Raw genomic sequence first — 144,179 nt, forward strand, 5'->3', positions numbered from 1 at the left:
ACTATTTTATTTATGACAGTTCTGGGAGGAAGGTATGTGTACCCCGTTTTGCAAATAAAACAGCTGAGGCATAGAGAGACTAAGTAATTCACCCAAGATTATAAGGAGGTAAGTGACAGAGCAGGATTCAAACTCTGGTAATAATGACCCCTGGACCCTGATTCTAAATGTGTTGAGACCAACATATAGCACAGACATTCAAAAGAAGCAAGTGTGTTAGTTTCATATCCTTATACGATCCCTGCACTTCAAGCCTCATTTTGAGCTCCTCCTTCTGCAGTGGATATCTCCAATCAAGTTTCTGTCACTCCTGCATGATCTCACAATGGAGCAATTACTAGGATTAGAGTCTCTTATCTCTCTGTAGTAACAAGTGAGATCCTTGACTTCCTGACAAGATTTTAGGGAGGACTAGACACCTTGAAGAAACTTGGGAACCCCCAAGAGGCCTGTCAATCGCATCTGCAATCCTCTCTGTAGCAGAAACGGGGGAAGAGTAATTCCTGGAAAGGCTTCCAAGAACCTTCCAGTTGGAATCTGAAGACTGTGAGAAACATAGACAGACTTACACCCTGGGGTTACTCTGGGCCTGGCCACACCACCTTGCTCACAGCCTGTTTCTGTGCTTATTTATTCAGCACTCACTATTAAGAAGCTTGCTATGTGCAGGGCACCAGGCTAGATGCTCAAGTTTACAAATATGCCTAAGGGAAGGACTCGGGCTTTAAGAAGCTTGCCATCTATGGGCATTTTCATACACTGGGGCAAGTGCTGTGATGGCAGATGTAGAAACACAAGAGGCAGGACCCTTGACCTTGACCCAGTTTGGAAGTATCAGGGAAAACCTCCTGACAGAGGCAAAAATGGGGAGTGGGGGGGACTTCAAAGACGGACTTGTGTTTGGATCTTTACATATTCCTTATTAAGCTGCATAACTTTAGGGAAATTATCTAACCTCTCTGAGCTTGCATTATCTTATTTTTGTAATGGGAGTAATCATGTGTACAGCACAAAATTAATAAAATAATTCATGATATAACTATTTATTAGCCACATGGCTAATATTTGCTGAATTCTCACTGAGTCAGCATTGTTCTTTGCATTTTTAGCTCATTTAATCAAAAAATTCTTGTTACAACCCTTTGACATAGAAACCATCACTAACACCATTTGGGTTAACAAACCAGAGGCAGATCCTGAAGCAAGAATTGCAGTGCAAATAGTTAGTGGAGAGATGCAAAGAACACGAGCAACAGTGGGGAAGAGGAACGCAGTCAGTGACGTGTGCGTTATTAAGCCAGATTACTGTGGTGGGGAAGTAGTGCTTAATCCTACAGGGGACTGGAAAATGGTGTAAAACATATGCCTGAGACTTATTCAGGCCAGAAGCAAGGAGGCTGGGGCACTTTTACCCAACACCTGTCAGTCATTGCTCAAAGACTGTCCCCAGAAAACTGGGTCTGCAATGCACATGGACAAAGTGTGTCTGGAGGTCTAAGAATGGCCCTCCAACAAAGATGCAGGAGCTGGTCATGGAACGTGGAGCTGGAATGGGTGGAAATCATAAGGGAACTGGAGGGAATAGGCACCAAGAACTGGTCATGTCTGCTGTAGGTCTCAGAGATTAAGAAACTTGCCCAGGGTCATGCAGCTACCATGTGATGGAACTGGGATTCGAACCCAGGCAGCCTGGCTCCAGAGCCAGTTGTGTTAATTCCACACTAAACTGTATTCTCTACATTGCTGGTCATACAAAGTGTAGTTCTGTGGTGTTGATTGCCATTTTCATCATGATTGTTGTTCTTTGGTCTCACCTATATTAAAATCCAACAGCAGGTAGTCAAGTTATTCATTTTACCTTACGCTGGGTTGGAAAGATCGAGTTTGGGAATTGGGGCTCCTTAGTTCAAGTCCCAACTCTGTCCAGCCTAGCTATACTGACTGTTTCCCCTCTCTGGTCCTGATTTTGTCATTATCAAATTGGATGACCTATAAGAAAGTTTCCCTGACATCTTTACTTCTCTCATGTGGTTTTCCACCAGAGTGCAGGCTGCCCTCCTGGTAAGCCCCTGTCAGAAAGTGTCTCTGGCTTGACCGTCTCCACCCCTTCAGACAGCAAGCTCCTGATTAACCAGGACTGACGGTAATTTATGTATTTACGATATCCTCCTCGTTGGGAACAAGAGAAAATTAAATTACTCACTGGAGTCGGTAACAGATGGTTAGCTACATCTTCTTCTGACTGGGACCCCCCCAGAGAGAGTAATTGAAGGCACCCTGTCACATGAAAGGACTAAGGGGTGAGGGAGGCTGAAGGATGGTCGGGAGTCTGCTCTTTGGCACATAAGTCATTCTGATGTCTCTCCATTTCTCAGTGAAGGAGAAAATCAAATATAGCCCAGAAGGAACTAAGGCAGTTTGTAAATAGGGCATGCTGGGGTGCCCCCAGCTTTTTTTATTCTACTTAATTTATTGTGTGTGTGTGTGTGTATGTGTGTGTGCATGCCCTCAAAGCCAAGTTGGAGGTTTCCCAAGCATTCGGCCCAGTAAATTCAACTTGGCCAGTCCCAAGGGGACCCTGGGGTGGATCTGGAGGCTGACTAGGCTCTGCTCGTTCATGCAGATGATCCTCACCCTCCGTCCCCGCCCCACAATGCAACACCTCCAAAATGCTGATTTTAACCAAGAGCTGATATAAGATTCCTTATTGTTGTTCAACTGAGGAAGAGAGGAAGGATATGTTAAAATATCTACTTCAGGCAATGGTTTATACCCAGCAACTGCACTGACAAACATGTCACACAAAACTCCACTGTACCTCCTAGAGTTTCCATCTCCCTTCCCTGGATGTCCCCTTCTGGCTCCTCAGTCAAATGCTCCACAGTAAAGAAGGGGTCTTCTTTAATTTCAAACTCTGAAGAAACTTTTTTCGAGAGGATGTTAAAGGAACATAATTTGGGGGGTATAAAAGAACAATAGCATCACCTAAACCTGGGTTCTAACCCTTATTCTGCCCCTGAAAAGCTGTGTATCCTTGTGCAAGTCACTAAGCCTCTCTGACCTCACTCTTTGGAACTTTAAAATGGAAATGAGAACATCTTATTTTGAGGCTGACAGGACACAGCATAGGTAAAGCAGCCAAAAGAGTGCCTGACACATTTTAGATGTTTAATAAGTGTTCTAAATCACAGAAATTCATATTAAAAAAAAAACCAAAAACTTTGAAGTCACTCTCCTAGATTTGCCAGCCACTGGATTATGAACCTATAAGCATAGCTTATTTATTTTTAAAATTATATCTTATTGACTTCTATTACAGTGGTCCCAATTTTCCCCCTTTGCGCCCCTCCACCCAGCACCCCCAACTCCCTCAGACAATCCTTGCATCATTGTTCATGTCCATGGGTCATGGATGTAAGTTCTTTGGCTACTCCATTCTCCACTGCAAGGAAGATGGAAAATCACATACTGGTTTTTACATGTCTCTGTCCTAAAGGGATGCATATCACTTCCACTCATATTTCACTAATCAAAACAAGTCATTTTGTCATGCCTACCATCAAAGGTTTGGGGCCCAGAGGAATAAAACTACAAATACTGCTGAGCAGCACTGATGTCTGGTGAGCATTATTAATATAAAGAGGTTTTCTTAAAAGGCTAGATGCATTTGGTTTATATCAAAATGGTAGATGATTTAATGATGATCACTATATTATTATGTAATGAAATATAATTATTATATCAATAATTATTGTTTTTAAATTTTTTTATTAACAATTTAAAGAAATATCCTTTTTCTCAAATATATACAAGCTCCAAACCTTCCTAATTTTGTGATCTTCTACAAGAGCATGGCCAACCATCTCAGGCTGCCCCAGAATGAGAGTTTCTGAAGACATGGGGCTCTCAGTGCTAAAAGGGAAACAGTCTCAGGCAAACCAGGACAGTTGATCACCCTACCTTTGACAAGTCTCTTAAACAATATTCTAATCTACTTTTTTTGTAGGGATCAAATGTATATGTAAACACATAACCCAATTCCTTGTGAATGGTAAATTTGTTACATTCTGGCAGTACCATTATTCTCAGACTCCCAAAAACTGTTTGAATTAAGTATTATTATTTAGGCTTCACATATGAAGATATTGAAACCTCAGCAGATAATGAGAGTCACCCAAGGTGCACAAGCCCAAGTGCAAGCCTGTTCCTTGAGGTGCAGAGATCCATCACTACACTTGCTTGGGCCCCACCCTGCCCAGGGGCCTGACAGCAGAAAGATGCTACTAGGCTCAGGCCTGGCTCAGGCCTGGCTCAGGCCTGGGGGAAGCGTTTTCCTGCAGGAATCTGATTGTTCCACTCCCCTACCGTTCAATCTACACTTCCCATAGTGAGGCTGTTTATGTGGTCTCCTGATCTTGCATATATGGGAAAATGCCTCTTGCTATTGGATTTAGAAATCTGGAGGTGTAGCTGATGATGCCCTCAGAAAAACCTCTCCTGGAGGAATGGACTCCCCTTCAGAGAATGAGAAATTACAATTCCCCTGAAGGAACAGTAACTCTGGCACTTAGGAAGCCTGTTATACCTGGCAAAGGCCTTCCTGTTGTTCCCAACAACCTGTGAAAAGTCAGAAGAGTCATCACCCTCTTCTCCCTTGGATGGAAAGTCAGTTCTGAAAGGTACAGCAACTCCAGGAAACAGGTCTCCAGCCAACCATAGTTCTCTCTGCCTTAGTAAGATCCTCAGATGGTGCCTCAGAAGTCACATTAGGCTAGATGACCAAGCATCCTGATTTGCCCAAGGTTGTCCCAATTTTAGCAATTGGGACACCCATCACAGGACACCCCAAGTTCTGGGCAAACCAGGATAGTTGATGCATGGCTTCCCTAACACCCCCCCCCCCCAAACTACCTCTCTTATCCTGTTATCTAAATTTATATGCATCCTGTGCTTCTCTTTTGTAGCTCTCATCACAGTGTAATTAAGCAATCCATTGAGAAACTTATTTAATTTTGTCCTGTCCACTAGACTATAGCTTCAGGCAGGCATTGATCACATCTGCATTCATTGCTCCTAGGCCATGACATTACATGGAGTAGTCCCTCAATAGCACTTTTTCACCTAAATTAATGATTACATGGAGTGAATGAATGAATGAATGAATGAATTACCCAGAAAATGTTTGTTATGAAAGAATACCTAGTAATCTCCCTTGCTCAGATCGGCATTTCCTAAGATGTATTCCTTCCAGGAGTTGCTAATATTAGTTACAAAAAATAAGCTTTCCTTGGTGAAATAAACACCAGAATTCTAGGTTAAACAAAGTCAATCAGGTTTCTTTATTTACTGAGTGAAGTACATACTGTGTTTTCCAAACAGTTTAACCATGAATCCTCTTAGCAAAGAGCATTTGAGGGACTTGTGCTTTGCAAAACATATTTTGAGAAACGCTGGACTAGATAAACATGTAGACTTGCTGCCAACTCCATTTCCAGTCTCCTCTGAAGCTGCAGTTATTTTTGTTGTTATTAATGCCATCGTGTTTTTTCCTGTCAATGGATAAGACAAAGCTGAGGATAAGCTCTGCCTCTCACTACAAGCCCTGACTCTCCAAACTCCCATACCTTCACCCTCCAAGGCAAACTAATGCTTCATAAAAATAAATCACCATGCTATCCTGGCAGGTTTCCCTGAAATACTCATAAGGGATGACAAAGCTATTCCAGTTTGTTCTTCCCAAAGCCCCCATATCACCCTCCAATCATGAGCCCCACGATCCCAACTTGGCGAGTCAACAGCAACTCTTTTGGACATCCCATTAGAGTGGAGTTGGTGACAAAATTTCCTTCATTCTATCAGCTGAGAGCTGAGTGCTCAGTGGAGACGTAGCCAGGTTCCTACATAGTTAAGCAACCATCCTGGTCATTATTCACAAGTAAAGACTGATCAGTCTCCTAGAGCTTGCAAAAGAAGAAAAATCAAAGAAGGTGTTTGTGTTGCTGTTATGAATACTAAAAGAACAGTAGCAAGAATAAAAGAGTAGCAACCTGCTCCTGAGGTGATAAAATAATGGAGTATTTCAAAATAAATTTAAAACTGTTTTGATATATACCAACCAATTATTAGGTGCAAAGTCATTTGTCAAAATGAAAAATAAGGAAAGAATTGGTCAAATTTTCAGTATCAGAAAAGGAATAAACATAGACTTTCCTTCTATATGCCAGTTCTTTTCTACATATATTTATGTATTAATTCATTCTTTCATTCAACAAATTGAGGATTGAAGATATGTCCGTCAGTGTGTTAGTAGCCAGGGAAGACACAATGATCAGCCAAAGAAACACCACTCTGGTGGTTACAGAGCCTATAGATTAGTGAGGGAGAGTATAAATAGTCAGGTTAATAAGTTGGGACAAGCTATGAGAGAAAAAGAAAGATGATTTTAGCTATGACAGCAGCAAGCTCAACTAAAAATGACTTAAGCAAAAGGAAATGCATCTTGCACAATGAGAAGGTTGGGGGAAGCACAGTTCCTGGGTTGCTCAATTAAGTGACTTAACAATGCCATCCAGTACTAGGCTTTCCTATCCTTCTGCCCTGTGTCCTCCTCAGGGTGTGGGCCTGTCCCTTTGGTCTGCAGTGTGCAGCTTCATGCAATGGCTGCCATTGCTCCAGGCATCCCACGAGGGACAACATTCTGAGGCAGAAAGGTGTTTCTTCTCCTGAGGCTCCTTTTTCCACCAAAGAAGTCCTTTCCCAAAGCCCTCAAAAGACATCCCCCTCATGCATCATTGGCCAGATTTCCACCCCAGGCCCTTTCCTAAACCAATCGCTGGCAGGAGGAAAGGAATTACCCCAACATCCCAGACTACTAGAGGTTTCAACTCCCTCCCCAGAAGTTCATGATTGCTCAATGTATAAATAAGAACAGGGTACTATTAGCAAGGTAGAAGAGAAGAATTTTTCCCACAATCAATTTTACTATTAGAAAATTGATATCACAGAGTTAAACAACTTGTCTCACACAATTTTAAATTGAAGAACAGATGAATCTGACCCCAAATTCATGGGTTTTTCTTTCCCCTTCATTTTAAGGCATTTAATGAGGACTGTACCCTGTCCAGGCGGGTGTTGATGCTGTGCTCCAAGATGTGGGCTGGTCCTGGGATTGAGTCTGCAGTACAGGGGCCCCAATTTTGGGAGGAGACAATAGGCTGGGGGTAGGGAGTGTCCCACACATTTTCACAGGAGAAACTCAGGAACAGGAAACATGAATAGAAGAAATTACTATAGTTCTGAGGGTCTCAAAGCAGGTGTCTTGATTTAAAATATATATATGTGATTTATGACCAAATAATTAATAATGAGCAATGAATAAATAAGGGATTAGTGAATAAGTGAATGGGAGTAAGTGAAGGAATTAGTGAATAAAAAGTAAATGAATGGTTTCTGGTTCTGGTCCAGATGCAGGGTTCACTATGTCTCACTCCTGCTGAAAGCAACTGAAAACTCTGGAAAGAAAGTGCAGTTCTCTAAGGACTCCAGAAATTAGCAACAGGCAAATCTGCAAAGGAAATAGAACTTCAAGTAACACCAAACTGGTGGTGAATTTCCTGTGATTTTTTTTTCCTCCAGCATTTCCCTCCCTGGACTCAAAGGCAGCCCAAACTCATGCACTGGATGAACACTGAAGAAGCTTCTTCTATCCTGGGTTCAAGGAGCAGTTTCCCACTCCAGGAGGTGGAGCTTAACTCCTCTCCCCCTGAGGGTAGGCTGGACTTAGTGACTCATGTCCAAATAACACAATATGGAAAGGGAAAAGAGTAGTACCTTGACAGCAGAGAAACTTGGCAGACAATACTATAACCATGTCATCAGTTGTGGTAAGTCACGTGGAAGTCAGGAAGTCCAGACAGAAAACAATGAGAAGGACGCTTTGTCTGTGCGACTCCAGTCTATCACTAGAGAACATCGGACAAACCCAAACTGAGAGACATTTTACAAAATACATGACTCATCAAAATTTTCAAGGTCTTGAAGAACGAGGAAAGCCTGAGAAATTGTTGCAGATCAAGGGAGACCCCTGAAACATGATGACTAAATGTAAGGTGGAGTGGGATCCCAGAACAGAAGAAAAGGCATTAGTGAAGAAAATGGTGAATTCAAATAAAACCTGTAATTTAGGTATAGTATTTACCATTAATCTCTTAGTTTTGACAAAGGTACCCTGGGAATGTTAAGATGTTGACATTACGGGAAACTGAGTGAAGGATATATGAGAAACCTCTGAATATCTAAAGTTATTCCAAATAAAAAATAATTTTTTATAAAGTAAGAAGATGGAAAGAGACACCCTATCCAAACACTAATCATATGAAAGCTAGAGAGGCTACAATAATATCAGAGTAGACATGTGAATAAGAAAAATTACCAGAGATAGAGGCAATTAACGATAAAAGGGGCAATAAAAAACAAAAGATGAACTAAAGGCTGGAATAAAATATTTGCAACTCCCATATCCAAAAAGGATTTGTACTTAGAATATATAAAGAAGTCTCAAATCTCAACAGTAAGGAAACAAACACTCAATTTATAAACGAACAGAAGATTGGATCAGAGAGGTAGCTTTCAACACTAAGAATGAACCCTAGGGCCCTGGCTGCTGTGGCTCAGTGGATTGAGCATCGGCCTGCGAGCCAAGTGTTGCTGGTTCGATTCCCAGTCAGGGCACGTGACTAGGTTGCACGTCGGGTCCCCAGTTGGGGGCGCGAGTGAGAGGCAACCACACAGCGATGTTCCTCTCCCTCTCTTTCTCTTTTCCCCTCTCTCTAAAAATAAAGAAACAAACAAATAAATAAATAAGTTATTTTTAAAAAAAGAATGAACCCTAAAGAGGAGCAGGCTCCTCAGAGGCCTCCCAGCACCTATGCCAGAGAATTCAGCAGCGGGGGTTCCCAGCGGAACTGAGAGCTCCCCTCTGCCCCACAGGGCCTGCGGGCCCTGCTCTCGCAGCAGGCCTGCCCCGTTCTCCAGACCTTCCCTGCTTTCTTCTGCAGCACACCAGCCTGTCCATGCTCTGCCCCCAATTCCTCCGGCTCCTGGCCCACACAGCCAGCCTGCTTCAGAGCCTACACAGCCTGGCAGCACTCTCTTTATGTTCCTAGTTCCAAACTTTGGAGAAGAAACTGTTTGGCCCAGCCCAACTTTTAAAGTCTGCCACACGATTCTGAGCTGGGGTTATGTGTCCACTTCTGGCCCAGTGAGCAAGGGGCTGGCAGGTCCTCGGAAGTGCCTCTCGAATCAGTGCATGGGTATGTCGAGCTATCATACCCCACAGCCCCTAAAGACCAGGCACCCAGCTACGAGAGCAGCTGCAGCCTAAGGGGGGCCGTGAAGCTTCAGCATTAAGACACGCCATCCAGCCACCTGCCTGATGACCAGAAATTCCTTCCAAATCAGCCCAAGCAAGAGAAGGACTTGGAAAAGGTGAGGCCCGGAGGCCTGCTGGTGCCAGAGAAGGCCTGAAGGAGTGGCTGAGCCAGACTCGAAGTTCACCTTGAGCAGAGGCAGCCACAGCTACACAGGACAGCTCTGCCAACAGATGAAGGAGCTGGTGGGGGAGGATGTGGGGGCGTACCTGTGAAGGGCAGGCAGATGCCAGGGCGCTGGCGGGGGGAGAGGAGAGGAAACCAGCACCAGAGTGGCACACCTCCTTGCTTCCCAAGTGTCTGCCTCCTCCTCCCCATTACCTTGGGACCCACCCCCCTCACCCAAGTCTTGATGAAGAGGCTACGGCTTTGTCGCCTCTGTTACACACAGACCTTTCTGAGACTCCTCAGTTTCACTTGCTCCCAGACACAGCAATCCTCCGGACCCTGTTTGAGACGGTAAAATACTGTCCTCCTTTCTGAGGAAAGGAACTATATTATCACACACTCTTCTTCCCTTTAAAAACATTTGATTATTCCGTAAAACTCAAATCCCTGTCCTCCCCGCCACCTCACATGCAGAGCTGGCCAGCCTGCCCTGGGAGCCGGGGCCACAGCTCAATGCCACTTGTACCGTCCCCACTGCAGTGCGTGCTTCCTCCTGCCTGCCTGGGTCTGCAGCCCCTGGGAGATAATATGTCTTTTCAATGTCTTCTCACCACTAGCACCCTGCAGAAGCGACTCTGAGATATAGATTTGAGGAGTAGTAGTTTGTTTTGGGGTAAGAGATCCCAGAAAACACCTGTAGGGAATTGTGAGATAGGAAAGAAAAGGCAGCCAATAAATGGTGCGTTAAAACCCAGCTACCACTGTGGACAACAACCTGATCCTCCTGAAAAACTCTGTGAGTGCAGAACGTGCATCTCAGGTACCCCACTAGAGGGAGGGAGGAGCTGGGGTGGATGAACACCAACCTGTTGCTCACGGGCACAGGGCTGCTTCTAGGGGGCCTTGGTTCCCTGGGATCACAGCCCTCCCCCAAACAGGCAGGGCAGGCTCTGCACTCCCAACCCTGGGCAGCGACATGCAGGCAGTGGCTGATGGAACTCGGTACAACAGGAAATGAAGGAGTGAGGACATCGGGGTATGGGTGAGGCGGCACAGCTTCGTATCTACTGATTTACGTTCACTCAAGTTCACTCGGAGCTCTTTGGGAAGTGGCTGTTTATCTTTTGTATCACTACAAAAGAGGGAATGAATGCTATTATATTTCATTCTTCATGACTTTGCTGGGACATCTCAAGCTGGTTACTCAAGTGTTCTATTCCCTCCTAACTCTCCTTCCTCCCAAAGAATAAAAGCCCCTAATTGAGACGCTGCAGCTGAGTCAGTGGGTGGGTGCCTCCTTCCTTCCCCTCTCCACACCACCACCCACCCCCCCAACCCCAGAGCTGCGAGGTTCCCAAAGCAATGGCCCCTTTTCCATCAGAGGCATACAGCACAGACTCTGGAGTCAGACAGGGGAGGGCAGGACCCCGGCTCCACCCCTGCTCACTGTATGACTTTAGGCAGCTTAAGTCATTTTCCTGAGTCTCGTTTTGTCATCTACAAAATGGGCAGACCTACCTTGCTTGCTTTTGTGGGGATGAAACGGCATAAGGTATGGAAAGCGTTCAGCATTGTGCTCAATACTTTTATTTCCCAATTTGCATTCCTTCCCCTAATGCAGAGGAACACTGTAAGAGGGTCAAATAGGAAAGAGCTGGTTTCAAGCAAAAATTGGCATCTTTGTGTCCCCAGTAAGCAGATGAGGGAACAAGCACAGAGAAGTTAAGAAAATCATCCAAGGCTACACAGCTAGTAAATGGCTTAGCTGGGATTAGAACCCAGACAATGTGGCACCAGGGTCTATGCACATAATCATGATATTTTGCTGATTCATCTGAGAATGAACAATGGAAGTGGGAAGATAATCCAATAGGCCACTGAATGAACCCAGGAGCACAATGATGATGATTCAGAGCAGAGCAGTCATGGTCGGGCGTGGGATGGAGGCATGAGTAGGAGAACTGAGGCCATGGGAGAGTCAGGACTGGGAAAGAAGGAGGGGAGACGGGAGAGGGAGAAGTAGGAGGAATCAGTGGGGATTTGTATTTTATAAGCCTGGGGCTGTTGTTTGGTATGTGCAACTTGGGCCAGAGAGCCAGGTTTGGGGAAAGAAAGTGACACAGATGATCTTGAAGATATCCACTGAATCATCAAACACTTACTAAGTTCCTGTTATATATGACCCCCCCCCCCAAAAAAATTAGATATTAAGTGTGATTCAGAAGCACCTAAGAAGCTTATTTTTTAAGTCTGAGCACACTTATACCTCACCACAAACAATTAAATAAACATCTCTGGGAGTGAGGCTATGGGCATTGTCATTTTTATTTCATTTATTTATTAATTTTTATCCTCACTTGAGGACATGTTTATTGATTTTAGAGAGAGGGAAAGGGAGAAAGAGAGAGAGGGAGCAAAACATCTATGTGGGAGAGAAACACTGATCAGTTGCCTCTCGCACACACTCTGACAGGGGACCGAATCTGCAACCCAGGTGTGTACCCTGACCGGGAATCTAAGCCACGACCCTTCCGTTTATGGGATGATGCTCAACCGAGCTACACCAGCCAGGGTGGCATTGTTATTTTTAAAAGCACCACAGGTGATTTTAATCTACAACCAGGGTCATTTAACCCTCATGTCATCCCTGTGAGGTTTTATTATTATTGTCTCAGAGAGGCTAAGGAATAGTTCAGGGGGAACAGAGCCAGGGTGCAAACTATGGTTGATGTAATGGCAAAATCACTACTTCCAGTCACTATGCAAACTTAGAGCTTGAAGAGGTCTTCAGAAGAGCCACATCTAGACCCCTCCTGTTCTGCAGAATAGAAAATTGAAATCCAGGGATGGAAAAGAACTGCCGGAGGCCTCCCACACCAGTAATGTCAGAGTCCCGATTCCCACCTGTATCTCCTGACCCCCAGCCTAGACCTCACTGTTCCCAGCCATGCCTCATTCTGCTTCAGATTAGAATATTGGTCTAGAGAAGACGGAGTGAGGAAAACCACTGATGCTACATTACAGGGAGGTAGCCAGGAAGGAAGCCCCACCAGGCCACCCTCACCCCACCACCTCCTCCTGCCTGCAAAGCAGCTCCCGCTCAGTGACAGCCAAACCCCTTATTAAGTGGCCTGTACCATCTCATCTCCTGCCCTCGCTGAACTTACACCACTTGTGTTGTAGGGATTAGGGGGAAAAAATCCCTCCACCCTGAGGCAGAACAATAACAACATGGAACCTGCCTGGCAAGGCAATTCGTCGTCTTGGCTTGAAAAATAATGAAGGTGACATTTAGGGGAGCTGCTCTGGCCTCCCTGTCACTGAGCCTCATCATTAATTTAACCATCTCTGTTACAGACAAACTTTCTAGTTAGCCTTGGAGGGATGAAGAGGGGGCTTCATGTCCTCTGTGGCCCATTAGAGATGTGAGGGGCTTCTCTCTCTCTGTTCCCCCAGTCACCTGAAATCTAGTCTCTGTCCAATTCCTGGCTCAAATGACATTTCTGCAGGAGATTATAATTGGCTGCTGTTGACGAGGAGAGAAAAGGCAACAAAGAAGCCCACAGGCAGGAGGAGTCTGCTAAACATCAATGCTCTGCCCAGCTGACAGATGCTCCTTATCAAATGCTCACGACGAGTCACTCATTCATTCCCGCATCATTCATTCATTCACTCAACAATTAATTACGTGGCCTTGTGTGCTAATTGCTGAATATGTCATAGTGAGCCGATCGGGCGTGACCCCTGCCTTCCTGGATCTTACGGTCTGGTGCTGTGCTGTTCAATATGGTGCCCACTAGCCATGGGAGGCTATTTAAATTTAAATTCATCTAAATTTAATACAATAAAAAATTCAGTTCCTCAGTAGCACTAGTCACATTTCAAGTGCTCCATAGCCACATGTTGCTTGTGGCTACCACATTGGACAGATAGAAAACACTTCCATCATCACAGAAAGTGCTATAGGGTGGCACTGGTCTAGTAGGACAGGCAGATACTTGGTATGTATTCTTGCATCTTACCCTCATTTAACCTTTGGAGGTGGGTGTTGTTCCCCTTATTTTAGACACGAGGGAACAGTGATCACCTGGTCATTTGTGAAGTCAAGATCTGAACTCAGGTTTGTCCTACTTCAAAACCTACAAGTAAGTGACAGGAACCAGAATCAAAGCTACAAGTAGAATGACAAAGTTGTTTAGAATATATGGCTTGCAGTATGACCTATCAAAGTTTAAGCATTAATGTGAGCCGCTTTTTTTTTAACCTGTGGGGATAATCATATGGTCACTTCATATTCCGGCAGAGATGGTGGCAAGATAATGTATGTGTGCACACCCCTGGAATGGCATTAGTGCTCAATATATGGTAGCTGTTGTTGTATTAAATGAAAAAAACTAAGCTCTAAATAAAAGAAGTAGCAATAGTGGTTTAGGACCAGAAATCGGAAATAAATTCAGAAATTGGAAATAAATTCAGAAATCGTTTGTTTTGGAAAACTCAAGAAGGGAAAAATTAAAATCAGTGAGGCATACAGAAAGTGGGCCCAGGATTTTGAGCATTGTGTTGTTGATCTACAGCTGTGCAACACATTACCTAAAAACGTGTTGCCTTGAAACAACAAACATTACTTGTCTCATAGTTTCTGAGGGTCATTAATCTGGGAGCAGCTTGCTGGGTAGCTCTGGTTCAGGGTTTCTTATGAGGCAGCGGTCAAGCTGATGGCTGGGGCTGCATTATCTGAAGGCTTGGCTGGAGCAGGAGACCTCGTTTGCAAGAGGACTTAGTCACCAGGCTACTGGCAGAAGGCTTTGGTTTTTCTCTGGCTAGTGGCTGATCATCTTGGATCTTCACCACATGGGTCTCTACACAAGGCTCCCTGAGTGTTCTTATGACACAGAAGCTGGTTTTCCCCAGGGCAACTGATCCAAGGGGGAGAACGAGCAAGCGAGAGAGACAATCCAGTCTTTTATAGGCTAAGCTCACAAACAATATACTATCACTTCTGCCTCATTCTATTTGTTAGAAACAAGTCACTAAATCCAGCCCACACTGGACTGAGAGAAACTGAGCTCCACATTTTGTAAGAAAGGGCATCAGAGAATTTGTGGACATAAGTTAAAACTACGACAAGCACGAACCAGGCTGAGTGCCAGAGCTCCCTTTGAGCAGAGTGCACAGATGGATCAACCAACATCAGAAACACAAAGTCTAAATGCCACTCTACCATCTGGGAACTTGAGTCAGATCATCTAGGAGGGTAGTAGGAGACCTGATCTTATCAGATGAAGAAACCAGCAGCAATGGGACATATTAAAAATATATATGCATATATGTGGGACAGGGAAGGAAGGGCACATTACCACTATTATAATAGGACGTGACCTTATTATACATAAAGACTTTCTCCTAACTGGGGCATTGTGTTTGGGGAGGGAGGCACCAGAAACACCTACTGAGAAACACTTTCAAAATTGCATTGTTTTATTTCTGGCCAGAATATCTTCCCTAAATCCCTCCCACTTCCATCACTTAACCTCAGGTTGAACATCAGAGAGGGGGAATAAAAGAATTAGTATTAATTAAGCACTTACTATGCCATTTTATTTATTCACGATTATCCTATCATATGGGTGTCAAGTGTAGCTTATTAAAATACAGTGCCCTCCCATTTTGTATATGTAGCTGTCCAAAGTCCTGAATCTCACTCTTCTCTATCTGAGATGTCTCCAAAATAAGTTTGACCTACCAGACAGCATGCACAATGATTCATGCATGCTGGGGGGGGGGGGGGGGGGAGAGGGATATAGTAACCTTCTATTTATACATTTAAATTTAAATTTAAAATAAATAAAATATTAAGGTTCAGTAAGATGTAATATACAGATGGACATTGATGGTGCTATTAGACCTGTCATCTATCTCTGTGAGGAATCCTGAGGAAAGTTTAAGTGTATCACAGTGCAGGAGGGCTACTCATGAAGTCCTCATCCAGCTTTCGGCTTTCAACATTTGATGGTTTATGATAGTTTACATATGCACAGTTAAGTGTATTTACAGATTATGTTATTTGAAATACTAGAATTAGATGAAGGTGATGAAATTCTTCTGTACCAAACAAAGGTTCACTAATTATCCCAGAGCTTAGTACTTAAAACAGTTGTCTAAAATAGAGATAGGATATGCAATTGTTTTTCAGAAAGACAAGGGTTTGCAGTTTGCTGACATTTTCTCTCATGAAACCAGCTGTTGGTAGTCCCTTACAGCTAAGACATGATTAAATTCCACCTCTACTATAAATTGAACTTTGGACTAGACCTTTAAATAAGTATTTCAGAAAGCATTAAACCAAGGTTTTTAAAAACATAATACTTCAATGTGAATGAGCATTTTTGTCTCAATAAATTATTTTTTAATTATTGTATATTTTTATCTCATGTTTTTAAAACCTCCACTTGTGTACATCTTACACATAAAACACTAACAAAAAAGTAACTATACAATGTGTAAACAAAGAAATGTGCATAATTAATATTGGGTGCTCAACATTTCCAATGCAAATAGAGGCTTATGATTAAAAAGGATTGATTTGGAGTTCAGTTCTTTCTCCTAACATGATTGTGACTTCTGCTCATTCTCTTGAAACAATTCTAAGTAAGGAAAAAGTCAAGACGGGCAAGAAAGGAGAGCAAAAGTGAAGACACGGAAGAGACGGAGGCTTTGGAGAGACAGAGCTGCTTGGGGATTGCCAAGGAGAAAGTAAGAAATGTTCTGAAGATGCTTTTACATAAGCACAGTAACCAAGGGCAAAGCCACAACTGACCCCCACTAAGCTCCTAAATAAAAAGGAGTCAGAAGACGAACGTCAGAGGATGCAGGGACAGGCAAGCATCTAGATGAACAACGGTGGTCTGGTGGGTGCCCCTACGGAGCCCCCGTGAGGAGAATGAGCTCTCTCTGTGGATGAGTTATTCCAAAGTGCTTGTAGTTTCTTTCTGTTTTTATTTTCTATCTTGATGAGAAATGTGCTGATTTCCACTCTGTCTCAGGACAAATAGAACTTTGACATATAGTTCACGATTTACGTAACTGGTTTCATATACTATTCCTGCCAGCTGTATCATGTTTCTGACAATTACAAATATGCCTCTCCTTACTGAGAGGTGTTGTGGAGCATCCATGATCACCCTGCTGTGCCTGTGAGGCTACAGTTATGGGTGCTGTTGTTTCCATCTGTCACTGAGGCTCAAACAGGTAGGTTTCTTGCCCAAGGACACAGAAGGGGAAAATGGCAGGGCCAGGATTTGGACCCAGGTGCTGAGAAGCACCTTAACTAAGTTCTCTTCCATATCTCAAGTGTTGCCAGCCTGGATCCCCTCAATTCCAAGGTATCTCAATCAGTAGCAATATTTTGGAGGTTCAGGCTACCCCCAAACTATTTTCAAAACTTCAAAACTGTTTGTAAAAATGCATTAGACAGGCCATTTCTTATAGTGTCTGTATTAAATAAAATCTTTTCAATGATGTAAGAAAATCATGTATGTGGTAATTGTTCGGAATATAGAGATTCATTGCTTCGTATTTTTACCCAGAAGACAAATACCCAATGTCAAGTCCCTTAACTTTACATAGTATCTGATGAAGTCACACAACTTAGTAAGTATGTGACCTCAGGGCTGTTAACATGATCTTATTGTACTTCAGTTTTATCATCTGTAAAACAGGGATGAAAACAGACTATCTGAAGGACTTTTACAATTGAAACATGCAAAGTATTAAGAACTACGCTTGACGTGTAATAGGAAGTCAATCACAGCTATTGTTGCTCTTGCTTTAGTCTCAGTGTCCTCATCTATAAAATGGGCTAATTCATGTACTAGCTACCGCATAGATACTGTGACACTAACATAAATAATACATAAGTGCTTTATGAGCATGCCCTGAAGACAAGACAGTATGCTGTAATTTTTACTCTTATGACTCACACATGAAACAAGTCTAAGAACAGCATATTCCAGTGGGGAAATTAAAAGCTTTGTTCCTTTAAAGGCAGAGTGTGCCCCTTGTACAGATCAATGTTGCTGAAGTGAAAAGAGAGATTTAATTACCTTGAGCCTTAGCTTCTTCCCTGCTGAGATCAGAGAGCTCCTAGTGAGAGGAAGAGCTGAATGTGAAGGCGACAGACCGTTGCATTTCACGGGCACCTGGGGAATCCCAGACTACAAGCTCCAGCTCTGTCCTAGGGTCAGACAACTTGACAAAGGCAGAGCTGGCCCCAAGGAGAAGGTGTGAACTGTTTCTTTAAAAAGGCCAGGAGCTGTGATAGAATCCTCCCTGGGGAAGATGAGGCCAAGGTTGCCTTCCTTGCCTTTGCATGCATGCGTGAGTCTCCATGAAAGGACATAGGGTGTTATGTTTGCATACAATGGTACCCACACCCCGAGGGGTATGTGCCCCACGCACTCAGTCTCAAATGCATAAGTTCACTTGCCTGTTTGAGAATCTGTTTATGTACCTTTGCATCTGAGCACAGGTACTTGCATGCAAAATGTGAGTGGGTTGGCATGTGGACCCTGTGAGTGCCTCCATGAGCACAAATGCATGTCTCGGTTTCTGCCCTTGGCCCAGTGGCACTGGATCTGTATGGCCACCAGGTGGACCCACCTGTGTAAATCCACAGGCATACCTGAGTCTGTACATGCATGCATTTGCCATACATCTCAGTGGAGACCAGGAATCTGAGACAGGACAGTTATCTAGCTGCCCACGGGATATCTGTGAAGTCAGGTCTGGGAAGAGCCAAAGCTAGGAAGAGACAGGAAGGTTTAGTTGGGAGAAGCCAGAAGGATCAAGGAGAGAAAAGTAATGAGAGGGCATACAGAGCCTGGGCTGTGGGGAGAGAACAGGGAAGAACATGGTGTAGAAATGGGGAAATAGAGCATCTAGATAACCAGTGCACAACTTCTGGGCAAACACAGGCAGGAGAGCTTTTTTCTTAACCTGAGATGTCTCCCTGAAGGTGTCACACCAGCTGCAATGCATGTGTGCACAGGAGGTATCAGTTTGAGTGCTGCCGTGCATGCACGGGGTCTGTATTTGCACAAGGCTTTTCTGGGGTTTGACATATGATATGATTTGCATCTCAAGCGAATGTGGTGAATGTGGGCTTGGTCAGGCAGGCTCCTTGAAGGAGGAGGAGGGAACTGATCAGGGTGATGAACAAGGCTCACCCTAGCCCAGGAAAGAATGTGGGTGTGATCCTGAACTGCATGCGGGGCTGCTCTGGTCCTCACACCTGACTAGGATCCAAACACCCAGCTTCCTTGAATCCTTAAACGTCAGGGCAGCGGTGGACCTTAGAGGAACATGAACCCAACCTCTTATGTTGCAGAGGCATAAACAGACTCAGAAGGGTTCATCCAAGACTTTCCAGGAGTTTCTGGAAGGATGCGTTAACATGAACATGGTGTGAAGCACTCTACTGGGCTTTTGCACTCATTCTAAGCCCTGGTGATTGGCAGGGCTGCTATTAGCTGACCAGGACTTTTGTAAATTAGAAAAGCACCCTCCTCTAGGTAGGTATAGCCCAATGGGGATCAGCTTGGTGAGCTGTCAGCCGCTTTGTGTGAAAGAGGCTGGCACTGTAGAAGGAACTCAAATATGTCAGACCCTCTGACCTGGCCCCCTCGGCACACCGCTGCAGACTTATCACCCATGTTCAGAGGTGCTCAGACAGAGGCAGAAGCTCTGCCTTCCTAGCTATATTGAAAAAAATAGTTACTTATGCTCTGCCATCTCCTCTACGTGCCTTCTCTCTTCCCAGTCCCCAGTTTTCTCGTCTCCTGATTATTAAAAAACATAAACACATATTGCTCTGCTACTGTCATAACCACTGGGGGTTCAGGAATGAGAAGTTGAGAGTCTTCCTTCTTAGAGTTTCTGGTCCAGTGAGGGTCGGGGAGAAAAGGAGAGTAGACACAAGCCTAAAAATAAGAAACTGCTACTCAGCGCAGGAAAAGCCCCCACAGACTAAGATGCAACAACTTGCATGTGACAGCGTAGATCCGAGATTTTCCACCACAAATTATTTTAATGTCCATTCAAAAGTGGCAATTTGGGGGGCATGACTTAACATGTATGATTGTTTTATTATGAAATACTTCAGGCATAAAAGAAAAAATAGGTACAATGAACAAGTTGTACCAACCACCCAGCTTAAAATAGAAAACCTGACTGCCTTCTCCTTTCTTTCCAGTGGCAGCCTCATTCCTGAATTTGGAGCTTATCGCTCCCTGCTGTGTTTTTATACTTACATTATACATGTACATATCTACAAATGATGCATTGCTTTGTTTTACATGTTTTCAAACTTTATATTAATGTTATTGAGTATAACCTATATGTACCATTCCACAACTTTCTTTGGTTTTGTTCAACATTGTATTTTTGAGGTATATCTATGTTGATGCCTAGATCTCTCATTCACTCACTGCTCTACAGTGATTAATTCTTTGCATGACAATATCATGGTGTTAATCTTATTTCCTGGTGGCAGACACTTGGGTTAGGGAAATAGAATCATGATGTCTGTCTATCAGAGTCCTCCAAGAAGCAGACACCAAGATGGGATTAGATGTCTAAGAGATTCATGTGAATGATGGGGGAGGTGGGGCAAGAGTAGGCAGGGAGAGCCTTCCAACCATAATGCAGGTCCGACATATATGCAAGAGGAGTGGGAAGGAAGGAGGACTAAGTTGAAAGAACTTCTGACTGAAGCTCAGTTCTAAGAAAGTCTCAGCTAGGCCAGGATGGAGTCTCCAAGCAAAGGTTGTCCATTAGAGGTGCCTCATGAGAGCCAGAAATGGCTAAACCCAGCTCTGATACCCTTTCCGTGCTCAATCACTGGCCAGGGGCAGCCCAGGTGAAGTGTCACAATGGATCTGAAGATAAGGCAGCTGAGCATTAGTCAATCGTGTGCTCCACAGTGGGTTCTCTTGAGGAGGGGACAAAGGGGGTCCACACCTTCCATGGCTGTTATATTGTGCATGAGCAGAGAACGAGCAGATTCTTTCTCTGACTGGGGGATTTTGCTCATTCACTCATCCTCTACCATATGAAAAAAAATTGAGATGTTTCAGAAGGTCGTCACAGAACAGGGTCATTAAAGCTGGGTCTGGAAGGGCTATTTTGGGCATCATTGTGGTTTCAGTGAGCTACTTCCATTGGCTTCTTCATGACCATCTTGAGCTACAGTCAAGTTCCCACAAGGCTCCTTGATAAGGTTTTGGAGTCAGCTAGACCTGCATTTCATTCTCATCTCTACCACTTAGTTACTTGTACAGGTCATTTTGTGGCCGGAGGTCCCACTTCTCTCATCTCTAAATGAGGATAACTAGTTCTATCCCATGGAGTTGTTATGCGGATTAAAAGCACTGATGTAAGCATAGTGTCTGGCAAACAGTTGTTGCTTAAAAAACATTAGTTCCTTCCTCTGTCCCTCTAGGCCATTGTTAGGGGTATAGAACCCATTCTTGGATGCAATTATTTTTCTCAAACTGAGAAATGTTCACAAACTTAGAGCCTTAGTTCTGCAAACTCCAGCTATCTACAGCAATCGGGGTGAACTGAAATGATTTCCACTGAACCTTCTTATTCACACCCATCACTCTTTCTAAAGCAGCATCTGTGATTAATCTCACTCTAGGGCTAAATCGGTCCCAAGCGCTTCCAAGGCACTTGATAAAGAAGCTCTCTGATTTATAGCAAACACCATTATTGAGCGGTGGCAGAGAGAGGCCACTGGGGGATTTGTCTTGCTGGAAACTCTGTCCATTGGAGCCATTTTTTCTATTTTCCTGGATAAGGGCTCAATTTATTTCAAAACAGATAAATGGAGTCCATCTTTTCGTTCCCTTGGTGGGGTAGGAAAGAGAGAGCAATTGGACAGTTTTTTAAAATAAATAATAATACTAAATATTTTAAATTAAAGAAGCTCTTTATAGCTTATAGACATCAGGATTTGGGAGAAGGCTAGGCATATAGCAGGTCCTCAGTAAATCTTTGTGGGAGTATATAATCATCTCATTTACTCCTTATGGTGGCCCGGTAAAATACAGAGAGTCTAGTCTTCCCACAGAAAGGGGGAAACTGAGGTTCACAGGTAAGAAATGGCAGAGCCAGAACTCCAGTGTAGACCCAGACCTGACCTTTACCAGTCACCACACCATCATCCAGGAGCAGAGACATCATACCCAATGCTTGAGCACAGACACCTGAGACACTATCTCAGAGTGAAAACTTGGTTAGCCAAGGCTGTAAATTCTCCATTGAGTCTTTGGGTCCATTTAGTTCTAGTCCAGAACACATTTAAGGAATATTTGCCTCTCCCTCACAGTTCATCTTCCTCATTTCTGTCTATTCTGAACCTGACACCCCTCTTCAACAAACCTTATGAATGGTAGTTTTGTCCTTGGTTGAACATTCCCAGTGACTGAGAGCTTTATACCTGGTAGAGCTGTCCCCCGTTGAAAGCTCTTCTTACCTGACTGGGCCAGTGTATTGCCCCATAATGCAATTCCCTGGAGCTTAGACTTAGCCCCAGGCAGATTAAGTAGCAGTGAAAAGCTTAGGCTCAGGCAGACCTAGTCTGAAGCATGGCCTTTCCATTTACTTGCTGTGTAACACTGGGAAAGTTATTTAACTCATTTATTAAAAAGAACCAATAACATTTTTACAGTAGGAATTATTTTTGGTGCAAGTAAAAGAATATTCAGTTAATATGGCATAAACAATAAAGACATTTAATTATCTCACTTCATAGAAAGTTTCCAAGTTTTAACACACTCATTAATGCACACTGTATTGGCTTTTCTCTCTTCCAGTGTTGGCTCAGCAACGAGGTGATGATAGGGTTCTGGGTTGATATCTCCATAATTCTTTTGGCTTTCCCTCAAGTTCATTACAAGGCCAAAGCAGCAACAAGTATTATATCTTAACACAATACTTTCAAAGCAAGAATAGAAGACATGAGTAAAAAATAATTTTTTAAGCCTTTTCTGTAGCCTCTCTCTTATCGGGGAGGAAAATATTTGTCATCCCTGGAAGATATTAGACTTTCATTTATTTCTCCTTGGCCAGATCTGATCACATGTCTACTCCTAGACCAATCACTGGCTTAGGAGGGTAACTTTGCCAGGATTGATGGTAAAGTGATCATGATTTATGCCCCTGGGCAGAGCACACTGCCCACCTAAAAAGACAAAGGTTTGTTGGAAAGAAAGAGAAAAAATGGCTGTTGCCTGGGCAGCAACAGAATTATAGCTGAGGGTAAAATGGGATGATATGTACAAAGTGCTTAGTAGAATCTCTGATATATTTTAGTCCATAAGTGTTGACTATTACTATTGACTAATAGTGCTATAAACATTAATAGAGGCATCTAACTTTCCTCTGACCATCTTCTCCTCCCTAGCACTTCAGTTCACCCTTAATTATGTCCTACCTTGATGATCATTCTCCTTGACCAAAAGGATAAAGGCATGATAGGGAGGGCTGCCTTGTCGCCTAGCTCTATGGGGTGTTATTCACATTGCTGTCTGGGTGGGTGGCACCCTCCAGAGGTGTGCGGTGTACAGCTGTGTGACCATTAGCTTCAGTCATGAATAGGAATAAAATAGTTCTGTGTTATCCGTCTTCACCATACCATCTTCTCCCAGAAGCAGTTCCCTCATGCCCTAGGTATAACATAACTTTAATTTTAATTTTCTTTGTGTTATTTTGTCATTATTATTTTTTATAAGTCTCATTTAAAAACTTAGCCTGAATCAACATCTTATCAATATCTTAGATAAAAAGCGGAAGAGGCAGTTCCCTTCCAGGGGGAGAGTCAGTGACCAGTCGTGGTCACTGAGCTTGACCAGGGGAGCTCTGTCTGTCCTTCCATGTTAAAGGGGCTGGGAGTGGAAAGGGCTATTCACTTGCTGTGACATTTGAACCAGTTCAAAGAGAAAGACCTTACCAGCAGAGAAACCAGGGCAAGTAATGCCTGATTATTTCTTAATGTCATTTGAGTGGAAAACAAAAGACTTTGTTGACAAACCCATCTTATATTTGTCAGTTGGCATTCTCTGACTTACAATAATCTTCTAAATAATTTAAGGCTGGCCAAGAAGCATATCTCCTCTCAGATTTTGGCCCCAACGTGCCTTTGCAGATCATCATTGGAAGTAAGTGGATTATGAGCCACAAGGTTGAGTGAGAAAGAGAAATAGCAAGTACTGATCAGTTACCATATGCCAGGCACCTACCTGCCTGAGCCCACTAGCTTCTCACAGCTGCTCTGGGTGGCCGATATTACCAAATATGTGGTAGGAGTGAAATTAGTCCTAGGAAAGTGAGGTAATTTACCTAAGGTCTCTCTTATTTGAAAGACATCTCTCCACGTTGCACTGTAATTTCATGCATTATAAACAAACCAATCAGCCAAAAAAGTCAACCTACCAAAACACCTAGCGCCTCCAGATGGCATTAATCTGGGGTCTACGAGCTTGAAAGGGTGAAGTAGTCCAAGCCATGAGGCCTGGGTCAAGTCACTCAGGCCTGCTGGGCTCCAATTTCTTCATTCACGTGAGTATACAAAGTGGGACAGCCATATCCACCTCCCAGAACTGCTGCAGGCATCAAATCAGCTCACACGTGCTAAGAGCTTTCAGAACCTGGCTTGTAAGAGATCTCAGTGACGAATGACGGCCTTATCATTGCCCTGGTTACTGATCTTGTGGTTAGTGACTGCATCTCCAGAACAATCCGACCTGAATGACCTTGGCAGAGTACATCTGAGCACCACTGAGTAGGCCTCCTCAAGACTGGTCTGTCTTCCCGGCCTGCGTTTCCCTCATGTGTCAACTCCTGACAGATTCCCATGTTCTGGACGAGGCCATTAAGTGTTCCTCTGCCATCTGTCTGGCTGTTAAATAAACTTCTCCTCCTGGATGAGCTGTCACATGTGTGTAAATACCACTTTATGCCTGGACTATGATTTCCAAGTCAAAACTCCCACTGCATGGGTGGCTATTAGGGCCACACTGGATCCAGAGCCTATGAATCACAGATAATAGGTTCAAACTGTGAGGCTACTCTAGGGACTGATTGTGTGGCCTGAAAAAGCAATGACTAGCTATTGTGCTTGGGCATGTTTATTGCTACTCTGGGCATCAGAGGATCACTTTCCATGTCACCATCATTAGAAGAGCTGGAGCTATGAAAGAACAACAAGCAACTCGTGCCCAATACTATAATTTACAAAGCCCATTTATCTCTGGTAGCTGACTTACTACTTCTTCAAAACAACCCAGGGAGTTTAGGATTACTAGAACTATTAGGGGTATACCCATGAGCCAGTTACTTCACCTCTCTGAACTTCAGTTTCTTCATCTGTTGAGTGGGGTCATTATGAGGATGCAGTAATAATAGTTGTAATAATAAGAATAAAGTTTGATAGCTAAATCCACAGTTTGGGTTCCCCCAAAGCAGGCCGTATGACAGGCAGTCAGTGAGGTAGGCAGGCACCAGGCGGTTTACTCGGCAGTGGTCTCAGGGCCCATGCATGAGGAAGAGAGAAAAGCCCATACAGTGTGCATTAATGAGTGTGTTAAAACTGTGGGCAACCAAGGGAACCCCTGGGGGACCCTCTGACAAACTGAAACACACCATAGAATCATCTCAGGAGGATGAGACATTTACTTACTGACTCCGATTGCCCCCTGGTTGGGGAACACACTGAGGGAGTGACCCCCCCCCCCTGCACTTCTGGGGTGTCCCTTCTTGTGGCTGAGTGAAATCCTGTGGTGCCAGAAAGATCCCTCAGAAGAGAAGAAAGCAGCAAAGTGAGAGGAGCCCCGAAACTCTCTGTCACTGCCACAGGTGAGCCCAGGTGGGCAGCAGGGACATGGGTGTGTCCTCACCAGTAGTCCTGATACTCACTCTTGATGTATGCTTTTTATACATCAGGATATGCCTGAGCACAGGGCATATTCTTGGTCTTCACACCAACCCCATGAAGCATCAACTGTTACTGTTTCCATTTTCCAGAGGAAGAAAACAGCCTTACAGAGTAAAGGAACTTACGCAGGATGAGTCAGCCTCAAATCCAGGTCTGACTGTGGAGGCTGAGTTCCTAAGCATGATTCTAAGAAGATTAGGCTGTTTGGGAGAACTGTGGAGACTGATACTATGAGGAATTCTCCTGCCAATGTTAAAGGGTAATAATGCTAGTTACTATTCTCTATATCGATGTAAGAAACATGTCCTGAGCCGTGCCTTAGATCCAGAATAAAAAACGATGGCTGTGACAGAACTACCCTCAAGGAGCCCTGAAGCCAACAGCGGGCCTGGAGTGCAATGTGAAAGGAGTTTCCATATCCACAACACACAGGAGAGGACAAGCTGAGGTTCTCAGAGGCAAAGGTATGCAATCTGTCACACAGCTGGTAAAGAAGGCAGGGTTTGAACCTGGATCTTTAGACCTCAAATCCTCCATTGTTTCCTCAACTAGTGCCCTTGAAAGGAGTTAACTCACTGTGATTGACTCAGATCAAAGCTGGTGACCTGAATGACTTTGGGTAGCCATAGCACCAAATTATTTTGCAATTTCAGATGGAGATAAGTACTATGAAAAAAAATGACAAAGCAGAGAACAGGGTTCGTGAGTGACTAGAAGGTGCAGACTGGTGGGATTTTTCTCTGCCCTGCCATGGAGTGGTTGTGGGTAGAGCTGAGGCTTTTAGAACGCTGGGAACTGGGTGGAGGTTATGTAGAAATACCCCTGGGTGACTGGGTAAGACTCTCTTCACTATATTATAACTAAAGGTTGCTCAAAACTGTCTTAAGCATTCAAGCAACTCCTATTGCATGCTTCTTGGATTCATTTATATACACATTCATTCACTCATTGGACTTGAACTCACTGAGCACGTAAAACGAGGGTTCCGGGCCTTTCTCATCAATACCTTTCAGTTAACTGGTTGGCTCATTGTAAGAGATGAGTGTTGAGAAATGGTGTTAGGAGATGTGATTGCAGAAAATTTCAGGGGTTACAGAACAAGAGAAAAGCTTTGAGCACCAGGACAAGGACCTCAAATAATCCCATGTTGCCCGGACAATTGCTTTCATTTTCTGGGTCTGAGAGAAAGTTGGGCAAGTCAGTGAAAGCTTTTGAGGCTCACCAACCTAGTGGAGTTCCTGGACCAACTTACACAGTCCTGTGAGCCTCTATTTCCTTATCTATAAATTGAGAGAAAAACCTATACCTTGAGGAGCTGCTGTGAGGATTAAAAGGACAGAAAGGTTGTGGTATCTTGTCTTTAGTAGGACTCAACAAACATTAGTTCCAGTTTTTCAAGTCCCTTCCAGGGAAAAAGTTTACCTTATTTCCTTAGATTTAAGCATCAGAATGTAGAAATACAGATGGAAGTCAGGAAGACTTTGTAGACCAGGGCCATCATAGAGCTAATAGAATAACTAGGTTAAACACACATTAACTCATAAATCAGATTAAGATAACACATGTTACAAGTAAGTTTCCTTTTCTCTCACACTTCAGTAAAAGCAGATGATCATCAGTTCTGGGTTGTATCAATTCAGGCAAATGGCTATCCTTAGACAGCATAATAAGAAGCTAGGAAAATTCCTTGGCAAGTTGAGTAGGGGAAATGAGACAGATAGCTGAACACAATGGCCCAGCAATTTATAGCCAGGTGCAAAACTGGGAAAACAAGGATCTCACCCCCAGAGTAACCTTTCCTCCTTGGAGATAACATCTAGGCCTCAGTTGTTTCATCTCCAGGCCCAGAAAGGCAGCAAAACTAGGTGGGTGATGCCAGGACCCACAACAATGACTAAAGATCCTCTGTCCTGCCACTGACCAATCAGGGGAGACCTTGACCCTGAAAGGGCGCACCTGGAGAACTGATGAATATTCTGCTGAAACTCTCTCCTAAGACCTCCTCTAAGATTCCCTACAAGAAAGAGTGAAGGCCTCAAAAAGACAAAGGACACAGCAAGTGAGCGCTCCCTCTGGGGAGCAGCCCTGACCATTTCCTTTCCCTCCTTCCCCCACTTCTTTCCCCACAGGTATGCAGGGGCTCCTAAACTCTAAGGCAATGGGCAGCAGGCAGCTTGTCCCAGGCCAATTCCCTGAACCTATTCCCCTTTCTCTGACTTTCCAGTGGGCTAAGGCAGCCCAGCCTAAGGGGTTCCTGTTGCTTCCTCTATGCTAAACCCTTCCTCATTTTTCTGTCCCCAGCTTAAATAAATGTATCCTTGTGGTCACCTTGGACTCATGTTGTGAAATCTTTCCTACATGAAGTCAAGAGCCCATACACTACAGCTGGCCTTAGGCAGACCCACTCAGGACCAGGCTCCTGTCCAGTAACAATCCATTTGGAAATGACCTCTCCTAATGTAACAGAGTGGTTTTGGGGATGGATGAAGGTACTTCGCATATCTATGGCAAGCTGATAGCTACATAATAGCTGTGCTATTGCCCCAGGGCAAAAGGGCAGATGATACAGCTTAAGATACTTTTGATAACAATGATTCTGGTACTCAGGGTCAACATTTAAAATTTGGGGGGGAGCCTTGAGGAGGGGGCCATGTAATTTGAAAGGATGCAGAAGGGTCCTTGGTCCACCGTGAGGTCTGGTGTGAAAGAAGGGGCCAGGCAGTTTTGGATTAAGAAGAGCTGAAGGAAGAAAAAGAAGCATGTTGGAGAAGCATGATGGAGTACGCCATGGTGTAGGAGCAGGTTGTAGCAGCCATGAGAAAAGCAGCAAGCAGCTGTGCGGTTGTAGTCAGGATTCGGCCATGTGGCCTGGGCTAGTAAGAAAGCAGGCACGCTGCTGCTTTGATCATGCCAACTCCAGCTGACTCTGAAGCCACCAAGGACTCTGCCTTGCAGACCCAGACTCTATCTGGACTCCTGGACCTCAGAATGGTGAGGACACTCTCTTAGGGCTTGTGCCTTTCCTAGACTTCACCATGACCCAGTGTAACACAGTATATGCTTTTGTGGACTATTACATGGAGGTTGAGGACAACATACCCCAGATCCTGAAGGGGAAGACGGATAAGGAATGAGGAAGTATTGGTCTTGGTTTTGGTTTATAGTCTTTCGGGGAGCAAGGGATGTGCTGGGTCTTGTGGGAGAACAGGGCTCTGAGCAGGAGCGCTCCCAGCTACCCTCCCCGCTAAGGTTGGAATATTGTAAATAAAGACCTGTTTCTCTCAACACTTATTGTTGGATCATACACCAAGGCGCCATGTAACAAGCCCCAGTTTGCTTGCTAACACTAATTAATAACCTTATAGGCCAGACTAAGACAATGCTAGAATATAAGAAACAGCACAAGTACAGCATTTTGGATGTTTTACAAAGCATATACGCATGACTTAAAACCCATAAAAATCCTGAGAAATAGCAGGAAAAAATGTTACTATCTCATGTTCCCAAAGGAAAGAATACTCGTCATGCTGCCCTTGATTCTCTCAAGGCTACTATAACATCAGAGGGGAATAGTTCTGGAAAAAAATTAAATTCAACCTGCTTTTTCCTGTGCCAAAAATAAGTTACTTTTAAAAATATATCCTTGAATACAGAATAATAGAACTCGTAAGTAGAACATCCATCATCCCTAACCTATAAAAATATGGTTATACTTTGATATATTGGTCAAAATTAATACATGCAAGTTTTATTTTCTTTTGTATTCTGAAGAGAAAATAAAGCAAATCTGATCTTAGACCCATGCTGCATTGGATGAGGACCCAGGTCCCTTATGGTCTGTAAAGATGGTATTGGGCATCTGCCAGGTACGCTTAACGGTTCAAAGAACCTAACTAAACATTTTGTATTTTCTCTCACACAATTAGGCTACACAGGCTAATGAAAATCACAAATTTTTCTTTTGGCTGGAACTTTGGTAACATCCACGATCACACGATGATCAGAGGTCCTGATGGGTCTTTGATGATGTCAGAGAAATTCTGAGACCTGCAGGCAGGATCACACCATGACTCGTGTCCCAGAGCCCACCTAGCTCAACTCCTAACAGCCATCACAGCAAGAGACCGTGCTTCTGAGTACCTGGCCATCAGTCTGCTCCAAACCTTCAAGGCGGAGAAAACGTTATGGGGTAAAAGTCCACACACACAGGGCCAGGCAATGTAAACAGAGCTCTTGGCGGTGCATGGCTGGGAGCCGCTGGCCTCCGTGTGAGAGCTATTGGTTCTCTGATGGAAGTTAAGGACAAGGTGTAGGCGTAGAACACTTTCCAGTAACGACGTAGCGAATATTTCCTATCACAGGCTAAGGAATACTCTAGGGCCCAGTAAGAACACACAAAGAGATGATAAACAGGAATTTTATTCTTCATGCATATGAACCTACTTAAAAGGAAATTTTCACCAGCTGTCAGAGTATTAAAATGAGTGCTTTTAAATAAGGGAACAGAGGGTATTGACCCTGCTGTTTCTAAGTGAGGGGTGAAGGGAAATGAACGCTTTTCATTCCCACTTCCTTTATGAGATCTGCCAACTGAAGTGGCAGTAAATGGACGAAGAGCACAGGCCTCGGAGCCAGAAGATGAAGGTCTGAATCTCAGGTGTGCCATTACGTGCTGAGTGGGGCTGGAAACACGGTTGCTTAATATCTTTGTGCTTCGGTTTCCAACCAAAAAATGGAGACTCTACTTCCCTCTCCAAAGGACGTGGCATTGCTGACAGAGCCTGGATTATGAATCAATGAACCCTCTCCTTGTGATCCCAGTGCTGCCACTTAAGTGGAGTGCACACTCGCAGAGCTCGCTTAATTCCTCCCAGCTTTAGTCTTCTCTCCCGGGAGTAAATAACACCTCTTGTCCTTCCAGTCTCATAGGTTGATTTTGAGGATACCAGATAATTCAGGGCAAGAAAAATATATCTTGTAAGTAGTGAAGCAAAAAGGGTAAAGCTAGTTTACTATCATATAAAATTGAAATTTATGCTGCATTGTTTTTGCTCCAATTAACTATCATTTCAGACCAAATCTTCAAGGAATTCTTGTTTCTTTGCCTGCTGGAAGAGGATAAACGGCAATGAATTTTTATTCCAGTGACTGAGTAGACCCTGTGGCTGCACGCCTCCCACCATGCCTTACGCAGCTCTGTTTGGGTGGTGTGGTCTGTACCCACCCACGGCTCCAGCCATTCAGGGTGATCCCATCCCCTGTTCTGGTGATTGCTTCTAGGGTGCTGTTGAAGGCTTTGTTTCCATAGCTGTGCAGTGAGTCACTCTTCCCATAACCCTGGGAGCTGCGGACAACCATCTCGCTATCCTCAGGGAAGAGTGAAGCCAGAACTAAAAAAAACTTCAGAGAAAAAGAACCATTGCTCTGATGATATCATGATCCTCTAAAGTAAAGTGTGTCCAAAACTAGTGTACATCCAGCTTGCCTGTTAGATGAGGCAATAAATTTTCTTAAGTTTGAGTTGCTTTTTTTCTGTTCATGCAAGTAAAATAATCTTAATAGATCATGTAACCTTGAGCAAATCTCATTAACCCTCTAAACTTTAGCTTCCTGATCTATAATGGGAGGACAATATAATATCTATCATATATAGGGCTGCAGTGAGGATCAATAGTGCTTGAAAAGTGTTTAGCACAGAGCTTGGTACAAAGCATTCAATGAGTTGTGACTATTTTTATTGTCTGGTGTTCTAGACATTGTGCTAAATGCTTTAGGTACATCATTCCCCTTAATCATCACGTATGATCAATCCCATAAGCTAGGATAAATTATGCCCATTTCACAAATGAAGAAATTAGGGTTAGAGGGTTTAAGTGACTTGCCCAGGTTCCCATGGCTACCAAGAAGTAAACATTTCAGAGTATGAGTGTTTCTCCTTTTTTTTAAATCATTTGATCAGATGACTGATATTAAGTGTACATTATCAGTAAAATATTAATTGATGTCTATAATATGCCCAAAACTGTTAGGTATTAGAAACAGAGCCATAAATGTTCTCTTTGAGTTTACTTTTAAAGGATGCAGTCTCAGAACTATCTCTAAGAGATATTAGACTGAATTTGTCCCTTGGATTTACTGGCATCATGCTCCTAAAAAGTGAGCTAACCAGCCAACACTATCTACATCTTTTGAACACATGAAAAGCAGTAAGTTATGCAACTAAATGCAGAACACACAAATGACATTTCCATATACAGCTTAAATATATGCCTATATACTACATTCCAATTGCTATTTAATTTCTCCTAAAATCCTGAGATGAAATGTTACATTTCTTTTACATTTATTGATTCCATGGGTTTTTAAAAAAATCTTAATATGCACTATAAAAGTATTATTTCCATATTTTCTCTGACATGATGTCAACTTGCATGTCTTCTATGAGTCTGAACAATAAAATTAGATGTGATAACATGATGGAAGGGAAAATAGTCTATGATCTCCATTGCACTGTTTTCTTAAGAAATCTACAGGGAAATCTACTGGTGTGTTTTACTGTTTACCTCTAGGTGACATTCTCCAAATGTCTGTGCATATTATGAAGTGCTTCTGAAAGAACTCCAATTACTGGGAGTGTAAAGAACACCTATGCGGAGAACAGTCCATCTGAACCTCCTCCTCAGAAGGGTTGTCTTAGGTGATCTGGAAGTTCCTTACACTCAATCTATAGCTAAGACCTGGATAACACAAACAGGCTCTGAACTTTTGTCTTCTTAACAACTAGGTAAATATTTTGTCTCAGAAAATGTAATCGTGTCAGAACGCATCCCCAGTGAGAAGTTACAGGCTTTCCACAGGCAGGGGAGAGGCCCCTCCCCCTTTCCCACCTCACCCAGGCTTCTCAGGTAAATTTTGATAGAATGGTCTGAAAGCAAGACCTTAAAAATCATCCTGCGATAAGATAAAATCAGAGCTATAAGTGATTTCTGACTTTATGAGATTTTTCCTTGCGTTGAAGCCATACATGAGAAAGCTAACAAACTGACAATAGACTTTTTCTTGTCTTTTCTTAGATTAGTTTTCCGAAATCTGCAAGTTATGAAAATGCACAGACTCAGATCTAGTTTTGCTCTTTTTAGCTGATAGATATTGAGTATATTATTTAACCTTGACAAGTCTGTTTCTCATTGCAAAATAAGAATAATAAAACCTACTTTATAGAGTTGTGGAATAAATAGGATAAATCATAGATACTCAATAAAAGGCAGTTTCTTTCCTTTTTCATGAAATCTCTAAGAAACTGTTTCATATAATGTGTTTCAAGAAAAATGTTCCTCCTAGAAATATAGCTGCAAAATCACTAGACTTCACCAGTCTGGAAGTATAAATATTCTATAAATAACATACTTTTAAAACTTATTTCTTCATTTATGTAATACAGTAAATTTTTATTTTTTATTTTATTTTTAAGTATATTTTATTGATTATGCTGTTGCAATTGTTCCAATTTTTCCTTTTGCCCCCCTTCACCCAGTATCCCTTCCCTTTAGTTCATGTCCATGGGTCGTGCATATAAGTTCTTTGGCTTCTTCATTTGCTGTACTACTCTTAACATCCCCCTGTCTATTTTGTTCTAATCAATTATGCTTCTTAATCCCTGCACCATTTCCTCACTTCTTCCCCCTCCCCCTTCCAGCTGATAACCCTCCAAATGATCCTTGTACCTATGGTTCTGTTCCTGCTCTGGTTGTTTCCTTAGTTCATTTTTGTTTTTGTCTTTATTTTTTACATTTTGTTGCTGATAGTTGTGAGTTTGTTGTCATTTTAATGTTCATAGTTTTTATCTTATTTTTCTTAAATGAGTCCCTTCAACATTTCATATAATAATGGCTTGGTGATAATGATCTCTCTTAGCTTTACCTTGTCTGGGAAATACTTTATCTGCCCTTGCATTCTAAATGATAGCTTTGCTGGATAGAGTAATCTTGGTTGTAGGTCCTTGCTATCATCACATTGAATACTTCTTGCCAGCCCTTCTTGCCTGCAAAATTTCTTTTGAGAAATCAGCTGACAGTCTTATGGGAACTCTGTTGTAGGTAACTCTCTGCTTTTCTCTTGCTGCTTTTAAGATTCTCTCTTTATCTTTAACCTTTGGCATTTTAACTATGATGTGTCTTGGTGTGGTCCTCTTTGGGTCTAGCTTGTTTGGGGCTCTCTGTGCTCCCTGGGCTTGTATGTTTATTTCCTTTGCCAAATTAGGGAAGTTTTCTTTCATTATTTTTTCAAATAAGTTTTCAATTTCTTGCTCCTCCTCTTCTCCTTGTGATACCCCTATGATTCGGATGCTGGTATGTTTAAAGTCATCCCAGAGGTTCCTAATCCTCTCCTTGCTTTTTTCAACTCTTGTTTCTTCTTTCCATTCTGGGTAAATGTTGATTTCTTCTTTTTGTTCCAAATTGTTGATTTAAATCCCTGCTTCCTTCCCATCACTGCTGGTTCCCTGTATATTTTTCTTTATTTCACTTTGTACAGCCTTCACCTCTTCCTTTGTTTTGCGGCTGTAGTAAGTCATTTCTCTGAGCATCCTTATCACCAGTGTTTTGAATTCTGCATCGAATAGATTGGCTACTCTGTCTTATTTCATTGTTTTCCTGGGGTTTTTTTTCTCTTCCTTCATTTGGGCCATATTTCTTTGCCTCCTCAATTTGGCAGCCTCCCTGTGTTTGTTTCTGTGTATTAGGTAGAGCTATTTTGACTCTGTGCCTTGGTAGAATGGCCTAATGTAGTAGGTGTCCTGTAGGGTCCAGTAGCACAGCTGCCCCTATCACCCAAGCTGGGTACTCGAGGTGTGCCCTTTGTGTGCACTGAATACACTCTCCTCTTGTAGTTATGACTTGATTGCTGCCGGCAGATCAATGGGAGAGATTTACCCAGGCCAGTCAGCTTCAAGGTCTGGCTGTGACCACTAACCACCAACCTCCATCCTCCATGGAGGATCAGCTTTGTATGGGCATGGTGGTGGTGCTCCGACATGGTCTGTGAGCTGGCCCTGAAGTTCCCAAGGTGGTGCAGGCCAAGGAAAGCCCCAACCTGTATTTTGCCTGGGGCACCCTGCCTGAGCAATAGAGCAATCTGAGATGGCTGCTACTTATGCTGGGCTTAAAGATTCCCAGGTGAAGCCAAGCTGTGAATCTAAGCTGGCTGCTGCTAGTGCTGAGCCTGGAGCTCACTAAGGCCAGCTGTTTCTTGTTTGATAGGATTTAGGGAGTTGTGCCCAGACCAGTCATTCATACAGAAAAGCAGCTTGGGTGGCCCATAAGTTGCGTGAGGCAGAGTTTCTGGGGATCTCCAAGGCAGGTCAAACAGTGTTAGCTAGGTTGATTGAGTCTCAGATATGACACCAGCTTGCCAGCTCCATCTTGATGGATGTGGTTTCTTGAATCTAGTTGTCTGACTTCCATTCAACTCGATTTCTGATGGTTCCAGCTGATGGTTGTTGTATATTATAGTTGTAATTTTGATGTGGTTGTGTGAAGACATGAGTCATGTCTGCCTATGCCACCATCTTGACCAGATCCTATAATACAGTAATTTCTTATCATTAGGGATGTATTTTGCTTCTTCCCTCAACTTCTTCCAGCCTCTTGTTGATGTCTGCTGCTCAGGGAGATCAAATTAGAGGTAGGATCTTCCCTACCTCTCCAGGTGCAACCCTCAACAGGGTGGTTGCTTCTCTTGAGAACCTGGGATTCCCAAATTGTAACATCATCAAGGAGCCAAAGTGACGTGGCTTTCTGTTAAGACTTCAAGGTGCCAGGGGGGAGAAAGATGTCAGCCAAGTATGTGGAAGCTGAGCCCACTTGCTCATGCCCCAAGCATAGATTTTCAGCTGATCATCTGACAAGTAACCTGAACAATCAATGGAATCTTAGCTGATATGAATTTTAGAAGCCAAGGAGTACACAGGAGGCTTTGCACTGTCTAGTAAGAGATTTTATAAGTTGAAGGGGAGGTAACCTGCATGAGGTGTCTACAGCGGAGGAAAACAGATGAGCGAAATCACAGTTTAGTAACTCCCGCCCTTCCTGGAGCTGGGGGTCCCAGTCCCACACAGGGATCTCCCATCCCCAATCAGGAGAGACTTGGGAGGATAGATGGAGCCTGGGAGACTCAGGTTGCACACAAAAAGCGAGTAGCACGTCCATAGCTGCAGCACCAACCAGGAGAGTCCAAGAAATTCTAGCTCCTAAGACTTTTGGAGGCACTGGAGGGCTGTGGTCAGACCTGATTGAGAAGGATTTTGCCTTTGGGGGGAAGTGTAGTGCATGGAGAGCCAGGCAGTGGCTCAGAGCTGCAGTGTGGGTGCCACAAAAGGACTTTTTTGAAGGGGAGAGTGGAGGCGTGGCTGAGCAGGAAACCAACGTGCGCCCAGCTGCCCTACCAGTAGAGAGGCCAGGTTCAAAGTGTGGTTCGTGCCCGCTGAACCCGGCTGGTCGGGAAGAGTGGAAAGCTGCAAGGTGAAGGAATTGCGGGGCCCCACCCAGTGCGGCTGGTGAGCAGGTGGCCGTGTGCAGATCAGAAGGTTTGGGTCTGAAGCTTGTGTAAGAGCAGTGAGCTGGGAACTGGACAGGCAGGAGCTGAGTGCCTGAGATTCTTTGCAGCCAGGCAGAGCCACTCAAACTGTAGAATACAAACCTCTGGGAAGGGGAAGGCATGCTCATTCCCCCACCTGCAGGATTGCAAACTTTGCAGAACAGTAAAGCCAGGCTCAAGAAGCCCCTGCCAGGTGCATATCTGCAAAGGAGCCCTTTATGAACTTTCATCAGATGTTTTGCTGGCTCCTCCTCTGGTCCTATTCCACTGAAAACAGCAGAGAGAACAGAAATTGGTGCAGTGAGAGATATTCAGGGGCCCACCCAACCTTGGCGCTCACACAGAGCTGCCATCAACACCAAGCAGGAAAGAGCTGACCCTTTTACACAGACTGACCACTCACATGACACAGACAGCTAATTCATCACAAACTACATTACTGGAAATAATCTGGGACAGACCAATACGTGTGGTGCAGGGCCACGAAAACACACCCATCATCTTCCCTGAAGATTAGACAGTGCCTCCCAGGGTGGTGATCCAGGATCTCACCCTCTTGATAGCACCAGAGGTGCCCTCAGGAGGCAGGTGGAGGCGGTACATGCGGTGCTGTCAGACCTTAAAGCCAGGGGGAAGAAGAGAGGACCAGCCAAGCCTGCAGGAGACAGCCACAGACTGTGGATGATTTGTAGCCTCAAACAGTCTGCCTAAACCTGGACCAGGACAACAGCTTACATCAGGGATAAATCCTGAAGAAGATGGTAGGCCAACAAACACCAGACTCTGTTGAGTTCAGTTCCACTTTGTTCTTTTTCATTATTTGCATTATTTTTTCTCCTGTGTAGCTTTTTAATGTCTGTCTTCAATTTTCTTATTATTTCATTATATATATATTATTTTCAATTTTCATTTTAGGTTTGATTCCAATCTCATATTTTATCCTCCCTTCTCTTACTCCATTTGCATCCATCTTCCTTATTTTTAATTTTATTCTTCCCTTTCTATGCCTTGTTTGCATTACTCACTTTATTTCTTGTCCCTTCATCCTTTCAAAACCATCTTTCTCTCCATTAGTCATCTCACATTTCTTTTTCCTTTCTTAATAATATCCTATTGTCATTCCACCTATATAAATATTTGCTTGGTTGTCATTGATATTAGGGTTGTTGTTGGATTCTTCAATTTTATCCCTGGTTGTTTTCCTTTTTATTTTAAATCTCATATTTTACTGTTCCCCATCCCACCCCATTTCATCTTCCTCCTGTCCTACTTTAAATTTTATTTTCTCCCTTTCTTAGCCTGGTTTCTAACACTTACACTTATTATTTCTCCTCCCTCTATCCTCTCAAAATCATTTTTCTTTCCTTTAGACTTCTCACAATCTTTTTTTCTTTCCTATATTACTATTCCCTTTCTAGCTTTATTAATCTTTGCTCCTTTGTAGTGGATATCACTGACATGGTTGTTTTACTTCATTTTGGTTCCTATTTTTTCACTATTTTTTCTCTTCAAACTTCGTATTGTACTCTTTCCTTTTCTTATTCCAGTTTGCCCTATTCCCTATTTTATTTATGTTGTAAATTTTATTTTCTCCTTTTCTTCACCTTGTTTCTATTCCCTACTCTTATTTCTCCTCCCCCTACCCTCTCAAAGTCATTTTTCTTTCCATTAGTCACTTCATATTCTCTGTACCTTTCATATAATGTTCTTATTCTCTTTTGATCTTTGTTATTCTTAGCTCATTTGTTGTTGATATCATGGTAGTGGCTAGGGGGTATTTTTGCTGGTGTGGGTTTTGAGTATTGGGTTGTTTTGTTCTGTTCTGTAAGCTCCTGTACTACAGCATACGAGATGTGGTTGGGGTTGTGACTCTCAGGCAGCCAGAGGGGAGAACCCACCAATGAACAAGCCAACAACAACCAAAATCCAATTACAACAAGTAAGTCCACATAAACTACATAAAGGGAATCCCTGGAGTATCCAGCTTAGGAGTTCAAGGAGACTGCTCCACTGAGTCTCATAGGAAGGCTACCACAGAAGGTCACGCCACAAAGACAGGGAGTTAAAGCAGATCAATCTAACACACAGAAACAAACAAAAAGAGCCACCTAAAATGGGGAGACAAAGAAACAACCCCCCATTAAAAGGAAAGCAGGGGACTTCTGGCCAAGATGGAGGCCTAGACAGAGACCCTGCATCTCCCTCCACAACTAAGAAGGAATACAACTACCTCAAAACTAGAGGCAACCAGAAGTTCCAGAAAACTGAGCTGCATAGAAGCCCAACAAACAAAGATATAAAGAAGAAATACTCAACCAGACAGGTAGGAGGGGCGGAGCTGGGGCAGAGAGGATGCGGTGTGGCAGCGGCAGCAGCAGCAGCAGGCCCAACAGGCCAGCAGAAAGTGCAGCCATGTTTTAAAAAGTAGGGAGGGACACCTGGGGAGCGCTCCCAGCACCAGATCAGACCGCAGCGCTCACAGCTCCAGCACTAGGGAAATTAAGCCTCATTGCTTCTGACTGAAAACCAGTGGCGGCTAGGGTGGAGGAAGAAACTGCCAGTCTCTCAGCAGAGTCTGCTTGTTTAAAGGGCCCCCATGGTCCTAGAATGTCTCCAGACCCACCCACTCTGGGAACCAGGTCCAGGGCAACAGCTAGAGAGGTGCCAGTCCCATATGGGAAGTGGGAGAAGTGCCTGGAAAAGGAGCGAGTGCTGAGCAAGCAGCATTGTTCCCTCTCAGACGCCTCCCCCACATACAGCACCACAACGTGGTGAAACCAGTCGCTCTGTACTGACAAATATTTAAGGCTCTGCTCCTTACAATCTAAAAGGTGCAACGGCTCTACTGAACATACAGAGGCAAACAAACACAGGAGCCTGTCAAGATGAGGAGACAGAGAAGTATGGCCCAAAAGATGGAATAGATCAAGGTTCCAGTGGGAGAACTAAGTGATGAGATAGCCAACCTAACAGATGTAGAGTTCAAAACACTGGTAATAAAGATACTCACAGACTTGACAGATATGCTTAAGTATGGTAAACGCATAAGGGAAGAAGCGAAGGCTATGCTAAATGAAACAAAGGAAAATCCACACAAAACCAATGGTGAAGGGAAGGAAACCGGGGTTCAAATCAATGATTTGAAACATAAGGAAGAAAAAAGATAGTCAACCAGTACAGAATGAGGAAACAAGAATTGAAAAAAAAAGAAAATTAGGAGAGGCTTAGGAACCTCTGGGATAATTGTAAACCTGCCAACATACGAATCATAGGGGTGCCAGAAGGAGAAGAAGAAGAGCAAGACATTGAAAGCTTATGTGAAAAAATGAAGGAAAACTCCCCAAATTTGGCAAAGGAAATAAACATACCAGTCCAGGAAGCACAGAGAGTCCCAAACAAGCTAGAACCAAAGAGGACCACACCAAGACATATCATAATTAAAATGCCAAAAATTAAAGAGAAAGAGAATCTTAAAAGCAGCAAGAGAAAAGCAGAGAGTTACCTAAAAAGGAGTTCCTATACGACTATCAACTGATTTCTCAAAAGAAACTTTGCAGGCAAGAAGAGACTGGCAAGAAGTATTCAATGTGATGAAAAGCAAGGACCCATAACCAAGATTACTCTATCCACCAAAGCTATCATTTAGAATGGAAGGGCAGAGAAAGTGCTTCTCAGACAAGGTAAAGCCAAAGGAATTCATCATCACCAAGCCATTATTATATTAAATGTTAAAGGGACTCATTTAAGAAAAAGATAAAAACTATGAACATTAAAATGACAACAAACACTAAGATCAACAACTGAAACTAAAAAATAAAAACAAAATCCAACTAAGCAAACCAGAATAGGAACAGAATCATAGGTATGGGGATCATTTGGAGGGTTATCAGCTGAGAGGGGGAAGGGGGAGAAATAGGGAAATGGTGCAGGGATTAAGAAGCATAATCGGTTGGTACAAAATAGACAGGGAGAAGTTAACAACAATACAGGAAAGGGTAAAACCAAAAAACTTATATGCATGATCCATGGACATGAATTAATGTGGGTGGGATTGCTGGAGGGAAGGTGAGTTCTGGGCAGAGGGGAGCAAAGGGATATAAACTGGGACTACTGTAACAACATAATCAATAAAATATACTTAAAAAAAAAAAAAAGGAGGAATCCCCAGAAAGAATGCTAAATGAAACTGAGGCAAGCAATTTATCAGACATAGAATTCAAAGTAATGGTTATAAGCATGCTAAAGGAACTCAATGAGAACTACAAGGAACTCAGTAGGAACTATATCAGGATGAAAAAGAACACAGAAACTATGAACAAGAACCAAGAGAAATGAAGAATACAATACTGAAATGAAGAATATACTAGAAGGAATCAAAATCAGACTAGATGAAGTAGAGAACTGGATCTGTGAGCTGGAAGACATGGTAGGAAAAAACACCCAGTCAGAGCAATCAAGCAAAAAAAGGCTTAAAAGGAATGAAGATTGTTTAAGGGAATTGCAGAACAACATGAAACATAAGAATATTCACATCAAAGAGATTCCAGAAGGAGAAGAAAATGAGCAAGGGAGAAAATCTGTTTGAAAAAATGATGATAGAACCTTCCCTAACTTGGTGAGGAAAAAAGTCATGCAAGTTCAGAAAGTACAGAGGGCCCCAATCGAGATAAACCCAAAGAGGCCCACTCCAAGACACATTATAATTAAAATAGCAAAATTTGAAGACAAAGAGAAAGTCTTAAAGGCAGCAAGGGAGAAACAGCTAGTAACATACAAGGGAGCTCTGATAAGGCTATCAGCTGATTACTCAACAGAAACACTACAAGCCAGAAGGGAATGACACAGAATATTCCAAGTAATGAAAAACAAAGACCTGCAACCAAGACAACTCTACCCAGCAAGGCTCTCATTTAAAATAAAAGGCAAAACAAGGAGCTTCCCAGAGGGGGAAAAAAAAAAGGCTAAAAGAGTACATCTACACCAAACCAGCATTGCAAGAGATAAAGGGACTGCTGTAAGATGACAAAAAGGGGGGTTGAGGTGAGGGATATAGGCACAAAGGGTAAAATGGCAATAAATAAATACCTATCAATAATAACTAAAATGCAAATGAACACTCTAATCAAAAGATAAAGGGTAAAATGAAAAAAATAAAGCAAAACAAACAAAAACAAAGCAAAGATATAGGGTAGCTGAATGGATAAGAAAACACAACCTGCATATATGCTGTCTACAAGAAACTTACCTCAGAACAAAAGATCTACACATGTTGAAAGTGAAGGGATGGAAATATATTCCAAGCAAACAGACACGAAAAGAAACCTGGGATAGCAATACTTATATCAGAGAAAATAGACTTCAAAACAAAAGCCATAAAAAAGGACAAAGAAGGAAGCTACATAATACTTAAGGGACTAGTCCAACAGGAGAATATAACCCTTTTAAATATATATGCACCCAACATAGGAGCACCTAAATATATAAAGAAAATCTTGGCAGACTTCAAAAAAGATAATGACAACAACAGCATCATTGTAGGAATTTTAACACCCCACTGTCAACAATGAATAGACCTTCCAAACAAAAAATCAATAAGGATATTGTGGCATTGAACAACACACTAGATAAAATGGACTTAATTGATATTTACAGAACATTTCACCCCAAAGAAGCAAAATATACATTCTTTTCAAAGCACATGGAACATTCTCAAAGACACACCACATGATAGGACACAAAACAAGCCTCAACAAATTCAAAAAAAATTGAAATCATATCAAGCATCTTCTCAGATCACAAAGGCTTGAAACTAGAAATAAACCTTAAGGAAATAAACTCAGAAACATTCAAATACATGGAGATTGAATAACATGTTACTAAATAATGAATGGGTTAACGATGACATCAAGGAAGAAATCAAAAAGCTTCTGGAAACAAATGAAGATGAATACACTACAACCCAAAAGCTATGGGACACAGTGAAGGTAGTCCTGAGAGGAAAATTCGAAGCAATATAGGCCTATCTAAAGAAGACAGAAAAATCTCAAATAAACAACAAAACCCTACATCTAAAAAAAAACTAGAGGACAACATACAAAGCTCAGAGTGAGTAGAAGGAAGGAAATAATCAAGATTAGAGCAGAATTAAATGACATAGAGACTGAAAAAGAAAAACAAAACAATTAAAAGGATAAATGAATCCAGGACCTGGTTCTTTGAAAAGATAAACAAAATTGACAAACCTTTAACCAAACTCATGAAGAAAAAAAGAGAGAGGACCCAAATAAATAAAACCAGAAGTAAAAGAGGAGAAATAAGAATTAATGCCATAGAAATACAAAGGATTGTAAGAAATCACTATGAACAACTATATGACAAGAAATTGGACAACCCGGGCAAAATAGATAAATTACTAGAAACATACAATCTCCCAAAATTGAATCAAGGAGAAGCAGAAAGCTTGAACAGACCAATAACAACTAGCAAAATTGAAGCAGTAATCAAAAAACTCCCAGCACACAAAAGCCCTGGACCACATGGCTTCATAGGAAAATTTTACCAAACATTCAGAGAAGAACTAACTCCTATTCTTCTCAAACTATTCCAATAAATACAAGAAGAGGGAAGACTCTCAAACTCTTTTTATAAGGCCAGTATTGTCCTAGTTCCAAAACCAGGTAAAGATACAACAAACAAAGAAAATTACAAACCAGTATCTCTGATAAACATAAATGCAAAAATCCTCAAAAAAATATTGGCAATCCAGATCCAGAAATACATTAAAAAGATCACACACTATGATCAAGTGGCATTTATCCCAGGGATGCAAGGATAGTACGATATTCTCAAAACAAAAAATGTAATACATCACATAAATAAAATGAAGGACGAAAACCACATGATCATAACAATAGATGCTGAAAAAGCATTTGATAAAATCCAGCACCGATTTATGATAAAAACACTCAGCAAAGTGGGACTAGAGGAATAATACTTCAACATAATAAAGGCCATATACGAGAAACCTACCGACAACATCATTCTCAATGAGTAAAAACTAAAAGCTTTCCCCTTAAGGTCAGGAACAAGACAAGGGTGTCCGTTTTCACCACTCTTATTCCACATAGTATTGGAAGTTCTAGCCACAGCAATCAGACAAGAAAAAGAAATAAAAGTCATCCAAATTCAAAAGGAGAAAGTAAAACAGTCATTTGCAGATGACATAAAAGTGTACATAGAAAACCCTATAGGCTCCACCAGAAACCTACTTGACCTAATAAGTGAATTTGGCAAAATGGCAGGATACAAAGTCAATATTCAGAAATCGATGGCATTTTTGTACACCAACAATGAATTATCAGAAAGAGAAATGAGGGGGAAAATCCCATGTATTATAATGACAAGAAAAATAAAGTATTGAGGTACAAAGTTAACCAAGCAGGTAAAAGACCTGTACTAGGAAAACTATAGAACACTGAAGAAAGAAACTGAGGAAGATATAAATAAATGGAAGCATATACCATGTCCATGGATTAGAAGAATTAACATCATTAAAATGTCCATACTACCCAAAGCAATCTATAGATTAAAGGCAATCCCTATTTAAATACCAATGGCATATTTCATTGACTAGAACAAATACTCCAAAAATTTATATGGGACCAAAAAAGCCCCCTTATAGCCTCAGCAATCTTGAGAAGGAAGAATAAAGTTGGAGGGATCACACTATCTGATACAAAACAAAACCACTGTGATCAAAACAGCCTGGCACTGGCATAAGAACGAACACATAGAACTATAAACAGAATAGAGAACCCAAGAATAAACCCATATCTTTATGGTCAATTAATATTTGACAAAGGGGACACAAACATACAAGGGAATAAAAACAGTCTCTTCAATAAACAATGGTGGGAGAGCCGAACTGGTACGTACATACAAAAAAGTGAAAATAGACCACCAACTTACACCATACACCAGAATAAACTCAAAATGGATAAAAGACTTAAATATAAATCACGATACCATAAAAGTCCTAGCAGAAAACACAGGCAGTAAAATTTCAAATATCCCACATAGCAATATTTTTGGTGATATATATCTCCTAGGGCAAGGGAAATAAAAAGGAAAAATAAACAAATGAGACTACATCAAATTAAAAAGCTTCTGCATGGCTAAAGAAACCATCATCAGAATGAAAAGGGAACCAACAGATCTTATGGGAGAACATAGATTTGCCAATGATACACTGAACAAAGGTTTAATCTCCAAAATATATAAAGAACTCATACAACTAAACACCAGAAAGACAAACAATCCAATTTAAAAAATGGGCAAAGGACATGAATAGACATTTCTCCAAGTAGGACATACAGAGAGCCCACAGACATATGAAAAGATGCTCAACATCACTAGCCATCAGAGAAACGCAAATTAAAACCACTGTGATATATCACATCACACCTGTCAGAATGGTTATAATCAATAAATCAACAAACAACAAGTGCCAGTGAGAATGTGGAGAAAAAGGAACTCTAGTGCACTGCTGGTGGGAAGGAAGATTGGTACAGCCACTGTGGAAAACAATATGGAATTTCCTCCAAAAATTAAAAATGACCCAGTTATTCCACTGCTGGGAATACACCCTAAGAATCCTGAAACATCAATTCAAACGAACTTATGCACCCCTATGTTCATAGCATCACTATTTACAAAGTGCTAGAAACAGCCTAAATACCCATCAGTATATGAGTGGATCAAAAAACTGTGGTACATTTACACAATGGAATAATACACAGCAGAAAGAAGAAACTCCTCCCTTTTGCAATAGCATGGATGGAATTGGAGAATATTATGCTAGGTGAAATAAGCCAGTCAGTTAAAGACCAATACCACATGATCTCACTTATAAGAGGAATGTAATGAACAAAATAAACTAATGAGCAAAATAGAACCAGAGACATGGAAACATAAAGAAACTGACAGCAGCCAGAAGGGAGAGGGGAGGGTGATAATGGTGGAAAGAAGGGGAAGGGACTGGTCATAGAACATTTATAATGATCCATGGATGTGGACAACAGTGTGGGGATTGACTATGGGAACGAGGGGTAGGCTGAGCAAAGGAGGGCAAAGAGGGAAAAACTGGGACAACTATAATAGAATAACAATTAAAAAAAGGAAAAAAGAAAGACTTCAGGGCACCAGAAGCACACTGTCTACAAGGAAATGACCCTCTCTCCCCATTATGTTTCTCACTTTGTCACTTGGACCACAAATGAAATTACTTGTGCTTACCTATGAAACAGCTTCTTTAGCTTCTTCCTATAGCCATTTTCCCTCATTGTTCAGAGCTAAGGACCAAGAAATTCTGTCTCCTAAGGTCCCCTATTCCACATGATCCACCCCAATGCAAACCAATTTCTGTAAACAGATGTTTTAGACTGTCAACTTCCCAGCTCATCATAATCACCCAGGCTCTGAAACCCAGTTTAGGCTCAGCTGGAACCCTTTCTGCATTAACAATTACTACACATTCGGATTTCTCATCCACCAGAGGTCTGCCTTCCAAATCAAAAGCAAGTACGAAACAGGGTAAATGAATATAAATTTATTCTATGACATTTCCCTCATTGAAGATATTTTAAAATAGATTAGAATACATCTATATTTCATGAAAAATACCTAGAAGAATTTAGGTAATGCCTGTAATATACATGATTTGACTGAGAATATCAATTTTTTCCATTTCAAACATTTTTAAAAAAGTAACATTAAAATGACAAGGATTGCTGTATTCTTCATATATGCAGTATCTCATATATTTCAATTCAATATCCAGTTGTCTTCTCAACTATTTATGTTAATGGTATTTGCTTCTGTTTTTGAATGGGAAGAGTATCCACTTCCTGTTTCTTAACAGTGCTATTTGGGTCCTCTTTCTCTGACTCTTCAAGAAAATGCTTCATGGTGAGTTTGAAAACTAACCGAGGGTCTGGTCCAGAAAGTGGTGGGCAATTACAGTTCTCTCTAATTTTGAGAGCCTATAAAGAAAGAATACAACAGAATATAAAAAAGAATACAACACAAACATATATATATTCCAATAATTCTTAATATTCTATATGCAAAATAATTTAAGAATACATTCTGTATTTTTTTAAATAAAAGATATCTTAATTACAACACATAAAAGAGAACCATAGACAAACTCATGGTAAATAGTTATATTTTCAAAACTTATTCACATAATAAAATATTGGGGGAAAAAAAAACTGTATCTGCAACAACTGCCCAATATCCCACTGGAAATAAATAAAATCTCTTTGATTTCAGTCACACTCAAGCCAATCCTGAGAAAAATGGTTCAGATTAGAAAAAATGTGAAGATTCTGAGAGATTATTTTCAAGAAAAAGAAAAAATAGAAAACAGATGTCTGAACATACTGAAAGAAGATATACATAACTGGGGCCCTCTTAGTGGAACTGAGGCTAATAACCTACAAAAGCAAATAACCTAAGCAAATAAAAATCATGACAATTTTAAACTCCAAGAAAAATAAAATGCCACAAGGAAAGGAAAAGTAATCACAGTACACTACATGGCTCAGCCGTGACTAGTGCTTACAGTTTTTAGAACATTAAATCTTGATCTAACCAAAATCACAATTTAACCATCCTGGAAAGAGGGAGAGCTGGATACATGTGTGTGCATGCACAGGGTATGACAATGACAAGGGGGAGCGTAATCCTCATCCTCTTTGGGGAAAAGTAAATAGATAATGCCTAAAACTGAAAAGTTAAGAAGTAGCAATATAAGTGTGTTATGTAGAATGATAGGAAATATCAAAAGAATAATTTAAGAGAGTTGAAAATGGTTCCCCTTGAAACTGAAGGCTGAGTAGGGGCCTACTGCTTTCAGTAACTAGCTTTAGAGACCCATGTGATTCTTTAAAGTGGGTACATGAATGACTTTGACATAAAAACTAAACAAAATAAAATCAACAGGGAAAAACATCTTAATATTTAAAGGGTTTTAAAAGAAACATATTTAGGATAAAAAATAGTTTCATTTTTTACTACTTCTAACTTTTTGATAGTGATGCGGTTAAGGGAAGTAAATAAAACAGGGAAGGGGACAGTCAGCATTTGGGGGAGTAACGAAATTTTAGAAAGACCGCCCAGGCAAGGTCTCACTGAAAAAATAATGACTTTGGGGAACAGGAAAAGACCTGAGGACATGAGGAAAGGGGTCATGCGAGTATCTAGAACAAAAACATACCAAGAAGCAGCAGCAGCAGCGAGCGGAAGACTTGAGATGGGACAATGCCTGGAGGGTTCTGGAACAGTGAGGAAGCTAGCACAGTGGCAGCAGAATGGGGTTCAGGGGGTAAGACAGATTATACAGAATCTCTTAGGACATGGTAAATGAGGATTTTAGGTTTTACCCTGGAGTAGGCCTGCCCCAGATAACTGTGGAGTCCATGGCAAGAACGCAAATGGAGGCTCAGATACCATTTGTTTAATCTAAAAGCTCTAAGTCAAGGTAATAAATTACTATATAAAATATGTTCTATACTCCCACACATTCAAAATGACCCTAAAGGCCAGGTACTAAAATTAAAAATCTTTGATTTTGGAACATGTAAGGCTGAGGGGAGCCTACCCCAGACCCCAGTTCCTGCCACAGGCCTGCTGTCTGCTCCCTTCCCCTCCCCGGCTTACTTACAGAGAGAGAGAGCGTGCGGGAGAGCGTGTGTGTGTGTGTGTGTGTGTGAGCGCGCGCGCGTGTGTGTGAGAGAGCATGTGTGTGTGTGAGCATGTGTGTGTGTGAGAGCGTGTGTATGTGTGAGCGTGTGTGTGTGCATGCGTGTGTGCATGTGGTTGAGGGGAGCCTACCCCAGCTCCTGCCACAGGCCTGCTGTCTGCTCCCTTTCCCTCCCCGGCTTACTTACAGAGAGAGAGAGCACGCGGGAGAGCGTGTGTGTGTGGTGTGTGTGTGTGTGTGTGTGTGTGTGTGTGTCCCTGTCCAATGGAAGGGATCTTACAGAGAGAGAGAGCACGCGGGAGAGTGAGTGAGTGTGTGTGTGTGTGTGTGTGTGTGTGTGTGTGTGTGTCCCTGTCCAATGGAAGGGATCCACATAGGCCCTGGAAGCAGACTCAGAAGTCTTTCGGTGAGGAAGTCCATTATCCTAAAGACCCACAGTGCCATGTGTGGGGGCACAGATTCTTAGATGGCTATATTCCTTGAAGTTCCACAGAATAGGGGAGCATGCAGCCACAGGCAAGCCAGAAAAGGGCCTTCTAAATGGAGGAAGCATGGGCAGGAACTTGAGTCTGGGAGCACATCTGACTCTGAATGAGGTTATGAGTTACCAAAGTACACTACAGAGGAAAAAGTGTTAAAGTCAAATTCTTTGGTGACAGGGCTTGTTTGAATTTTCTTTGTATTTCACATCTTGTACCTATCGAGTGTGTTAAGTAAATATTCCTTAAAGTAAACTGAACTGAAAAAAAAACAACAAGAAAATGTTTCCCAACTACAGCACTAAAGCAAAAAGAAAGGCCCTCGGCTAAATGTATCCAGACCAGGATACCTTTGAGAGTGACATGACATCCTGTTAAGATTTATACTGAATCATCAGACATAAACTGAGACTATCCTAGGAAAGTTGGGATATACAGTCTATTCTTAACTCCTCTATAACTACACTGATGTCTTTTTCCAAGCAAGAAGCTGATCTTTCATGGTTGTTATATCACATGGCCAAGGTCTTAACTGGTGTCTGTAAAGAGGACAAAAAGTGGAGTCCAGCAGGGAACAGCTGCCACAACTAAGTTTAGTTATGTGAGATGCAAAGCAGCAAAGGGAAGAACAGAATGTCATAACCTACAATCTTTTATATTCAGTAAAAGTTCCTCTTTTTTCCTTAAGTTCTCTTTTCAATGCTTCACAGTCAACAAATATTCAGAACATTGAACTGAGTAGGTGCTAGGGACACACTGGTCAGAACAGATAGTCATGATCCTTGCTCTCATGCAAATTACTTTGCATTTCCCCAGTGCTGGGCATTTGAATTGTTTTTATAGTTTTGATTGGCTTTTATAAATTACCTTATGAAAATCTTTATTTAAATAAAAGATGTTATTTTTAACCCCTTTTGGGTTTACTTAAAGTACCAAACTGCTTTTTACTAGAAAGCCTTTACCAACTTACAATGTAATCAGGATACAAGCATATCGAAGTTATTCATAACCTGTAAAACAGTATTTCATGATTTTTACCTATATAACCACATTATTTCAAGCCTCAGAATCCTTAGCACTCATCAGCTAAATTTACAAATGAGGAAATTAAGCTCCAGAGAGGTTACATGACTGGCAGGGAACAAAAAGCAGCTTAGCGAATGTTTATAGCAGCTTTATTCAAAACTGCCAACACATGGAAGCAACCAAGCAAGCCATCCTTCAGTAGGTGAATGGATAACTTGTGTGACGTCCAAACAATGGAATATTATTCAGCACTAAGAAGAAACGAGCTATCAAGTCATGAAAAGACAAGGAAAACCTTAAGTGAATAAAAAAGCAAATCTTGAGAGGCTACAGATGCATAATTCCAACTACATGACATTCTGGAAAAGTCAAAACTATAGAGACAACAAAATAAGATCACTGATTGCCAGGGTTATGGGGGACAGAGGGATGAACAGGCAGACATAGAGTATTTTTAGGGCAATGAAACTACTCTATATGATACTGTAATGGTGAATACATGTTATTATATATTTGTCAAAGCCCACAGAAACTACGATACTGAGTGAACCCTAATATAAACTATGAACTGTGGGTGTCCATGATGGGTCAATGTAGGTTCATTGACTGTAACAGATGAACCACTCTGGTGCAGTATTTTCAGAGTAGGGGAGACTGTGTCTACACAGAGGCAGGAGGTATATGGAAAACCTCTGTAACTTCCACTGAATGCTTCTGTGACACCAATATTGCTCTGAAAAATAAAATCTATTAAAAAAAGCTATCATGGAAGTAAAAAGGCTTAGGAAAAAGGGATTAGAACCTGCTTTGTTTTTGTTTTTAATGCATTTGCACAACCTGCTTTTGTACTAAAGTGTTTTTTGTTTTTCTTTTGTACTACATTATACATTTCTTGAGTAAAGTCTCTTACAGAATAAATGTACTTTGGAGATGTCTGAGCTACATTAATTGCTAGAAAAAATACACATTCTTCATAAAGACTTTCTATTAATATTTCTTCATGTGTGAACTGTGTCTTTGCTCCAACTATCTATCAAGCAGAATCCTGTTACGGACCAAATATAGTTCTATCAAATCTTCATCTATTTTGCATAGAAAAATTTTATCAGACATGTTGGTAAAATTTTTTTTCTGCTTTTTTAACATTCCCTTCAATATTTATTTTATTACATTTCAGAGTGTCAACATCTTTTATTTTCATAAATTCAAATATATCATATTAAATATACCTTCATCTCTTTAAAAGTAAGCAACATTTTCCCATTGAGCACCTAGAATATGCCTTTCCATTTACTTTACTTTGTTTTCTGTGTTTAACTTCATGCACTGCACATAATAGGCACTTAAATGCCTGCTGAATTTTAAACAAACATTTACAGAACACAAGCTATGAATAAATCATTACGACAAATGTCACGGGGAAACACTTTTAAGAGTTTACCGTGTAAGAGAAAGCAGGAATGTACTCCAATAACAAGAATAGACAGTTCTAAGAATTCCAAGGAAGGCTTAGGATTAAATATGGAATTAGCCAGCCTAAGGGTTCCAATTAGAGTGAAAGGAACTACATTTACTGTTCACTTTCGATGTGCCTTGCACTGTGCCAGACATTTTAGAAATGTTAACTAAACGGGTGTTATCATATGAACCACTTTTGAAATGTTGGTCCTGGTGTAGAATGTTTATCATTAAAGTGTCTTATGAGGGGAGGAGGGAAGGAAAGAGAAGGAAGCAGGACCTCGCCATCACAAATGCACAAGTATATACATAAAATGCCCAGGAAATACTGCTATCTCAATTCGACAGGTGAAGCAAAATGAAGGTTCGGTTGGGTAACCTCCTCAAAGTTGGGTGGCTGTGTCAGAATTGAAACCCAAGGCTCCTCAGACTACCATTTTTACAGTACTTCCTAAGAGTATCCTTTCTCATTACAACTATTAATTTGCTACATGCCCAATTTCTAAATTTGCTAAATTTCTATGAGGAAGCAGAACTGCTATTCAATTGCATTGCCCAATTTTCTACTTTTAACGCAATATCACATTACTTACCTTTCCTATTTGTTACATATCATGCAATCATTTAACAAATATTTTCTAAGCATTTCAGAAACTGTCACAGGCACTAACGATTCAGTAGTAAACAGGGGCCTTACTTTCTAGGGAAAGAGGGAGACAATAAACAACAAAATAATTTTAGTAAAGTAGGTGAAGAAATGTAATAGTCCTCCGTATTAGATAATAACTGCATGGAAGAGAGGCTGTTTGAGGTTGGAGGACCAGAGAACACCTCCAAAGGGAGGGGACATTGTGTCAAGAGCTGAGGGAGCCTGCTCCAGGCAGGGCACTGAGCAAGCAAAGGAGCTGGAATGAGGAAACGAGCTCGGGGTGAGCAGCTGGCATCAAAGAAAACCTTAAGAAAAGTGACATGTGAAAAAGCTGGAGAAGTAGGCAGTGGCCAAACTTAAGGATTTAAAGACTTTGGATTTTTATTCTAAATTAGGTAAGAAGCCACCGAAAGGTTTTAAGAAGGAAAATTACATTAAAAAGATTGTATGAAAAAAAACTGTCTGGCTAGGGCAGCAATTTTCAACCAGTGTGCTGCAAGAATTTGTAAAACATGCAATACTTGACTATGTAGTCAGGGGCACTGACCCTTTTTCCCTTAAACTGTGAAATTAAAAAAATAAAATAAAATAACAACCAACATAACAACAGCCGTTTGGTATGAATGAATCAAAATTATACCTATTTGTTTTTGTTAGATTGGCAAAAAAATATATTTTTGATGTGCTGCAGAATTTTAGTAATTAGTTTAGGTGTGTCATAAGATAAAAAGAAGTTGAGAATCGCTGGGCTAGTGTATTGAAAATATATTGCTGGAGAAGGAGGTGGCTTAGGGCGAAGTAGAGGAGGCTAAAAGGGGGGGGTGATAAATGGCGATGGACAGAGACTTGACTTGGAGTGGTGATCACAGAACAATACAGTGTACACATCACAGTCCCGTAATTGTGCACCTGATTCCTGTATTATGTTGTTCACTAGTATCACCTGAATGTATTCAATAAAAAGGGGGAAAAAATGAGTTGGTACCCTAGCAATATCCAATGGTGACCAATGAGTTTGCTTAAAAATATATAATTATGAACTCATTAATTTTTTCTATTTGAGTTTGATGTGTTTCTATTTATTGTGGTTGTTATTCCTTTTGTTTTTAAATTATTCCTTTTTAACAGATATTGTGAACCCCTTGAAAAAAGAAAACAGACTGAGGGGTTGAAGTGAAAAATGGAACAGGAAGATTAAAATAGGAGACGACTGTAGGTAGTAATCTAAGGGAGAGAGAACGGTGATTTCTGCTAGACCAGCAGCGGTGTTGATGCTGAAGGGAACAGACTCTTAATGCCTTGTGAAGTCACTTGACACGATTTTCTAGTGAGTAGAAAAAGAAAAAACAAGAATCAAAGGTTAAGTCCTAACTTTCCTCCTTGACACAGAGTGCATTTTTTCTATGCTACCTGTGCATCTAGGATAATCTCCTTGCTTATAGTAAATACTTTTTAAGTAGTATTGTACGAGGGGGGACCCAAAAAAAACTGGAATTTATTTTTTTTAATTTGTGTATTTTTTGTGTATTTATTCTTACATGTTTAAACTTCAGTCACCTTCAAAGTGCTCTCCATCTGATGCAATGCACCAATCGAGACATTTTTTCCTTTGCTCAAAACAGTTTTTGAACTCATTGATGTTGATGCCTTTTAAGTGCTTCTGCCATTTTTTGTTTCCCCTCTTCCACAACAGCAAAACATTTCCCTTTGAGGACTTTTTCCATTGAGGAAACAAACAAAAAGTCTTTCAGGGGCAAGATCTGGTGAATAGTGAGGAGGGTGTGGCACTGGGGTCATTCAAAAAACCGCTGAACTTTCAGCGCACTGTGGGCAGGCGCAGTTGTAAATCACTCATTGTGAAATGGACAAACGCACTGAAAAGGGTCTTCAAAAAAATTTCCACTGAAGCCGAAATCAGCCTCTCTCAACAATGCCAGCTGCTACAGTGATATAGGTGGGTTCCTAAAACATTCACCTCACAGGGGAAGCCTGTACTATAAGGGACCACTCTCCAGAAGATAATTCTGTTTTTTGGGGGGTGCCCCCTCATATTATTTGCTGGTTAATGACCCCAGTCCATAAATTTTTTTAAACATGTTGCTCTTACGAAATTATCAAAATAAAATCACTGATGCTCATAAATGAGTCAGATAATTAACAATGTTCTCTATATTTTGAAGCTAGAATTAATTATTCACTGAATAATTCGTTCTTTGAATTTTTGAAAAATTCTCCAAAGTAAATCCCCATCAATGCTAGGTACACTTTTCTTTTGTAATTCATTATAACTCTTTGGGTTTCTAATACAGTATTTTTATTGACTTGATTTAATTACACCTTACCTCTTCAAAACTTAATTTGAGGAGATTCGTTCTAGTTATAATTTCTACTTCTAGCTGCATCCACTGTGGCAATTCTCATACACAAGCACGGTCATGAATGGACACAATGCAATTACTTCTGATTTTAACCTTGGCTATTAACATCATCTAACTAAAAATAACATTCTCCCAAATAGTTTTGTTTTCCTCTATAATTATTGTAGCCCTTCTTCTGATCCTATTTACATTTTATTCTAACTAACTGATCCAATGATTTTTTCACTTTGACTTAATTTCCCAAAGAATCAACTACTGTAATTTTGCTTAGTTTTATTAATTGTATTCTCTCTGTCTGGGCATATTACAGTTCTGTATTTTTTCTCTTTTTCTTTCTTACTCATAGAGACATTTAATTTTCTTTACATATAGGTTTCACAGTAACTCAAAAGTGTAACTACATATTATAAAATTTCTTGATTTCAAGGCATGCTCTTATTATTTATGGATTTCTCTCTTGTCTTAAACATACTCAATTTTATTTTAATTTTCACATGGTCACCTATCTTTTAATTTTTGTTATATTAATCTGAATGTACTGTATCGTGACAACATGAACCATAACATTAATTATACAGGTTTTTGTCCAAGTTATATGACTAGTATTTTTATGAAAGATGTATGTGCATTTGAACAGAAAATATACAACTTTTCCTAGCAGTTTCTTAAGTCAGTTAAATATTTTTGTTCTAGTCATTCAATTATTTGTTAATTCCTTACTTGAACTTTGGTTTTCTAAGAATAGTAGGATGCAAGCTATAATCACAATTATATAAACAAACTATATATTTTACCTAATTCTCAATTGCCATTGAATTGTAGAAAGAGCACTGCCACTGAGTACTTCACTGACATTGTTTGCACATTTCACTAAGGATCTTCCATCTTAAAAGAAAAAAAGCTGGTTCGGCTAAATACCACACCAAACTGTATTAGTTCTACTGCTTTTTATTTGTTTGCTTTGTTGTTGCTTTCCCCCTAAATTCTTATACTTCTCCAGTGTCTGAAAAGTAAGATCCAAAGTCATTCTTACTCTTAGATGTCTTGGAATTTTCTCTTTGTACCTTGGCATCTTCTAAGAGCCTATCTTTACAATGAATATTAAGCCACTTGATTAATATAAATATCTAGGCATCATCATTTCAGGGCTTCTCATTCATGATGCTCTGGGATTCTCCTAAAAACTCATCCTGAGAAATATCATCTGCACAAAAATGTGGCACAGAAACCATCATAGTCACAGAAATGATGACATAATGAATGTACTGGTCTTTACCACTGTTATATACACTTTGGATTCCTTCTGTCTTTTCAATCTTCCATTTTTTAGACTTTTTTTTTTTTTTTTAGCTTTCAGTGCTGTAATCTGGCTGTGCTATGTTGCTCTACCTCCAGCAATAATAAGTTTTTACTCTGGGGCAACAATTCTGCTCTTTACAGCCTCCACTGAAAGTTTTACAGCTTCTCTGCTATATTCACAAGTTTAGCAATTTTCTGAAATGAATGTAGCTTATAGTTCTAAAGCCATTCTTTCTTTGTCACTCTCAATGTAATTAAATCAGCCTTATCCTGCCAGTTTCAGATGGCAATGTTTCTGTAATTCTCATGACCTAGGCTGTCCTCTTCAATGGAGTAAAACTGATAAATTAGACCAGAGATTTATTTGTTTTTGTTTTGTAGATTTTTCTACTCTTTGAAGCTTATCTTACTGGGGGGAAATGGGCATTTCTGAGGCTGTGCATTTTTGTTATTGTTATATTTAGTTAGATCAATGATCATGATTCTTTTCCAATCTTATGCACTCATAAGATTGTTTTTTAAACGCACTCTTACCTACCTCTTAAACCTACTCTTGAATAGGATAAAAACTGACTACAACATCTTTCATTCCATTAGAGTTAATTTGGCTAGTCTGAGTTACTTCTTCATTGTTCTATACAGAAGATACATTCAAGTTAATCTTTTGAGACAGAGGAGGATGACAGTTCCTCAATCCAAAAAAACTCCTCAGGTTGCTGAAGAATTGAATATTTGCAGGGGGCTAAATCATCACCCCACAGTCACTTGCTGGACACAAGGGCAAACCAGACTTCCATAGGGGAAGTCTGTTAGGCCATCACCATCCAAACCAACTGACTGAATGTGGCATCACTAAATGTGAAGCAGCCAGAGTAAGAGAATCCTGATGCAAAGCAACATGAAGCATAGCTGCACCACTTATAAAATATTCTTGCCAAAATTTAACTTCTCCTTATAGAGAAACAAGTTAGAGCATACCACAAAGAAGCAATCAGATGAGTGGGACTAGATTTATTCAATAAGCCAATGATAGTGTTGAAAAACAAACAAAACAGGGCTGGGGGCACTGTTATATGTTCTAAAGTCAAAGAGACGTAAGTAAGGGAAATAGCAACCAAATGCAATGTACGGATCTTGATGGATCATGACTTGAACAGACTGATTATAAAACTGTATTTTAAGACAGAAACTTGAATATGGATAGAATATTTAATTTTACTAAGAAATTAATATCAATTTTATTAGATATGATAATGGGAAAAAATGATACTTCTTAAAATGCATATGGAACTAATTAGGAAGGAAAGCCCTCATATCTGGAATTTGCAATAAAATTCTTCCAGGTGAAAAAAAAAATCAGAAGGGACAGTGAAGCAAGTGTACAAAAGAGTTGATACTACTGATTATGACTGAAAAATAGGGGTTCATTAAATTAGTCAAATTATTCTCTACCTTTACATGTGTTTTAAAAAATTAAAATAAAAAGTTAAACAACTTTTCTTAATAGAAAGAAACCTTTTTCCTCTCTGTCCTCCCTTCTCTGTCATTTTTGTATTTCTGTGACTTCATCCTTGATTTTTCATCTATATTTTTAGTTCTAAATGGCTCATAAGAGGTTAAAATCTTTCTCCTGAAAAATAAAACCAGTCCCCTTTAACCCCATTTCCAATTCTTTCCCTTAATTTCTGAAGGCAAGCATATACTTTTCAAAAAGCGTAAGATTTTAGCATCAATAACCTCAATCCTAAAACTCAACAGAAATGGATTTAATAGAAATTAATGAGACTAGCAGGCTACCACCTTAAGAGAAAGAAAAGAAATACAAGGATAATGCCTATGAGTTGCTTAAAAATAACAAAACGAAAACTTCTGTTTATATATTAGTCTGACAAGATGATTTTATTTGCTACCTTTACTTGAAAGGCAAATAAAAGACAACAGAAAATAAAAACAGAGAAATCTGTGAAAGACTTTGATATGGGCAAGAAAAGATCATCGGGTGTCCTGTCAAGTGCATCCTTGAGTGCTACCTCCTCCTTGCATGGTCTTAAGAGCTATTTTAGAACTCTGGAAGTTGTAGAAAATGTTAACAGTGCAAATGATACTTTCCATGGAAATGAACATAAACTATGTCTGGTGGAAGGCAATTGGTTATTGCTGTATGAATGGATCAGTTTTGCACCTACTTATAAACTCATTTCAGCATTCCTTATTGCTTCTAAATGCCTATGTTGTTGAAGTTTCCTTTGAGCTAGTGGTAACATGCTGGCTTGCTCACTAATAAAAAAGTTAAATAAAATCTCAGATATGACTCATTTTATTGGCCCTGGCTGGTTTAGCTCAGTGGATTGAGCGTCGGCCTGCGAGCTAAGTGTCGCTGGTTCGATCTTCCAGTCAGGGTACATCAGAGAAGGAAAACTCTGACTCCAAAAAACCTCCGCTGCCTTGCGGCATACCTCTTCAGGGGAAAGGCTAAGGGAGTAAACCCCGACAGAAAATCCGGAGCCGGAGTCCCTAAGGCGCTTTGACGTTGTAGTCAACACCGGCAACTCCTGCGGCGCACCTGAAGCCAAGCTGTATTGACTCCGTCTTTCCCTTGGATCCCTCAGCTGCGAAGAGAGGGGGGGTCTGCTGCATGGGCAACAGCAGACCCTCCATATCACCCTGCCCAGGCTCTGTAGCTTCAGCGTCATCGCAAGATGTCGATTCAACACGGGAGGAGACAGATACCGTGTCACTCCCGAGTCGGACTGCACAGCCATTCTCGGTGGTGCAGATAGACTCTTAAGAAGCTACACCATCGTCTCTCGAGACGGACGGCTGCCGACGACGACGACTCATTTTATATTTGTATAAGTCAGGAGTTTACCTGTAAGAAACTTTTTGCCTCTACTCACTTCATTTCCTTTCAAAAACTGCAATGGAATTGAAGTCCAACTAATTTTTGAAGTGACCTAAAATAATTAAATAAAAATAACTAGAAATTTTAAATAAATATAAAAAAAATTAAAATAAAGGACACCTTGACACAGGTCAATTGTCCTCTGAAATGATAAAATAATAAGTAAAAGTTTTCAAACAAAATTGTATAACCAACCATTCCTAACATAAGAATGATGTGTTAAGAAATGGCTAAATTTATTCTTACTAACAACTAAAATATTTATGAAAACACTGCTGATACACATCAGGATTCTTCTAGGTACTACATATCAAGAAAAACTGCAATTACTTATTCATAAAAACTAAACGATAATAACTAATTTTATAAAGAGGAAAAAATTTATGCCAGAGAAGTTTCATGATAAGATTAAAAGCTTCCTATGAAAATAGGAACCAAGATACTTCAAGGGAAAAAAAAAATCACTCCCATTTTTAAACATGGTTTTCCAAAAATATCATTTTTCCCCCTTCTCCTAAAAGCATTTTTTTCTAATAGCCCATTCATTTCAGCCTCAAATAGATACACATCTTATGTACCATAATATTTTTTAAGGTTTTAGACAATGTTACTGTCAGACTTCCTGGTTTTATATGATTCAGAGGCCAATTCAATTACAGTAGCTGCTATGATATTTGCCTTTTCCTCAACACTCTCCATGTCAGGCAAAATGAAATTCTGTAAGGTAAACGGTATGTGTTTGTGTACCCCGGCCAACAACGACATTTCACTTCAATGTTAAACATTCTTCTATTTTTTACTTATGGGATGTATATTAATAATTTACGTATTTACATTGTCCAATTATAAATGCATAAGAATGGTTTACATATGAATTCAAACCCCAGCTTCTGAAAGTAAAGAATTCAAAAGAAATGAGAATAAAATGAGTATATTTATAGACTGCCATTGAGTGATTCTGATATGTAAAAACTGAGTGTAGTAAATTTAAACATTAGGCTTTAAAAATCAGTTTACAAATAAAGGTGACATTGAAAGTTCTATGAACATTAAAAAATTAATTCTATTCAAAATTATTATAATAACTAACCCCAACAACTAAGTCCAAATTAAATATTTTTCCTATGTATCACTTTCCATCTCCTCCCCCACCCCAAGGAAAAGATGGCAGACAGTTGGTGAGAGAAGTAGAAAATAAAAAATTCAGTCTAAATGCCTTCAGTTGTAAAATAAAATTTTCAAGTAAATTTTTACCCTGGGTTATCATACAACTTCCCTTATTCGCATTTATTCATATTTTATAACAGTCCCTATAAGAAAGTAAAAAAAAAAAAAAAGGTATCTCTTTCAAGGACAACTGATGTTATACGCAAATTTAAATTCTGAACAGTATAACCATAACGGTAACACTGTCATACTACTAAACATCAACAGGTTGTTATAACATCTGTTCTTCCATTTTTCACCCAAGTTGTTATGGTAACCAAAATATGTGGGATATGTTTCCTAAATTTAACTGATTATTTCAAGTAAATAAAATCATAAGATATCATCTTATTAACTACAAATAATATCATTACTACAACCCTACTGTTATCTTTTTTAAATGCTAGTGGATTACAGGATTATATTTAACTAAGCATTTATACATGTTTTATCTCAGAATTCACGTTTAAAAAACAGCAAGAATATACAGTTTTCTACTTTGGGGGCATTTTCTTGATTTAAAAACAAAACAAAATAAGAAATTATTCTGTTTTTTAAACAACAGACTATACTAAAAAATTCCAAAGTTATATGATTGTACTATTAATACTTTGTAGGAGCTGGGGGTCACATCCTCTGTACATCAGATCCTGACACTCCTCTAGTCCTCTGCTGAAAGCCCTCCATTGGGGTCCTCTGAGCAAAAGCTGCAGTCCTCACAGGGGCCCCAGGGCCCGCGCCCTCCACGCTCCCTTTCTCACTCCATTCCAGCCATATTGGATTCCTTATTGCTCCTCAACTACACCAGGCTCGCTCCTGCCTCAGAGCCTTGTACTTATTATTTCCTGTGTTTGGAAGGCTCTAAACCCCTACTCCATCCCACCCTCTAAACCGCTACTCCATCCCACCCACCCACCCATCCCTCCCACAACTCCCAGGGAAAGATTCTTTCACTTATTTCAAGTCTTTGTTCAAATACCATCTTCTCGGTGAAACTTACTCTGATCAACCCCTTTTAAAACAGCTATTCCAGCCTTTAGAACTCTAAAGAAATGAATTCCTATTGCTAACCCACCCAGTCTACAGTATTTTGTTATGGCAGCCCAAGCTGACTAATACACTGTTCCTCCTTTGTTTTCCCATCAAATACTATTACAATATATAACAATATATTGGTGATTTATTCTACATATTATAATTTATTCTGTTTTTATCCTTACCCAAGAACATGTTTCCATTGATTTTAGAGAGAGAGGGGAGGATGGAGGGAAGGAGGGGTGGTGGGGGATGGAGAAAGAGACAGACAGACAGACATTGACTGGTTGCCTCCCATATGCATCCCAACCAGGGATTGAACCCACAACCCAGGCATGTGTCCTGACCAGGAATTGAACTTGGCAACCTTGCAGTGCATAGAAGGATACTCCAACCAACTGAGCCACACAGCCAGGACACTAAATTTATTGTATTTACAATAGTCCCTCTCTATATCACAGTTTACTTATCGCGGCCTCATTGTATCACGGGATTTTTAAAAATATTATATTTAATTATTTATCGCAGATTTTTTGCTTATCGCTGGATTTTGCGGTACTGTGTACGTATGTTGTTAAAGTTACAAAGGTTTAAGAGTACAGAATATGTTTAAGAACATAAGTAGCCCTGGCTGCTGTGGCTCAGTGGATTGAGCGTTGGCCTGCAAACAAGTGTCACTGGTTCGATTCCCAGTCAGGGCACATGACTAGGTTGCACGTCAGGTCCCTAGTTGGGGGCATGAGTGAGAGACAACCACACAGTGATGTTTCTCTTCCTCTCTTTCTCCTTTCCCCTCTCTCTAAAAATAAATAAATAAACAAACAAATTATTTTTTTTAAAAAAGAATATAAGTAGTGTTTATAAAAGTGTGGAAAAGGTTAATAAGGGAGTAGGAAAAGTTAATAAGGGACTGGGAATGGTTTATAAGTGTGTGGGAAGAGATTATAAAGCCTTAAAATATATATAAATACTAAAATAAATGTAAGGTTCCTACTTCGCAGATTTTCACCTATCGCCGACGGGGGGAGGGGGGGGGCTAGAATGTTATACCCACTACAAGTGAGGGAATACTGTATTGTCTATCTCTCTTTACTGCAAAATAAGCTTTATAAGGGCAGAGTTTTTTGTTCACCGCACCTACAATACCTACAATCTGGCACATAATTGGTAACTAATAAATATTTGTTAAATTCATACAGTTTTAAGACATCTTATGTTTTAAATGTTGATATGCTATAGTAAAAAATAATACATTTCTGTGATAAGATATAAATAAGAAATTAAAATATACAATCTTCAGTAAGTTACATTCTTTAAAAAAATAAAAATTACCAAAATTTGTGTTCTCATAGAACCAAAGAATTTTACTTTCCTGATTTTCTTGCTCTTTTCTCCTCCAAGAAATCTGATCTACTACAGGCTCTGCCTCCCTTCCTAAATGAACTGATCCACTCTCACTGCTTCAACTATCACCTTTTTTAGGAGTGACTCTGAAATTCTCATCTCTGGCCTAGATTTCTATGCTCTGGTGTTGTATTTCCAACTACCTTTGTAACGTGCATCACTTCAGGCATATTGTCAGAAATGTCAAAGAACAGGAGCATTAGGTAGAATATATTGTACTAACTTAAGCAGAAAAATTTATTAAATAAAATCAAACAAAAAATGTACCCTTTAGTACTATACAGACTCACACAATTCTGTATACTGCCTGAGGATTTGCTTTCTTTCATTATAGAAATTAGAAGTGATAGTAGGGAATTCCAATCTCTGAATTATGATTATGTATTCTAATTAACAATATACTCTTATACTAACTACAAGTTTCACTTCAACCACTGAATTATTCCCTATATTGTAGTAGAGTTTTATTACTTTCAAATTGAATTTAATCACTTGGGGGAAAAATGTAAGAAATTATACAAGGTTTTCAATTTAAGTTTCTAAACTAGGGTAGTTTATTTTTTGGAAAAAAAAATCTCCCAATGTTTTTCTTCATCATTGATGTCCAAATAACATATTTATTTCTCCATCATTTTTCTTCACACTCACTAATCAATCCATTATTAAAGATTTCTCTAAAGCACATTTTTACTTCTCTCAAGATTCTTAGTTATCTTCGATGATAAAATGACAACTCAGAATTTAGATGAATGTTGGCTAAAACTCATTATCCAATTTAAGCAAATCACATATGTTTAGAATTTCATGAGCAAAAAAAAAAAAAAAAGAAAGGGAATTCCAAGAGAAAATCATGTGGTTATCATGACTTTAGAGATGAGCTAAGCTGCCTAGGGTGATATAAGTTCCCTGGGTCTTGGTAGCACTTGAGAAGGCTCTTAAGAGTCAGTGATCTTCAGTACAAATCAGTTACTGATGAAACACATGTTGTCTCAGGCCTACCTTGTGCTTTTATGATGAATGATTACTACACAAGTGTGTCAAGTAAATGTCACTGCTGTGTTTTTCTCAAAAAAATTTTTTTTTCAAATTAAAAGTATAAATGAAATAGATTTAGGATAGTTCTTAAGAATCCATGTCTGGCTGGCCCCAATGCTCATGAAAGGCACAAAGTATGCTCAAACTATCAACAAATCCTATCATCACTCCTTTCAAAATATATCCAAAATCTGACCGTTTCTTTCCCTCTTTTGCCTCTATAATCTGTTAACAGGATTACTGCAAGAGCCTCCTAAACAGTCTCCCTGATTTCCCCCTTGCCCCACTACAGCCCACTCTTTACACAAGAGACCTCTCCCCCATGACCATATAAAACACATGAGTCATCATATGAGTTAGATCAAGTGATCAGGTCCCTCCTCTACTCAAAATCCTCTACTAGCTTCTCATATCACTTGGAATAAAAGTCAAGTCCTTACAATGGTTTAGAAGACCCTTCATAGTCTAGTCCCCCTATTCCTCCACCATTCTCACCCTCCTTTACTCATTCAACCCCAATGTCTTCCTTGCTGTTCCATGAACACACCAAACATACTCTCCCTTCACATCCTATGCACTTGCTACTTGCTCAGCCTGAAAGACTCTCTCTTCAGATATCCATAGGACTTGGACCCCTGCTTTTTTCTAGATTCTGTTAAGTAAGTCCTTCTCTGACAAACCGACACAGACCAGTACACCTTCTCTGCTGCCCAGCCCTCTCTACTACCTTTAACCGGCTTTATTTTTCTGCAGTGTTTTTTATTGCTGTTTGACATACTGTATGTATGTTTGTCTATTTCTTGTATTAACATGAATGTTAGCTCCAAGAGAGTAGACTGTTTTGTTCCTAGCAACAGAATACAGAATGGGAGACTATTAGTGGATTTCAATATTAATCACATGAATGAATGAATGAATAAATCTTGTGGTAGTTTCTTATCCCAAACTAGATGCAGGCTAGTCCTTCAAATTGCATGACACTATGTTTTTACTTTACTTAGAATAAATCATATTCCTTGTTGTATTAAGAATTATTTTGTGCTTATGTTAGCATCCTGAAAATATCAAAAACCATGTCTCAATTCTCTCTGTATCCCCTTTACCTACCTGTATTTCTTGTAATAGGTACTCAATATTTGTTAAGCTAAATCTGAAGTCGTACTGACAATACAAGTGAGACAGAAAAGAGTGTGTAGTCTGGTTTGGAAACGTCTGAATCTAGCTTGCACTGCTGTGGATACCACAACAAACATTTTAAATGTTAACAGATCAAATGATTTTTAGAAGGTAGCAAAGACTAGTTGGGAAAAGCTGCTTTATTCACTAATAAATTCTACAACAAAAATAAAAGAAATATTCTATAAAGAAAGAAACAGAAAGCAAACTGATGTCAAGGAATTTTTTTCCAAGAAAAATTTGAGCATCATTATTGAATTAATACCCATTTGATACAAAAATTTTGCACAAGTCATTAACTGAAGTATTTTTTAACAATTAGCTAAAATCACAGAGAAAAGATTAAATTATGACCAATATGTTGAAAAGATATGCCTTGAGTTTTAGACTTTCACCAAATCAGATAAAATTTAAAGGTATGATACTAAAAAGCTTAAACCTTCACCACCAAGAAAAGTCAACTGTACACAGCAATTTATTCCCCAAGATTTGCAGACAAACAGGATTTTACTTTTCAGTCAAATCCTTTGAAAACTGATAATCCATAATTATAGTGATCAAAATAGCTGACAAGCTAGAACTATTTCTCTAAGCACAACAAGTAACAGCACTAAAAAATGATACAAACTGAACTAACAAGCAAAACAGAGACAGACTCATAGATGGAGAGCAGATGACAGCTAGTGGGGGGTAGGGTGTGAGGAGGTAGAGGGATTGAGCAAAAAGGAAAAAGGACTCATGGACATGGACAATAGTGTGGTGACTACTGGGGGTAGGGGTTATAAGGGACTAAATGGCAATGGGAAAAACATAATAAAGATTAAATTTAAAAATTAGAACAGAGAAAAAATATAAAATAAATGATACAGTAAAAATAATGTCTCGCCTTATACAGTGTTAGCTCACCTCAGGTATAAGCCTATCCAGGTGCTCAACTCGGTTTCCATGAGAAGGGTGTGTGGATAACCATTCTGGCAACCTGGGGTCACCAGAGAGGCTATCTGCAAGTTCCAGCTGCTGCCAAAACACTGAACTGGCTCTGATGTCCACACAAGCCTAAAACCAAAATTAATAAAAGCACAAAATAACCTTAATTATGAGAACATTTTTAAAGTTTACCTGTATGCATCACATTTAAAAAAATATTTTCTATCATTTTAATAAAAGCATACACTCATTGCTTTAAAAAACTCAAACAATATGGTATTACAGAATTTTTAAAATGCCCACCCTCCCCACTTGCCCCTATCCCTACACAGTATTTACAGTAATACCACTCCCAAAGATAACACACTCTTTTCACTATGATAGATATTAAAAACATATTTAGGGCAAAATCTTCCAAACTAAATTTTCATAAAAATAAGGTTTTAACATTTAATCTGTTAATAAACTGTACTAAAAAATTTATTCTTAATCTCTACCACTAGAATAATTAGATATTGATCTATAGTTTTCTTGGCTTGTAGGGTCTTTGTCTGGCATTGGTACCAGGGTTGTGCTGGCCTCAAAGAATGAGTTAGAAAGTAGCCTCTCACTGGAGAACGTTATGCTAAGTGAAATAAGCCAGTCAGAGAAAGACAAATACCATATGATTTCACTCATATGTGGAATCTAATGAACAAACTCAACTAACAAAGAAAATGGGTACAGACTCATAGATGAAGAGCAGGTTGACAGCTAGTGGGGGGGAGGAGAGGAGGGAGGGATTGAGCAAAACAGAAAAAGGACTCATGGGCATGGACAACAGTGTGGGGGCTGAAGGCGGTGAGGGGTATAAGGGAACTAAATGGTAACGGAAAAAAATACAATAAAGATTAAATTTAAAAAAAAAGAAAGTAGCCTCTCCTCTTCAGTGTTTTAGAAAAGTTTGAGAAGAACTGATTATTCCTTTAAATTCTTGGCAGAATTCACAAATAATGTTGTCAGACCCAGGACTTTCTTTGTTGGAATTTTTTTTTTTAAGATTTTATTTATTTATTTTTAGAGAGAGGGGAAGGAAGGGAGAAAGGGAGGGAGAGAAACATCAATGTGTGGTTGCCTCTCGTGCACCCCCAGCTGGGGACCTGGCCTGCAACACAGGCATGTGCCCCAGCCGGGAATCAAACCAGCGACCTTTCTGTTTGCGGGATGAGACCCAACCAACTGAGCCACACCGGCCAGGGCTCATTTTGTTTTGTGCATATTTTATAGCTATTTTCTTTGTAGTTACCATAAGATTACGTTTAACAACCTAAAGTCATAACACTCTACTTTGAACTTATACCAGTTTAACTTCAATAACATACCAAAACTCTGCTCCCTTATAGCTCTGTCCCCACCCTTTTAGAGCACTGGTGTCACAAAATTACATCTTTATATACTGGATGTCCAAAATCACAAGCTAATAATTCTTCTTAATGTATTAGTCTGCAAAAATTATGTAGAAAGCAAGATTTGGAGTTAAGAAACCAAGGTTATAGTAATACCTAAGCTTTTATACTAATAACTGATTTTTTTCTTTAAATGCATTTGATTCTTAAATCATGAGAAACAAAAAACAAAAAAAAAGTATAATTACAAACCATTGTTTCAATAATACTACCTTTTATAATTACCCATGTATTTACCTTTATTGAAATCTTTATGTCGCCCTAACCATTAGGTCTTTTTCAGGGACAGCTTCAGTTGATTTTTTTTTTTTTTCCTTTAATGGGCCATTTTTTCCTGTTTCTTTGTATGACTTGTGGATTTTTGCTAAACACTGGACATTTGAACTAATAAGTATGTATTTCTGGAAATCAGATTCTACCCCTTCCCTAAGGCTGGCTTGCTTTTTATGTGTATGCATGTACGTATTTTACTGGAGTAAGCTGTCTCTGTGCTGAGAGTCAGTCTGAAGTGTCAACTTAATGTCTTCTCAGTTTTTTTTCTGAGCCCTTCCCTGGACATATGCAGTCAGTTTCTAATTTCCCCATATATGCAGTTGTTTTTTAATGTCTGTCCCAAAAGGAAAAATGAAAAGTGAAAAAATAAATGGTGGGAATGAGACCTATAAGCCCCCTAGAAGTCACTTCAGCCAAAGGGAGAGAGACTTGAAATAATGGGGAAAGGTGCAACAAAAGTGCACCCCACTGCTTTGTCTGCACCTCCGTGATCAAATATAACATTCAGTGACAAGAACACAGGACCCTGACATTTGCAGGACAGTGCTCCTTTTGCTCACCCTGGCCACCAAGGCTGTGTGTAAGCTGTTCCAGGAACACATACACAGCTGTCTGCCATGTGACTAGGGGTGGGGAACAGGTAGCTGCTACTGTGCTGAGGGCTGAAATTGACTGAAAGTAAGCGAAATTCATAGTCCAAGACTTCCCCTGGAAGTTGCAAGCCTTCAACAGATTCTGCCAGTGTGATTGCTACGCAGGTGGGAAAGCAGATTTCTGGTACTTCCTATTCGACCATCTTTTCAGAATCACAATATAATTCTTTAATACCTTTGAGTACTCTAAGTTTAAAAAAAAAACCAAGTTACTTTGCCCTTTGCACATACAAGGGGGGGACCCCCACAAAAAATTGGAATTATCTTCTGGAGGGCTGGGCCCCTGTAGGTACAGGCTTCCCCCGATAGGTGAGTGTTCTAGGAACCCATCTGTGTCACTGTAGCGGCTGGAATTGTTTTGAGAAGCTGCATTCAGCTTCAGTTAATTTTTAGAAGACTCAATACTTCTGCCAATTTCATGATGGGTGATTTATGAGTGCACCTGCCCACACGACGCTGAGTGTTCAGCAATTTTTGACCAGAAATGGCATGCTCCCTCCCTGCCATGCTTCACCCTCTCTATTCACCTAATTTCACCCCAAGTGACTATTTTTGTTTCTCCAGATGAAAAAAGTCCTCAAAGGGAAACATTTTGCTGATGTTGAAGAGGTGTAACAAAAAACAGTAGAAGCATTGAAAGGCAGCAAAATCAACAAGTTCAGAAACTGTTTTGAGCAGTGGAAAAAATTTCTCGATAGGGGTATTGCATCAAATGGGGAATACTTTGAAGATGACTGAAATTTAAACATGTAAGAATATGCAATTTTATAATTAAATTCTGGGTTTTTTGGGTCCCCCCTTGTATATGGATTTACATGTATATATGTGTATAAATAGAAATATACAAATGTTTATAACTAACATAAAAATATTACTCATGTTTATACATATATAAATATTTATATAGTGCATGTATATAATGTATGTGTGCTTATGTATAAAATATGTTATATATGTAGTGATGTGCATATGTGTACATATATAGCCATACAGAAATAATTACTTGATGCTGAATTCTAGAAATATGTCCTTCAATAGCAAGTCAACACATTTATTATATAGAGATATGGATATACTGAGAAAAACAAACAAGATATTCTTCTAATATAATTGATTAAATATAAAATAAGTTGAACTTTAACTGAAATTACAAGCTACCATTATAAAAAGCACAACCCAACTAGCTGTTAAAACAATTCTGAAAACTGGAAGATAAATATTTTCAATAGTCTTTACAAATTCAGGAATTATCTACTATGCAGTTTCTTTGCTACACAGACCAAACATATTTATCCAATATTTTTTCAGACTAAAAGTGTTAATCACAAGAGAAATAAAATACTTCCCACTTAAAACTCTAAAAAAGACATTGAAGGCAATCTTTAAAGCAACATTTGATATACAGAAATAGAAGTAATTAATTATCTCAACAGGCTACAAAATATTCCAAACTTAAAGTATTCCAAAGGACTGGATATACGTGCTTTAATAATAAGATAAAGGTGTTGGACTTTGCCTACACAATTCAAAGACCCATCATTAACAGATAATTTTGTTTTCAAAAGGATATTTTATATTACTCCCAATTCATAAAATTAAGTTACAGGGTTACATCAGCAAAATAATAAAACACACCTATTTAAAAACAATACACAAATTCCATTTGTAACAATCCAGAAACTAGTTCAGAGACTTGCATCCTGTGTAAATGTGAAACCAGACACATCAAAGCCAGTAGAAAAATCCAAGACAGGCCCTTGCCATAATCCCTACCCTCAACACAGAGACATATAATTGGAAGGAAATCCCGGTTTCCAGCTTCTCCATGGATAGGGAAAGAGTTGGGCCATATGCCCAGCATTCCAACCTTTCCAGGTCTGCCCAAAGGACGAGCTCTGCCTTGACTCCCTTAGACCACTAACAGGAACCAACCAGTACACACTGCACGCCTGGGAACCAGTGAAAGGAAGGTGGCAGTCTGAACCAGCACACAGCAATCACCATAGCCCATCCCCCAGCTCAGCACAAAGCAAGTAGGCAAAACACCCCAGATCCCAGCCTCTCCTCCCTGGGGAGGGAAGGAGGTGAACCACCTGTCTGACATTGCAACATTTCTGGAAGCTCTGAGGGACTGGCTACCACCTTGCCTATCTCAGAGTATTGACAGGACCCAGCATACTTTAGATACCGAAGGACCACTTAAAGACATGTGTTTGGACTAGCCTGAAGGTTTGAGAGACCCCCAAAATCTCTGGCTGGGCTGTTTTTAAAATCCCCACAATACCCGAAGTGAGCTATAGATTCAACATAATCCCTATCAAACTCCCAATGGCAGTTTTTTTACAGAAATAGAAAAAATCCTAAAACCATACAGAACCACAGCAAACCCTGAGCAATCAAAACAAATCCTGAGAAAGAAGAACAAAGGTGGAGGCATCATGCTTTTTTATTTTGAACTATATTACAAAGCTATAGTAATTAGAACAGTACTGACATAAAGGCACACATATAGACTACTGAACAGAACAGAGAATCCAGAAATAAACTCATGCATATCCTTCATCTTCAACAAGGGTGCCAAGAATATATGAAGAATAAAATTGGACCTTTATCTTACACCATAAAAAAAATCAACTCAGAATGGAATAAAAACTTAAACATAAGAGTTGAAACTGTAACACTTGTAGAAAATATAGGGAGAAAGCTTCCTGACACTGGTCTTGGCAAGGATTTCTTGGATAGGGAAACAAAAGCAAAAATAGACATGTGGGACTACATTAAACTAAAAAGCTTCTGCACAGTAAGAAAAAAAAACAGTAAAAAATCAACCTACAGAATAGAAGAAAAATATTTGCAATCCTATATGTCTGATAAAGTTTTAGCACTCAAAAATATAAGGCACTCCTACAACCCATGAGCAAAACAAAACAAAACAAATAACCTGATTAAAAACAGGTAAAGAACTTAAATAGATGTTTTTCCAGAGAAGACATACACATGGCCAACAGGTATTAAGAAAAAAATTCTCACTAACCACCAGGGTTATGCAAATCAAAACCACAATGAGATATCTATCACCCCACATCTGTTAAGATGGCTATTATCAAAAAACAAAGCATAAGTGTTGGTGATGATGTGGATAAATTAGAACCCTTGTATACTGTCAGTGGGAATGTAAAATGGTGCAGTCCCTATAGAAAACAGTATGGAAATTCCTAAAAATATTAAAAATAGAACTTTCATATGATTCAGTAAGCCCATTAATGGGTATTTATCCAAAATAATTAAAAGCAGGATCTCAAAGAGGTATTAGCAATCTGTTCATTGAAGCATTTTTCACAACCACCAGATGTGGAAACAACCTAAATGTCCATCAGAGGAAAAAAGGATTAAGAAATACGGTATACACATACAGTGGTGTATTATTTAGCCTTGAAGAAGAAGGAAATCCTACCATATGCAACAACATAAATGAACCTTGAGAACATTATGCTAAGTGAAATAAGCCAGTCACAAAGGATAAATACAGCATGATTCCACTCAGAAGAGGTATTTAAAGTAGTTAAGCTGAGAGAAGCAGAGGGTAGAATGGTGGTTGCCAGGGGCTAGGGGTGGGGAAAAATGGGATCTTGCTATTCAATAATATAAATTTTCAGTTACACAAGATGGATTAATTCTGGAGATCTGATATACAACCTTGCATTATACATGTTAAATGTTCTTATTACAATAAAAAAATGAAAAAGAAGTGAAAATTACAGATTAATATGGTGTTGTTTTTAAATAACTATTTAGCCCATCACAAGCCTAGCTCTTCTGCCTATATAAAAATTTTTGCAATGTAAGAAACTTGTGTTTACCAAGTATCTGGAAGTACAAAAAGAAAGAAACAATGGGAGGCTATCTAGACAACATTTCTTTCTTAAAATAGAAATAATAATGGCCACAGTAGGCCAGAGAAACATAGGAAAATACATGAAATACATTGGTTCTGGAATACTTTTTGAGGCAGTATACTGGGACAGTGGGGAGAAACGAACCAGAAAGCTCTGGGTTCAAAATATCAGTTATATATTTTGTGTATTTAATAGTTACCTGTATGTGTCAGGTACTGTTCTAGTGTATTACAAATATTAGCTCATTATATTAATAACAACTTCATGAGGTATGTACTATTATTATATTCATTTTTATAGATCAGATGAAGAAACCAAGGCCCACAGAGGTCAAGTAATTTGTCAAAGGTCACATGGGTAGTAGTGGCACAGCAATGATTTGAACACACATAGACTGGTTCCAGAGTTTGTGACCTTAGGGAAATAATTTAGCCTCTACGAATCTCAGATTCAACTGAAAAAATGAAATTAAAGTAGTAGATCATTAGGATTAAATGCGCTAACTCCTATAAAGTAGCCAGCCCAGAATCAAGAACATATTGGACACTATTTCTACTCATCCTTACCCCAGGTGAGCACCTGAGTCCTGTGGTTATTGCAGAAAGTTAGGTTTGGTCATAAGTGATGATGTCATGAATTTACAACTAAAGAAAGGTTTAGTTTAATTCAGCCTATAATACCAGTATACATGAATATGAATTAAGAGACCTATTAATTGACAAAGAATTTGCTACTATTCAATTGGAAAGCCAGTGGGATATGATATTCACAGGAGTATGGTAGTATAAGAACTATTCTTATAACCTGAACATTTCCCAATGCCAAAACAGTGCTAGAGAAAAATGTATAAATACATCAAGACCTACTATACCCTACCTATAGCCAAAATTTTCATTAGTTACAAAGATGAAGAGTGTCTCAAAATTTTGCTCTTTCTATTTACCTAGGTGGTCCAACAAAACCCCTGCCAGCCATTACCTTCTCTCTAAAAGGTAAACTGCGACACTAGCAGCTCTGAATGTTCTATGGAATGCCACTGATACCATATATTTGTCACAGTCATTCTGGAATCCTCTCCTGTATTCCACATATACATACGGTAGGTAAAATAGTCACCTGAGATAATACTACAAAGAACTGTGGCAGAAGGGTAGAATAGACTGAGACCATTTTAAGATGAGATTTAAAGTACCAAAATAGCTATAAAAATGATCATCTTAGGGACAATACTGAAGAAGACCAAAATTAGTGGGTTAAAGTATTATAGAGAGTTCCATTTCAATAATAAATGTACCTTTACCCTGGGAAGGAAAAACCTCAGTATCTGTGAGACCTTTGGCAAGTTACTTCATTTCTCTATCCCTCAGTTTCATCTGATAAATGAGGGTAATAACAGTACCTATACTTCACAGGGTTGTTATGAAGATTAAAAGTTAACACATGTAAAACACTCAGAACAGTGCCCAGCACATAAAGAAATGTTAGCTATTATTACTGTCACTGTTGTCAATCTCATCATCAGTGTTATTAGCACTACTGTGATTACTGTCATCATTTCAAATAGTCTCTCACTTTCATAGGTTCATTTTCCAAACACTTTCAATGGCATCACTTCTTAAAGCTCACTTTACTTTGTAACACATTTCTCGTCTAAACATTTTTTCCAGTCAATAATTAAAATTTTCTCTTTTCCAATTGAATGGAAAATGATCACAAGATGGTTTCAGCCAAACCATTCTCGATATTTGCCAATCCCTCTCATTAAAAAAAGAAAAAAGGAAAAAAAAAATCCCACAACATCTGACTTATCAAAACTATTTAACGTGCCCTAACAAAGAGGAGAAATAAAAAGACCTTCATATTTTGTAATTCATTTTAAAGTGTTTTGCATCTTTTGATTGCCAACATGTCAGTTCATTAATATGATAAATCAATTTGCAATAAATTTTTATGTATATATTTTTCTCTATCATAAAGCTTTATCATAATACTCAACACTTAGAACTGAAATCATAGTAACTAAAAATTTAAATACACAAAAGCCTGTCTTATTTTTCTAGGTAATATGATTCAAAATAAGATGTAATGCATAATGTGTGCATTATGAAAATTTACCTTATAAAAAAACCTAGTAAACAAGATGTTCTCATTTATAGTTTTTTTTTCTTAAATGGATCACTAAACAAAGCATGTAGTAAGCTAGTAACCCAAATAGAACCCAAAGATAGTTAGTTTGCTAATCACAAAGGCTCTGATTACTAACCTGAAAAAATATGAGACCTGGATTCTAGCCCAGTATCTCACTAGTAACTAGGAATATGGTATTGGACAAACCACTTCACCTCTTTGGACCCTAATTTCCTTATCTGAAAAGTGAGAAGGTAGATTATATTATCTCTAATTTCCCTTCCTGCTCCAAAAGTCTGATTCTATAACCCAGTATTTTAAAGTTAAGAATTTTGAATTTTCTCTTATTTCTATGATCAAAGTTTTATTACCTCTTTCCCTCACTAGATGGCGCCATCTGCATAGTTATTTGGGTAGGCTGCTTGAACAAACCAGAGGGCAGTGTCTCTCACCAGGGCCACTTACAAACTTTTGGGGCTGGACAGTTCCTCCCTCCAGAGGGCTCTCCAGGCCACTACAGAGTCTTTCACAAGCTGCCTCCCCCTGTTCTCCACGTGCATTAAACATCAGTGATCCCCATCTCCCTAATCACTGTGACAATCAAAAACAATCATATAAAGTGCCCTCCTAAGAGGCTACTCATCCCCAACCCCAGTTTACAACCACTAAAAGCAGTTTTGTTTTTCATAGTTAAGAAACAAATACTCAGAAATAAAAATGAATGATTTAGTTTGTGAAATCAAATAAACAGAAGTCATTTCTGTAAATGACTATAAAGTGCCAAAGTCTCTTTAATGTGACAAATGAATATATAAACACAACAAAATCAAATATTTCACAGGACATCTTTTTGTCAGCTGATATCTGGACAGCTAGTTATTATTCTGTGTTTAAGTCACACCTCAGTCCTACCAGCTTTTACTAACTCTATATTAGTCATTTTGAATTTACGTAATGACCAATTAAGTATTTTATAAATACAAAATTAAAACTATAAAAATGTAAAGATACAAAATAAACTCACAGTCAATAGTTGAGTAGAAGCAGAGAGTACTCTAGGGAAGGCAAGCTGCCTATTTTGATGAAGGCCTCAAAAGTAACTTGATTTTAATGAATTCTCCATGTTCTGTTTAGCCCTTGGCCTTAAAAGCTCATAAGTCTAATGGAACAGCATATGACCAATAGGCCCATCTCCCAAGAACAGTCCTCATTAACCAAGCACACAAGACACATAAAATCAGAATGCCAGCTTATTAATTGATGGTAATAACTATAACTACCAAAGCTCCGAAAGGCATTAGTGTCCTCAAGTCAGCATGCCTTCTGCTTTTCAGGCGTGGCACAAGGAAAGCCAGTTTAATAAAGATAGAAAGGAATAAGAGAATTATGTTATGTATTTGACTATTAAATGGCAAGAAGTCAAGGGAGTCTGATGCATTAATGTCCAAAAAAAGGATACAAGCCACAAATAAGAATCAAGCCCAGAAAACTCACAATAACCTTTTGGGGTAGGTACTATCATTATTCCCCCTTTTTTTCAGAGTAAAAAACAGACTTGAGGAGATTAAGTGATTTTTCTACAGTCATGTGGAGGAGGCAAGAGTTCAGACATAGGTCTGCCTGACTCTGAAGTCCAAGGTCCTAACCACTATGCAAGATACAGTATGAAATCCTTAAAATTGCTAACAAAGCAGTCTGTATCTACTTTTCACTTTTCTCTCTTGACATTGGTGCTCTTGGCTCTACCTACATTGTGGTCACACAGAATTTTCAACTCCTGAACTAGGCCATCATTTTTCTTGCCATCCACCATGCCAAAAACACCCATCAACATCTTCACCAAAATAATTACAGTATTCTCTCACTTATCACGGGTATTATGTTCTAGACACCCCCGCGAGTGGTGAAAATCTGTGAGGAACCTTACATTTATTTTAGTATTTACATATATTTTAAGGCTTTATAAACCCTCCCCACACACTTATAAACCATTCCCAGCCCCTTATTAACCTTTTCCATACTTTTATAAACACTACTTATGTTCTTAAACATATTCTACACTCTTAAACCTACATAACTTTAACAACACACGTGTACAGTACTGCAAAATCCTGTGATATAGCGAAAAATCCACTATAAATAAATACAATATTTTTTAAAATCCCGCATTACAGTGAGGCTGCAATAAGTGAACTACGATATAAGTGAACTGCGATATAGAGAGGGACTATTGTACTTAGCTTTCATATCTTCAATTTAAATAATTTCTTCCTCAGTCTAACCCCAGACTAAATTTTCTTAATCCCTAGATAAAGTTACATCTCTCCGCTATATTATTCAATTGGGAGCCTGTATAGCTCTATCATAATACTTCAAACTGTAAAATTTATTTATTAAGTGTCTGTTTCTTGCTCGAGTTCTGACCTCCATAAAGGTACTATGCATTCCTACATCCTGGAAGATGACAGGTACACATTAAAAAATGGCAAATTAATAAATGAAAACATAACAAGTCAGAGAAGAGCTACATACATCAATTTTAAGAGAGTGGTACCAGGGCCTAAAAAAATTTGTCTTCTGATTATATTCACAAATATTTAAAAGAAAAGTGTCAATCAGAATTAGGGGTGCGTCATCCCAGAAACTAAAACATCTGATGGCAAATGCTGTCCAATGTCAATTTAAGTGTTGCCTCAAGAAAGCGAGCATCGTAGCTTACTAGACCTGATTCTTTTTTGTGGCAGGGTGGAGCACAGAATGGAGGGAAGTATAAATGGAGTCAGTGAAAGCTATAATGAGGTTGGTGCACAAGTCCAGGTAAAAGATGCAATTAGTGGAGATGGAAACATACCAGGATATACCGAATAGACAGAACAAGAGGAACTTTGTAGCCACTTACATGTAAATGATAGAGAAGAGGAAAGTACTAAGGAGAACTCCAGGTTTTGTCCAAAAGCAACTGAATATAAGGCGGTATATTTATTGGAAAAAGGAAGACTAGAAGAGAAACAGATGTGAAGGGAAATCAAGGATTTCCCATTGGATTTATTAGGTTTGAGACACTTGTAAATATAAAGAGGAAATCAGAAGCTGACATTTGAACATAAAGGATTAAAAGATTAGTGCTCTTAGACTTTAATTGTATCAACTCTATGATATATGTCCTGTATTGTTCCTACCCAACAGATGAGAAAAATCAAGGTACAAAAAAGGATAAGTAACTTGCCCAAGATCACACAGCTAATACTCTCTGGCAAAGTAAATTCTCAGACTGAGGTAGTCTAGTTCCAGAGCCCACTCATTATCACTACACTACATTGTTTCTTTAGCAGCCAACTGATACCCTGCACTATGGGAACTCCTGGAAGGTTCAGTATTTGGTACCCAGGAAAGAAGAGGTGAGGTACAAGGTTCAAAGAGCAAAATTATAAAGTCTCCACAATGAATGGAAAACCCCCCACCTCCCTCCCCTAAACGGAGATAGTTGAGTTTTACAGAATTTTTCTGCAGAAAAACCTGAATAGCCACAGAAAAAAGGCCTACACGTATTCCATGTGAAGGTTCCCAGATAAAAGAGCTACCTCACTGCTCTATAACCTTACAGTGAAGTCTACTACCCAAACCTATGCATACAGAGCTTCTAAAAAGTTTCTTAGTGCCTTGTTATAAAATATGGACAATCATGAATCAAAAATTTGAGGATTTACAGTTCCAACCATGAGACAGCAACTATTACCGGACTTGTTCTCCCACCATAAATATCTATAAAACTGGAGAGACATATGAGGCAAACATTGTCAGGTACTGGACAACAGGTAGGACAAAAATGTAATCCTTGAGAGAAAGAGAAACACCTAAAGTGATTCCCAGATTTGCCGCTGCCCTCTGCCTAGGACAGTTAAGTTTCTTGACCACAACAGAGGGAGGCAGAACCACTAAGCACAGCATAGTGAGAGAATTAAGGAATTAGGAAACTGGAGTTCAGGGCTGCAGAAGGGGCTGAAATTTTTAGGGCAAGATACCAGAAGGAAGTTTGCCCCTGAAATTGGTGTAGAGGTTCCTTGGATTTCATCAAACTTAAAACTGTTCTTGCCCTGGTTGATGTAGGTCAGTTGGCTGGAGCATTGTCCTGTACACAGAAGGGTTTTGGGTTCCATTCACAGTCAGGGCACACGCTCAGGTTGTGGGTTCAATTTCTGGTCAGGGCACATATGGAGGCAACCAATCAATGTTTCTCTCTCACACTGATGTCTCTCTCTCTCTCTCTCTATTCCTCTCTCTCTAAAATCAATAAACATACTTTTAAAAATGAAATAAAAAATAAAACTCCTCTGCAAAAAAATAAAAACCCTATTAGAAAAAGAAAAGATGAGTCACCGATGAGGAAAAGCTACTTCAAATCACACATCCAACCAATTTCTGTATCCAGACTATCTAAATAACACTCTAAAGACAATAGTAAGAAAACAATACAACTAGAACATGGCAAAAAATCTGAACAGATACTTAAAGAAGGAGGAATACAGGTGGCAAATAAGCACATAACATCATTAGTTAGGTTATAAAAGACTAAATCATCTGTAACAAGAAACCAATAATGTTAAGATCTAATAGGTCAAGAAATTACAAAATAACATATTACACAGGATTATAAGATAAAAGAATTTAAGGTGATTTTCACCCCTGGGTAAAGGCTGTTATATCCCATTATAATATCATACTCTGGCTGGTTTGGCTCAGTGGATTGAGCGTCGGCCTGCGAGCTAAGTGTCGCTGGTTCGATCTTCCAGTCAGGGCACATCAGAGAAGGAAAACTCTGACTCCAAAAAACCTCCGCTGCCTTGCGGCATACCTCTTCAGGGGAAAGGCTAAGGGAGTAAACCCTGACAGAAAATCCGGAGCCGGAGTCCCTAAGGCGGTTTGACGTTGTAGTCAACACTGGCAACTCCTGCGGCGCACCTGAAGCCAAGCTGTATCGACTCCGTCTTTCCCTTGGACCCTTCAGCTGCGAAGAGATGGGGGGTCTGCTGCATGGGCAACAGCAGACCCTCCATATCACCCTGCCCAGGCTCTGTAGCTTCAGCTCCACTGGAGAGGACACTCCAGCGTCATCGCAAGATGTCGATTCAACACGGGAGGAGACAGATACCGTGTCACTCCCGAGTCGGACTGCACAGCCATTCTCGGCGGTGCAGATAGACTCTTAAGAAGCTACACCATCGTCTCTCGAGACGGACGGCTGCCGACGACGAATATACTAAATGACCTTCTATACTATAATAAAATGTGTGGCTACACCCACACAGATATATACATATTTTTTAAAGGAGAATATAGTTAATAGTATGAAATGTTACTAATGGAAAGAATAAGATAAAGGTAGACAAGTAAATGTGTCACATCATCTTTTTCTGATCATCCATCAAAGAACACTTAGGTTGTTTCCACATCTTCACGGCCAGGAATAATTCTGCAATGCACACAGGGCTGAATATGTCTTTGAGAATGTTTTCAAATTTCTCAGGTAAATACCCAGAAGAGGTATTGCTGGGTCATATGGTAACTCTATTCTTCATTTTTTGAGGAACTGCCATACTATTTTCCATAGTGGCTGTACCGGTTTGCATTCCCAGCATCAGTGAATGAAGGTTCTTTTTTCTCCACAACCTACGCAACACATGTCCTCTTAATAATAGCCATTCTAACAGGTGTGAAGTGGTATCTCATTGCAGTTTTCATTTGCATTCCCCTAATAGCTAGTGAAGTTGAACATCTTCTCACACATCTATTGGCCATTTCTATGTCTTCTTGGGACAAGTGTCTGTTCAGGACTTCTATGCATTTTTAAAGATAAAGAAGATGTGGTACATATATACAATGGAATACCACTCAGCCTTAAGAAGAGATGAAAGACTGCCATTTGCAACAACATGGATGGATCTTGAGAATATCATGCCAAGTGAAATAAGTCAGACAGGAAAAGTCAAGAACCGTAGGATTTCACTCATATGTGAAATATAAAACTGAAAGTAACAAGTGAATAAACAAGAAAACAAACACTCATAGACACAGACAACAGTAAGGTGGTTACCAGAGGGAAGGGGAGTAGGGAGCAGGAAAGAGTAAAGGGAGTAAACTATATGGTGATGGAAGAAGATTTGACTTTGGGTTGTGGGCACACAATGCAATAATATACAGATGATGATGTTGTATCATGGAATTGTACACTTGAAGCCTATATAGTTTTATTAGCCAATGTCACCCAAATAATTAAATTTTTAAAAAAGAATTAAAAGTGGGAAGAAAAGGGAAATGTGGAATATGACAACATGGAGATAGACAAGTTCATCTTGAGAAGTGTAATTATTATAGAAGGATAGGGGCAGAAACCAAACTGTTACCATAAACCATGAAATCATATAAACTGGGGTATAAATCACGACCTTACCATTTTCTCACCTGTCGACAAGAAAGTAGCCTAACCTATCTGGGCTTCAGTTTCTTTATCTGTTAAATGGAGATAATGCTCATAATAATAACTATTTCATGGATTAGTATAAAGATTAGATTAAGCAATGTATATAAAATAATAAGGATATTACTGGCACATAATAAATGTTAAATGGCAGATAATGATGTTATTACCTAAAAAGGTGATATTACAGAATAAATGGTAATATAAATATAATATTTGAGGCTTTCACACTGCCCCCCCCTCTTTTTTTCTTAAATAATTTATTTATTGATTTATTTTTAGAGAGACGGGAAAGGAGAAAGAGAGGAAGAGAAACATCACTGTGTGGTTGCCTCTCTCTCACTTGTGCTCCCAACTGGGGACCTGATGTGCAACCTAGTCATGTGCCCTGAGTGGGAATCGAACCAGCGACACTTGGCTCGCAGGCCAACGCTCAATCCAATGAGCCACAGCAGCCAGGGCTTTGTTTTCCCCTTTTGATGGGAAAGAAATACTTGTATTCAGAGATGGCATTTTTATATCCTAACTACTCCATAACAAAGACATTACCTATATCACTATGTACTCAGGACTTAACATCTATAGCAAAACGGTTTTCTCCTTTGAACCAAATAATAATATCACAACTGACAAAAAGTTTACCTAGTCCACCATTCAGTATTTAGTTTGCTTCAGCAATGAAATCATAGTTTTATCTACTCAGATATACTTGTTTTTCTCAAATTGCTTACATATTATAAACCATCAGAGTAATACCAATACTTCTTTACCGACTTCTCTAATTTCGTTCTTATTTTTTAAATAAAACAGAAAATTTAACTTACCAAGTAACCCAAAAACACAAAGCTGACATCTGATTATCCAGGTAGTTAATTGCTCACAGTAGTAATTCCCAAATCTGCCTGGATATCGGAATCACCTAGCAGCTCCTAAACATATTCAGATTCAGAGCTTCATCATCTAACTACTGATACAGAATTTCCAAGTGTGGAGCCTAGAATATGCACTTTTTAAAAATCTACTCAGCAAAAGCATAACAAAGGCAATCTACAAAAGAAGAAATAGCCAATAAAAATGAAACAATATCCTCAACTTTACTACTAAGCAAGAAAATGCAAATAGTGAAAAGCAATGAGATGCCGTTTTTGTCCAAATAAACCAAAATTAAAGAGACTTAGAACAGTGCTAATGTAGGTATAAAAGGGGGTGGGGAGGCGCATTATGATATGTCATCGGAAAAACTATCAACATTTTGTAATAATTGAGAGTTATCTTTTAAAAATAAGAATAAAAATGCCAGCAACCCTACTCTATAGCTATAAAAGCCCAAGAAGTATAAAAATGTGGATATAAGGATGCCTCTTTCAGAATTTTTGAATAAAAAAATTTGAGAACCCAAATGTTAATTAATAGCTACATAATTAAATGAATTATCCATATTATGGAAGATTAGGTAGCAATTAAAAAGACTAAGTTAGAAGCTTTCTCTTCTAGTAGTGATGTAGTGAGTAGCTTATAGCATAACAATGTTTCTATAAAAAATTTTAGAAAATCTGGATAAAATCTAAATAATATATGTTCAAAAGTAGTGAAGAGTTACCAACTCAGCCAAGACTATAGAAGCCAAAATTTCCGAAAGCAAGAAAGCTCGCTGAGGTGAGTCTGATCTTCTGTGTGGCACTCTTCCCCTCGGTGCATCTATTAAATTTTTTTATTATATATTGGTTTCAGGTGTACAGCTTAGCAGTTAGACAATCATATACTTTACATAGTGTTCCCTTCGATATTTTCAGCACCCCAAATGGCACCATACATAGTTATTGCAATATTATTGACTATTTTTCTATGCTTTACTTGCTTCCCTATGACTATTTTATAGCTACCAACTTGTGCTTCTTAGTCCCCTCACCTCTTTAACCCAGCCGCTCAACCCTCTCCCTCTGGTAACTACCAGTTCTATCTATGTGAGTCTATGTCAAATTTGTTCATTAGTTTTATTCTTTAGATTCGACGTGTAAGTGAAATCATATAGTATTTGTCTTTCTCTAACTTATTTCACTGAGCATAGTACCCTCTAGGTCCATCCCTGCTGTCACAAATGGTAAGATTTTATTCTTTTTTTATGGCCAAGTAATCTTCCATTGCATATATATACCACAGCTTTTATATCCACTCATTTATTGATGGGCACTTGTGTTGCTTCCATACCTTAGCTATTGTAAACACCGCTAAAATGAACATAGGGGTGCACATATTCTTTCAAATTAGTGTTTTGGGTTTCTTCACATAAATCCCCAGAATCAGAATCACTGGGCTTATTAAATTTTAAGCAGTAAACAGCAAGAGACTCAGAATGTGAGTGGAACTCAAGAAATCCGAGCAAAAAGAGATGACCAAGGAGAGCTTCTGGCTGTTTGACAGAGCTAGACAGCCAAAACTTAGAAGTTAGTCTTGACAAGGCAGCTAAATTTGATAAGTCAAGACGTGAAAGACAAGAGACATGAAGACACTCTTGATGCCAGTTCACCAGAGCCATCTACAGATTCTTGAGCTGCATAGGGCACTTTCTTAACAAAAAGTGACCAAAAGACCTGGCTGCTGTGGCTCAGTGGACTGAGCGTCGGCCTGCAAGCCAAGTGTCGCTGGTTCTATTCCCAGTCAGGGCACACGGCTAGGTTGCACGTCAGGTCCCCAGTTGGGGGTGCAAGTGAGAGACAATAACACAGTGATGTTTCTCTTCCTCTCTTTCTCATTTCCCTTCTCCCTAAAAATAAATAAATAAACAAACAAACAAATAAATGAATAAGTGGCCAAAAGACTGAGTCAAGATTTCAACAGTCTCATGGTACTGTGAGAACAAAAAATAAAGGTCAAGAACCACTGCAGAGGAGGAGCTTAATATATATAAACGCCAAGCCTTCACTAGGCTTCTTTAGACAGCAATACCCTTATGAATGAAGGTGAACCAGGGGTAAATTGAAACTTATGAAAACCCAGTTCTGCCTCTGACTGCCTAAAGTGATCCTCTGTATTTTAGCTGTACATCAGACTACAGGGAGAATACCCTATGTTAGAAGAAATTGTCATTCAGAGACAATTGCACTGCTTATATGAAATATCCAGCATTTTAATCTAAAATAAGCAGACATGCCAAGAAACAAGAACAAAGGCAAAAAGAGACAACAGAAACAGGCCCAGAGATGATAAAATATTTTAGTTAGCAAACATGAATGTTTAAAGAAAATTGTGATTAACATATTCAAGAAAATATGAAGAAAATTTGGACAAAATGGAAAATTTCATCAAAAAACTGAAATTTGTAAAAAGGAATCAAATGGAAATTCTAAAATGGAAAAATACAATAACTGGAATTGAAAACTCAAAGATGAATTTAAGGCAGATTAGACACAGTTGAAATAAGAGTAGTGAACAATAAGACAGTACTGGAAACACATGCACTGCAAAATGAAGAGACAGGATAGAAAATACCAAAAACAAATAAACCAAAGCACAAGAGACATATGAAAAAGTATAACATGTAGGTAATCTCCATGTCAAAGAAGAAAAGGGAAAAAACATTGTAAAAACAATATGTTAAAAAATAGCTGAGAATTTCCCAACTAACTGGTATATACTTGACAGTAGTACAAAATAATACTGACTGTAAACTGTAATTGAAAAATAAAATTTTAAATAAAGTTTTTTTTTTCTTTTATTGATCCAGAGAGAAGGGAATGAAAGGATATGGAGAGGGAGAGAAATATTGATGTAAAAAAGAAACATCGATCAGTTGTCTCTTGCATGTGCCCCAACTGAGGACCAAACCCACAACCCTGGCATGTGCCCTGACTGCGAATCAAACAGGTGACCTTTTGGTTTGCGGTATTACACCCAATCAACTGAGCCACACTGGCCAAGACAAAAAATAAAATTTAATAAAAAGAAAAGTTTCAAGCTACAGCAAGTACAATAAGTACAAAGAAAATCACAGTCATACTATGGAAGAGTGAAGATAAGTAATTTGTACTTCTTAATCCCTTTCACCTTTTCCACCCACTCCCCCACCCCCATCTGGCAACCATCAACTTGTTCTCTATAAATAAAAACAGTCATAGGTATATAAAATACAGCATAGGGAATACAGTCAATAATATGTAATAACTACATATGGTGTCAGATGGATAATCACTTTGTAAGGTATGAAAATATCTAATCACTGCCAGGTACCTGAAACTAATACAATATTGTAAGTCAACTGTAATTTTTTAAAGTTAAAAAAAAAAAAAAACCAAAACAGTTCCTGGCTTTCTGGCCTGAGGGTGTCACCCAGCTTCCACTGACAAACTGTAGAAAATGGAAGTAGAAAACAACAGCCTCCAGCTAAAGTGCCAGAGATCACAGTTCATGGAGAGGAAAGCAGTGAGATATCTAAGGGAGGAATTCTGACAGTGAGAGAATGACAGAAGGAATGAGAAACTCTGTATAAACTGACAAAATCCCTGATGGCATCTAACCTACACAAAAGGAGAAGAGGAGTGAGGAGGGTGAGTGGGGGTTGTAGAAAAGCAAGCAAAAATCACACACACACACACACACACACACACAAACTCTACTCTTGAAAAACTGACTATGCCAACCAAATCCTTAAGTCTCTTGCTTTTTTTTAATTCAGCAAATTCCTCAACCACAAGCAGTTTGGGGGTAAAAAAGCTAAAACTTGATGGCCTTGAGATTTTATTCAACAGAACCAGAAGTAGTAGCACAGCTGGAAATTAAAGAGGAAATACTCAGAAGCAAGGAAATGACATGAAAATGAACTCCATCTTGACTGAAATCTTTGACGATTGCCAAATACTCTATTGAAGGGTTTCTACAGTTTACCAGATATTAGTCAGAATTAACCTTAAATATATTTGGATAGGTTAAAGGTTCATACTGTAGTACCAAAAGGAACTATTAAAAATAATGACAAGAGTTATATCTAGAAAGCTAATACAAGAGGTAAAATGAAATGCCAAAAAATATTTGATTAACTAGAAAGAAAGCAGAAAAAAAGAAAGAGACACAAAAAAATAGGTAACACAAATAAAAAGCAAATAGCAAAATGGCAGATCTAAATACATCCATATCAATAATTACATTAAATATAAATGGACTATACACTTCAAGCTACATGGACTGTCAAACTGAATAAAATACCTAGTTTATGCCATCTATAAGAGATGCATTTAAATACAAGAACTCAAATGGTTTGAAAATAAATGGGTAGAAAAAGATATACCAAGTGAACAGTAACACATAAGAAAGATGGAGTGGCTATATTAATGTAAAAAATAATGTCAAAAAAAATAATGTCAAACAAAAAAATACTTCAAGGAGTATTACTAGAGACAAAGAGTCAGTTCACAGTGATCTATCAATTCAGTAAAAATAAAAAATAATTCCATATGTGTATGTACCCTAATACAGAGCTTCAAAATTCATGAAGCATAAGCTAACAACTAAAAGAAAAAATTAAAAAATCCAAAATTACACTTAATAATTTCAACACTCCTCTCTCAATAACCAGTAGACAAAAAAATCAGAAGAATACAGAAGATCTGAGTGACACTATAAACTACCTTAACCTAATAGATATTTTTAAAATATATACTCAACATATACAGAATATACATTTTTTTTTTCAAATGATGAAAATTCACCAAGGTAGACCAGATGATGCACCATAACGTAAGTCCCAATAGATCTGAAAAGACTGAAATCTCACAGAGTATATTCTCTGACCACAAAGGAATTAGAAATAATAAAATATTAGGCAAACCCCAAAATCTGTATACTAAATGACTTACTTCTGAATAACGCATGGATAAAAGAAACCACAAAGAAAATTAGAAAATATTCTGACAACTGATAATGAAAATATATCAAAATCTGTATACAGTTAAAATAATGCAGTGGGAAATTTATAGCCAATGATCTAAACTCCCACCTTAGAAAGCTAGAAAAGAGTAAATTAAACCCAAAGTAGAAAATTAGATTTCATGAAAATTTAAAATGTTTATTCTTCAAAACACACCATTAAAAAATAACAGTATAGCTAATGAGGCTCAGTGACTTGAGTACTATCCCACAAACCAAAGGGTCACTGGTTTAATTCCTAGTCAGGGTACATGCCTGGGTTGCAGGCCAGGTCCCCAGTTGGAGTGCATGAGAATTAGCCACTGATCAATGTTTCTCCCTCCTTTCCCCTCCTTCTAAAAAATAAATAAATAAAATCTTTTAAAAAATAATAGAGCAAGCCACAGAATGAGAGAAAATACAGCAATACACATATCTGACAAAGCACTTGTACCCAGTATATGTATTAAAAAACTCAATGTAAGCTTAAGAAGACAATTCAATTTAAAAATAGGAAAATATTTGAAAAAACAATTAACAAGATACATGAACAGCCAGTACACACGTGAAAACATGTCCCACGTCATTAGTCATCAAGAAATGCAATTAAAAAAGTAAATAGATTAAACAGATCCAAAAAAGGGCAAAGATTAAAAAACACAGTTATGTATGACTTATAAGAGATACACACAAAAGGAAAAAGAAAGCTTGAAAATAAAAGAATGGAAAAGAATATACCATGTAAGCACTAACCAGAAGAAATCTGTCATAACTACACTAATAAAGGAAACTGTGGACTTTAGGCAAGAAGCACTAATAGAGACAGAAAGAGGTTTCATCTGGATAAAAGGATCATTCCATCAGTAAGGTTTAACAAACTTAGATATGTATGCTAAAACAGCTTTGCTATATACAAAACAAAAATTAATATAATTAAAGAAATAGAAAAATTCACAAGCATAATGAGACTAAAAACCTCTCTTGGTAACTAGAAAACAATGATGCTGATAGCAACATTGCACTGGAGTTTCTGGACATTGCAATATGGTTAAAAAAAAAAGGATTGAAGTAAGCAACAAAGCTGTCATTATTCACAGACAAAATAATTGTGTATTAAGACCTAAAAGAATACACACTATTAGAATTAAGTGAAGTTAGCAAGGTGTCTGAATATAAGGTCAATTATACAATTATAAAAACAAATTGTTTCTATATATAAGCAAGTTTATTTTTTAAATGACATTCTTTATAACATCTAAGAAATGTCATCAGTAAGAGAAATTATAGAACATCTAAATAAATGAATAAATATATAATTTATGGGTTGGAAGACTCAATATTGGTGACACTAATCGACTGTCCCCAAATTGTCTATATTTAATGCACACAACACCAACCAAAATCCCTGCCATGTTTTTACAAAGGTGTGTAATTTGATAAGATGATTATAAAATTTATATGGAAAAACAAAAGACCAGGAATAGCAAGCAATCTTACAGAAAAATACTGGAGGACAGAAGCTCTTCGATATCAAGACTTACTACTAAGCTACAAAAACGATATCATATTGGATCAAAAGTAAATAAAAGGCCAATAAAATAGAATAGGGAGACCAGAAACAAACTTCCATATAGCCTCCAAAATGTATGACAGAGACACTGAGTATAGTGGAGAAAAAGATGACTTTAATAAACAGTGCTGAGTTCATTAGGTATCCATATGGAAAAAAAATTATCTTGACCTATTCCTCATATTATACATATAAAAATAACAAAACAATTAAGCTTCTTAGAATAAAACTTGTTGAGATGGGCCAAGATTTCTTAACCAGAACCATGTTACTTAAAGGGAAAATTCCATAAACTGTAGTACATTAGCATTAGAAAAATCATGATATAGCCAATCTGTGGGCCATTATTTGGGAACCTCTTCTATGCAGTCTGATAATTTATTTAATTCTACTTATGTAACACTCAAAAAAATGCTTTTGCTTTTGAGAATGAGTAATATCTTGATTTATGAAATTAAACCCATAAAACTCATAATGAAAAGTTCAAATAATAGTGATTTTTTAATAGGATTTTTTAATAACTACTGAAACCTCAACAAAAAATCAATACAATTTAAATTTAACATGTGAAGTAGCACTGTTTTCACTTGTTTTCTAAAAATCCAATTTCTTCTAATGTTAAATCTTACTACTAATAACTCTCAGTTTTCACAGGCGATTAAAAATAGCAACCAGGCGTAAAGAGCTGTTATAGGTAGACATGAACAAAGCTAACTCAAATCAGGACACCACTCAGAGCTGTTCTCTGTGGCTAGCAAAAATAAGCCATCCACTATAACAAATATAACCTGAAGGATACAGTTATTAATAAGCCTACTCTTCTACCCTTTATTGTAATGGTAAAAGCTCAGTTTGCTCATCTGGGATCATATCTACAATATGATAAACCTTTTTTCCAGTCTGGGAAAACAGCTACACATCATCTTATTTACTCAAAAAAGCCTCCTTAGATCCACAAACCAAGGGAGAGAAGTAAAATAAATAAAGCATTAGCTTCCAGAGGGCACAGATTTAAAATATTAATGAAAAATTGTATACAATCCATCTCTCATTCCCTGCCATGCCAAACTTCATTAAGACAATGCACATTTATCTTTTACTTCGTGAAGGACGCTGTGCGTTCTCGGCTACTAAACATTTTACCTTTGCTGCAATTTGTAGTCCAATTTTGTCAGCCTCGGCCTCCAATGTTCTACTGTATGGTCTACTAAACAAATACTAGAAAGAAATAGAAAAAAGCTCCATTAAGGTAATTTCACAACAAAATGAGGTTTTTAAAGTTAATTTCATGGAGTATCTATAAAGTTTTTAAAATCTACATCATTAACATTTAAAGGACACCATGATATAAAACAGAATAGCACCACCTGGACAGTCAAGATGGGGGCACAGACAGACATGGTTCACCTCTTTGCACAACCACATCAAAATTACAACAAAAATTTAGAACAACCATCACTGAGAAGAGTCAGAAATCAATTTAAATGGAAGCCTAACAATTATGGAATTAAAGAAACTTCATCCATCCAGACTGGTAGGAGGGGCGCAGATGCAGAACAAGCTGGTCCCTCACCCTCAGGAATGAGGAGTCTCAGCCCCACACCAGGCCCTCGGAGCAGGGTTCCAGTGCCAGGATATACCGTAAGTCCTCACAGCTTCTGGCTGCAAAAACCACCAGGGAATGAGTCAGTGGAAGAAACCGCTGGAGCCTCAAGCAGTTCCTCTTAAAGAATCCACAAACGAACTCACCTACTCTGACTCACTCCCCCTGAGCTCCAGCACCAGGGTACAGCTTGAAAGGCCCCAGTGGCATAAACAGAGGAACTGAACTGTCTGGCATCAAGGTGAGCAGAGGCCATTGTCCCTTTCTCAAACTATCCCCTACAAAGAGCCACAAGCTGATACCGTATCTGAGACTCCACCAACCTGGCTAACAATGTTTGACCCACCTTGGGGATCCCCAAAGACTCCATCCCACCACACCTACAGACACACCCAACCTGTTTTTCCATATGAATGGCTGGTCTTGGCTCATGCTTCACAACTTCCTAAATCCTATCAAATAAGCAACAGCTGGCCACAGTGACTAGCAGCAGCCAGCCTAGATTCACAGCTTGGCTTTGCCTGGGAATCTCCAAGCCCAGCACAAGTAGCAGCCATCTCAGATTGCTTTAGAGCTCAGGCAGGGTGGCCCAGGGAAAAACACAGGTGGTGGCTGACCTTGGCCTGTACCACCAGGAAAACTCCAGGGCCAGCACACCCAGTAAACAGCTACAGACCACACCATGTCCCAAATGAAAGAACAGATCAAAATTCCAGAAAAACAGCTAAATAAAATGGAGATAAACAATCTATGAGATGCAGAGAGATGCAGAGTTTAAAACACTGGTTATAAGGAGGCTCAAGGAACTTAGTGAAGACCTCAACAGCATAAAGAAGATCCAGTCAGAAATGAAGAGTACACTAATTGAAATAAGGAAACAACAATAAAGGGGATGAGACCGAGAATCAAATCAATGACTTGGAACATAAGGAAGCCAAAAACAACCATGTACAACAACAAGAAGAAAAAAGAATCCAAAAAAATGAGGATAGTATAAGCAGGCTCTGGGACAACTTCAAGAGGTTCAACATTCACATCATGGGGGTGCCTGAAGGAGAAGAGGAAGAGCAAGAAATTGGAAATCTATTTGAAAAAATAATGAAAAAAAAACTTCCTTAATTTGGGGAAGGAAATAGACATGCAAGTCCAGGAAGCACAGAGAGTCCCGAATAAGATGGATGCAAAGAGGCCCACTCCAAGACACATCATAATTAAAATGCCAAAGGTTAAAGATAAAGAGAGAATCTTAAAAGCAGCAAGAGAAAAGCAGTTAGTTACCTACCCAGCAAAGCTATCACTGAGAATCAAAGGGCATATAAAGAAAGAGCTTCCCAGGAAGAAAAAACTAAAGGAGTTCAGCATCACGAAACCATTATTATATGAAATGTGAAAGGGATTTATTTAAGAAAAAGATCAAAACTATTAACAATAAAATGGCCAAAAATACATATCTATCAACAGTTGAATCTAAAAAACATACTAAGCAAACAAGAACAGAGAGAGAATCAAAGACACAGAGAGCATTTCGATGGCTGTCAGATGGGAGGGGGTGTGTGGAGAAATGGGTGAAGAGGTGAGGGATTAGTACAAATAGGTAGGTACAGAATAGCCTTGGGCATGTAAAGTCGTCGGCAGCCGTCCGTCTCGAGAGACGATGGTGTAGCTTCTTAAGAGTCTATCTGCACCACCGAGAATGGCTGTGCAGTCCGACTCGGGAGTGACACGGTATCTGTCTCCTCCCGTGTTGAATCGACATCTTGCGATGACGCTGGAGTGTCCTCTCCAGTGAAGCTGAAGCTACAGAGCCTGGGCAGGGTGATATGGAGGGTCTGCTGTTGCCCATGCAGCAGACCCCCCCTCTCTTCGCAGCTGAAGGATCCAAGGGAAAGACGGAGTCAATACAGCTTGGCTTCAGGTGCGCCGCAGGAGTTGCCAGTGTTGACTACAATGTCAAACCGCCTTAGGGACTCCGGCTCCGGATTTTCTGTCGGGGTTTACTCCCTTAGCCTTTCCCCTGAAGAGGTATGCCACAAGGCAGCGGAGGTTTTTTGGAGTCAGAGTTTTCCTTCTCTGATGTGCCCTGACTGGAAGATCGAACCAGCGACACTTAGCTCACAGGCCGACGCTCAATCCACTGAGCCAAACCAGCCAGGGTGGGCATGTAAAGTACAGTCTAGGAAATGGAGTAGCCAAAGAATTCACACATATGACCCCTGGACTTGAATAATGGTGGGGGTATTGCCTGAGGAAGTGGGGTGCTAGGTGAAAGGGAGCAAAGGGGGAAATATCAGGACTACTGTAACAGCATAATCAATAAAACATAATTTAAAAAAATATTAAATCAAAACAAAAAAATAGCGCCACCTGAAAGCCCTAAATCCGGAAGCTCAGCTTCAGCACAGGGGGTGGCTCAAATGGTCTCATAGGCTCTCTGAGAGAACCTGCCTGTCTTCCCACCCGCTGTGGTTCCTGGGGGTTCTATCAGTGAAACTCAAAACAAAGAAGACCAAGAAAATAAACTTAGAGGCCCCAGGTCATGGAGCTAAAAACAAATGGCAACAATAACAAAAAACATACAGTGCAGCCTTTATTTCCCCCACCAGAGATTAATGCTTTTTAAACACAGAAATAATTTTTTAAAATTCATGCCTAAAAACTTCTGGAGAGTCTACTGTGTCATATAGAGTATTTCTATTTTTCCATTTACAATCTCTACCTACTACGTAGAAGGTTCCCTAAGAAAGCTTACTGATGCAGTCTTTTATTATGGCCAAGGAACATTTTGATCTTCAATTTTAAAAGAAAACTGAAGAAAAACAGCTATATAATAGCCAGTGACACTACTAGAGAATTTATTTCAATTAGAAAATTAATCACAGAGCAGAATGTTCATTCTTTGATAAACTATCTTAATTTCCTTTTTTTCTAAGTATTGATTAGTTAGGAAAATGAAACTTACTTTCAGCCTAAATTTTAAAATGCAAATAGGTATGGTAACTTTAATTTTCCTAATTACTTGTATTTATGTGACTGCTTTCCAGTTAAATTCTAATTTTCAGTAAGTACTAAAACTTTGTAGGAGATGAATCAAAAGGCAGAACTTTTGAGAAAAGAGCTATTAATTGGTGAAGCAATTTTTCAAAAGCACATGTCAGTGATAGCTAGAAATAATATAATCAATCTTATCCACAGTACATGATCATTAAATATAACTATCTCCCTCCTCGGTAATGTCTGTTTTAGGTTGCTAAACTATATTATATAGTGTCTTCACTCTCCATGACTCGTCTACAGGTGTCCCATCAAGTCTACTGATAACATAACTAATTAAAAACACTGGCTTTGAAAGGATACTTACATTCATTCAAGTCCAACTTCTGACACTAACTGTTCATCCTGGGCTAATTATTGGGCTGGCCAAAATTTTCATTCAGTTTTTTCCATAAAATAAAAGACACATATTTCATTTTCACCAATAACTATTAACTGGATATTTTGAGTATGTTGGCTATTTTCGGTGTGGTATAATGTTGATTGTTCTCAATTAATGTCTCAATTTGATCACTATCAACTGCAACTGGTCTACACAACCATGGACCATCGTCCAGTGAGAAAACTCCAGCAAGAAACTTCACAAACCACCTTTGACACATTCAACCAGATACATTCGACCAGTCATAGCACCTTCATCATACACTGCACAAATCTTTTTTTGAGTTTCAGTTGCATCTGTACCTTTCTTGAAGTAATAAAGCATAATAATATGCCAAAAATGTTGTGTACTTTCCTCCAACTTCAATATTAAAATGGCTACACAAAAATTCACCCATTTTGATTTCTTTTTAATGCACACTGATATGACAGCTGTCACAATACAACTAACAAAATTGTTTCAAATGAAGTTAAAGACAACTAAGCGCTACTAGAGCCATCTTACGGAAAATAAAACAAACGAACATTTTAGCTAATCCAATATTTAAAGCACCTAAGCCCAGTGGCACCACATGTTGCAGAGAGGATAAAATGAACAAACAATAATAATAGCTCCTATTTACTAGGTCTGTACTTTGTGCCAGGTACTGTGCTAAATGCTTTATACCAGTGGTTCTCAATGTGTCTCCTGAAGACCTTTGTGAATACGAGTATTTGGAGACAGTTTTGACTGGTGGAGCACAGCGAGGGCAGTGGGAAGGCAGAGGGCTGTTCAAACACTGCTAGATGGTTAGAGGCTACTAAACATCCTGCAATGCACAGGCCAGCTCCCCATAATGAATTATCCCGTCCAAAATATCAATAGTGCTTACAGAGAGAAATCCTGCTTTAAATCTGTCATTCATTTCACAACAATGCTTAGAGTTAGCCAGTATTATTATCTCAATTCACGAATGAAGAAACTGAGATCTATATAAGTGAAGTTACCTGCCCAGGTTCTATGGCGTTTAGGTCTAAAGAGTCTACATTCAAACACAGGTCCATCTGATCAGAGCATGTACTCTTAATACCTATCTGCATGTCATAAATCTATTATATATTGTTTATCCTAGTGCCTAACATAGGATAAGCACTCCATAAATGTTAGCTACTATAATTATTTATTACTAATAGCTCTCAAAACCCTCCCTGGTAGGGTTTTGAGGCCTACTACATTACGCCTGAATCCTTAAGATTACAAAAACAGGGCTCCCCAGTGGTTAAGTGAGTGCCCCTACTTCTTTCTTCTCTTCCTTTCTCTGGCAGATAAAAGTCAGCAGTTCCCCTTTCTTAATGACTTCACTATATACATTTCTCTCTACTCTCTAATCACAACAAGCAAGGCTTTCTAGAGAGAATATCTCCTTGTCACCAAAATTTGAGGGGGGGGCACACTTGATATAGGGAAAATTAGTTCTAACAGAGGTAATCTCCACTTTATTTTCAGTTTAATTATTAAAGAATTATACTGAAGTGGCAGGATTCATCAAGTATTTCAAGAAAGAAAGAAAGAAAGAAAGAAAGAAAGAAAGAAAGAAAGTTATCTTTCTTATTACCAAACCTTCTGATTCCATTATAGGAAAAGCTATCTATTGATAGTGAAAAAATAACATTAACTCCTTTGACTTCCCAGCATATCATAACAGAAATAAAATTCAAAATATGAGATCCTATAACCTAAGCAATAACCATTCCTTCTTTTTCCTTTTAAGAACATTTATTTAAATATAAATGAAGCCAAATGATATGATAACAATGAATAAAAGATTCAATAATCCAATTTCAAAAGCAATTTGTCTCAAAGAATTTTACACATTAGATTTAAACAGCACCCAGATGGCGCTCTTGATGGGGGCTCCACAAACTATTAAATAAACAAATAACAGATTGTTCCTAAATAACTAAATCTCTCAGGACAAGATATTTGAAAAAAGATCTAAAATAAAATAAACATAGTTAACAAAGCAATTATCATGACTGCAGAACTTACTTTTAGTAGTGCAGGGTTTTGAACAAAAGGAGAGAATACATATTATGAGATTATCATTATATATAAGTACTAGGAACAAAAGTTAACAAACACTTAGTAAGACTGTCTGTTCAATATTTTCTAGACAATGTTAGTTTAACTAGGAGTGAGGAGGTGAGGGTGGTAAAGTAGCTCAGCCGATCTTCTGCCCATAAAAGTTTCTAGGTTTTAAGAGTTCCCCTTCAAAACGCAAATATTTGGGGGAATGGAGAATCATCTAGTAAGGACACCACAGTCAATATGAGAAACAAAAGTGGAAAATTTGAAGATAAAACGACAAAAGGAAAGGGAGGGTTTGTGACTGGATACGTTAGCCAAAAGTTGCTAATCCCTTCTAATCCACCTATCTCTATCATTTGAGAGATGTAATATTTTCTAATCTGAATACTCATTATTAAGAATACCTCCTAAAAATGAGAAAACATAAAATACTAAATTAGTACCCATATTTCATGGTAATATATAAAAATATCTCTGGCATTTGTTGCTTTACAGTAATATTAAAATATCCTCACCACTGGTCATTACAAATTCAAGTTATTGTCTCAGACTTACCTCCTGCAATTTAGACTGTAACCACTGGCCCAAAATTGCCAAACTATCTCGAGGACAAACGGCCCAAATCATTGTGAGAAAAATCAGACCTAGGAGATCCACTAAATGAACCACGCTGGCCTTTTCTGCCTGAGAATAATCAAAATAATGAAAATTACATTTAATAAATTGAGACAGTATATGCTTGCATTTTCTAGTTCACCATGTGTAATCACATTAATAATTACTTATGTTTCGATGACCTTCACAAACTAAGATTTCAAGAGGTTTTCTTTCTGCATGCTTTATCCTTTCCCAGTCTGTCCCATCATTTGCTTACATACTTACATATTCACTCATTCATTCAATTAACATTTACTGAGCCACTTACCATCACTCAGACACAGTGACAGGTTCATTAAACTCCAGTTTCTTAATTAACAAGCATAGTAATCTTGTGAAATAGGTACAATTATCTCTATTTTATAGATAAAGAAGCTAAGATGGAGATAGGTTAAAACAGTGGCCCAAATTCACACAATTATTACTAAAAGGACAAGGAATCAAACCCAGGCAGTTTTAGTTTCTAATATGGTTGTTAATTCTTTTTGAAAATCAAATAAATGTATTTAATATAGTTTTGGACAGAGACTAAACACTAACACATGAAGCAGTTAAAACAAGGAACAATTCAGAAAAAGAATTAGTTTATTTAAGTAAAAATCTTTTGGTCATCATGACCTAATATGTGAAATATGATTCATTTTATATGAGTTTGCAATTTTATAAGTCTAATTCTTCTCACCAGGAAATTGGGCTCAATGAATTTTTGTATTTACTTACAGCATTAATCAAAAACAGTTTTACTTAAAAGAGCTGTTTTTAGTCATAATATCTAAACATAATTTTAATGCACAGGTTTGTTCACTGTTCACCATTAAAGTCAATTATAAATGTCAATGTAATGCTAATACTGATAATATAGGAATCATTACTTCAATGTACGAAACATGACTGACAACTAAAAATAACCACCTACACTACTTCCTTTACAATAATAATCTGCCCTCATAAAGCATTCTTTGCTTCATTATAAAAATTGTGGGTCATGAAAAACAATTATGGAATTATTTTAGCATAAAAGAGTAAAATTCCAAATGATGAAAAGTCACTATAATAGAGAAAAATCCTTGTTATTAATTATTGAAGAATATAATTGCTGATATACAGCAAAATTTTTGTATATTTATGGAATAAAGAAAACAATAAAAGATTCCATCAAATCAAAATGGAGGCTGCTAAAAAAGAAAACAGTGTTGAATGATGTCTAAGACTTCTGCCAAAAATAATATTAATAACTATTTTCTATTTTTAAGGCTACTGTTTACTTTTTATATCTCGGTTATTGTTTCTGCACTGAGATGATAACAATATGCTGAATACAGCGTTAAAAAAATGTATTAAATATTAGCACCTTTTAAATGCTAAAAATGGCCAAAATTGATTGATTTTGCAGCCATTTCTTGAAAGACAAAATCTGTTTCAACTGCTCAGATTTATTCTTGTATATATTTGTTTAAAGAAAATATTTTAGCCATTTCTAAAAAGATAAAATCTATTTCAACTGCTCAGATTTATTCTTGTATATATTTGTTTAAAGAAAATATTTAAAAATTTTTTCCTACAACTCAGAGGAAATAAAGAAGATTTTTACTATTTGTGTTTCAGAAAAGCACAACTTTGGCCCACCTTATCTTATTAATACTCTAAGGAATAGACAGAATTTGAGACAACTTTTACAGGATTAATAGCATTTTCATTTCCATTTAAAGTTAATATTACTTGCATTTCCTATAAAGCGCTTCACAATCCTTCACTATTTACCTTCATATTTTCAATTAAAGAAAATATACCTATCTCTAATTATGTGGACAAAAGAGCCATGCATATATTTTAAATTTTTTATTAAAGTATAGTCAGCATACAATATATTAGTTTCAAATGTACAACAGTGATTCAAAATTTATATACCTTATGATGTGATCACCATACTAAGTCTAGTATACCTGTCACCATTCAAAGTTATTACAGTATTACTGACTATACTCTCTGTGCTGTACATCAGTAAAAAATGAATAAAAAAGAGCCATGTGTATTTTTTTTAATCCTCACCTGAGGACATGCTTACTGATTTTAGAGAGGGGGAAGGGAGAGAGACAGAGAGGGAGAAAGAAACATCAATATAAGAGAGAAACATCAATCGGTTGCCTCCCGCATACTCCTGGATCAGGAACCAAACCCTCAACCTAGGTATGTGCACTGACCAGGAATCTAACCCACAACCCGCTGGATTATCAGCCAAAGCACCATGCACGTTTTTTAATGAATAAAAATAAAATATGAGTAAACAAATATATTACTTTTACAGACTCATACCAAGTCAAACCGATGTACACTCACAGAAGTATAAATCAACCTGAATTCTATGATCTTTGAGAAAGTGCTGCCAACAACCAGCTAACTGTGGTTAAAGGAATCAACACTGGACTTACAAACAGAAGAGATGGATTAAAGTCCCAATTCTACCACTTAGTCACATTAGTCATGTTACTTAAAGCCTTTTTAAACATTGGTTTCTTCATATACAATATAGGGATATTAAATATATACCTCATGAGGATAGTATTAAAATTATGAATAAGGAGGTACTTATTAAAAAGCTCAATAAACTGTAAAATGGCAAGGTATCATTATTACTTTACATTAATTATATGTGGCATATCATTCTAGACATTTTCAAAGATGCTCCAAGCTATCCTTGGAGAATGAATAAAAAAGCAAGAAAACTCACTTACCCACTTAAATTGTAATATCACTTTCCTACAATTAATTTTCTGACTAGATTACAAGTATGTTAATAATTATAAAAAATTTTAAATCTAATTTAAAATAATTAGAGGTTGAGAATAATCACTTCCTAGCAAGAGACAGATGATAAAAATAGTATTTAAGAGAAACACTATTTATTCATTATCAAATACTAAAGACTATAAAAACTCCCAAAATTAGCCAATCATATTTTTCAGGTAACAGAAGAAGACAATTACTGAACACTAAAATTCCATCCAAAAAATGAACACTAAAAAGATTTAACTCTTTAAAAAATTTAACTTGCTAACTGCAACATTTCAACAACTAAATGTTCGTTTTAGGTACTTACAGCATGCTCAAGTACTGCATGTGCTATTTCATGGCCCAGAATGAAGGAAAGCTGATGAATATCCGATACACTAATAAGCCCAGTGAAGACAAACACATGTCCATTCTGTACCATAAAGAAAAAATAATGTAAGCAATTAGAATGCCATAAAAAAACAAGATGTTAAATTTAACAATTAAAAATTAGGTTTGAGAACATTTACTTACTGGAAGCACAAAGGCATTTACATCTGGGGAATCAACCACATGAATAATCCAATTGACCTCAGAGATCCCTGGAATATCTTTATTGCATTCAATTAAATTATAAAATACTTCTTTAACGGTCAGGTACTGGGCATCTTTCTCAGTTAGCATATCATTTTTGAATTCTTCCATCCACTGAAAGATTAAAAAGAAAATCAGTCTTTTTTATTTATTTATTCACTTATTTTTATCCTCACCTGAAGGCATACTTATTGATTTTAGAGAGGGGAAGGGAGGAGAAGAGAGAGGGAGAGAAGCACTGGTGTGAGGGAGAAAATCAATCAGTTGCTTCTTGTACGCACCCCAACTAGGGACCAAATACACAATCCAGGCATGTGCCCTAACTGGGAATCAAACCTGCAACTTCCTGGTTTATGGGGTAATGCTCCAACCAACTGAGCCACACTAGCCAGGGTTAGTCTTTATTTTAAAACAGTTTTAGCTCTACAAAATGTTTACATTGCTTCATGAGAGTTACATGGTTACTTATTGTCGAACATTTTAATTTTTAGTTATGTAAAAATTTGCATATATTAAACACTCAAATTTCTCAAATTTGCATTATTCATGCAAGGCAATGTGGTTTTCATAAATTAAATTGTAATAACGAAGATTTTTTTAATATAAACTAGCTCAAATAAAAATTTCATTCATCTTTTTTATTAGCATATAAATAAAATGTTTACATATTATTTCTACTTTCCTTAGTATTTTAGAAAAACAAAACATTACCTAGAAAACATAAAGATTTCATATAAGAAAGTAAAATACAAAAGAAAATTACTTTCATAAGCTACAGAATAGAAAAACTCCCTATACTTAATAAGAAAGTTAGACTTCTACAAAAAAAATACACATTTCATTAATTTTAAGTGTTTTATTCACACAGATTGAAAGGAAATTATTGAGATTTCAGAACCATTGGGCATATAATTTTCTCTCTCTTATGCTGATGAAGACTGGCCATACATAAAACTTTTCTGAAACAATATTCATGAAAGACTCTTTCAAGTATATTGAAAACAAGGATAATAATCTCCATTAAATATATAATTTCTTTGACACATAAACCAATAAGTTTGTAAGCTTCTTCCTTGAGATGATTAAAAATAGGGGATTTTGTAGACTATGAATTTGTAAATCTTTATAATAATTATCATTTTTAAAAAGCACAAGTTACCAGTGTAAACTGTCTGAAAACAAACAAAAATACTGTTATATTAACCCTCCTGATATAAATAAAACAAGCAAGATTATGCGTACAGTAGTCCCCCGTTATCTGTGAGCGATAGGCACCAAGACCTTCAGTGGGTACCTGGAACAGCAGATAGTACCAAACTCTATACATACTATGTTTTTCCTATAAGTACATACCTGTAATAAAGTTGAATTTATAAATCAGGCACAGTAAAGGATTAATAACAATAACTAATAATTAAAAAGTATAACAAATATTGTAATAGTAATAAAAGTTATGTGAACATGATCTCTCAAAATATCATATTGTACTTCTTCCTAATATCCTTATAATGATGTGAGATGATACAATGACTATATAATGAGACGAAGTGAGGTACTCAGAATGGCATTGTAATTTTAAACTTATGAATTGTTTATTTCTGGAATTCTTCATTTAATATTTTTGGACCACAGTTGACCACAGGTAACAAACTATGGAAAGTGAAACCACAAGTAAGAGGCAACTACTACTGTCATTTTTTTTAGTATATTTTATTGACTATGCTGTTACAGTTGTCCCAATTTTATTCCCTTTGCCCTCCCCCACCCAGTATCCACTTTCCCCCCCAAAATCCCCCCACCTTAGTTAATGTCCATGGATCGTGCATATAAGTTATTTGGCTTCACCCTTTCCTATATTATTTTTAACTTCCTTCTATTTTGTGCCAACCAATTGTGCTTCTTAATCCCTGCACCATTTTCCCATTTCTCTCCTTTCCCCCTCCCAGCCTATAACCCTCCAAATGATCCCCATACCTATGATTCTGTTCCTATTCTGGTTGATTGCTTAGTTTATTTTTATTTTTTTAGGTTGTGTTGTTGATAGTTGTGAGTTTGTTGTCATTTTAATGTCCATAGTTTCGATTTTCTTTTTCTTAAATAAGTCCCTTTAACATTTCATATAATAAGGGCTTGGTGATGATGAACTCCTTTAGCTTTACCTTGTCTGGGAAGCACTTAATCTGCCCTTCCATTCTAAATGATGGCTTTGCTGGATAGAGTAATCTTGGTTGTATGTCCTTGCTTTTCACCACTTTGAGTACTACTCGCCAGCACCTCTTCCTGTAAGTTTCTTCTGAGAAATCAGCTGAAAGTCTTATAGGAACCCCTCTGTAGGTAACTCTCTGCTTTTCTCTTGCTGCTTTTAAGATTCTCTCTTTATCTTTAACCTTTGGCAATTTAATTATGATATGTCTTGGTGTGGTCCTCTTTGGGTCCAACTTGTTTGGGACTCTCTGTACTTCCTGGACTTGTATGTCTATTTCCTTCACCAAATTTGGGAAGTTTTCCTTCGTTATTTTTTCACGTAAGCTTTGGATTTCTTGCTCTTTCTCTTCTCCTGGCACCCCTATGATTCAGATGTTGGCATGTTTAAAGTTGTCCCAGAAGTTCCTAAGCCTCTCATCATTGTTTTTAATTCTTGCTTCCTCATTCTGTACTGGTTGACTGTTTTTTCTTCCTTATGTTCCAAATCATTGACTTGAACTCCAGTTTCCTTCCTTTCACCATTGGTTTTGCGTGGGTTTTCCTTCATTTCACTTAGCATAGCCTTCAATTCTTCCTTCCTGCATTTGCCATACTTAAGCATTTCTGTCAAGTCTGTATCTTTATTACCAGTGTTTTGAACTCTGTATCTGTTAGGTTGGCTATCTCCTTGTTGCTTAGTTCTCCCACCGGAACTTTGATCTGTTCCCTCTTTTGGGCCATACTTCTCTGTCTTCTCATCTTGACAGGCTCCTGTGTTTGTTTGCCTCTGTGTCTTAGGGTAGAGCTGTCACTTCTGTTACATTGTAAGGGGCGGAGCCTTAGGGATTCCATAGTATGGGGTGACCTATTTTACCACGTTGTGGGGTAGGGGTCTGAGAGGGAACAATGCCACTTGCTTAGCACTCGTCCCTTTTCCAGGCACTTCTCCCTCTTCCCATATGGGACTGGCGCCTCTCTAAGCTGTTGGCCTGGCTGTGGTTCCCAGAGTAGGTGAGTCTGCAGATGTTCTAGGACCATGGGAGCCTCTAAACAAATGGGCTTTGCTGAGAGACCAGCAGTTTCTTCCTCTGTTCCAACCCCCACTGGTTCTCATAGTCTAAAGCAATGAGGCTTTATTTTCCCCGGCACTGGAACAGTGACCTGCAATCTAGTCTGAAATCACTCCCCACGTGTCCTTCCTTACTTTTTTAAATGTGTGACTGCACTTTCTGCTGGCCACCCACAGCCACTATCAGCGTCCCCACCTTGTCCTCTCCACCCCTACCTGTCTGGATGAGTATTTCTTCTTTATATTTTTGTCTGTGGGACTTCCATGCAGCTCGATTTTCTGGATCTTCTGGTTGTCTCCAATTCTGAGGTAGCTGTATTCTTTCTTAGTTGTGGAAGGAGATGCAGCATGTCTATCCTATGCCTCCATCTTAGCTGGAAGTCCAGTACAACTGTCATTACAGTACTTTATAGTAGCACTATAAGAACATGTGTTAGAATTTTCATATCAAGCAGGTATTACATTTGTAGTTTAAAAAATAAGAAATGAGAGAATATATGTATATACATATACAATTTTTTAAAGCTTCTTAGTGATGTGAATGGTAGAAGTTGGCCCGTCTCAATCTTTCCAGAACACTTTCCTCAAGCTTGTCTCTAACTAGACTGTGTTCTAAGAAACATCTAAAATCTCTGTATAAATTCTCCTAGAAAGGATGTTCTAGCAGATGTTCTACTGAAAAACCATTCTTATATCTTTTTTTATGGTAACTTTCCATTGAAAAACTCAGAAACTCAACTGGAACAAAAGTTCTAACCCTGACAAAGCTATAAAGTGAGGCTATGAGACTTCAACAAACATTGAATGAGCACATACTATGTATGTGCGATGCACTGAAGAGAAAAAGATGATCTGTCCTCAAGGAACTCACTAGTTGTACAAAATGATTAACTACCTGAGTTATACTGTGCAAGGAGTTAAGGCTTCTAAATTCCAACTTTATTTTGCATTCAAAACATATAATAATTGACAAAATTGATGTTATTAAAAAAAAGGTCCCTCCACTTTACTTTCAAGGTATAAAATTTCAGACTGTAGACCTGAGGATATACTAAGTACTAGTCTGTGCACTGTACTCAATATAAAGTCATAAACAAAACAGACAGGGTCTCTGCCCCTGTGGAGCTAGGGAGACAGATAGGCAAATAAATATGTTACCCATGTGGTAAGTGCTTTAAAGGAAAAGTATGCGAAGAGAAAAAAAAGTAGGAGAAATAACCCCAATATTTAGCCAAGCACTGGACACAATTGCAAAGGAGCTGATTCATAATTCAATTGATATGAAGGATACCCACCCTGATCCCAATGGAGCTACCCTGCTAAACTCAGTTTGGATAATCAAGGAAAGCTTTTCTGAGAAAGTGGCGTTAAAGCTGACATGTGACAAAAAGGAGTTAGCTGGGTGAACAGGAGGAAAGAAGTATACTCAGTAGGAATACTAAGTATGAAAGGTCTGAGCCTTTTGGGGAGAAAATGCTAATTTCCTGTCAAAGACTGAAGTTAAAAAGTAGTACATCTTTCATATTTAAGAAACTTTTCTGCTTTAAGCATTATATTAAGCAACCTAATTAAAAACAATTCTTACTACTTACTGCTTGATATTCCAGTTCTGATAAAAGACTGAAATGTTCTTTCCCCAACAGTAGTAGCTTGGTCCTTCCTGTGATTGGACTTACTTCCAGGTGAGTAAAATAAAACACTACGAAGAGCAATCCAAAACTACTCAAACTCAGGAATAACTTCCATTTATTCTTCCTTACACTTTCTTTAAACAGTTCCTTCTTGTTAGGAGGAAGTGCGCGCCACCATTTCCTTATGCCCCTAGAGCAAAAACAAAAATTCAAAGTTCTGATAACAGATCAGCATACATCACCAAAACTAAATGCTTATGCTAGAATTTTATGTCATCAAACACTTGAATTTATATTTCTCTGTATAGATGCTTTTTCAAAAATTTATAAAATTCTTAGCAAAATAATGAAAAAACTGAACTATATAGAGCTATAGTTAAAAAGTCTAATGATCATTTTAATTTTCTTCAGTTACTTTAGAGGTAAACATTAAATGAGTAGCCATTTTACTACAACTACCACTGGTTAACATTTACTGACTGTTCACCACTTGCAAAGTACTTCTAATCATTACACATGTCATCTCATTCCATCTTCATAATAACCCTGTTTCAGAAGAGAAATGGAGACAGAGGGAAGTTAAGCTATTTGTCCAAGGTTGTAGAGGTAATAAGAAGAAAACCAAGCACCTTGGCCAATTGGCTCAGTTGGTTGGAGGGTGGTCTCACAAATTGAAAGGCTGCAGGTTCGATTCCCAATCAGGGCAGATACCTAGGTTGCTGGTTCAGTCCTGTCAGAGAGCATGCGAGAGGCAACCAATTGATGTTTCTCTCTCACATCTGTTTCTCTCTCTCTCCCGTTCACTTTCCCTCTCTCTAAAATCAATGAACATGTCCTCAGACGAAGATAAAAATAAACAAATAAATAAAGAAGAGGAAAACCAAGCAATGAAAGCAGTGTAATTCGAGTCTGAGCACTTTCCACTTAAGAGGGAATGAATTACCCGAATAAACAATGAGGGGTTATGATACAATAAATCTATACCTTTAACCTCCATTCTCCCCACTGTTCATCAGACTTCCAGTATAATCTGCCAGTTCTTCAGCAAAGTACAGGGAAAACTATCTCAGCATTCATTTTAGAAATGAATACTGTTCAGTAGCAGAAACTCCATCCCCTCTACAACATGACAAAGGAGAGGTAATAAGGAGAGCATAAGCAAAGAAAATAAGAAAATGAGAGATTTTATAGATAACACCAGTCAACAATACTCTGCTGGTTACCAGGGCCCAGAGACATTTTGACAACAGCAATCTTTCAAGACTGGGACAAAAAAACTTCCCTTGTGAGTTCATCTGTAAAATCACAACAAAAAGTTTTAAATGTATACATCATTCTCTTGACAAAATTTATTTTATAAAATAACTTCTTTAAGTTATCTTAATTTTGTTGTCACACCTAAAATGCCTCTAAAGATTTAACCAATCTATCAAGTATACTTATTTCGTATGTAAAACTTCATATGACTTATTAGTTTAAATTTATAAAAACATATTCTAAAAGAATATTTTAGGTGACTGACAAGAGTAACAATTTAAAAAGTTAAAAGCAAATAATTTTAAAGGATGAATAAAGAGCTACTGGGTTTTTAAGCTTCTTTCTTTCTTTTTTGCTCAATCCCCCCTACCCGCCCTGCTCACTATCAATGAGTTGGCCACTATTTTGCTTGTTAGTTCAGTTTGTTCATTAGATTACACATACGAGTGAAATCATATGGTATTTGTCTTTCTCTGACTGGCTTATTTCACTTAGCATAACGCATTCCAGATCCATCCATGCTGTCGCAAAGGGTAAGATTTCTTTCCTTTTTGTGGCCAAGTAGTGTTCCATTGTGTAAATGTACCACAGCTCTTTTATCCATTCATCTGTGGAAGGACACGCGCTGCTTCCAACTCTTGGCTACTGTAAATAACGCTGCAGTGAACATAGGGGTGCTTATGTTCTTTTGTATTAGTGTTTTGGGAAGAGAGCAGACCGACAACTGCTAGGGGGGTTGGTTTGAGGAAATGAAGGGATTGAGAAAAAATAAAATAAAATAAAAAAACAACTCATGAACACAGAGAACAACGTGGTAATTGTGGGGGAGTGGGGGTGGAGCAAGATAGAGGAGGGTATAGGGGAGAATAAATGGTGATAGAAGGAGATTTGACTTGGGGTTGTGAACACACAATACAGTATACAGATGATGTGCTGTAGAATTGTGCACCTGAAACTTGTATGATTTTGTTAACCAGTGTCACCCAATAACTTCAATAAAAAGAAAAAGAGCTACTGGCCAAGAACCTGGGCTGATTTGTAACAAAGACTCTCTCCTCAAGCAAACTCTACTCAGGGTCTCCTGAACTCTTTTTCACCTAGGTCTTGACTTTCAGACAATGCATTGTCCAATTTTAGCAAGAATCCCACTATGTCAGTTTAGCCGGAAACCCTTGTGCTCCATATCTGATCACCCTTGACATCTAACTGGGATCCTCATCCTTCACCAGCCCCCAGGTGATAGTTGATTCCCCCTTCCTGCCTTCAGCAACAATGCTGTTTGTTTAGGCAGAATCCCTCCTCACTCCCAATATTTCCTCTAATTTTCCATTCGCTGACTCCTACCCTGCTCCTTGGCTATAAATTCCTTATGCCCACACCGTATTCAGAACTGAGTCTAATTCTATACTGAGGTGTCTTTTCTCCTACTACAATACTCCTAAATAAAAGCTGTTTTTACTGCTTTAACTACTGTCTAGCTCTGGTTTTGACAGTCTTTGCTTAAATCAATAGCTAATCTAGCTACGTATTTTCTGCATGCCAATGTCAAGTCATGAAAGACAATAAATTACAGAGTATGAGTTCTCAATTTTGATAAAAAATAAAATTGGGTTGCTGTAGGAGTTAAGAAGAAGACTACAAGGGACTTCACTGTTATCAGACATAAGAAACCTTTATGAGGAGATAAATACTTAACTACCTTTTTTCAATCTTCCATGAAGCAAATAAAACAGGATTAATTATGGAGGAGGAGAATAAAACAAATATGAAGTACTATTTAGCTGTAAAAATATAAATTATTATAAAGGACTACCAAGAGCAAATAACAGACTTGCTGAAAATAGAATAGAAAAATAAATAAATAAATATTAATGGTTTAAGAGTTAACTTGGGCCCTGGCCAGTGTGGCTCAGTGGATTCAGTGCCGGCCTGCAAACTGAAAGGTCACCAGTTTGATTCCTGGTCGGGGCACAGGCCTGAGTTGCGCGCCAGGTCCGCAGCTGGGGGCATGAGAGACACAACTGACCAATGCATCTCTCACACATTGATGTTTCTCTCCCTCTCTTCCTCCCTTCCCCTCTCATTAAATAAATTTAAAAAATCTTTAAAAATATAAAATGGGCAGAAGGTCTAAACAGACTTTTAAAAAAGTTAACTTGGCTAGGAGTGAGTCCATTCTATTTTTTTTTTTAAGAGTGACGTCTTCATTTTATTATTTTAAATGTTTTTAAAAGAACTTTAAATTTTTTAAAAGAACTTTAAATTTTATTTTTCAATTAAAGTTTAAATTCAATATTACTTTGTATTAGTTTCAAGTGTAAAAGCCCATTCTTTTTTTTGTTTAACTGAATTTTTTCCCATTACCATTTAGTCCCCTTATACTTTTCCCTCTAACCCACAACCACCACACTGTTGTCCGTGTCCATGAGTCCTTTCTCCATTTTGCTCAATCCCTCCACCCCCTAATCTCTCCCACCCAAGAGCCCATTCTTAAATAAGCAAAATTCTTTAGTTCCATGCTCTGTTGCCTCAAATTCCATAGACTAAAAAAGGAATGTTTATGAAGTACTATTTGTATAGATGAGTGATAATCAACATTTCTGATTATTTTTACAATCATGTATATAAGGTCAATCTTTTAAAAGGTGTCCATACAAAATATGTAAGAATAGAGGATCTGGTCAAGATAGCAGGGTAGGCACACATGGCTTGCCTCTTCGCACAACCACATCAAAATTACAACTAAAATAGAGAACAAGCATTAGCCAGAACCATCAGATTGGGTTGAATGGAAGTCTGACAACTATAGAAATAAAGAAACCACATCCATCAAGATGGAACCGCCAAGATGGTGCCATATCTGAGACTCCATCAACCTAACACATCTGACCAGCCTCGGAGATCCCCAGAGTCTTTGCCCCAACCAACTTACAGGCCCACTCAACCTACTTTTCCATATGAATGGCTGGTCTTGGCTCAAACTTCACGACTTCCTAAATCCTATCGAACAAGCAACAGCTGGCCTGAGTGAGCTCCAGGCCCAGCAGTAGCAGCATCCAGCTTACATTCACAGTTTGGCTTTGCCTGGGACTCTCCAAGCCCAGCATAAGTAGCAGCCATCTCAGATTGCTTTACAGCTCAGGCAGGGTGCCCCAGGCAAAACACAGGTGGGAAGTGACCCTGGCCTGCACCACCTGGGAAACCACAGGGCCAGCACACCCAGTGGACAGCTACAGACCATGTCAGAGCACCACAACCTTGCCCCTGCACAGCTGATCCTCCCAAGAGGGCAGAGCTTGGTGGTCAGTGGTTACAGCCATTCCTTGCAGATGACCAGCCTGGGTAAATCCCTCCCATTGACCTGCCAAAGCAACCAAAGCTCAACTACAAGAGGACGGTGTACTCAGCTCATACGAAGGGCACACCTTGAGTACCCAGCTCGGGTGATAGGGGAGGCTGTGCCACTGGACCCTACAGGACACCTACTATATTAGGCCACACTATCAAGACAAAGAGTCAAAGCAGCTCTACCCAACACACATAAACAAACACAGGGAGGCTGCCAAATTGAGGAGGCAAAGAAATATGGCCCAAATGAAAGAACAGAACAAAACCCCAGAAAAAGGACTAAATGAGGCAGAGATAGTTAATCTATCAGATGTGAATTCAAAACACTGGTGATCAGGATGCTCAGAGAAATGATTTAGTACAGCCTCAAAATAAAAGGAAGAAGTGAAGGTTATACAAAGTGAAATTTAAAATATATACAAGGAACCAACAGTGATGGGAAGGAAGCTGGGATTCAAATCAACAATTTGGAACAAAAGAAAGAAATAAACATTCACCCTGAACAGAAAGAAGAAACAAGAGTTGAAAAAAATGAGAGGATTAGGAACCTCTGGGACAACTTTAAATGTACCAACATCCGAATCACAGGGGTGCCAGAGAAAGAGGAAGAGCAAGAAATTGAAAACTTATTTGAAAAAATAATGAAAGAAAACTTTCCTAATTTGGCAAAGGAAATAAGACCTACAAACCCAGGAAGCAGAGAATCCCAAACATGTTGGACCCAAAGAGGACCACACTAAAACACATCATAATTAAAATGCTAATGGTTAAAGATAAAAAGAGAAACTTAAAAGCAGCAAGAGAAAAGCAGAGAGTTAACCTACAAAAGAGTTCCCACAAGACTATCAGCTGATTTCTCAAAAGAAACTATGCAGGCAAGAAGGGACTGGCAAGAAATATTCAAAGTGATGAAAAACAAGGACCTACAACCTAGATTACTCTATTCAGCAAAGCTATCATAGGTATAGGGATCATTTGGAGGGTTATCAGCTGGGAAGGGGTCAAGGAGAAAGGGGTAAATAATGCAGGGATCAAGAAGCACAGTTAATGGGAACAGAATAGACAGGAGGATGTTAAGAATAGTATAGGAAAGGGTGAAGCCAAAGAATTTACATGTATGACCCATGGACATGAAATAAGGTGGGGGGGTTGCTGGGGGGGGGGGTACCAGGCGGAGGAAGGGGCAAAGGGAAAAAAATTTGGACAACTGTAACAGCACAGTCAATAAAAAATTCTTTAAAAAGATACAAATAAAATAAATATATATATAAGAATAATTTTTTAAAGATAATACCCAGTAAATTATTTCAAGATCATTAAGTCTGGTATAACAAAACAGTAGACCTGTTTAGAAGCTTAATTTTGAGCTAAATACAGGAGGGAAATCTAACAAATTTTCTTTCAAAGTGTAATTTCACAGATATCCTTTAATACAAAAGTTTACTCTTTAAAAAAGCATTTTACCTGCCAACAATGATTGCAAGTAGTTTCTGCACTGGTTTAAGAATTATCAACAAGAGGGGAACCGGAGCAGCTTTAAAGCGTGGAGAAGTGTGGAAACTCCTGATGTCTCTTATGGGAAAACAGTTTAGAGGATGCAATATTGAAAGAGCAGGAACTACTGCCATTTCTTCTATCAGTTTCTGTCTTGAAAAGCAGTCACTCCATGCAGTACACTTCCGGGTAATGATCCGAATGTCCTTACTTTTGATACTTGAGGGGTATCCTGTTCTCTTGTTATTAAAAGTCTTACAGAAATGCAAGTTTCCAAGAAGAGAAGTCAATCTATCACACTGATCTACTCCGAAGCCCTGATACTTATTTACTACATGGTTAATTTGTACTTGATGACAGTCCAGTGAGGTTACAGCTATTGCATTACATTTTCTCCAGTTGGTCAGTAAATTAAATCGGAAGAAAACACGGTTTCTAGTAGCATACTGCAATCCATGGACGAAGTTCATCTTTCTTTTGCTTGATTATCTAGAACACAAAAAATAAACTATAAATATCTCTAGAAAATACTTATTTACCAAACTAGAAACATAACATTTTCAAACCAGGTGTATCAGCTCTTCTTCAGCACATTTCACACTAAATTACCTTGGGTTTCTCACTCTTACAGTAATGCCTTTGGGCATTACAAATATTTATTTTTTCTTATTCTTCACCATGTACTTTAAAAACTTGAATTTTTTCTTCCTTCTATTTTTAGTTGGGGGAAGTCTTTTTATTTTAACGCCAAATTATTTGGGCGTGAGAAATGGATTACATAAAAACAACAGTAAAATTTTATCAATTGGCAGTAACAGGGGGAGAAAGAAAGCACACAACGCTTATAACTCTAACTTGCAAGATGTATTTTTTAAAATATGCATTTATTCCTTCCAGATATAACCCTGGCACTTCTGACTGGGGTCAACAATGGAGTAAGTGGGACCAGACCTATCCTCCCACCTAGAACAACTAAAGGAATATACACTAAACTATTCATAGTGGTTATTTTGGGTGAAAGGACAGTGGTTCTAAGGGACTTAGTATTTCCATCTTATATATTTCTGTGCTGTTTAAATTTTTACAGCATCTATTACTACTTTTGTAAGACTCCAAACCAATAAAAGACAACTATTTTTGCAATTCCATTGGTTCCCACCAGCTTCAATAAACTTTCAATATGGTAGATAAGGCCTCCCACCACTTCACCAGGCACCTTCCCCATCCCTCCTTCACCCACTCCTGAGTTCCAGACCCACTGACTTACACTTCACAAAAAAGCTCTCCTCTCTATGACTACGCACACCTAGCTCTGCTCATACGCCAAGCAAACTCCTGCTCATTTCTTATGACTTATGTGAAATTTTAAAAGGAGCCTACTGACACAGAAGGTGTATTATACATAAATTTTTCAAAAATTACCATTTATATCACTGACAATCACGTGTCACTTAGAACAGAAATAGTGTCTGACAGTTCATAATCCTTGGTTTATCCTTAAGAAAGTGTAAAGAATGGGAGAGAACTCTATACACTTTCAAAGAACCCATCACTAGACTACACAGAGCATAAGAAGTCAGGACTGACACACCCACTTCAAAGAACTGAAGGTCAACAGACATAGCTGACAGACTTCTAGGATTCCTAAATTAATGATGTGAGAAAACTAAACAATTTGAATTGTTAGCCTCTAAGAACATTTCAGATCCTTAATTAAGTACCATCTCAGAATGAGCAAGTATAGCACTCATTGCACTCACAGCTGAAGCCTGGAAGACGGTTTTAACAACTCTGCTGAACATGACTATTTCTTCTCTAGTTTCTATGGAAACTGCTTTCAGATTGGCAAAAATAGGGCATGTGCTTTAAAATAATCATTCAAGCATAGTATACACACGATGGAAGGCTTTAAAAAAATAAATTGAACGGCAACAGACTCGGTTCTTACGCTTCCAAATGTCAGACTGCAGCCCTTCACCACGGCTGAGAATGGCGGATCTGAACCCAGACCTTTTAGGGAGGGTCACGGTGGCATTAGTCGGAGTCACTGTAGTTGATCAGTCCCTGAATTCCAAATGAGGTCTTTTCATCTCCCGAGACTAAAATCTCACTGAGGACCGCATGGCACAAGAAAACTGTTGCTCCATTTTACATAAGCAAGTGACATTATTTAAGTAGTTTTATTTTTAAAGTGACTGTTGAAGACGAGCTTATTTAAAACCGTTAGACAGAAAATCTGTTTTTCATTGACAGGTGTAGGCAGGAAAACTTGAGTAGAGAGGAGACAAAAGAGAGGGCTTGCCTCATAGCGGCTAGAAGCGGTTTTCCACGGAGGGAAGTGTTGGTGTAAGGCACACAATGCTGCATTCAGAAGAAACACCTTTAAACAGGAGCCGCTAATGAGGAGGAAAGGCTGAGGGGCGCGGGAGGAAGTTGTCCCGGAAAAACACAGCCACGTGCCAATTTCTAACTCCATAGTGCCAGGGAAGCACCCTGGAGTCCCTGCATTTCACACCAAGAGAAGAAGGAGGGGTAAAAATGACGCTTTCTTCCCACATATTTCTCCTCCACTCACCCCTCTCCCCGGATTCCACACGCCCGGCTCTCCCAGTTCCCGCGCGGGCGCCCCTTCGTTCTTCCCCGCCCCCAACCCAGTCCTCACCACCCCAACCCCGTCGGGTCCCCACGGGTCCCCGCTCCTCACCCCAGAACCCCTCGAACTTCCCAACCCTGGGGCCGGCCAGCTCGGAAACGTAGGGCAAAGGCGCCACCAGGGCAGACCCCAGCAGCACCGAAAGTGAAGACTTCTTTGACTTCACCCTTGCGCAAGCGCACACCTATCCCAGAAGCCCCGCCTCCTCACTTCCTGCCCTCTGTTAGGGTCTGGGCGCCTTTTGCTCCGCCCACTCCTGGCAGTCAACGCCCCAGCCCAGAGATGTCCTTCCAGCGGGTCTGGCACCCCTACGTGGACTGTGCCGCTCTATCGCCACCCTGTGGCCGGAAAGGGACGTGCCGGTGAGCAGGGCTGTGCCTGGTAACAGCTTCAGTTGCTGAGTCCTTGGAACCTGACTTAGCTGAGCTGGGTAGTATAAAGCACGATCCAGGCAAGGACCATCAAGGCTGTGCCCACTGTTGATTCTAAGGCAGTGCTAGCAGAAAGGAAAAAGACTTGTATTCCAAAAGGTTAAGGTTTCTTGGTTCTGAAGGGGCCCGGACAGTAGTCTCTGGAGTGTGAGAACTCTCTGCTTTCATGTCTTCTGCAGAGGCACATTTAGGGAAAGGTTAAGTATAACCTGAAGCATCTGAAAGGTGGTTGAAAATAGCGGACTAAAAAACAATGTATATAGTGTGCTTCATTCGTTCAAACAAAAAATACATGTGGAGCACCAAGTGCATTCGAGGTGCCAGGCATGATACAGCAGTGAACAAGACTAAGACCCGACTTAAATGGAGCTTATATCACAGTGAGGACAGACAGACGATAAGCAAGTCGTCTGCAGCCGTCCGTCTCGAGAGACGATGGTGTAGCTTCTTAAGAGTCTATCTGCACCGCCGAGAATGGCTGTGCAGTCCGACTCGGGAGTGACACGGTATCTGTCTCCTCCCGTGTTGAATCGACATCTTGCGATGACGCTGGAGTGTCCTCTCCAGTGGAGCTGAAGCTACAGAGCCTGGGCAGGGTGATATGGAGGGTCTGCTGTTGCCCATGCAGCAGACCCCCCCTCTCTTCGCAGCTGAAGGATCCAAGGGAAAGACGGAGTCAATACAGCTTGGCTTCAGGTGCGCCGCAGGAGTTGCCGGTGTTGACTACAACGTCAAACCACCTTAGGGACTCCGGCTCCGGATTTTCTGTCGGGGTTTACTCCCTTAGCCTTTCCCCTGAAGAGGTATGCCGCAAGGCAGCGGAGGTTTTTTGGAATCAGAGTTTTCCTTCTCTGATGTGCCCTGACTGGAAGATCAAACCAGCGACACTTAGCTCGCAGGCCGACGCTCAATCCACTGAGCCAAACCAGCCAGGGTATAAGCAAGTAAACAAGTGAAAAAGATATAAGCTAGTGATATGATTCCACATTAGTTGTACTGATAGTCTATGAACAATGAAAAAACATCTTAAAGGATATAAGCACTGTGAATAATTTTAGGTATCACTTTTAAAGGGTTTATAAGTAATTTTTTCTTTTATCTTGCTTATCCGTGTTTTACAATTTGCCTTTTGCTTTGAAGGAACTATCCTAGCAGATCCCTGACCACTCGTTCCCAGAAAAATGAAATGGCAGATCCCTGAATCTTCATGTTTGTATCTCCCAGCCTCTGAAGTGCACGTGTCATACCAAGGTTTCCTGTGTGCTAGGCACCTCCTACTAATCCTACCTGATATCATGATGGCATCACTGTAACAGATGGGTGCGCTGTCCTGTAGGATGTCCAGGTGGTACAGATGTCCTTGTGGATTGTATTATGATAGATCACAGAGCTGGCACACGGCTGTGAGCAAAGCTGCTACATGGTTAGTTCTGGTCTGCAGTAGACTATCAAACATTCCCCTGATTTCTGAATGGCCAGACTGGCAAATTAAATGGAGATATGACACTATGACCGCTCCTGTATCCTTTAGGTCTTTACTGGTGACATTAACCTTCACCATCATCACCCTCATTCCCTTGGAGGAAATATTGGTTTTGATTTATTATCTTGAGTTGGTTGAAAAGGGACAGTTTCAGAGGCCTTCACTTGGTCTTCCCCACGATGAGAACTGAAGGCCAAAGACCTAATATGGAGTTTGCTCCTGCTAATATGTATGTATCCCCAATATATATCCTTAGGGACTGGGAAAATGATCACTGGATGGATCTATATTACCTGATCTCCATAAGTCCCCACTCTTACAGAGGGCCTGTGATAATACTTTGGGTTTCTGGGTAACCGGATCCTTTCAGATCCTTTCAGATCCTGTGCAATGTCTGTGTATTTCTCTTTCCCCAACATACAGTTAGCTGAGAAAATGTTCATAGGTCATAGAATAATCATTACAGTAAATACTGTTTCATTGTTACTGGGTTCTTCTTCCTAGGGACTCCAACCACCATTTAAGTCAATGGGTTGTCTGTGGTCTGGGTCCGAAATTGACTCAGATCTGAGAAATGAGCAAGGAGCATGCCGTTTTATCGAAGCAACCACCCTCAAACTTCCATTCTTGCATTCTTGCCTTTTTCTGGTTGTAGGTGTTAAGCAGCACCCTGTTGGCTACTCATCTATTTTTCCCCTAGGGATACCTGATACTATTAAATACCTTCACAACTCCCTGCAGATCAAGCCCCCCCCCCCCAGGCTCCCCTCTGACCTTGCCAGCTGTTATAGTAATGACAACAGCCTCCAGCCTCCAAACTTCTGGTAGTTATAGCCACCACCTGGCTTTTGTTACTTCTATGACTCCTGGATGGTCTGAAGCCCATCCGTGTGACTGCTTTCCTTACCATCATCCCTGGTCTGCAGAGGGCAGACACCTCTGAATTTCTTAGTGATGCTGGTATGCTTCTCCCCATTGCCTCTACATATGGTCTTTCCTTTTATCCTCTCATGGAACATAACCCTCTGTCTGGTCTCCTGGCTCCTCACAATAGGTCATTTCAGCAAGCCCCCTTCCCTCCTTCTGTAGTCAGCCAAGGCAATTCAGCTGCCTTCTTCCCTGGGGATTTTCCTTGGCTAAAGGCACCTACTTCATCCAAAAACATGCCTTCTCCCCAGGGACAGCATGCATCCAATGGCCAGTTAACCTGGGGGTACAGGGCCATCCCAGCTCCAGAACTGTCCATGGATTGGCCAAGAAGCCCAGTCCTCTTTCCTTTACTTCCCTGTAGGTGTTGTCCCAGAGGACCATGCCCCCCACCTCAACAACCCTCCAGCAAAGACTTAACCTCAGAGGCTATTTCCAGGAAACCTAGCCTAAGGCAACTCCATTTTCCCCAGACGGGAAGCTGCTTTGATACAGAAAGACTTTCATGCAGGCCGCCTCCATGAAGAAGTTCTGGAGCTGAATACTGTTTTAAAGGAGAGATTAACTCTGAAGAACTATGAGGCATGACCTGTTTTAAAGCCAGGTGTAGACAGGGGCTCAAAAGACCATTTGACTCTGCTGATCTCCATTCAGACTGACAGCCAGGTGAGATGACCACAGGATTTGATATGGGTCACATATTTGGCAGGCTGCAATGGGTGGGAGATGTTGTGACTGAAGCAGCCTTTCACTTTTTTTGAAAATATGCCAAGCATGACTGGTCCAAATGTTGGAAATGACTGGTTTTGAATTTGAAATCACCCGAACACAGACAATTGCCGCATCTTTGTGTGCATATTCTGCATTTGCTTCATCCACATGTTTGACTTCCTTTACCTTCTTCTGTTATTCCAGCCCTTCTTCCCATATAACTTGAACAGACATGTCTTTCTTTTTTTTCTTGGAGAAAGTGGTCATGCCAAGATCCATTGTATAATTTTTACAAATCACCCCCTGGATTGTTATTGCACTCACTGGCTTGCTGACTGGTTTCCCTGCCTCTATCTCATTCCTTTTGTCTAAACAGCAGCCATCCAGAGGCAGTTCCTGGGTCAACTGTAGTCCACCACAGGATTCAGTATGGCTCATCTAGCTCCACGCTGGGCCCTGGGGGAAGGCCACAGTCTTGCTCACTCACCAGAGATGAGCTCTCCACAGAGGCCAGTTGAGCACTTTTCTAAGATACATTTCCTTATTGCACAAGTAAAATATTAATACCACAGAGAAGCAAAAAAGAAAAAGAAGAGAAGAAAAAAAGAATAGAAAACCTCCCTGGCCAGGGCTCAGTTGGCTGGAGTCGTCCCATACACCAAAAGGTTGTGGGTTCAATTCCCAGTCAGGGTACCTTGCTAGGGTGTAGGTTGTCTCTGATCAGGGCATGTATGAGAGGCAACCAATCAATGCTTCTGTCTCAGATCAATGTTTCTCTGTATCTCTCTCTCTCTCTCTCTCTCTAAAATCAATAAATATATCCTCAGGTGAGGATTTTTAAACACATAAACTACCCTTAATCCCACTACCCAAAGATAACTGCTGTTAACATTTTGATATGTAACCCTTTTGAAATGCAAGATTAAAATTACTGCAAATATTGAAAACTTTAATAGGATGAAATATTTCTGTCACTATAATGTACATTCCTTTAATTCCTAATGATGTAAACACTTCTTTATTCTTTTGTGTTGAACTTCTTTAGCAAATTGCTCATTCATGGCCTTAATCCATTTTTCTATAAAATATTTGTTTTCATTACATTGACCTGTAAAAATGTTTTATATACTTAATAATTGCTTGTTTATGTAGCTTCATGTTTGTCTTTCAACTTTGTTAATTTATGTATGCATGTATGCATAATTTAAAAAATTTTGATATACACCGATCTATCCAAATCTTCACTGTGATTTCTGCCTTTGACATCATATTTACATTCAGTCTCAATCCCAAGATTATATATTTAGAAATTTTCCTTCTAGTAGACAATGACTTTGTTCTTTCTTAAATCTTTAATTTACCAGAAAATTATTTCAGTGTAAGGTAGGACAGAAAAATATAATCTAAAATATTTCTGAATGATTAGGCCAATGGAACTTTTACAAAACACATTCATGTCCTTCCCATGGGGAGAGCCACCAAGGTAACTGCTGTCCCAAAAATTTATTGAATAATCCAAACTTTCCTGACTGACTCAAAGTGTAACTTTTGTTATATACTAAATTCTCATAAATACCCACATCTGTTTCTGGACTTTCTCTTTCATTCCTTTGTCTGTTCTGGCACTAGTACATGATTCAAATTATTCTAACTTTATGGTATTTATTTTAGTTTCAAATATTTTCTAGTTCTTCTTACACATTTGACATTTAATAACTTTAGAACTATTTTTAAGTCCTCCCCACCAAAAATACATTTGTATTTTTATTTTTTCTTATTGCTGTTGCTTTTAAAACTTAGATTAATTCTGAGGAAATTTATATCTTTACAATATTGAATCTATCGATCCAGGAAACTGACATGTGTCTCCATTTACCCAGGTCTTCTTTTATGTCTCTCCATAAAGTCTTGCAGTTTTCTTATATGATTCAAAGCAGTAATTTTTTAAATGAACTATAAACTTTGATTTCTTGGGATTATAGAATCTCAGGACTTCAAGGGATTTAAAAATCATCTCATCACTCTGACTGCCTCTCAGACAAAAAGATATGGCTGTATTGGGGGGCTGTCTTTAACTTGATGACATAATTCTATGTATACTTTTTGTGACTTCCAGTTTACCACTTAAACAACAAATCTTGGAGAAATTTCTGTATCAATGACTATAGATTAACTTATTTTAATCACTAGTGTTCCATGGAAAGGATAATGCATCATTTAATTTATTATTCCCCTGCTTATGGATATTTTAGCTATTTCCATTGTTTTGCCATTATAAATAGCTTACAACCTTGAACTAAAATCAAAGTCCCACAAATTCAAGAGTACCAAATCACTGCCTGTAAAGTCCCCCTCCACAAAATCACCACCGGGTGGCAGAATGACTGTTCAAATAAAGATTTTTCTTTGGCTTTCCAGTGTCCTTCAGTTCTGTTCAACATTTATTGAATGTTCATTATACAGTAAACACTGGACACTTTGATTTTTTTTAATAGTTTATTTTTTATTGTATTTTTCCATTACCATCTATCCCTCTTATACTCTCTTCCACTTCCACCACCTCCCAACACTGGACAATTTTAATACACTAATTTCAATTCAATAAACAAGTTCATTAATTCAAAAATACTTATGGAGTATACACTCTGTACCAGGCACTGAGTAGATCTGAGGGCTCCAGGAAAAATTAACAACCCCAACTATCTTCTGAATTACAATCCCCCCCCCCAAAACCAAGAGCCATTACAACTTAATACCCATTTATTTCTAAGCCCCAGATATAGCCTCACCCATTAAACCAATAGATAGACAGCAGGTTTTCAAACAATTTGGACAATCCCTTAAATTTGCTGTGAGATTTTCATGCTTATATTCCCATGTTCTTGCACAAGCTGTTCTCTGTGTGTGGAATGCTGTCAAATACGGGGCTCCCTCAGAAGGAGAGCCTGAGACAAGGATTCAAATGCAAGCAATTTCTTTGGGAGATGATTCCAGGAAGCACTGGTTGCGGAGTAGACAAGGGAGACAAAGAAGGGAGGGAAGCCAATAAATGACACATTAACAAAGCAGTTACAAGTAGGGGCAAATGGAGTGAAGCCCCTCTAATAAACATGGGAGGCTATGAAACACACATCTCAGAGTGTTTCCAGATGAGGGATGCAGTTGCTGGGCCATTTACGCACAAACTCCAGCTAGTCATTTGTTGAGGGCTGTCCTGGGGCTGATTAATTCTCTGGCATTTCCAACCTCCTGCGTGTGCTCCTATGGGCCCAGAAAAAGCTCAAGCAAAGGGTTCCGGATGTTGTCAGTTGCAAGTTGAACCAGCATGTGCAGACATGTGGGTCAGGCACCAACATGCAGGGCAAAATAATACAGGGAAAACAATCACCCACTCTGGCAAGTCTTGTGTGCATCTGAACCAGGCTTGGTGAGTTACTGCACTGCTGTGCCACTTTTTTGCATGTCTTTCCTAAAAGATCATAGGTGGTGATGCTGAGGCCCAGGTTGGCCTGGCTCCAAATCCCAGGACAAAACCACTAATGAACTCCCACACAAGGGAGCCCCTTGACTTCTAGATGCATCACTCCCATCTCTGCCTCTGTCTTCTCGTCTCTGTTTCTGCGTGTCCTCTCTTCTCTTAATGAAGAAACGTCATTGGACTTAGCGCACCACCCTAAGTCCAGGATGATCTTCTCTCAAGATCCTTAGCTTCTTACCATCTACAAAGACTCTATTCCCAAAAAGGTCACAGTCTGAAGTTCCACCTGAAATGAATATGACTGGGGGGGGGGGGCACTAGTCAACCGTGGACTCAGCAGACCAATCAAACCCATATTATATTTGGACATTTGAAGATGATAAAATTCCTTTATGTGGCTGTTAAATGAGAAGCACAGGAGACAGGAGCTGCTGGTGGCCATCTTGCTCATGAGGAGAAAGGTGTTCTGGAACATGAACCCAAGCCAAGAGCAGAATAAAAATATGAAGAGAGAAACAGAAACCTGACATTATTTGAAATCCTTGGCTCCAGCCATGCCTTTCACCTTCCAGTTACAAGAGTCAACAAATTTGCTGAAATTAGTTTGAGTTGGGTTGCTAACATCTGTAACTAAAAATAGCCCTTATTAATTTACGCAGAGAGTGCACATCTGCTTTCCTCCTCAATCCATTTCCCTTTCCTCTTGTTCTTCTACATGAAAAACTCCTGTTTAACCTCAGGTCTCAATTCAACCATACCTTTCTTAGGCAGATCTTCCCGAACTGATCCCCACTTCCACCCAAGGTCACATTCATTCTCTGAGCTAGATGTTCTCATAGCCCTGTATTCCCTCATCATGGCACTTAGCCCACGTTATTGTAATGACCTGTTTAATTTATTCTCCTAACCCACCACCACCACTTGGGTAAAATGTGAGCTCTCTGAGGACAGAAAACAGTGCTGCTTAATTACTATATTCTCTTTTCTAGTGTAGTGATGGAACATAGTATGCAGCTAATGTCTATTCATTCACAGCTTTGTATCTTTTTTCAAAGGTATAGTAAAATAAATTATGACCAAGTTGAAGTGTTTTTGTGTGGCTATTCCCCAGACTGATTCAAGGAAATCGTTTGAAGAGGATAATTATATTCATGGAGGGTGAAGTTTATTGCTTTAATAGCATTTAGCAGTATGATTAGGCTAAAGAAAGGAAGAACCCAATTTGGTCATTCTTTCAGCCATTTCTGAAGATCTTAGTGTATAAATACTACATCACCTTGACTGTCCTTCTAATTTGTTTTTCTCCTGTTGTTAAAGCAAATTATAGACACAATCTAAATATGTCATCCTATTTTAAAAAACAGAAAAAGAACAAAATTTTCAATGATCTCCCTGTACTCTTGACTGGGGTGGGGTGAAGCTCTGTCAGCAAGGAGAAAGGGGCCTGCACCTACATGTGCCCACCAGCCCACTTGCCAAACTCTGCACTGCAGGGTTAACTTCAACTGGATAGGATGCCTGTTCTCTGCTTCTCTGCACAGAGGGGTATCCTTTGCTAATCTGCACGAAGATCAAAATATTTAGTGAGCTTGAAAGGCCTTCCATAGTCTGTACTCAGCCTACTTCTCCAGCCTCGTGCAGCACCACAGTTCTCCTTGCTATGCACCTTCCAGCCATGCTGGTCTCCCCTCAGGTTCTCAGATAAGCCACACTCCCTCTGCTTCAGGACCTTCGCACATACTGCTTCTCAGCTAAAATGCTTCTCTTTGTGCATACATAAAATCTACTCATACCTTTAACCTCAGATCAAGCATCAGTTCCTTAACCCTTTGAGTGCCAACACTGCTGGGAGCGATGCTGACAACTTTTCCCGAAAATGCCAGCATCACTCCCAGCAACTCTTTTTTTGATGGCTATAAATATAAATAACAATGGAATAATTCGTATTTTATGTTTTGTTCTTTTTTGTACCTCAGGTTATATATTGATATAATTTTTTCTCATGTCGATTCAAATTTCGAATTACGCATGGCACTCAGAGGGTTAAGGATGTGATGTCCCCTAAGACTAGGTAAGAACACCCAGATATGCTCTTTTCCTTTAGAATACTTACCTCCATTTTTAATTGTGCCCTTAAATATGTGATTATGTATTCAATGTCTGTCTCTGCCTCTGGCCTTTCAGTTCCTCAAAGGCAAGGACTCTACCTGTCAGATTGTTGGTCATAAGCAACAGACACCGATTTTGGCTAAACTTAAGCATAAAAGAAATTTATTGGAGAATTTTGGGGTAAGTTCACAAAATCAATGGGAAGGTGGGAGAACCAGATTCAGAAAATGGTCAGGAATTAAAGTTGGCTTGGCAGTAGGGGCAAAGCTCTAACTACGGAACAATCTAACAAAAATTTCCCCCACTGGGGCTGTTGCCACTGGGTACTTAACAGTTGTACTGCTGCTGTGTCTAATTGATCAAGTGACCTGATATATGGCTTCATATCCTCTAGATCAATGTCCCAGGCAGGGCAGTTCAAGCGGCTGAACCAGGTCACATGCCCGTATCCCACCAGCCAGCAGCAGGACCATGTAGTCTCTGACCAAGACTCGTGTTTTTCTTATTGAGGAGGTTGTTGGAATGCCAGTAAGCAAGAAAGAAAAAAAAAAAAAAAAGATAAATGAACACCAGGAAAACAATCTCTATTTAATCCATCACCTATTCCTTGAACTAGTACAATATCTGGCATACAATAAGACTAAAAAATATTTGACCGATTGAATGATAAACCCACAGCATCTTTAAGGGCACAGGTTGTCCAACTTGTGACAGTTCAGGGGAACCAGCCACACTCTCTCAGGACATCTGTACTCCAGCTGTACCCAGTACTGGTCAAGCTTTTATCAGTTTCATTGAAGAGAGATCAGAAGATGAGAAGACTGTGAACTATAGTGAGTAGATATTATTAGATCCATTTTATGATATAAATGTGAGGATCAGGGAGGTGAATTACCAGTTCACATAGCTAAAAAGAGAGAAGAGAGACAGCAGGCTTCATCTGCTGACCCTGTTGATACCTTCTGCATCATATTGTGTTTCAATAGCATGTAATAAATGTGCTTCCCATCAAAATATTTGGATGGCCAAAACATTTCCTCCAACAGTACCAGCTACCAAGGGAATTGAGAGTAGTAGGACTACTAACTAGACTGAGCTACACCCAATGTGGGGGCCATAAGGACACAAGGTTTGTAAATAGTTAAATGATCTGGTCAGGTGATTTCTGTCTCTGTTCTTCCAAAGAGACAGGATATTGGTAAGCTGAGCTATCTGCTGTTCAAACACTGATTAATGTGTTCAGACTGTCACTCTGGATCATTTCTGTATCCCTTCTCACTCATCTTGGTTTGGCCTCCTTATACAGCAAGGACCCAAGAATCTCCACTGAAATTGAAGATAAACGGCTTGCTGAGGTGCCAGCGGACACAGCTCTCCCATTTTCAGTGTAGTATCCTACTCACCCCCACCCTCCCAATAATTCCTTCCTAGATTTGTCATAAAAAGCAATACTGTAATTTCCAATGGGATTTAGCAATGACAGAGAATAGTTCCAGGAGGGAAATTACAACTGGAAGATGTCCACCAGGAATTGATTGTAAAAGAAATCCATTAGCTTCCCAAATGATCCTTTGAGGGATTCCATCTAGGTCCCAGAAGACAAGCATCCCTGCTGGCAGCATCACTGTTTGGCATGGAACCTGGCTCTCTGCCCTGCCATGTATGTAGGTGGAGTGTAGTTGTGAAACCTCAGACTCTGAGGAGGGCAGTCCTGGATTTGAATTCTAGCTGTACTCCTGACCAGCTACATCATTTCTGACTAGTCATTTATTTATGTGTTGGTTTCCTCATCAGTAAAACAGGAATAGCAAAACATGCTTCTTCATGTTCACAGGATTATTGTGAAATGAATGAAGTAATCAGGATAAAGTGTGTGGGACAGTGTTTGGCACATCCTATGTACTTAATTAGCAATTTTCAACCTTTTTCATCTCACAGCACACAGACTAATCACTAAAATTCTGCTGCACCAAAAAATACATTTTTCTGCTGATCTGAAAATATATAGGTATAATTTTGATTCATTCACACTGGATGGCGGCTATTGTTGTGTTGGTGGTTGTCATTTTTTTATTTGACAGTCTAAGGGAAAAGAGGTCAGTGCCGCTGACTAAATAGTCAGGGATTGCCTGTTTTAAAAATCCTTGCAGCACACTGGCTGAAAATCACTGGCTTAATAGATGGCAGCCATTGGTATCAGTTCAATTTAACACACTTTCCCTAGAGCTTATTAGTAACCAGATATCCTGTTCAACCCTGCATGGGATACGGGAATAATTCTCCCAAGAACCTATTGTCCTTCTTGGAAAGGCTTTGTTCAAAAAGGATAGAGGAGAGGGCCAGGGGAGAAAGAGCTCTTTTGTAACTGAAACCGAAAATGCATGCTGGCATTCAGTTCTACAGAGGAAGGGGTAGTAAACTGGTTAAAAGCACGGATTGGGGGGCATTCTCTGTGTGGGAGACACAATAATGCCCTTCCCCACCATAGATGCCCACGTCCTAATCCTCGGAATTGATGGCTATGCTACTTTATAAGGCAAAAGGGATTCTGCAGATATGATTAGGGTTAGAGACCTTGAGAGAGAATAATGACCCAACCTATCCCATGAGTGCTCACAGCTGAGGAACCATTTGCAGCTGGGCTCAGAAAGAGATGGGGCAATGGAAGAAGATTCAGAGAGCTACAATAGGACTCAACTTGCCATAGCCAGCTTTGAAGGTGAAAGAAAGGAGCTCTGCACTGAGGAATTGGGGCCACCTCTACAAACTGGGGAAAGTCCTGGGTTACAGCCAGTAAGAAAAGAGATCTTGGATCCACAACTAAAAAGGAACTGAATTCTGCCAACAACCTGAATGACAGGAAGTAAAATTTCCACCAGCACTCCCAGAAAGGAATGCAGTACTGCAGACATCCTGATTTTAGCCCAATGAAACCTGTGTGGGACTTCTGACCTAGAGAACCGAAAGATAATAAATATGTGTTACTAAAATAAATTATTAAAAACTAATATACTCTGGCTTACAAATTTACAAATGATAAGAGGAAGTATACACATTGGTTAAGAACATGGATTTGGGGGCCAATTTGCTTGGGTTCTAATCTCAGATGTGTTACTTATTAGATGTGTGGCCATAGGCAAGTAATTTAACTTGCAGCGGCTTAATTTTTTTAATCTGTTATAGGAATGCTAATATAGCTGCTCATACTAGTTAGGGTGAAAGATTATGCTAAAATAAAAGACTATTACAAAGATGGAATAATAATGTAATTTGAAAACAAAGACATATCTTTCTCGCATCACAGTTGGTGTGTCCCACTTGGCACTGGCAAGGTGGGCTGTGACTGCAACTTTGTAAATGGTGGTTTCCAAGGTTGTTCTAGTCCCCCTAACAGAAGTCTAGGGAATGCAGTGTCTCTTTAAGTAAGTGGAGTGGAAGGCACTATTCACATTGCATTGAAGCATTCAACCATTAGGAGTTATTTTTTCCCCCAGGTTCTTGGGGACTTTCCTGTCATTCTAACATGAGTGATCACCTAAGAAGTATATACTCAATCTTTTCATATCTTACAGCTAATCTTTAAAAATCAAGCATATTAGCTAACTCTCTGCCTATTTTACAAATAAGAAAACAGTAGTCTAAAAGGCCAGGTAACTTCAAAGCCCAGACATGTACATTTAACTAAAGTATATCTCCCATTTAAGTGATTTTAAAAGGCTAAAGAATGAACACCATAATTTAAGAACAGAAATGATCAAGGAAAAAAATTAAAATAAATAGTAGAGTAACTAGGGAGACAAGTATAACAACCATTAAACAAGACCGAAGTCAGTGTATTGTAGCTCTAGGGTAGCTCTGCCTCTGCCTGATCTGGGTAAATCTATTCTCCTCTCTGGGCCTCAGTTTCTTCATCTGCAGGGTGGGGCCATGGATTAACATGATTCCCTTTCCAGTTCTGACATTCTGTGATACTACTTGGAAAATAGTGAAGCCGTAAATATGCAAGCAGAAAGAAATGGTGTGATTTTAAAATTTGCCCCAGTTAAGAAAATAGCCATAGAGGAGAAAACCCTGGTGACCAAAACAAGGAAATCAGTTGAGCCTCAAGGCCCAAAAGACAAGCTGTAACCTGCTGCTCAGTCACACCTGCTCCTCACATTCCTTCTGAGGGCAACCCCACCCTTGAGCACAAAGCAGTGAATGGGAGTTTTGAGGGGAAATACTGGAGGAGGAGGCTAAGCCCATGGCGACAACTAGTTCTGGAGAGTCCTGTCCCCAGCAGCAGCAAGCTAAGTTTCCAGACAGAAAGGGAATAAGAAAGGTGTCTCAAACTGCTTGGCGCATGGAACAGCAACCTGGGCTGGGAAACCAGACAAAGTTTCTAAACCATGGAGGACACGTGATCATGAATTACTCAACCTCTTTCGATCTTAGTTTCCTCACACTTGAAATGAATGTAACCTAGAGAAAAGAAGAAATCTTAAGATACAGTGAACTCTGTGAACTCCAAGTGCCTAGGCACTCTTATCAACAACTGATTTAGTCTTCGCAATAGTGAGGAAGATGTTAGTTTCATTCCACAAAGGAGGCACCTGAGGAGTTAGGTGACTTACTTGCCCAGTGGAGCAGAATTTGAATTCAAGTTTGTCAACACCTGGGTTATTTCCAGTTAGCCAATGTCTCAAATATGATACTGTGAAAGTGCTCTGCAAACAATTAAATGCAATAAAGTGCAAGGATTTATAGTCCCAATTTAATGTAGAAACCTAGAAATTATCCAGAAGTGACATTCTAATGAAGGAATGGGCCTTTTTTTTTTTAGGGCTTTTTCCTTTGTTCAGCCTCCTACTTAATCCTTAATCTTTTTATTTGCAGTCAAGACATACAATTTCAAAGTGACTCTTGAAACAATGGCAGCCTGATATAGTGAAAGGAATAATGGACTAGGAATCAAGACTTTCTAGTTCCAGTTGTGCCACTGAAACAGTCATCTTGAGAAGTCACTCACCCTTTCCTCTGTAAAATGAGAGGTTAGGTTAGAGGTCATTGCCAAGGTCCCTTTAGCTATGGCACTGCAGTGACTCAGAGAAGCAGAAAGCAGTTAGTGGAGCCTCACTGTCACAGCTCCCATTCTAACTTAGGGTACTTCAGCAGTCCTTCCTACTGTGGGGACATCAGCCCACCTCCACCCTCTCCCCTTGTTAAGCCTCATTTGAGCTGAGAGATCGTTTGAAGCCTAAAGCAGGAGTGGTTACAGACTTAGCAATCTCTGGCAATCAAGTATCCACTCTACCAACCCACACAAGCCACACCCTCCCCCCAATTCTTAACCGATGTTTCAGTCTTAAAGGGTTGCAAAGATCACAGGCACAGCAGGCAGAGGTGGGAAGACAAACATAAGGCTGATCCAGAGCAACAAACTGAAGGCCCAAATCTAGCTATTTGCTTCCGAATATACCAACCACTCCTTGTAATATGCCCATTGTTGCAGTAATTTACAAGGAATTGCAGGAATTTGTTTGCCTGTAGCCTACCCCACAAAGACCTTCTAGCACACTGAACTTCACAAAAATGAATGTGAATGACTGAAAACAAGGAGGTAAGTGTAAATGAGACAAGTTGCTCCTTTTTACAGGTAATAGGAAGTAAACATTTTAAAACCACCTTACTAGTAAAAATCTTAGGAAAAAATCCTTAGTGCACATGGAAAGAGCCACAGCACAGGGCTCTCAAAAGACTGGCTGTATCTGTGCAGGTAAGTCATTTTACCTCTCTCAGAGCCACAACACTTTGGGATTAAGTACACTGCCATAGGCTAAGTGGGAATAGTATCATTTACTTCCAAAGAGGGCGAGGATTGAAAAGTTATGGCTCCTGCAACGGACAGGTTTCTTTCTCCACCTAACAATTCTTGTTTAGAAATAAACTAAGGTTGGTCCCCTTTCCCCCAAATAGCATCTAGTTCTAGCCTCCTCCCTCAGACCCAGCCTCCTGTAGTTTGAAGGAGGTTTCCAAATCATCTTATTTAGAAAAACCAGTAATTGGACCAGCCTGTTAGTGTTAAAATGCCTGCTCCTGCAAAAAAAGTGTTAGAATTTAAAATTAGAAATCCGAATCGTGGGAAAGTAGACAGAGACCAAACTGATATAAATCTGGAGCAAGTTTTCACCAACTCCATCTTTTGTGCCTTTCCCATATTTTATTAAATTCGTGTTTTTAAAAAAAAAAATCACAGTAGCATTATCAAAGACGATATATGTACAAACATCTTACAAAAGAAACATTGCTAATATCAGCTGTAACAAGGGCGGCTGAAGGTGGACGCTGAGTTTCCAGGTGGAGTCCGCCCTCAAATAAAGACATCTACAATGTGCTCAGGCAGCTGAAACAAGACTTCCTTCCAGGTGACAAGTATCTGTGGCCGGTAACGCAAACGACGGTGAATGTGGATACACACAGGCCCAGTTTGCGAACTCCTCATCAAGAAGGCCATGAGCCCAGTGGAGCTAATCAAATAACTTAAACCCAAGACAGTAAAAGCGCTGTTACCCATCTAAACGCACTGAAGCCTTCAGCATTAATGGTGTCACTCGTAAAGACGCTGGGTTGTCATACAGCCAGCCGCCGACTTTCATACATAAGCCTACGCCAGGCTTTCCTTAACTCTTCGAGTCAGGTTTCTTCTTGGATCAAAAGGGAAGGAATTTTAGAAACGCATCCTTCAAGACAGAAGTCACAAAGAGAGGTGACCGGTTAAACTTGCTGTGGTGCGGAGAGACAGGAAATTTAGGAAGAGAAATGTCTGCTCTGGGCCGAGACTCAAGAAGCGTGACTCACACTTCGGTCTGGGGAACCGGCGAGAGTCGCGCATCCCACCCCGCCCCCAGCCCCGCCCGTACCTACAAGCTCGGTTCCTTCCTCAACTCCCCCATTTCCTTGATCTCCACCTTCCGGTACTTCCCGGACCTCCTGCGGTTGGTGATGACCAGCACGGCCACGCCGGCGGCGAGGGCCATCACCACCACCACGATGACGGCGATGAGGCCGCCGGTGAGGCGCTTCATGGAGAACTGCGGCGGCTTCTCGTCCAGGTAGTAGATGAGCGTCCGCTCCACCAGCAGGGGCTCGCCGCGCACGCTCACGTCCAGGCCGTTGCGGCCGGGGAACAGCGACTCGCCCTTGACGTCCCTCTCGAAGTAGTAGGCGGCGTCCGCGATGTCCACGTCTCCGGGGCCCTTCTGCGACGCGTTCTGCCGCAGCTCGATCTGGATGGTGGGCTGCTCGTAGTGCACCGCCGCCACGAACCGGGGGGGCAGCCGGTACCGCTCGCGGAAGAGCCGCCGCAGCTCGGCGTCCAGGGCCGAGTGGTTGAAGGCGCGGTCCGCCGGGCGGTGGCGCAGGTCGATGAGGATGTGGTGGGTGCGCACCAGCTCGTCGCAGCGCAGGCTCAGGTCGCCCTTGTCGGTGCGGCGCACGCCCACCGAGTTCACGCACCAGCACACCGACGTCTGGTTGCACTGGCGGGCCTTGAAGTGGCCTTCCTGGTCGCAGTCGGGGTCGTACAGGCCGTCGTTGTCCACGATCGCGTGCTCGCTGGGGCGCACCAGCGTGCGGCCGCTTTTGGGGGCGCTCATGCGCGCCTTGAGCAGCAGGCATTTGGAGGTCAGCGTGGAGCAGTTGACCTCGAAGTTCGTGCCGATCGCGCGGCACTGGCAGCGGCCGCTTTGGCCTTCCCGGCCGCATACGGTCATCTTATTGGTGGGGCACGTACAGTTGTCCTGCGCGGCGGCCTGGCGGGGCGCCACCGCCACCAGCAGCAGCAGCAGCAGAAGCAGCGGCTTTGGTGCCGAAGGCAGCGCGAGGCCCGGGCCCCGAGCCATGGCGGGGCCGAGGTGCGCGGTTGCGACGCGGACAGACGGGGCGCGGGGGCTCTGCGGGGCTCGCCGGCTCCGCGTGTGGGGCAGCCTCGGGACGTCTGCCGCCCGCCGCTCGCTCCCGCTCTTATACTCCACCGGACCTGCCCGGCTAGTTCCGCCGCCAACTCACCCGCTGGTATTTGGGTGACACATCCTGCACGCCCCTCCTCCCCCTAGTCCCCGTCCCGTAGAAGGCACAGCCCGCCCTGCGCCTCCCGCGATAGGATCTGGGGAGCAGAGGCTGCCCCCGCCTCCTCTGGACCGAAAGCCGGAGAGAGGAAAACCGATACTCACCTGCGGGCTGGCCGTGACCCGCCCCCGGCCCGGCCCGGAGAGGGGCCCGCCCTTGGCGCGACTTCTAGCAGAGCACCTTGGGCGTCCTGGCCGCTCTCCTGGGCTGGAGTTCTCAGGAATGTCATTGAAAAGTATCACGGGGCTGTACTGCTTTTATCCTGCCTCCCTTGTCTCTCTCCCTTTCCCACCTTCTAGCCCTGCTTGAAGTTCGTTCGCTCCCTCGCTTCGTTTCCCAGTTCGCTAATCGCACACATTTTTATAGTTTACAGTTCACAAACACTACCTCATCCTCACCTCAGTCCTGGCAAGTATGGACCCATCTATCAGACCCGTTTTAGAGGTAATGAAATGAAGGCTTGGAGACTTAAAGTGGCCCAGCCATCAGTTTCCTCAGGTTTCCTGGGAGAGGGGTCTTTGGTTCTCTGCCTGGCGGTTAGGAGACCTTAAATTTTTATGGAAACGGAGTGGTGCAGATCTGAAGGAAGCTTAGGCAGCAGCTCTGTTATCACCGGATCATGGGGAAAATCCAGGTGTCCTGGTGGTCAATGTATACGAAATTCTGGCAACCACTTTTCTCCCCTCCTACACACGCCAACACAATATTTAGGCATGTATTCAGTATAGGGAGACGAAAAGAAACACATTTTTTGAAAGACTCAGCAAGACTATAAGGAGCTCTTTGTACAATTTGATTCTAAAAGAGCAAAACATTGCTTTTCTTTTTCTGTGTTCCATTAAGTAGCTGAACAACTGCAAATAATGAAAGAATGGAGCCTATAGGAAATTGCTTGTCTGCCACTATGTGGCTGCTTTAATGGGATGGAGGGGTTGCAATCTCTTTTTGAATCGCTGAGAAAGTCTAGGGTTTTAAAGCTTTGATACGATTAACAATAATTAACAAGCTGTAATTATTTCTAGGTCCTCTGTCAAAACACAGGTTATATGTTCAGAATTTAAAGAACACCAGCAGTAGTATTGTACAAGGGTGTTGTTTAACACATGAAAAACAGCCAGGCCTCTACCCCATTAATTTTCAAGCAATTCCTGAGGCGAGTAGGGAGAAATATATTATTCTCCCTTTGCAGGTAGAGAAAGCAGAACAGGAGGCGTGAGGTGGGGGAGTAGGGAGGGGGGCAGGGCACGGAAGCAACTTCTACCAACAAGCATCAGGTGTTGTGGGCTCTCTACAACCACTTGCCTAGTCAGGTGTTACAGTTTTTTTTTTCCCATCTCCAACCCGCCCCCCTCTCCCCAAGAAAGTTTTCTAAATTTCAAATATGTCCTCATCTCCTCTCTGCTGAGAACGCCTTAGGCACAGAGTGAAAAAGCGCTCTTGGCTCCTAGGATAAACTTCACGCTGTTCAAGTTAGCACACAAAATCATACATGGCCTTGGGCAAGCTACTTAACTTCTCTGTGCCTTAGTTGCCTCATCTGTAAAATGGGGATAATAAAAGAACCTACCTAACAAGATAGGTATGAGAATTGATGTAGAACCGGCTCGGAAGAGTACCTGTACCTGTTCTAACAGTATCTGCATTTAGGAAGCATAGATAAACGTTAGCTGCTGTCATGGTCACCAACATAATCATCATCATCTTCATCTTTCTCCTGCCAGCCTCTCTAGTCTTGTAAAGCCTTTGTAAAGTCATCTACCTGGAATTTCCCCTTCTTTATCTATTTAGCACATAATTGTGTTATTCTATCAGGCTTTGGTAACCTCCAGAAAGCCTTCCCTATTGCACACAGGGGAGTGCCCCTTCTCTGTACTTTCCTAATTTCTATAACATACCAGAATGGCTACATTAACTTATCTGGACTTCTGCCTTCTCATCTAAAATTGAAATATTAGCATCTCTCTATGTGTATCATTCTGAGAATCTAATCTAAATAGATAAGATAATAGATGCCAAAGCTTTGTAAACTGTAAAAAATGTTATATTGCATTTTTATTTTTCACATATTTATCCTATTTCCCCACTTTTCCAGATACTGACTATGTAGCTGCAATCTGCTATCACTGGTAAAGCTACCTGCTTGATACCCCAATGAGTTCCAGGCTGACAGGAGAAAAGCTGATAGGGAAGGTTCTCAGGACTGAGGAGTGGACACAATGTTGTCTCTGACTCTTTAGCTAGGACAGCCCCAAATGCTGGGCCTTATTCAGGCTAGTCCTCAGAGTTTTCCTAACCTCTGCCTTTTTCCATTCACGTTAAGGATTGGGAGGAAATGGGTAAAAGGATCCTGTCTTCAATATCCTCTATGGAAGATGGCATGAACCAAAGAAACCACCCACTCATCACTTAAATTCTGTGGTTCTGCCAGGCTTTCCCTAATAGACACGCAAACACCAGGATGAGTTTATCAAGTAAGTATAGCTCCAGCTCTAATTCTCCATCTCCCTTTGTCTGGTTCTTGTGAGGTATGCAAAATATCACTGTTAGCTTTATATCTTTTTTATTTTTTTAATTTTAATTTTTAAATATTTGATGAGAGCATTCCATGAACTTGAACTTGTCAAGTGTAAATCAAGGGCAAGAACCACATCTGAGCACTGTAGCCTCAGCATCGGCATATATTAGGTACTCAGTAATGTTTATTGGGTTAATTAACATTGAGTTGTGCCCAGAATGTTGCAGTATCAATAAACTTGTCCTAAGGGTGTTCTTGTTGACTGTTTTGATACTTCTCATCCAATTCTCCTCTCTTATTCCACCCACAAACATCTATCCCCACCCTAACCTACCATCCAAATGCCTAATTTCAGGGGATACTGGGTAATAATACCCTGAGTGTTATTTTTGCTTTTATGCATGATCCAAGACTTTTATCAGCCTTGTGGCTGTAGGGAGGAAGCATGTGATCTGACGAGGCTAAGAGCAGGCTGGGATTCTGGAGGCAAGCAATGTAATGTGGTTGAACTTTACATGGACTTTGGATCTAGTGAGACTTTGCCTCAAGTTCTGGTTTCATGTCATTCATTTGTTGACTGTGTGGGTTTGAGCAAGTTACTTCAATTTTTTGAACCTCGGTTTGCCTAATTATAAAATGGGAGCAATAAAGCCTGTATTTCCCCTACATCTGTAAAAAGGGTGACTTCCCATCTTGTTGTTAAGAACATGCTTGTCCCCCATTGAACTTTATAGTTCATCTATTCTTGTGCTGTTTTCTGAACTAGTGTTGATTATCTGATTTTCGTCAGTGTAAGACCAACACCAACACATCAGTTTTATATTTAAGGGTGTGATTTACAAAAACAAAAACAAAAATAAAACCCTTTGATAACTAAAAACAGAAAAGCTTACTATCTGTAATTATTTTAATGATTCAAGATAAAGAATAGAAAATACTTGACACAGCATTTGGCATATACTAAGTAGAATTAATATTAGCTATTATTATCAGATGTCTCAGGAATGTGAAGATCATTAAAGGTTTTTGAATAAAGCTGCTGACTGTGGGGATTGCTGAAGATCAGGTCCAAGGATCTGGGCATTAGGATGGGGAGCTGCCTGAGATCCCTCATCATCCCGGCCTCCAAGATGCAGGCACATGGAGAATATCTAGATGCAAATAGTGCCTTAACATTTCTACTCCCCATATCTGCTGAAATCCCTACAACACCCCCAGGGAAGAGGCAGGGGAGATATTATTATTTCTATTTTACAGATGTGGAAACAAAGGCCTTGGAAGGAGAAGAGAAGGACTTGTTCATGGTCACATGCTTATAAGTGGTGAGGCCAGGCCTCCTGACTGCAATGTTCATCTAAATGAACAAAAATGCAAGATGATTGAAGGAGTGAAGGCGTTAGAGCCTCATCTCAGGTTCCTCAGATTTTTTTCTCTTTCTTTTCCTTACTTGTACAAATATTTTTTAGAAACTTTTGGCTTCATAAAGGGCAAACAATGGCTAATTGTGTAGGGTACAAGGGTGAACCCATGCCTGAAAACTGTAGGACTTAGGCCATGAGCCACCAGATCTCCACGCATTGGGGTGGAGGTGGTCCCCGCTGCCTGCTTTCCTGCAATGACAAAACAGTTTGAATTCTGTGCTGCCAGGCCACGGGCATGTCCTTTACTTGGTTTCCTTTTCTGTAGGACAGGGACAGTGGTGGATGTCTGTGGAGCTGCCTGGGCCATGTGGGAAGAACCCTCACTCTTGTCTGCCTTGACTGTGGTTGGCTTCAGCCTCTGTTGAGGAGCAGCCATGGAGACCGTGGGCAGTGCCATTGCAGTAGTGTGCAGTTGGGATTTCCCTCTGGCCTCACAGAGTCGGAGGCCCCAGAGGAAGAAAGCAGGTGACCCTTCATCCAGAATGCAGACCATGCAGAGAAATGGGCTGTGGTAAGCATAAGCTCAGGATGGAGGAAGGAGGCCCCAAGAAATGTACCATGCGAAAAAAGAGAAGTCAGCCCTGGGCTGGGGAGCAGGGATATGGAGAATGGAATACATAAGGGATACACAATTCTATGTTCTGTGTTTTATTTCTTTAAAAATGTGACTCAAGTGTTGTGAAATATTAGAATTCAAAAGAGCCAGAGGTTGGGAACACTCCCTATGTTTTCTTATTTGCTATTATTTTTTTTTTTCAGATTTAATGTGTTTTATTGATTAAAATATTACATTTGTGCCCCTTTCCCTTCCCTCTGCTCCCCTCCACCCGGTGGCCCCCTCCCTCCAGTTGTCCCCCCCTTTTAGATTATGTCCATTAGTTGTGCTTACAGTTCCTCCCAACCTCTCTCCGTCTATTCCATTCCCTCCTACCATGATCCCCAATTCCTATATCATCTCCCTCCCTCTCCCCACTCCCCCTCCCTGTTGGCCTCCCCCCACTATGTTTCCCTTACCCACAGTTCCTTTTCCATTCTCGTTGCCTGTTTCGTTTGCCTTTGTTTCATCTCCCTAGCTTCTGTTTTTTAAACCAGTCCCTTTAACTTCTCATATAACAGTGGTTTGGATCTAATGAACTCTTTCAGTTTTATTTTGTCCTGGAAACACTTTCTCTGTCCTTCTATTCTGAATGACAATTTCGCTGGATAGAGTATTCGTGGTTGTAGGTTTTGGATTTTCATTACTTTGAATATTTCTTGCCAGTCCCTTCTTGTCTGTAGGGTTTCCCTTGAGAAGTCAGCTGATAGTCTAATTGGGACCCCTTTGTATATAATTCTTTTCTTCTCTCTTGCTGCTTTTAAGATTCTCTCTTTATCTTTAATTTTTGACATTTTGATTATAATGTGTCTTGGAGTGGTTCTCCCTGGGTCCAGTCTCTTGGGAACTCTCCTTGCTTCCTGGATCTGCAAGTCTATTCCCTTCCCCAAGTCTGGGAAGTTCTCCTTTATCATATTTTCACTCAATTTTTCAAGTTCTAGTTCATCTTCCTCATTCTCTGGCAAACCAATGATTCTTATGTTGGGCCTTTTATAGCTGTCCCAGAGGTTTCTGATCCTCTCATTGTTGCTTGCCATTTCCTCTCGCTGCATTGGTTGACTGCTTGTTCCTTCTCCATATTCCAGTTTGTTGAAATGGACTCTGGATTCCTCACCATCTGTCTCGTATGTGGTTTTGTTCCTTTCGTTATGAAAGTTTTTCGCTTCTTTCATATCTTTTTCCTGCTCTTTTGTGAATTCTGTAAGCCACCTGATGACAATGGCCCAGAACTGAGCCTCTGACAGGTTTCTTATCTTTTCATCTGTCAGGTTCTCTATCTGCTGCCTGGTGAGTTGTGTTACCGGGATCTCTATAGTTGCCTGCCTCATTTTGACAGATGCTTTTTGTTTTCCTGGGCCGGCTGTCGGGGGCAGGGGGCAGTGCCTGCGTACGCGTCACAAATCAGCGACCGCCGGCGCCTGCCTGTCCGCGACCTATTTCGCAGCTCTGTGGTGCTTTCTGTGGGGGCGGGGGTCCAAGATGGATTCACACAGTTATTCAGCTAGGAGACCGGGATCCGTCCTCCCGCCCCCCTGGGCCTCACTGTTCAAGGCGATGCTGCGGCTGCTCCCCAGCGCCGGAGTCGGGCACGCCAGGGGCTTGATTGGAGTCGTGCACGCCAGGGGCTTGATTACCTCCAGGATTTTTCGCCGCCCCGCCCCGCTGCTCCGCAAACAGCTTTGCCTTCTTTAACTCTTACCTGCCCAAATGGCACCGCTGGTTTATAACTTCATATGTTGGGCTTCCGTGTAGCTTTATTTTCTGGAATTTCTAGTTATCCTTTGTTTTAAAGTAGTTGTATTCCACTATAGTTGTAGAGGGAGACCTAGCGTGTCCGTCTAAGCCTCCATCTTGGCCGGAAGTCTCTTATTTGCTATTATTAAAATACTTATGATTAAAAAATTTTTAAATCGAGTAAATCCTTTCAAGTAAGTTTTAGAGGAAGTATTTGGAATAGTTTCTGTTTTTGCTTGTACTTGCCTTTTTTTCAATTTCCATATTTGTTATTAATATGAACACTGTTTGTTGATCACCAGCATTGTGCTAGGTTCTCAATAAATAAATTCCATACAATCCTCCCAGCAAGTCTACAAAAGAATTCATCTTGTCCCCCTTCGTCTGATGAGGAAGCTGAGGCTTAAGATCACACAGCTAGAAATCAATGGGGGGAGTCGGGAACCCAACTTGAACCCAGTCTGATGATAAAAACATTTATAGCTTTCAAAGACAGTTTAGTCTGTTGCTGAAGAGTCTTAAGTAAGCCAGAGTGGGTTGAAGACATTGGGATGATAAACTGGATGTAGTTTGAGTCCGGCTGCCTGAGGACCGGAATCTCTGATCTTTTCACTTTTTTGGAAAGACAACAGTTCCTGTTTGTGCTTGTGCATTTGGGTGGTGCTAGACTCAGTTTTTCAGGAGAGATTGGCTGTGATGTCTATGGTTCTCCCTGGTTTTTGTAGTTCATCAGGATTTGAAAAGTGATAGGAATTTCACCTGAAAAATGTGTGCCATGGGTTTCATTTCAGTATCTCCTGTTCACGATCTTCTTGTCAGGAACTACAAACAGTAAATGGCTTCCTCTCACTCTGGTCTCTTCCTCTAGGGGTAGGTGGCTTCTTTTCCAAGGGCTTTATACTCAGGGAAAAGCCAATAAAACACCCAATGACTTTGTACTATCTTTGTAGTTAATCTCACTGGCTCTTGAGCCCATCGGTTTCCGGGAGAGATTTGGCAGCAAATGAATAAAGGATTGGGAAATCTTGTCACAACATTCTGGAGACAGACACAGATTTCGAACCCCACATTTATGAGTCATGAGGCAGGGCTGGCCAAGTGATATGTGACACCCCATAGAGCGGGTGGAGGTGTTTGCCGTTTCTAAGCACTTCGATCTGTTCTGGAGGTGAGGCAGGGTGATGAGCAACCTTCAAACTAGCTTGCCTTCCTGGGCAGTCCTGGTCCAAGTGATGCTCCTTAGAAGTATTGAAAAGGATCTTAGAAGTCATTCATTCCAGTCTCCCACCCAAAGAGAGGAATCCCTTCTCCAATCCTGAATAGGTGTTTATGACCTACCTGGAATGATGACACATCTGCCCTTCCCCACATGACAGCCCGTTCCAGTCCCAAGCAGCTTTATGAGAAAGTTCGTCGTACTACTTAGGAAAATTCTGTGCCTGTGTAATGTTCACAAAGTGATCGAGTGTCCATGCGTGGAGTGATAAAAGTGGTTTTCCCCTTCCACTCAATGGCTCCTCGGGCATTTATCTGAATCCAGCTCTCTTGTCTGGCATTTCTCCTCACCTCTCCTTCCTGCCTCTTCCCTTGCCTTTCTCAAGGTGAAACATCCCTATTCCCCATCCTTCCTCTTGTCCCAGTCTCATACCCTGGGTGGTGGCATTGTTTCCACCAGTGGCCCAGTTCAACCAATGACATTATGTAACCTACTTTTCTCCAGAGACACCTATCGAGGATCCCCCAGAAATCATGAAAGAAAGGTTTTTCTGTTCCCTTACCTCTCTGCTCCTTTGCCAAGAAGTCAAGTGTAACCCAAACTGTTCCTTACCTGAACTGATTTCCTCTTTTCTAGGAACAGGTGGTTTCTGGGTAATATTTATAATATGTACAATTTGTTGAGAGCCTGCCATGGGCCAGCTGCTCAACATGTGTTATCTTTATTATTGCAGCATATAAATGAGCAGATTCTGTTATTCTCATTTTATAAATAAAGAAACTCAGGCAAAAAGACACTTGCCCAAAAACACATAGATAGTACAGTAGTCCCTCTCTATATCACGGTTCACTTATTGCGGCCTTACTGTATCGCGGGATTTTAAAAAATATTATAGTTAATTATTTACCGCAGATTTTTTGCTATATCGTGGGATTTTGCGGTACTGTATACATAGGTTGTTAAAGTTACGTAGGTTTAAGAGTGTAGAGTAAATGTAAGGTTCCTACTTCACAGGGGGGTCTAGAATGTAATACCTGTGATAAGTGAGGGAATACTGTAAATGGAAGAACTAGAATTCATATGCTTTTTGGTCTCATTCTGAGATTATGCTCTTTTTGATATACCATGCTGCCACAGACTGTATGAATTTCCTGTTTTTAAACTCCACCCCACCTTTGTACAGGTTCATTAGTGTACAAGTCCAAACTATTTCCCAACCTCTTTTTCTTCTTCGTTTTTGAACCAGAGCATCAAAATAGTCTCTCAACTGAATCCAGATAATGACAGGGTTTCAGTTGTATCCGACTTGGTTTTGTTATGAGACGTCTTGGTTGAGCTCCCCTTTTAGGGAAGCAGACAAGGTATGCCTGACACTGTGCAAATGAAGAAAGTCCAGCCTAGTGCAGGTTAGTGGCTTGTCCCACACTGGAGAGCAGGGCAGACACTTGCAGTCTTCCCTGCTGCAGATGCCTTTCTTAGCTCTGGTGCTGCCCTTCCCAGGCGCACAGGTACACCAGGCCTGTCCTTTGCTGTGCTTTGCCTTTCTGTTCTCCTGCCTCTGTAGCTGTTCATCCTGAGATGTCTCCAGTCCCATCAGTCCAGGAGCCCCACACGCTGAGGGACTCCACTCTTACTCTCAGCAGTTGTGAGTCATTAGACTCTCACTGGGGATGGCGAGGAGGAGGGGGAGAGAGGAAAAGTTCGGAAGTCTTATGAGAATGAGCACATGCAAGAGAAGAGACTTCATTGTTCTCTAATTCTGGGATGTCAGGGTGTAAGACTAAGGGCCAGAAAGCCCCCATTGTTCCTCTGGCCTAAGTGGGATGCAAGAAATTAGACTCACTTCTTTGGATTCATGTAGGAAGTCCTGGCTCTGTCAACTGAAGTTCAGCAATCGTCTTTCAAACCATGACTGATGGGCAAATCAAGACTGACCTCAAAAGCTTCTGCAAGAACATGGGATGCTGCCAATCAGAAGGCAACTAGGAACCAAACAAGAACCAACCTGCTCAGCACTCTGTGCCTCTTTCACCACCCACACTACTAATTTCTTGTACATCTACCTATTCAGCCAGCCAGGCATCATTAATTCATTTCAAACCCTTACCAAGTGCCAACCATATGCCAGCCTTATACTAGGTTGAGGGCATGAGCGGCTAATAGCACCTAACCCCTGACTCTGAGGAACTCACAGTCCACAAAGTAATGACCCATCTGGAGGTGGGGGGGAGGGGGGCTCAATACATATTTGTTGAATAAGTAACATAGAAAAATATAAATAATTACAATAAAGGGTTCTAAACCAGAGTTCCTGTTCTTGCCACTAACACGGATTATTGACCTAGAGTTCCAGAATCCATTAGTAGAAAAAACCTAACTTGCTTTTAATCTTGGCTCTTTTTCCCCATTTTTCTCAATGATGAGTCTGTAAAACTCAGGGAGGTGGTCAACAGGGGTGGGGGTAACAACGCAACCCAATGGCTAATATTTGCAACAACAACAAAAAGACAACTGAGATAACATTTAAACAGAAAAGAGAACCTAAACAGAGAACATTTAAGGGACAAAATGACAATAAAAATGGATAACATCAAAGAATGTTAAAGCTAGAGGTGACAACTTTGCAAGGAAACTAGTCCAGTGGTTCTGATCTGTTTTGAGTCATGCACAAACACGAAACTTTGCATAGTTTCCAGTGGAGATAACACAGATTCCGTGAAGTTTATTCTTTAGAGGACACTCTCACCCCAATTTAGAATGCCTTATAGAGTTCAATGCCTTCACCTCATTGAACAGGGACAGTAAAATGGTGTCTACAAGGTCACACAGCCAGTAATGAAAACATTAGGCATCTTGACTTTAAGAAGGGATCTTCAATAAACCACTTAACTTCTTCATACTCTTTTTCACATCTGTAACATGGAGGTAATTAATAGTAACCTACTTCCTAAGGTTCTTGTGAGGACTAGGAGTTCATCCATGTTAACATCTTTGCACAGGGGTTAGGAAGCTGTTTTTGTAAAAGGCTAGATAGGCAATATTTTAGGCCTTGTGGGCTAAGGAGAAAAAGTCAAGGCTATTATGGAGGTCCTTATAGAATTATTTAAAATGTAAAAAAATATTCTTAGTTCATGGACCATACAAAAACAGGATTTGGCCCACTGCTTTGTAGTTTGCTGATCCGTAGCTTAGAGCGATACCTGGTATTCAGTAAACTCTCAATAAGTGCTAGCTTCTGCTAGCCAGACCAAGGCTCCTTTAACTGCCAGCAACACCTCCACGGAGCAAAATAACAACAGGAAACAAGGTACTGGCTGGCCAACCCAGCCGACCTGTTTGTTACATATAAGCCAAGGTTATTACTAAGGTGTATGGAGTCTCCCTGCTCTGCCCTGTGGCAGCCACACGCCCATCCACATCCAGCTCAAGCAGGCCAAGCAGCCAAAGCTCTAATTATTTTCAGGGAGCCTCAAGTGAGGTGCCGGCATCATGGGCAGAGACAGATGGGAGGAGCTGGGATGGGGACCACAGGCCTTGGTTTCTGGGCAGGGGTAGGGACTTGGGCAGGGAAAGGGCCTTTCCCACAGCAACCAGTGTTCTGGGCTCTGGGACTCTCAGCCGTCTTCCAGCGTTGGTACATTGGGAACGCCCTGACTCTTGCACCTGTATAGGAGGCTGGTTCTGCCAGGTGAGCTACCTTCTGCCCACATCTACCCTACTTTAGAGCAGCCCTACCTCAGGCAGCTTCAGACCCAAACTCAATCACAGTGAGTTAGAAGGGACCCTGTCATCTACTCCCAATTGCTTCACTGTACTGACAGGAAAACTGAGGGCCGGGTTGGGGAAGTGAAGTGACTCCCCCAGGACCGGATAGCAGGCATAGCTGCCCTGGGGTTAGAGACCTGTGCTCCTGCCTGTGCTAGCACAGGCGTCTATCTTTGGCACATAATGGAAACTACCTGAGGAGTTGTCCAACCCAGTTTTTTTTTTTTATATCCATCAGGGTTCAACTGAATTTGACCTGGATACAAACCTTTGCAGGCTGCATTTAATTGGCTTACCAACATTTCTTGAGCTTTTATGGGCCAGGCTCTGTGCTGAATGTGAAAGTGGGAGGAAAAAAGAAGATTCAATTACTCCTTTCAAGAACCTGAACTTATAATTCTGTGTTATTGTGGATATTCATCAGTGAGCATGCACTTGGTGTCAGACAATGCATTAGATGCTGGGGATACAGCATTACTAAAGTCTCTGCCTTTATGGGAATTACAATCTGGGAAGGGAGATCAACAATAAACAAATACATGTTTTCAGTAGTGTGCAGGTAGATGTTTAATAAGTTCTCCAGGAAAAAAGAGAGAGAGAGAGAGATAATACTGTAATTTACTAATTTGTTGATGTAAATACTCTCCCCATGACTAATCTCAGGCTACAAGCAGACAGCATCACTGAACACTGATTTGGGAGACATACTCACAATGTGCTCTTGCAAGGTGCTATGTACTGGCTTCAGCCCAGCAGTGCAAAGGCACTGTGGCCAATGATAAGTGCTTTGAGAGGAAGGAAGCAGGTTGAGGAAATGGACAATGCATAGGACTTCTATTTTAGATAGACTGGTCATGGTGGGCTTTTCTGAGGTGAGGAGACTTGAACAGAGACCTGAACGAACTAAGAAAACAAGTTACTTAGTGACTGTTAAGAAAATGAGCATCCCACACAGAGGGCACAGCATGTGCAAAGGCCCTGGGTCAGGAATGTGCTTGGCCTGCTTGGTGATGGGTAAGAAGGCCAGTCTGCAGTAAGTACAGGATTTATGGGAGCACACAGGAGGGGTGCTTGAATGGAACAGTAGTGGGAAGAAAGAGGTGGGACAGGCTTCCTGGAGAAGGTAATGTTGGAAGGAAATCTTGAAATATGGGTAAGGGTTACCAGAAAGTTGGAAGTTGGGGCAGGAGTGGAAAGAGAGGGGAGAAAGAATAGTGTGGACTAAAGGGTGGAACAGAATCAAATGGCTGGGGTGTCAGGAATATGGGGCCAGCCAGGGCTGCACAGGTGAGCACCACACCATGAAGGGCCTTGAGCACTGATGACAGATTTCCACTGGGGACCGATAGAGAGAGACAAATGTTTGATTTAGAAAGATCACTGAGGCAGACACTTGTGACGGATCCATTTGATGGGGAGACACAGGAGGCAGAGAGATGACACTGGAGGCTAGTGGAGTGTAGAAAGGAGGAAGGCCAGGTTTCAGGCTAAGAAGAAGGGATGGGTTTGGAACAGTAACCTCCTGTCTCTTTAATGATTCACCCTAAGGCTTTCCCACATTCTATCTTCATCTTCACAACAGCCCTCTGCGGTCCATGGGATATGTGGTGTGGTGGGTTAAAGATAGCTGCGAATCTCTGATGTTCCTCCAGTCCCTTTTCCTTGCATCTGGGCTGGCTGTGGGTCTCCCTTATAACCAGAATTCAGCAGGAGGGACACAGAAGGACTTCCAAGGCTAGGTCAGAAGCAACTGCCCATTGCTGCTTGGCATGCTTTCTCTGGGAAAGCTGCTGCCAGGTGAGACCACCATGTGGGAGAACCCTGGGACCACCATGCTGTGAAGAAGTTCTAGCTAGTCAAGTGGAGAGGCCACATGGTGACAGAAGCACCCAACCAGCCCCCAACTGTTCCAGCCCTCCCAGTTCAGGTGCCAGACATGTGAGTGAAAAAGCCACATTGGACATCCAGCCTTGTGGAGCCTTCAGGTGACTCCAACCCCAGACACTCTCTGACAGTCATTGCATGACACCCCAAGCAGGAGCCACCCCATCAAACTCAGCCCAGAACCCTGCGAGGTAAACACTGTTGTAAGCCATTCCGTTTGGAATGGTCTGTCATATAATGATAAATGACCAGAACACGTGGTATTAGTCTCGTTTTGGACAGGGAATTGAGGCTCAGAGAGATTAGGAGGACTTGTCAAAGTCACACGGCTGGTAAGTGGCAGAGCCAGGGCCAAACCCAGGGGTGCTGACCTTTAGGACTGCTGTCTGAACTCTTCCCTGCTGTGTTCCCATCCTCTGCCCTTCCCTGAGGCTGGAAAGGTCAGGGTTGAAGGCTGCCAGCCATTTGAGTCTTTTTGCCACCCCAGTGGGGAAGTCCACTTGTGGTGTTTATAGCAGTTCCATTCTCGGTGGGATAAGAGGAGTATGGCCCTCCAGAATGCTGATGCTCTGTGGTGCCTCTTTCTGGCATGTTCCCATGTTCTCCCTCACTGCATTCAAGTCCCGCCTTCTCAGTCAGGAGTCCCCTTGAGAATGAAGAAACTCACATGTACTAAGCATCATTGGGCTAAGCTTTTTTACACAGTGTTGTCTCAGACAATACACACAGCAAGCCTATCAGACAGGAACTGCCACAGCAGGTGGGAACCCAGGCTCTGGCAGAGAAAGGTCCTTGTCCAGACCCACACAGCAAGTGAGTTTCAGAGCCTGGTTTCCAACCCAGGTTTGTCTACTCTATAAACTGCATTCCTCCTACTGGGACATGGGGCTGCTGTCACACAAGACAGCATGGGTGGTCATGTGGTTTGGGGCAAGGACTTTCACAGACATGGCAGCACAGTGTCTGGTCCATCATAGACACTTGATACATGCTGATTCCCCTTCCCCCCCTCTCCCTCCACCCCTGATGAATCCCAGAGAAATTCATGACCTGCTAAAGGACAAGAGAAGTCCTTGAGCAGATAAATAATTCTCAACCTTTGCTCAGCTCTCTGTGGTACTGGCTCATGGATCAACTAATCTAATCCTTGCAAACATGCAATGAATTAGGCACTATTATTAGCTCCACCTTCCAGATGATGAAGTCGAGGCTCAGACAAATAAGTGACTTGCCTAAGACCACACAGCCATCAGTGATGGATTCAGAATCCAAACTCGGGACTATGTGACTGAAGTCCGTGCTCTTAAACAGCAAAGGCTGCCTTGTCCCCTGAACTGGGACTCCTATGCCAAGTGCATGCCTGACAAGCCGCCTGATGGAGCAGGACTGGGCAGGCTGTTTAATGAGGGGACCGACCTGGGAAAGGAATGAGGTCACATTCCAGAAGGCTGAGACAAGGCAATCCATGCATCACTTCAGAAGACTCCCTCTCATGGAGCAGGGTTGGGTACCTGTGTCAAATACGAAAAGTGGTTACACCAAAGGGATATCCAAACCAAGCACAGGAGTCCTGGCCAGGTAGCTCAGTTGGTTAGAGCATTGTCCCTATAGGCCAAGGTTGCAGGTTCGATTTCTAGTCAGGGCCCATACAATAAGCAACCAATGAATGCATAAATAAGTGGAACAACAGATCAATGTCTCTCTCTTTTCCTCTCTCTAAAATTGAATACATACATACATACATACCAAGCAAAGGACTCGACTTCTAGGGCCATGGCCTAAAGGGAACCATCACCCAGGCTCCATGAGGCTGGGCCCCCAGGAGCAGGCCGTGCACACGTCCT

The 144,179-nt window shown here is 40.1% G+C and overlaps 2 protein-coding genes across 4 annotated transcripts; both read right to left on the bottom strand.

The window, feature by feature from the left end:
• Nucleotides 1-45,755: 45,755 nt before the first annotated feature.
• Nucleotides 45,756-112,138, bottom strand: OMA1 (OMA1 zinc metallopeptidase). 3 transcript variants are annotated; one of them, XM_090271646.1, is made up of 9 exons: nt 112,012-112,138; nt 109,278-109,796; nt 103,170-103,398; nt 98,265-98,438; nt 98,059-98,163; nt 94,860-94,988; nt 88,345-88,419; nt 64,844-64,993; nt 45,756-46,166 (listed from the first exon to the last, which is right to left on the bottom strand). In XM_090271646.1, the coding sequence occupies exons 2-9, from the start codon at nt 109,775-109,777 to the stop codon at nt 45,981-45,983; spliced, it is 1,548 nt and encodes a 515-aa protein (XP_090127772.1). In that variant the 5' UTR covers nt 109,778-109,796; nt 112,012-112,138; the 3' UTR covers nt 45,756-45,980. The 3 variants fall into 3 exon arrangements, with proteins under 3 accessions (XP_090127772.1, XP_090127773.1, XP_090127774.1); XM_090271647.1 differs by lacking the exon at nt 88,345-88,419; XM_090271648.1 differs by lacking the exon at nt 64,844-64,993.
• A 15,103-nt stretch (nt 112,139-127,241) lies between these two features.
• TACSTD2 (tumor associated calcium signal transducer 2) lies at nt 127,242-129,090 on the bottom strand. The gene has a single exon (XM_090269539.1). It carries the CDS (start codon nt 128,977-128,979, stop codon nt 127,999-128,001), a length of 981 nt encoding a protein of 326 aa, XP_090125665.1. The 5' UTR covers nt 128,980-129,090; the 3' UTR covers nt 127,242-127,998.
• Between the last annotated feature and the right edge of the window lie 15,089 nt (nt 129,091-144,179).

This window comes from Furipterus horrens, unplaced genomic scaffold (assembly GCF_987537825.1).
Source record: "Furipterus horrens unplaced genomic scaffold, mFurHor1.1.pri manual_scaffold_3, whole genome shotgun sequence".
Classification (NCBI taxonomy): domain Eukaryota; kingdom Metazoa; phylum Chordata; class Mammalia; order Chiroptera; family Furipteridae; genus Furipterus; species Furipterus horrens.

Bases quoted from the DNA above. Each gene is read 5' to 3' on its own strand.
- TACSTD2 (XM_090269539.1), bottom strand. From the start codon at position 128,979: ATGGCTCGGGGCCCGGGCCTCGCGCTGCCTTCGGCACCAAAGCCGCTG.
- OMA1 (XM_090271646.1), bottom strand. From the start codon at position 109,777: ATGAACTTCGTCCATGGATTGCAGTATGCTACTAGAAACCGTGTTTTC. The intron at 88,420-94,859 runs GTAAGTCTGAGA...ATTTCTTTCTAG, and splicing joins TACAGTCTAAATTGCAGGAG to TATTTGTTTAGTAGACCATA. The intron at 46,167-64,843 runs GTGAGCTAACAC...CTTTCTTTATAG, and splicing joins TGGATAGGCTTATACCTGAG to GCTCTCAAAATTAGAGAGAA.